General features: G+C 38.1%; 7 protein-coding genes across 7 annotated transcripts; 5 read left to right on the forward strand and 2 right to left on the reverse strand.

Moving 5' to 3' along the window:
• Positions 1-11,758: 11,758 nt before the first annotated feature.
• On the forward strand, positions 11,759-68,811 carry LOC133521980 (uncharacterized). Its single transcript, XM_061857142.1, has 5 exons — positions 11,759-12,112; positions 52,280-52,350; positions 64,024-64,311; positions 64,681-64,869; positions 65,147-68,811. Exons 3-5 carry the CDS (start codon positions 64,033-64,035, stop codon positions 66,305-66,307), a joined length of 1,629 nt encoding a protein of 542 aa, XP_061713126.1. The 5' UTR covers positions 11,759-12,112; positions 52,280-52,350; positions 64,024-64,032; the 3' UTR covers positions 66,308-68,811.
• Positions 68,812-68,872: 61 nt separating this feature from the next.
• LOC133521981 (glucose-induced degradation protein 4 homolog) lies at positions 68,873-72,192 on the reverse strand. Its single transcript, XM_061857143.1, has 4 exons — positions 71,564-72,192; positions 71,247-71,414; positions 70,403-70,635; positions 68,873-69,716 (listed from the first exon to the last, which is right to left on the reverse strand). Exons 1-4 carry the CDS (start codon positions 71,708-71,710, stop codon positions 69,653-69,655), a joined length of 612 nt encoding a protein of 203 aa, XP_061713127.1. The 5' UTR covers positions 71,711-72,192; the 3' UTR covers positions 68,873-69,652.
• A 149-nt stretch (positions 72,193-72,341) lies between these two features.
• On the forward strand, positions 72,342-76,708 carry LOC133521977 (serine/threonine-protein kinase N). The gene is made up of 2 exons (XM_061857137.1): positions 72,342-73,894; positions 74,469-76,708. Exons 1-2 carry the CDS (start codon positions 72,588-72,590, stop codon positions 76,285-76,287), a joined length of 3,126 nt encoding a protein of 1,041 aa, XP_061713121.1. The 5' UTR covers positions 72,342-72,587; the 3' UTR covers positions 76,288-76,708.
• A 3,012-nt stretch (positions 76,709-79,720) lies between these two features.
• LOC133521984 (BTB/POZ domain-containing protein KCTD5) lies at positions 79,721-81,091 on the reverse strand. The gene is made up of 2 exons (XM_061857147.1): positions 80,855-81,091; positions 79,721-80,779 (listed from the first exon to the last, which is right to left on the reverse strand). The coding sequence occupies exons 1-2, from the start codon at positions 81,053-81,055 to the stop codon at positions 80,327-80,329; spliced, it is 654 nt and encodes a 217-aa protein (XP_061713131.1). The 5' UTR covers positions 81,056-81,091; the 3' UTR covers positions 79,721-80,326.
• Positions 81,092-81,207: 116 nt separating this feature from the next.
• LOC133521978 (BRD4-interacting chromatin-remodeling complex-associated protein) lies at positions 81,208-100,023 on the forward strand. Its single transcript, XM_061857138.1, has 13 exons — positions 81,208-81,990; positions 82,169-82,399; positions 83,366-83,498; positions 84,333-84,485; positions 88,085-88,225; positions 91,181-91,272; positions 91,989-92,154; positions 92,249-92,381; positions 96,631-96,810; positions 97,008-97,096; positions 97,436-97,623; positions 97,877-97,999; positions 99,243-100,023. Exons 1-13 carry the CDS (start codon positions 81,754-81,756, stop codon positions 99,393-99,395), a joined length of 2,019 nt encoding a protein of 672 aa, XP_061713122.1. The 5' UTR covers positions 81,208-81,753; the 3' UTR covers positions 99,396-100,023.
• A 1,551-nt stretch (positions 100,024-101,574) lies between these two features.
• On the forward strand, positions 101,575-107,191 carry LOC133521986 (small ribosomal subunit protein mS23). Its single transcript, XM_061857150.1, has 3 exons — positions 101,575-101,741; positions 106,219-106,383; positions 106,848-107,191. The coding sequence occupies exons 1-3, from the start codon at positions 101,698-101,700 to the stop codon at positions 107,122-107,124; spliced, it is 486 nt and encodes a 161-aa protein (XP_061713134.1). The 5' UTR covers positions 101,575-101,697; the 3' UTR covers positions 107,125-107,191.
• On the forward strand, positions 101,754-103,195 carry LOC133521985 (uncharacterized). The gene is made up of 3 exons (XM_061857149.1): positions 101,754-102,286; positions 102,375-102,575; positions 102,784-103,195. The coding sequence occupies exons 1-3, from the start codon at positions 102,015-102,017 to the stop codon at positions 102,947-102,949; spliced, it is 639 nt and encodes a 212-aa protein (XP_061713133.1). The 5' UTR covers positions 101,754-102,014; the 3' UTR covers positions 102,950-103,195.
• Positions 107,192-108,867: the final 1,676 nt, after the last annotated feature.

Here is a 108,867-nt window from a genome sequence, read left to right on the forward strand (position 1 = left end):
TCCGCGCTGAACACCCGACGGGGCCCCGCCACGTGACTACTTTTTACGTTTTGGCTTCTGCCACTTGAAGGGATATACTATAGGCCTTGACTAGTGATTCATTTCAAAATAAACTATTTTAATATATACATATTACACATAAGCACCCTAATGCAAAAATGAAGAAAATATATTTTGCGAAACTTTCGATCGATTTTTCCACTTATATTTTGTATTGGCAGGAAAAACAGTAAAAGCATATCACAAAGACATAACAAGGTCCATTAAGGTTTTAAAGAAGAAGGTAACATTGGCCGAGACCTGAAATTGACGGCAGAGTGTCATCGAAATTTATACTTGAAAAAAGAAATAAAATGTCACCAGTTTTCATTTCATACAAAACAGAAATAGCATGGTATAAAAGTATTATACCAAACTTTTACAAAGGACTTTATGTTTAACATTATCAAAAATGGAATTTAGTGACATTCTTGAATTTACAGAATAATTAACCAGTGAAATAAAAATATTGGCGAGAGGTACAAATATATACGAACTTCCGAACCGAGTACTTGCAAAATTTTGAATGGAATTTGAAGGGTAAATATCACTCCTGCTCACCTTACAAAATAAAATAGTTGATAAATTTTGTAAATAAAGTCTTAAGTGTATACCATATGAAAGTTAATAAACCAGAAATACCAAACAAATTCAACACTTATAACATAAACTATTACAGCCATTTGAGCACTTCCACAAAAACGTGAAATGGTACCTTTCACTAAGCACTATTTAAATCCCACATATTTAAATCCAGTTTATCTCCTGCATCCTGTATGTGTTAAGAATGAAGCTGTTCCAATATAATGACTTATATAAATTAAACAAGCGGATTAATTTTATTTGTTTACGTTTAAAAATAGGTATTCAATTTGATTATTACTGTAATAGCCATTTAAAATATTATTTTACCTAAATTGATAATTAAAAGTAAGTACCCCTCACGAAATAAATACTACTGAATTTTATACTTAGCAATGTTTTTTAAAATGTACATGTATTTTACCTTCCTCGTATTAAAAATGAAAAGTAGAGTGTTTAACTCGGGTGCAAGGCACCATTTCATCATTTGGTTAATCGTGGCTGTATGCCGGACAGGTGCGTGTGTAAAACTTGTCAAAAAAGATAATATGACGGATGGATGTCTGAAATGTCACCGTATTTAAGAATCAATTAGCTTAAAAATTAGTTTTTTCTTCGTAAGAGTGATGAAAACATTGTGTGTAACATATTTGTGTATTTATAGTGTGATTATCCATTTTATGTAACGTCCGCTAAACTAGCACAGGTCCGACGCTGACAGTGGTCACGGGCGTACTGGCGTACTGACGGTATTGCCGCGCAGGGTAAAGTTTAGTAGACAAAATGTTGAATTCATAATTATGAATGAAAAATTTAACGCATCGATAAACTGACAAGCAAAATGTTAGAGTTACTTAAAAGCTATTGAATGAAGTAAATTTCATATTGATATTCATCATAGTACTTCTAAAATATCGAAATAAATACAGTTTTAAGCATATTTTCAAAGCAAAAATCTATCGAGAAAAAGATGAGCCATCGTGTTTCTGACAAGCATACGGCTAGTTCAAAGACTGAAGTTATACATACTAGAAAATAATCGATGAAATCCTTGTACAAGCCTATAAATATCGATTTAAAAATAGCGCATTTTACTATACACCGCGCCTTAATTGGGTCCATCAGTTTTCAGGTAGGCCTGTTACCTGCGTTGTTACTGGTGTAACGAGATAAATCCTAGGTTTATTGACTTTGTTTTATAACATGTCAGTAACACTTATACATTTTTTTTTTCTACTCGCCGACTATAATGGTTGAATTAAGATTTCGTATACCAAACTATAATTGCGTACTTTTCATGTATAAGCCACTCAACTATAAGATTCATTTCGATACGCTGTAGTAAACTATAAAATAATTGGCCAATCACGTGCCGCCGTGGTACCAAAGAAAAGACTAACGGGCGCGGGCGGGAGTCGCGCGTTGTCGTTTGTACTACATTTGTGTCTACTGAGATACCAATTTGCATTAATTATTTAAGTTTTATAGTTAAAAAAGTATTATTTTAGATGACTCGTAGAAAAAGTATTGTATACAAATACAATAGGGATATAATCAAGCCTTTCAATCTCGTAAGCTTCTAAGCAAGGTTCGTTGCCTACACGGTACTCGACTGAAAAGCTCTAACACGATTGTATAAAATACTATTGCACTACACCAGCTCGTAAAGGCTGTCTTTATAATTCAAAATCTGATAAGCAGAGCCCGTAACTTTCATGCCGTTGACAGAAAAATGACGTCACGCTACATAGAGTTTGATTCCAATTAGGATTTTCGTAATAATTAATCATTTGTCAACCTCTTTAGGTAACTGATACATATACTTGACAATCAGTATAGAAACGTCTAACTGACTTTCATTTTATTGTCACACAAATAAATAATAGATTATTAATTTATGAAATAATACATATTTTTGGTTTTTAACAGCGTAACAAGCTTTTATTCACGTAACAAGTATTTATTATGATACCCATCAATAAGTAAGTTATCTAAATTTGTAGTAACTCCCTGTATGTTAAATTACGTCATTTTTGCGTCAACGGCATGAAAATTACGGGCCCTGCTGATAAGGAATTTGCATGTTATCCAAAACGGGGCGTCCATTAGTTACGTGAGGGGTTTTTTGAGGATTTTGGACCTCCCCTTAATTTACCAAAACCCCCTTTTCCCCCACGTGAGATTTAGTGAGATTCGGCGGATAATAAATCAACGGACAACCACGACAATGTACGCTTCAGGTACTGATTTTCCACTCAAAAACAATAGCGGAACTAAATATTCCCGGTTCTCGTCATACAAAATCAATACCGAGAGCAAACCTTCGATCGAGTTTCGCTTCGTCATCAAGCCGATTTTTCACGAGTAGTTGATGACTTAATAGATAAAAGTAACTACTGTCAGTACTGTCACCGACGACCTGTCTGGTTTAGTATGTAGTGCTGACCCTGCCTATGAAGCCGATGGTCCTGGGTTCAAATCCTGGTAAGGGCATTTATTCGTGTGATGAGCACGGATATTTGTTCCTGAGTCATGGATGCTTTCTATGTATTTAAGTACATATTTATAAATATTCATATGTTGTATATGTATGTATATGGTTGTCTAAGTAGCTACCCACAATACAAGCATTACGGAGCATACTGTAGGAGTTTATGTCAATTTGTCCTACAATATTTATTAGTTTAGGTATTTTTTTATACATTATTCCAAAACAACGCACAATACAATAATTAAGACACAGAAAAAGTATACAGCACTTGTTTTTTGGGGGAGTTGGTGCATAACTAGGTTGACAACAGAGTTTTCAGGAGTCCCCGCACTTAGGCTACGCCTGTATCGCGGGAGATCAGATATACATTTAAATGTCATGCATTTCAACGAAAAACTAAAATACATTTTATAAAGTAGGAGATTCAGGTTAGTACCTATGTTGATTCATGCAATTTTCAGCGTTAAAACTATTTATCTATTGTTCCATTACTACTAATACTTTATAATTTCAGTTATACATATACTAATATTTTAGTCTAGTTAATTTTATACGATTAATATAATTTCATAAGTTATTTAAGTATTGCATACCCGAAATGGGTAACTGTTGGAACCAATAAATTGTATCAGGATTACCATCTACAAATGTACACAGTACTGCAATAAATCATTCTTATTCTTATAAAGATAATCTTAAACAATTCTTAGGAGTAATGTCTCAGTTTCGCTATAATCAAATAACAACAACCAGGTAAAAAGCAACCCTTTGGCTACATGCACAGTGCAATTAATTATTTCTCTCTGGAACTTTACGACCTTGTTGTAAATAGAAAAGTAGAGGACGTCGCCAAAACGTCCCCGTCGTCCTCAAAAGCAGTGTTAACCCTCGGAACAGGCAACTTGAACACGCATATAGATAGTAATTTCGAATAATTAAATTTATGAATCGAGAGACAAACTTTATGTATGTAAAGTTGGCGGACTGTCAATAGCTTCTTGGTAGAGGCTGTTTGTCGGATATCTGAAGGGCTTTTTGAGCATTACCTTTAAGACCGAACGTTGAGCTCTTTCAGCCATTAAGGTTGACGTCTTTGCAGCACTGCCCCATACAGTAATGGCGTATATGATTAGAGACTGACATAGTGAGATATATGTATTTTTTTAAATGCTCAAGTTTCTTAAATATATACTTACATCGTTTTCCTAATCCTATTGGAGAGACAGTTGATATGGGATTTGAAATTTAAGTTTTCGTCTATAAGTAAGCAGAGATATTTGAAAGAGTTGGAACTTCATATTACTTCACAAAAACACGATAAGTTACTGACATTGTTGTAATTATGAATTTTGATTAGATGTGTAGAATTAGTGGGACTAGAAGCGGCAGATTTATGAAAACACAAGAATTTAGTATTTTTACTATTTAAGGTCAGTAGGTTATCTCGAAACCAACAAGTGGCGTTACTCATACCCTTTTGTGCTGTAGCAAAAGCACTCTCCCAAGTCGCCTTTAAAAAGGATCACTGTTTCGTCCGCATAGCAGATTATTTCAGCTTGGGGAAGGGAAATTTTATGAATACCGTTAATGTATATTAAGAATAGTGTAGGCCCAAACACGCTCCCCTGCGGAACCCCGAAATCCACTTTGTCCAGACCGCTGCTGTGGCAATCCACTCTAACCAGTTGCCTTCTTTCAGATAGATAACTATCGAACCGGGCCAGTGACACGCCCCGAATCCCCATTTTCTCAAGCTTTTGAAGAAGTCTAGACACAGTGACATGATGTTAAGAAATAATCTCTTGGAGAAATCTACATAAACAATTCACTGTTTACAGCTTGTTGAAACGGTTACGCCATAATTTTATTAGGTGTAATAATTCGACCAATAAGAGAACCGTTAAAATGTAACGAGCAAATGTCTCGGACTTTCTTCTCGTGTAATGGGCATCGCAAATGTTGTTGCCGCAATTGAAATACACTTGCAACACAGTGTTGCAAACGATTTTTATGTACCTAAATATGGTTAAAATGTTGGTCTCTAACAGTTACACATTTCTACTAGGCCCAAGACAAAACCTAAAAAGTAAAGATACTTTATCTCAACCACGCTATAGATTTCAGTAAATATAAAAAATAAGTATTAAGCTAATTAGCGGACTAACTCGTATTTAGAATTATCCTAAACGTTTCCTAAATTCACTATTATTAGTTATGATCCACTCTACGACCACGACGAATATCTAGTGCCGGTATTGACGACGGGTCTGGCTTAGTGGGTAGTGACCCTGCCTATGAAGCTGATGGTCCGGGGTCGAATCCCGGTAATGGCGTATATTTGTGTGATGAGCACAAATATTTGTTCCTGTGTCATGGCTGTCTTCTATGTATTTAATTAATTATATGCATGCATATCGTTGTCTGAGTACCCACAACACAAGCCTTACATCTTAGATACTTACAATTTTACCCCGCATGCGTTCATTGACTCCTAGCGAATGTCATAATACCTACTATTAATTCATTATCACATTGTACGGCAGTGTTATGCGGTCTCCTTGTGTCACTCTCACTTTCAATGTGTCTATAGTTGTGTTGCAATGTTATGAAAGTTACTCCAGGATTACACATTCATGAATATTTAATACCGATAAATAATCGTGGATAATAAATTGATCGAGCATTAATTGCGAGTACACGGGTTGCTACAGCATATTAAGACAACAACAAAGTTACATAGTAAAGCAACAAAGTAGTATGTATGTATATGTATAGTATTACTATTGTAGACTTAAATTTTAAAGGTATTTTCTCTAATGCTATTTAGTTTTTTTTCACCTCCTAATTAGTTCAATTAAGTTTCGTTTCTCCACTTGTTGTTTACCTCTATCTTCATGTATTATATGTGTTTCCATGTAATTTTTTTCTGAGGTTGTGCAATAAAGAGGATTTTTATTGTATTGTATTGCAGTTATTAATCGATACAAACTTATGTGTATTTAGCTCTACACATGTACTCAAAGAAAAACGAATTATGTTACTTAATACATGAACCGAATTGTTTAGTACTTGTGTATACCTTATAACGAATGTGAAACTTTAAATATTTGGTAAAAATAAATATATTTATTAGTCGTTAAAACATTTAACTTATATACCTAGTAGGTATATTTCATAATCTATAAGAAAAAAAAATATTACCTATTTTCGTAAAACAGTTTCATTTCACCATCGGTTCTGTTTTACCCAATAATGGTTATAAGTTTTTCAAGACCAAATGCACGTTTTACTAAAAGTACCCAATTCACTATACACGGTATTTTTTTAACTACGTTAATTTCGAGGTATGGCTAAGTACATTTAAGGAAACTAAATGGCATATTTTTTTTCCTCTATAGTAATTAATAATGGTATTGTAACACGGGCATTATGTTTAAATTCACCAACCAATTGAAAACTATTACATATTAATGACATTTCGAATATCGATCGTCCGAGATAGTACTTGCATTTAGTAGCAAATGTATAAGCTCATACCAAACACTAATCAATATGTAAACAGGCTCAAAGGCAAGCGTACACGCTCGTAGGGTTCTTATATAAAAAATAAAACGTTAATTATACCCAAAGTGGAGTTAATTATAATACCGGTTTCTTTGAGAAAGTTACTTAATTTAAACTCAGGGATGCACTTCTTCTTCCTCGCGTTGTCCCGGCATTTTTCCACAGCTCATGGGATCCTGGGGTCCGGTTGGCAACTTATCCCGAGGATTGGCGTGGGCACTAGTTTTTACGAAGGCGACTGCCATCCGACCTTCCAACCCAGAGGGTATAGTTTGCCTTATTGGGATTAGTCGGGTTTCCTCACGATGTTTTCCTTCACCGAAAAGCGACTGGTAAATATGAAATGATATTTCGTACATAAGTTTCGAAAAACTCATTGGTATGAGCCGGAGTTTGAACCCGCGACTTCCGGATTGCAAGTCGAACATTAATGATTGGATAATTTGTACCTACTTTCTTATTATTTTGATCATAAGTTAAGCATTAACTCATCATGAAGAAATGAGCAGTAAAAACGATTTAAAAAAACGTAAATTATTATTAGAAAACAAATTAGATTCCGTTAAGAAAACTGTATGACATGTATTACTATCCTTTAAACTAAACAAGAATGGTGAACTGTACCGATCCCTGTACAAAAACGAAAACAAAAGAAGTTCTGGTATAAAATATCCAGTCAAAAAAGATTAAGCGTTTTATTTCTAAAGGGTCTCTTAAATTAAGAACTTTCCTATATAATGTCACGGCCGCCATAAAACAGTCTTTCATGTTCACAGATGACACAATAAAAAATAAAACGATACGTATATTCATCAAAATTTTATTACTTATTAAAATTACAATGTAATCTCATCAATATCGATCACAGCCAGAGACAATTCAATAAAAAAGACATCCCATCTCAATACAAAGTCCCATAACTCATCATAGTCATCATTGTTGTAAATAATGTCAGAGGTCTCAAGGCTCACAGCGTTATAGATAGTGTCATTCACCACGCTTACCTTGTTGATGCGTATTGTCATGTTATTAAAGGTTAGAAATGACAAATCTGCTGCGCGTCATCGTGGATGACACGAATTATATGTTAACGGCACCAATCATGGAACATTTAAGAGAAAAATTTGAGTAGTTTTGGTATTTCACTGACATCTGTAAAATTCCTACCGCTTTATGCTTTAAAAGTTGAATGTCCAATTCGTCCTCTATGTTTTCTATGTATTTAATGAGAGCTGATGCAATTGGTTTCAATATTATTAACCAATTAAAACTATGGTTTTTTGCTCCAGTGAGATGTATGGCGTCATTAGTTTTCAAACTAACAAATATCCATGAAAAATTAATCTTAAGCAGCTAGCTCTTTGACTCTTGTTTATGGTAAAATATTGTAAGGGTTTATAAAGTGATGGTAAATACTTGTTGAACAGTATTTGTCTATACCATCCCATTACTGGTGCCTGTTCCATTATAAGGGTGTTATATCAACTAATTTACTATTAAGTTAAGACTATTTTTCAAACATTTTTTGAGTTCTTTTGTCTCTGGAGTAGAAACTCCGCAGCTAGGAGTTTACGTTTAAGTTATTACGAAACACACTGTTTGAACACACTTATTGTTCGGATATTGGCACTATTGGCAGTCTTTATTAACTACTTGTCATGATCACTTTACGATATTCCTCATAAACATTACACATTACAACCGACACCCTGCAATTGGCCTTCACCCGGAGGTGACATAATTTTTTATCGCCTTACTTATGTATAAGTTCTCAGAGGGCCGTTTATTCCATAAAAAGTTAAATTTCTTAGCATAGAAGAGAAAATTGCACTTAAGGGAACTTTTCTTTATGAATTATATTGTCCTTCTTAAGCTTAAGAGCCACCCTCGAGCTTAAAGTATCATGTCCCCGATGCCATAAAACATAATATACCTAAGAACAGCCATGTGATTCAAGGACAATTAGGTTTTTAGAGGTATTTTTTAGGAATAATTTACTATGCATTAGGGCTTAGTTCTTTTACAATACACCCCGATTCGAAGAATGATTAAGAGATGTTTAAGTTTTTGGAAAGATCTTTAGAATATTGATAACTAAACGACATGTCAAAATTGACGTTTATTACGATTCCGCTGTGATCCCAATAAGATCTATCTAACGATATTTCTAACGTCAAAGTGATATTGGTTGCCCGAATCGAGCTGCTTCTGTCAATTATACGACATACAAATGATATCTAAATGAGAACTTATCTAAACCAGAAATTATCGTTATCGTATCTCATTCTTCGAATCGGGCCGATAGTCGGTTCTGTTCAGTGTCCCTGAATAACTTAAGTTTTCGGGGCTAGTCAGGAGTACTTTCAATAGTTTACTGTTATTGTGCAGGAATAATTATCGTTTGCTAATGGAGTAATTAAAATTTAAAGAAACCGGCTTGATGACTAAAAAGCTACGAAAACTCTTATTATGTTTGATCAATAACATAAAACACGTATAGGTAAAAAACTTAAGTAAGTCACCTATTGTATGTAGTTGTGACGTGTTCGAATAGACAATGCATGTTTAAAAGACACACACAAACAAAACAAATGTCCATTCGAACACGTCACAACTACATACAACAGGTGACTTACTTAAGTTTTTTACCTATATTGCATCGTAAGGAGAGCCTACACAAAAAATACAGGGTGATTCATGAGACGTGAGCAGGACTAAGCCTACACAATCAGTAAATGTTAATGAACCGTTCATCAATTAAAGCCATCATTAAGTAAAACAATCTCGCTTTATTTCTGTTATTTAACTTTTTGGGAAGGACAAATTTGATAATCTACAATCATGGACACCCTACAACACTTAATTAAGAAAGATAAAACCTCTTTAACCGTTATGACAGCAGTTTGATTATGAAGAAAACAAAATGTCACACTTGAGTGAGATACGATTTTTCAAAAGTAACCAGACTCCGATGACATTCAATTTGTCACTTGTTATGGATAAAACAAAGAGGGTGACCATACATGGCGTAAATAAATTAAACATTTTTTTTTGAACAATAAAAAATAAAAGAACGTTAATCTCACAAATACTGGTACGAAACAGTTGCTTATAACTTACTGAATGCTCAAGCTTGATCCTGCTTACGTCTCCTGAATCACCCTGTATATACTCTTTCAGGCCATGAAACTTTCAGCACCATTATAAATTTATGTATTTAACTGTGTGTATGTGACTGTCGGCCCGATTCGAACTTTAAGATACGTCAAATATTAGGTCTAAATACGATATGGATCGGATATGTCAGTGTCAAAAGTGACGTTATTGTTTGAAGAAGCGTCACTTTTGACACTGACATATCCGATCCATATCTTATCTAGACTTAATAATTGACATATTTTAAAGTTCGAATCGGTCCGTTAGATTCTGTTGTGTGATTTTTATTAATTTAACAAAAAATATTACATACAAATTATTGTTCGCAACATGCAGTATAAAATAAATTCAGAAAATCCATCAAAAATTAGGTAGAAATTCATAAGATAAAAATAATATAATTTACAACGCAGAGAAGCTTGTAGCGAGCTAATGGGTAGTAGCGACCCCACGAACCCGAGTGGTCCTGGAGAGTTCTGTCACCCGAAGGAGTGGGCGGGACAGGATTCTCTGCCTCTGTTCTGCCTTAGCCCGCTGGCCATAATGGAGTCGCAAGAGCTGCGTTCTCGAGGTTAGATGCGAAAACATAAGTGGTTGGCTATATGCTTAATGTCCAGTGACAATTCTCTACTCTACCCTCAGCCCTCACACCGATGTTGCCCTTGGGCCATCTTAGATGTCGCTTTTTGTGGGGGCCCATCCTATGGGGGCCCATCTTGTGGGGGCCCATCTTGTGGAGGCCCATCTTGCGGAGGCGAGTCACCGTCTTCTGCCCGAAATAAAATTGCATACCGGTTTATTAAGCAGGCGTCCGGTTTCTTATCCCATAGCCTAGTACTTACTCCATCGCTTTCACTCGATAGCCTAGTTTTTTTTAGATTTCATCAACGTCCAATAGTCCTTATACCCTGACAGCCTGTCTCTGCGTGTGTCCCATGACACGGACAAGAACAGCATCCACTCGGTGTACCCCTCATAGGCCTCATATTTCATTTAAGTATCAAAAGAGCCTCTACGTGTTGGTCCGCGCACGCCTCCCAAAGGTCCGGAACACCACGTGATGGGAAAGACAAATATAATTACAATTAAATATTATTTTCACCACACCAGCTAGCACTCTTGTTAAAATTTATGAGAAAGTAGCATTTTATCCACAAGAGTGGCAAACTAATTAGATGCAAATTTTGAGTTGTTTCATCATTTTGGCTGATGGAATTGACTTTTAAGTGATGATTTTGAATGATAAATATTTTATTGCGTTCATTTGGATTTGATTTCTAATGTTTCACAGTTATTATTTTCCTCCCGTTGGTGTGGGAAAAATATTGTGTTTCACTCGGTGGAAAAGTTTGTTTAACCCTCGTGCCTTGAAACCCTCGCAACGCTCAATATTCCATTTTAGTATCACTCGCTACGCTCGTGATTCAATTTTGCAATCTTTCTCTTGCTCGGATATCAATATTAGCACGAGGGTTAAACAAACCCGGTGCAAAACCCCACCTTATAAAACAAATATGTACGTACTTAACTACTTTTAGCTGCATTGACCCCAGTCATCAGCAAAATACATCGGCATCTTGGACTGAAAGTAAGATATTCCATTGGTACCTATATATACATAGTTAGATTTTTAATTTACTATGGTACATTTTAGCTACTAATTAAATTAAATGATAAGTACAAATAAAATAAAAGCATTATTAAATAGGTAATAATAAAGATTGATCAACGAAGTGCGAAGCAAAACAGTTAGTGTTATTGTTTTTATCAAACCATTTACGGTTGGTACTATCCATAATAAAATTGATATCCCTATGTCGTAATGAAAACAACAGAAATTTAAAACAAAAGAAGCGTGTAAAGGCATGTAGCGGTTTCAATCATTATTGCTAATCTCAGGCCCCGGGCGCATTAATCAAAAACTCACTTTCAAGTCCGGATGTGTTAGGAGTGTCAGATTATGCACATTGGTGCATAATGCAGTCAATTTTCTTATTTGATTCGTCCGGAAACAGCAAGCAGAGGCAAAACGACGAGTGGGTCCGCGGGCCGAGCGCCGCTGCCGCTGCTCACTCGACATTCGGCTCGAGTCTGCCGAGCGCGCTGCGTGTGTCCCGCGCTCTCCGCCGACCAAACTTTACTCGCTTCCACGATCGTGAATCAAGTGCACTATATGAACAAACAGTTTTAACTTGACTTACCCTAGTGACAGTTTTTGTGTTGTTTGATTTTGTTTTGTGAACACATTGGAGGTGCCCAATATTCCGATACCGGCTATTGGTGAGTATTACTGAATTTTAATTTTACCGGGAGATTTACGAGGCGCCCGTGTTTAATTCGCGATTTTCTTATTTTAACCTGCTGGAGGTCGGCCAGTACAGTGCATCGCCTCGGTTTCCATGTCACTGCGCTCTCAGAGAATTGTTATCGTCCCATTGTTATTGGCCCAGTTCCTGCTAATTAACTCGCTAATTAATACGTTTCCATTACTTAAATTACTAATAGTGTAATATTATCATTTGGCGAAATTCATATAATAATACATTAAAATGCAATAAGTTTAAAATTGATAGAGTAGCCGGTCGGCTCCGGGGATAACCGCAACCGCGGCTCGGTGCAATAAAATGTGAAATAGGTAGCCGGCGAAGCTATACCCATAACAATCAATCATTTATCTGTCGAAAGCCTTGTTTGGCGTACAGCAAAACCAGTTACCAGTTACAAGTACATCCGTTAATGACCTTACCAAGTTTTTGTTATCAACATTTAGAAATCATGGACTTTTTTGTTTTATCTCGCACTTAACATCGTGGCGCGTTGAAGTCTTTCATACTTAACGAAATAAAAACTCCAAAATATTTATTACTATAAATATTTTACTGTACGAATAATGGGGATCATTCTAAGGATTATATAAAGGTGTTTATTCTAATGAAGAGTTAATTGTTATCGCAGTGTAAATATTTGGACTGGTGTTACTGTTTACACAATGCAATTGTTGTTGACATAATTCTCACAATCGATGGACTTTGGTCATACTCGTTCTGATTTTAGGACGACGAGATAATCCTTCTAACTTTGAATTGTAAAAGTCGGAATCGAGAATCAAAACTTGGATTCAACAACTACTTCATTCCTACAGAAAAAAAGACAATTCAAAAGATGATTCGATACCATAGGCTGCACCATTTTCGCAAATATTTATTTATTTGCTACTGATGCCCATACAGAGCCTAAACAATATTAAAACAGCATTGAGACCAATATGATTTCAGTATCAGTGCTCCGGACTTATAATAATTTTACGAAATCAAATTGGAATGAATAATGAATAATTTATCCATAATCAAGTAATATATTTATATTTGTAATATATTTTACATATCTGATCAAATACTACGCTTACGCTGCACATAAAGTAAGCACCTAATACGCTTCAATTTGCCGCCTAACATCGAAATGTCTGAAATTTTTATCAAAACAGAACAGCGCTTTTTTCCTTGCAAATTTTCCGTCAACTGCTAAGGGCATGGAAAATTAAGCGTTATTAAAAGGCATGTCATCATTGTTATGATGTTGTCTCCGATAATCAGTTTGTTGATAACTAAACAACTAAAACAGACGGGCAGATGCGATGTGTCCGCCACATGTCGCGCCCGCGATTAAGGACACTACAAAAACGGCCGATATGTAGGCCACTATTGGTTATCTCTTATTCTACGCAGTAGGGAATACTCACTTTTTTGTAAAATAGGTTCAACATGATATCCCGATTACCAACTTCGAACTTGTTTAAGAAATTCCTACGCATTTAGGTACCTATGTTGGGATATTGTGGTCATATCCATTTATCTGGCTCGGTCGAAAGTTAAATAATTTTTAATACATACCTAACAAGAAATCCTTTAAAAAGGATTCATATCCGGACACGGTATCCGGATAAGTCTATACAAGTTCGGATTGAAAAACCAGTTGGGATAATAATGTGTTTAACATAAACACACCAATAGGTATATCTTAGAATACACCACGTGATTTATTTGATTATTATTATTTCCAATTGTTTACGTCTTAACTCATCATGGCTTTGTTTATAAACTTTCTTATCGTTTTTATCATACAACGGAATTACCGAGACCTTTACTGCACAAAACGAAAAGTGATTACGATATTAAAGAAGAGTACTCCATAAAGCTGTTTTTGATGCTCTAGCTGAATTTGTCTGTAGAAAAAGGCGCGAAATCCAAAATTACTCGTATCTACAGCTCCCTGGGTGATAAGCTATCAATCGTAGTAGCCTAAATACACTTCTAATTCAACAAGTTAAAAAACTAAAAGTCCTGACAATAAGATTATTTTTGAGCTGAAGCCCTTGCGACAAATAATTAGGTACCTATTCCCAGATTCCGATTAAAACAAAAATTCAAATTCGTCATAATAAAACTTTGCCGTCTCAATCTACACGGGTCTCAAACAGCGCGAACTTACATACGTTAGTCATCCTAATGCTTCTTATTCAATACGAGCGCATTGTGGCGACAATATCGATATAAGATATTTTGTGAATTACGTGGACGGCCGTGTACATATATTCCCAATGCTTGCGAAGCGCTGGGAACGAAACCAATGTGATAAACCAATACAACTGTGACCCCAATTTGCGTGACATAGTGACGCATTATCACAGAGCTCACAAACTGCTCCGCTTAAATACTCGTATTTATTCGAAATGCCAACGCTCGTTAAGCAGTTGAAATATTCCCTCGAACCGCGTACGAGGACCTAATCTAATTGCACATGTGCGACACGATCGCGTTTACCTCGGTCACCGTTACCAACACCAATGGCACAGCCATAAGATATTCATTCGTAGGTACTTATTCCTGATGGTAGGTATAGCATATAGCTACAAAAGTAAGGTTTACATTATTGAATGATATGATCCAAAAATTAACATCGTGGAACTGGTCAAATGATTTTTAATTTATTGTCCGCATATGTGTATCTTTTATAATATGATAATTTGTTGAAAATGTCTTAAATATTATTTAGAAAGCATTCTTTCTAAACATTACTAATGACGTCATAAAAGTAGGTATCAATACGTCAAAATTAAATATACTCACTCAGATAGATTCAGATTACCGACCAATAATTACTGGTTAACATCCAACTTGAATTTGTAATAAAAATCCTAAAATAACCACAATATAAACCGGAGATTAAACCCACGTCACTATTGTCCGTGTTATTAAACTCCCCGGGAATGTTAATCCTTTGTACCGTGATTTTAAACGTGGCCTTTATCGACATAATTATATACAGAAATAACTGGCTCAATCAAATTTAAGGAAGCAGAACATGATTAAGTAGCAGTGTTATTACAATATCTGGGAAAACCGACGCAAAATGTCTCACGACGGCGATGACGTTCTTAGTACACTTGCGTTTAAAATTGAGTTCAAACCAATCGGTCCTACGATGTTCTTAATTGTCTTTTGGTCATACAGGATGTGTTCTCTCTTAGAACCTTATCACAGGCAAAAACAATTCAGGTACCTATGCAAAATAAACCCGTTGTTAGCAAAAAATCAGTGTTGTCTTCATTACCACAGTTCATCACACAATATGTACCTATGTGTGTACTTACAGAAGCGCCAAAAAATCTATCCTATGCAGTACTTAGTACTGCAATTTATTACTGCATGCATGCATTCCAAAATTCGTGAAATTGAACTTTATATCATGCGAGAAATTACTATTGTATCATCATCACCGTCATATATACATATGAATACTTACGTCCCATTGCTTGTAGCACGTGGAAAGCCACGTTAGCCCAATGCGGATTGGGGACTTCCCACACACAATTAATGTATCTTATATATATTGAATTTCTTATGTGAAAACACCCAAAATTAATCTTACCAACAATAAAATGTAGATGCCCCCGACCCCGTATTCTTTGTTTTGAAAATTACATCGCATCATTACTTTACAACTTAATACCCACCGGGCTACTGCTAAAATTCGGGCTAATTAATCATTTTAAAAATGAACCCTAGTTTGATCAAATTGTGGAGCCGTTTTTGATAAATTATTATATAACTGTAACATATGTAACAGAAAAATATGATAGATTATTTGCCGCTACTGGAGTTGATATTAAATTATTTCTTAATTTTTAGGTAGGTATTAATAATAGTTGTTTTTTTGTCCTTTTTATTTCTGTATTTTTAACTTGTTAAGTAATTATTTGCAATATTATTTTTTAATAGAACAAAACAATTACATAAGTCCTACATGACAGACAATATGTATACATATGTATATGAAATGAAAGTACGTATATCAAACATTGCCCGAAATTAGACCCTATTTACAATGTTACCTCATAGGTACTTATGATAATTATTTATAGACACACGATAGAGTTCAACGTTGCAATTGCTGTAAGCATAATGCATATAAGGACGACGCAACCGATGACATTACTAACTTGCATTGCAGTTAAGGGTTTTGTATGCATTTACGAGACAATGGTGTGTCCACGATCCACAATGCTTAGAGTACGCGTGAGCGTGCCGCCGCCGCATAACACGGGCTTACATTACAGAATCGGAACACAATCGGATCGGATTCAAAAACCACTCAACAAGCAACTAGCTCCAGAGTTACGTGCGTTCTTTCTAAATTCAATCCATAATTTTTAAGAGATAAGTGGGTTTGACATTGGAATTTGAGGAATGAATTGTTCAGTTTTGATCGTGATTTACTGTATCATTTTTATAAGAGAACTTCCAAAAAATGGAGTAATGGAATACGATTAATAAATATTTGGGGACAACCTTACCCCGATCGACCTAACCCCAAAGTAAGCAAAGCTTGTAATATGGGTATTAGGCGACTAAATACATACTTATATACGTAGAAAACACCCATGACTCACGAGCAAATATCTGTGTTGATCACACAAATAAATGCCCTTACCGGGATTCAAACCCAGGACCATCGGCTTCGGCTTAGGCAGGGTCACTAGTTCACTACCCACTAGGCAAGCCCGGTCGTCAATTTAATTTAATTCAACAGCCTCAAGCATTTACAAAATATGTAATAGGAAATAAAACAGCTAGAGTTAGACCAAGCTAAGTTGGCAGCGATTTTGATGACCCAGACTGTGCAAGTGTTATTTAAACGTCATAATTTCATAGAAGTTTGATGTTTAAAATAACACCTGCACAGTCTGGGTTATCAAGATCACTGCCAACTTAGTTTGGACTTACTCTAATATTTTTAAAAATTATAACCGTCTATAACCGTCGATAACCGAACCTAACCAAAAATGTTACTAGTTAGTTATAAAAACAAGAAACAATTAAACAGAGGATGTAGATTTCATAAAAACTATTGACCTCTATTGAAATTGAACTTGCAGCACAAGACGAGCTGTTATGATTCAGAACGCTTACGTATTCATATATCGGCTCAGATGGACCAGTATAAGTTTGAGCCCCAAATAAGGATGGTAGTTTCAGATTTATCGGTTAAGTTTCATTCGAGAAAAAAAAACGTGACTTAAATAGCAGGTGTTGCAGGCTTGACGCGTCGAGCAACCTGTCGCGAAATCGACGCCTGCGGCCGACCCGAGCCAGCCTGATCGATGGACTCCATATTCGATTATGTTTTATTAAGCCCATCAACTTTTACGACTGTTTTAGATGTCTACATGCGCTAAGCGTGCCACTAAATTAAGTTAGCAGCAGCCACAAGTGGCCTGTTAGATACTATCTAAATATGTAGGTATATTTCATTTTTTGTTCGCTCAAATTTTAGTTACCTAATAATAATATTAACTTTTAATTGCAATCGCCAATAATATCAATAAATAAATAAATGTTTCATATGTTATTCGGACTCCGTTGCGTTTAATCGTATGGAATATTAACAAAGACAATAATATTCATGGTTTAGAATAACATTAATTTACATGGCTGATGGATGAATGATGACAGATGGGCCAAAATAGCCACTAGCTGGCTGGTATTCCCAGAGTAGTCGTGGCAGAGGCAGACCGAGAAAGAGATGGCGGGACGACTTGGATGCATTTCAGCGGGATTGGCGTTATCTTGCTCAGCACAGGGAGGATTGGACAGCGAGAGGGAAGCGTACCCAACAGCGGGACACACAAATAGATTTAAATATAGTGTTCAAAAAATTCAGGTCAAAAGAATTTCAAGATAAGAAAAAATAAGTACAAATTCGTCATCAGCTATGCTATGTGGAATCTGCTGCTGGACCCGTCGTGCGCTATCCTAAGTGTAAGTTAATTACACAAAGTTCGTATATATTTTTGAAGAAATTCGAGATGTACACAAATGTATGCGTGTTTAACTAATTTTCGGTTTTAAGATTAATTAAATTTTGAAAGACCTCGTAAACGGATACAACATCAAAGGCTTGAACGTCGGACGTATGCACTGCGCCTGCGTTCATCGAATTATCCTCTGGTTTCATTGCGCCACTAATAGTACCTATACAACTGTGTATAGTATACACTAACAGTGTATACTATTCTATTAGTAACCCATACCACCATAAAACGAGCGGATTTTTATTTTATTCAGTTCCGCGTTTCAGCCACGATTGTTTCCTTGCGACTGGCTTTATTCGGAATGCGCGGGAAAAGTTGATGCGATTTTTATGCAAGTTAACATTGGATGATGTGAACTCACGATACGCAGCGCGATTTCCCGCGATGGGGCAGGTCGGCCCCGCGCTCGCTCCCACGTCTTCCGACTTCTCCTCATGGATACACTTACACAATGGCTTCACGTTACTGCATTGCTTATTTTTTTCTGCATCTTTGTGTTTATATTAATCGTTAGCGTTGATCGAGAATTCCTGGAAGAGAAACTAGCCTTTTTCTGAGGCTGCATAGAATGAAGATGTCTTCCGCGTACCGATTTTTTTATTGGTAACGATATCAGTCCTTCGGGGCAGACGATGGCCTGATTCAGTTCCGAAGTAGAACGCTTCGTTTATTCATTAACAAACGCGTTTGAACAAACAACGTGGACATGATAAATTGTTGGAAGATACTTTCTTTTCGTGATGCTTCCTCGTTATGCGTTTATTTTGAATAGTCGGTTCACGCGAAGATGTCACGTTGGTTTAGCGCCGTCGGTAGTCGCTTACGATTGATTAGTGGTTCGTGGGCCAGCCACGCCTCGCCTCGCATCTGATCACATGTTTAGAAGCCAAAACTGTTTTCACTGGGAACTGTGCCATCTGGGTGCACTAAAGGTGACAATCGACCGACTTCGCTTTATTTATTGCAGCTTTATAATCACGCTCCACGTGACATATCACGAGATGTCTATACTGTCATGCCATGAACTTGATATATTAACGCAATTCCATGAACACGCAGTTAGTTGAAGCCCATTAAGACAACGCATTTTTTAAAAAGTAGCGTTAGCTAGCCGTTTACAAATGGATAATGGCGTTAAGAACAGCGTTCCGGCATGGCGTAGCTTTTAATTACGGACCAATTGTAACTGATAAAATCTGACGACTGCAATTGTAGCGGTGGCGTACTGTGAAGGCGCTTCGACCTTATGTAGCGAACAAAGATTACCGTTGCTCGTTGTCATTTTTTCTTTATTTAATTCCGCGAAGCGCTGTAACGGTGTCGCGTTCATTTGTTTTGGGTGCCGCCGCATTACATAGTATTTATATTGTTATGTAATTACGGGCTGTGTTTAACATACTGCCTAATTAATTATGTCGTGGGACATTGTCGCTGAAATGCTGATGATATAAGTGTAAACAATCTTCCGTGGGACACAGTCTGACCGGTGCGTAAGGAATTTGCCGGCGCAGTTGAAATTTGATTACAGTGGAGCCTTTACGCAATGCAAAATATGCACATTTGTTTATGTGTCCGTATACTAACATACGGCTGTGATTATCTCCTGATCATGATTATAATTCTTTAGTTTTCTGCCGTGGATTTCATCATTTATCATTAGCGTATATAATTACTTACGATTCCGTCGCAACCGAGCGTTAGAAAAATACCTACACTAGATTGATTGACAGCATGAAAATGATTAAGTCACAGCATCAACTTTATTATTTCACACATGAAGGCCGCGTGTTCAATAGTGATTAATTTCATTAAGTCAATGCAAACACAAGAGTAATCAGCGAATGAAATGCCACAATTGTGCTGAAAACAAATTTAATTTACCTCCTGTCATTAGTTAATGAATATCAACCGAGCGCAAATTGATTACCCACACGAGTTTAATGCGCAGTTCGATATCTAGTCTTGGTGCTAATAGTAATGGCTAAAACCTGAAATTCATTATTTAGTTTACCAAAGGTTTTTCTTATCTATTTCTTACATAACAAATTAACGTCAAAAATATTTTTTGATACAGGTTTTTATTGCCGACTGTACTTTTCCTCCTTTGCATTGCATGTCTATCAAGTTCTTCACAAGATCTTTATAATGAGCCTTAATACAATGGGTTTATGTTTTTACATCGAAGAGTTCCTTTGGCTATCTTCTGACTGCATCATCAGATCAGCCCGCGTAGCCAACAAGCCAATCCTAATCGCTCCGTAGCGTAGCGTAGTCATCTCTGTCTATTACTCTTCCATATTAGTGCAACAGTGACAGTTGCGTTTCGTTCGCTATTTGCATGTGTAACGATTGGCATATTGGCTACGTGGGCAGCTCCATGTCAGCATATTATTGCTTTGTCATCTGAAATACGGAAGTATGCCAAATTTAAGTTACAAGATTTGAAAGCCATATGTATACAAAAATTCGCGCTAAATAAAAGTTATTAATAAAAAGTGGGAAATTATTTCATGGGCAGATCAAATGACAGATGCTGACGCAATCAAATGCCAAATAAAGAAAACTATAAGGGATCCTTGTTCTACGGAACCCTAAAAAGGCATATTGGCGTCACTTGGCGCTTTGGGATAATGGCAACAAAGTAAACTCTCCGCTCAAAGAAACTTTTTACTTTTTAGCGCCCTCTTTAGTGAGTGAGAATATGATAAAAGTTAAACTCTAAAGTTCAATTTATTACTTATATTCAAACACATTAGGTCTCTCCGCTTCCTTCCGAAATTTATTAAGTGACACATTGAAAAACAAACGATTATTATATTTGTTTCAAATTAATAATTGATACAAGCATGATTAATCAAATATGACAGTAATTTCTCTGTAGCTACTAAATCAATGGTGGCCCGGCATTCACATCTAATGAGGTCAAGGAAGATAAAGTTTCATTAAACACTATCATTCATATTTAATTTCAAATAATTACTTAAACACGAATTATTTAGCACAATATATTAATTTAAATCATTCGCATTCTCGAATAACATCCGTATTCAATAGGCTTACTTTATTCAGGTATCAATGAAACATGGAATAAAATACTTCCCATTTAAACCGCCCCCAGCAGCTACATTATACATCTACATCATAATTATTATAAACGACTGCATTGCATCTCTTGATCATCTTTAATTTACGTAAAAACGCTCCTTATAAATAAAAATGCGGACAATATGGTCGCCCTCAAAGATCCTAATTTATTTTTCAATTAGCAATTAATATTTTGTTGGTATTATGTGTGAATAAATGTAGTACAAATGTGTTAAAAAATAAAGTAATATAAAGATAAAAAAAACAATGAGCAATATAACCATCCTATCTGCTGTAAAATTTTATATGTTACTGCAAGAAAGCACTCAAGTATCCAGCGCATTCTGAGACCGAGTGTACCATGAGATAAAATTAGAAAACAGACTATTTAGTTTTATATTATTTGGAATGAGGACCTGTCACCGCGTCCCATGTTTTGTTGCATAGCCCCATTGCTCATCCCCGCTCAGTGACAGTTCAACAATTGTCTTGTCCCTCAGAATGCATCTTGAATTTCTTCTTTGTAAGTTTCTGGGTGTGCTGCCACACGGAATCCTAATTCAAATTCAAAGCGATGTAACTTAATTTTTCTTTGTTATTTTTTTATAATTTCATTAGATATTCGGCTTTGATAAATCGATAAATTGTTTTGTTTGTTGTACTTTTAAACCGATGCAGGAGCATACCAAGGAGCAAGGTTTTTTTTTTTTAGATAAGATAAGTTTATTAAGCTCAAAAGTTTACACCTAATACATAATTTCTTATAATATATTACATAGGATTCATTGTCCAAGAGTTTTCGCTGATACTTAAAATAGGTATGAACCTGTGCTATAAGTACCAGTTACCTTTCATTTGTCTCTATATACTTTATACATGTATTATATCTAGACGGGATTAATGCAAGTGAGCTGCACTGAGTGTAATGTCAAATCAGAATCCAATCAAGATAAAAAGTTTAATGCTCGAAATGGCTCGAATGCCGCTCCAGCTAAGTTTCCGAGTGAAATTGTCATGGTCAGGTGCGCCTTAAATGCGACGACACCCGCGCGCACTCACCCGTGTAACGCATCAAATCTTTGCCAATCGTACTTTGACTTTAAACTCAAACAAGTAAAGTAAAACTTTTGAAAAGATGTTAGCCGATACCAAATACTGATTGTTTTAACCTCTTTTTAAGTCGGTTAAAACGTAGCCGGGCTAACCGTACATATTTATCCAATTCGTATCAATAGGTTCATAGTAGTCGACGCCAGGGTTACCGACGAAGTTACAACGCAAAAAAAGATATATATAAAATCTTAAACCGTTCAGTAGACAAGTATGTATATGAATCCGTTTAAAAAGCATTTTGTCGATTATCTAATAGATTTAAGGTAACGTGCAAGACGTGTTGGAATGTTCAGTGCCTTTTAATCGCAAAATAAATCCAATGCATACTTTTTAATGTGCGGTTTTCTAATGATAAGAACCATCCGGTTAAGAACCGGATAAGCTTGATCATAGAGATATTGCAACTTATAATAGTTATAATTGACATGTTTGCTCACCACTTATCAAAATCATATGTAACTGTTATTACCTCTTTGCATTAGAACATTAACAGAGTAAATACGCTTAAAGTTAATCACCTTCTTTTTTTTCTATCTTACAACTTACAACAGAAAGCATTTTTCTAATTGATTTAAACTTTCACGATTCCCGAAATTGTTTGACGTAGGTAACGATGACATAAATTAATTTACATCAACGTGACATTTAGGGTGTAAAGTTAAGCTCGTGATCATATGGAGACCGGAAATCACCTTCCTCTATGTAGTTAATAGTATTGCGAGTCTTCGAACTTCATACATGTATGACGAAATTAAGTTCAAATAATGGCGACGGCTTTAGACTTTAATTAGCTTCACGTAGGGACAGTACTTTTGTTCTACTTAGGTATATGTATGTATTACCTTTCGTTCCGACGCCTTGTTCCATATAGTTATTTTAAAAAATGGAACTAATGTTACTACTTATAAATTATCGCGAATTAACGAACTGTGGTTAGGGTTATGCATATGTACTTATAAGCGTTCCGGAAGGCGAGGTATGAACGGCAAGACAGAGCGAGGCGGCGCGCATCGAAAGTGACAAGCGTAGTCGAAAGTGCCCGCTAGATTTATTTACACTTGATTGAAATAGACGCAGCACTCCTAAACTGGTGTCCACTTTACACGAGCGGCCGGCTGGCTGGCTCGCTATTAATAACACTGCGTCTGCCTTCTACGGCAAACTAGAATGTCCGAGTCGCGACACATGCAATTAACTGTGTTTTGTGCATTAAGACATTCTTATCTCCTTTAAATGAATTACTTATAATCTTGTTTCACGTTTTTATCAGACGTACAAGTGTTTGTACACAGTTTTTTCGCGGGGGCTGATGAACTCCCCCAGTTAAAAGCCCTTTGTTTGTTAGTAAACAATATTTGAGAGCGTTTTATGTTAGTTCGATATGTTTTGTAGGCTTACATGGGTTTTCCAAACAGCTTCCGCGTCGCCGGCGCCGTAGTAACAGGAAATCGAATTTCGCCAGTGTGACCCGCACGGTCCAATTCAATAAACCGGGATGTTTGCTGCACCAAGTTAGCCTCAAAACGATAAGCTCGTAAATGGAGCAGCGAGTAATATTCCGATGATTGGCCGTGGGTGACTACCACCAATTGGATAATACCAGTCGGATATCACACTCACTGCTCACTTAGGGCGACGGATCTATCGAAAAAACGAAAGTTCCGAGCAGGGAAGATATAAAAATGTGGGAGCGATTCCAGATATGTGAAGAATGTGGATTTTTAAATCACTCGTTAAAAGTAAAACCATGCGAGGGTCAAACATTCGAGAGAGAAATGGAATGCTTCATGCAGAGAGATAATTTCGATTTCCTTTTATAGAAAGTAAGTTTATTCCGATAGTTAGATATCGTAGGCATGTTAACGAGCCACCGCGGTAGCCGGGAACCTGCTGGCCAATAATAGACACAAGACCGGGTTACTAATACCTGACACGCCACAGGAACTTTGATACGACCATTACTACTTTGTTTATGGCGCATACCGATTTGTTACACACGATGTAGGTATACTCCGTATCGAAACCTTGATTTTACCATAACCAATGTTTAGACTAGGTAGGCATCTTAAAAGATTTACATATTCTGAATTACGTTGGTGTGCGATGATTTAAATATCTATTATGCAAACTTTAGTGTTTAATTACAAGTAGGATATTGTAAGTTGTATTTAGAGAGTGATAAGATTAGATTACTTTATTTTATAATAATAAATTAAAATATAAATTATGCTACGTTCAATCCATATGAATCAATTAATAAAATATTTCTATAAATACTTTACTTACTAATTAAATTGTCTCTTCCAACCGGAGGCCGATTTCGTTTCATTTGACATTATTCATCGGTACATCTCGCTCGTAAAACTTAAAATATATTGTTGCGAGTGACATTGTATCAATAATCAATTAATAAAACACTTAAAATTCGAAGCCGCGCAAACATAAATAGAGGGGACAATTATTTCCTCATAATATGCAAACCATATTTTATATGAGTAGCTATATCTAAACTTTATCGCATCTAGCACGAGAGCATAAAAGCTAAGTTTATGGGAAGCCAAATAAAACTTTACTGTCTGAACTAAACCTCTATTTCCGCATTAAAATTTCACTCGTAATGCACACACTGCTGAATTTTTAATGGGCTCTTTTTACCGGTTACTTTCTAAGGGGCGAGAGGGTGTTAATTCTGACACGGCACATTTTTCTAGACTGTTTGTTAGAAGATGGTTTGTGGCGAGGGAATGAGACAAAAACATCTTAAGCAGTCGAATAACACAGAATACGGATGCGGGTCGACATGGAAGGTTGGACACCTAAGGCAACATTACGACAAGACCACCCTCCTCGACAGACATTGTATGTATAAGTATACACGCACATATATGTCATTCATAGTACCTATATAGCCAGAGATACATTAACTTGTGTAGGTATGTTATACTAACGACACTGCCACGTAGGTGTTTTCTTTAGGACTACATTATATATTTATAAGTAATTGTATATGATCTTATTAAGCAGAGTTTAAATAAAAACTTTCAGTATACTTGTGACTCTTGTGAGTGAAGTTATTTAATCCTCCGGTGACACGTCGTATAAATTCCATTCCTACCTAAAGAGTATTAGCGGTTCCCTGGAGATATGCTCCGTTTGCTCGTGACTGTCACGGTTGTTCTAAATTATCTAGCAGATGGGCAGTAGGGAAATAAAATAAAACTGTTTTGTCACTAAAATAATACAATTTTAGTAAGTCCTATTTTTAGGGTTCCGTAGCCAAATGGCAAAAAACGGAACCCTTATAGATTCGTCATGTCCGTCTGTCTGTCCGATTATGTCACAGCCACTTTTTTCCGAAACTATAAGAGCTATACTGTTCAAACTTAGTAAGTGGATGTATTCTATGAACCGCATTAAGATGTTCACACAAAAATAGAAAAAAAACAATAAATTTTGGGGGTTCCCCATACTTAAAACTGAAACTCAAAAAATATTTTTTCATCAAACCCATACGTGTGGGGTATCTATGGATAGGTCTTCAAAAATGATATTGAGGTTTCTAATATCATTTTTTTGTAAAATGAATAGTTTGCGCGAGAGACACTTCCAAAGTGGTAAAATGTGTGTCCAAAGTGGTAAAATGTTGAACAAGATCTAGTAAGTAGATTTTTTTTAATACGTCATAAATGGTACGGAACCCTTCATGCGCGAGTCCGACTCGCACTTGGCCGCTTTTTTGAAAAGAACTCGCAATTTTTTCTAAAACTAAACATTGTCGTGTTAAAATCATCATGCATTATAAAGGCCCTAGAACAACTCTTAGCCAGTCCTGTTAAAATGGCAACGGTGCCAAAACACATTAAAAGAAAAACATTGGCACAAAGCCATTTCCACAGTTGGCCGGGCATTTCCCTCGAATCCCTAAAAACACAGACTCATTCCGCAGCCCCATAAAGCGCACCTATCGTTACAAATTGCAGCATCCCTGTCCCCTGGGAGCCGCGTCCCCTGTTCCGTGTCACGGTGAGACGAAAAACACGGTAATTGAGATTTGCAGCTATAGAACTAGACGGATAATTGCATTGCGTAATATACATTAGAATCGGTTGATGTCTTAGTTTTGGCAAACACGAAAACAGATAAATCCAAATCCGTTCGAAAATTAATTGCGCAACTAGTTCTTAAATGATTTGGTACGAGATTTTTTTATTATATAATATTGAATTTAGAGTCAGACCAATATAAGTTGGCAACGATTTTGATAGCCTGCACATTGCAAGTGTTATTTTGAAGTCGAACATCTATGAAATTCTGACGTTTACTTCGCTGCTAACTTAGCTTGGTATGACGCTGAAATGTTATTTGTTCATTTCTCGTAAATAAATAAAACAATTAGACATATAGAAGAGTCAGAAGTTGATTTATAGTCACATATCTTAAGTAAATAAATCATTAGTTATCAGTAACTACCTCACTGTTTAGGTTTAATATCTAATCTAATTGCCAATAAATTATGATGTCAAGGTAATATTAAGATCTCCTAAAACATGTATCAAGAAGTTAGACGTATCTAAGTTAGCTCTAAATTGCCAAAGCCTTTAACTCTCTGTAGTTATCAGTAGACACTTTATCAATATATGACGCTACTGTGTAGCAGCACAATTCGATTTCGCAATCTATCTACTACGCTTCACTACAAGTAGATGTAATGCTATGTACTTGTATAGAACATTATTGAATTCCCTCGCAACAGGTTGGTGCTTTAAATCATGATTGACAAGGGACCCCCGTCACGTCAAACAATCAATATTCCACAGTGCAAGGCGACTTCCGCGAGGATTTGTCAATTGTCACGTCACAAGGAAGCTATTCGCTCACGTCCACTCACATTTGCCTCTCTAAACTTTTGATTATACACCTAACAATTCCCTTGACACAAAACATATTGTTTCCGTAGTGGTATAACTTTGGTTAATCGATTACAGGTTTTCAAATCCTACCCCAAAAGAAAAGGGTCAGCGCGCATTATAAATAATCTACGCGTCATCTGATGAAATTTACGTTAAGTTTAATTTGGATATTCAATAAAATTAGGTCACTAATATAAAATACTAAACTGCCACTCGTATTCCCTAAACCTTGACACGCTGAAATTTATAAGTAATGGGAGCTACGATCCTACTTGTCCTTGTCCTAAAATAAGTGTGTATATGTAGTTATATATTTAGTACCTACTCCCATAGCTGGAAAATATCGAGATGGGAAAAGACAAATTACCTCCCTGGCATAGACGACGATGACCCTAAACATCCCTTTTGATATATTATTGTGCTATAACAATGGCTGTTTATGAACCAATTCCGAAAATTCCAATAAGGGCCGCTTATTTAGTCAATACGTAATTTAGCGGATCGAGTATTTCGCAATGGCGATATAATCGTGATCTGCTTCTGACTAATTGTTCGAAAGGTATGGAAGTAAACAATCGCATCCATTGTCCAGGTATACAAGAGATCAGCAGAGCCAGACGACAATAATGGCGTGGCAGACGTGTTTCACGCAGTAAAAGTTGAAACGAACAATAGGGAATGGTCATTCGATTCCGTGCTTTCCTATTTTACCAGCTTGACCATCCGTCAAAAGGGTGCCTAATATTTTTGATGAAACCTAGACCAAGTTATCGTATTTTCATGAGACTCTTGGTAAATACGCGTTATTGTCACATGGTCAAACACAACGTACGGCTACCAAAATAGAGGACAAAATCTAATATCCGTCAGGGTAAATATTCGTTCAAAAAGCCGACACCAAATCAGTATTATTAGAAGTAAAGCGTCATATAATAAAGCTAATGCACAATTCTAGTTTTCATTGCGTTCCGTAGACCAAATACAAATGTTTAGACTAGCTAGGTAATTCATATCATGAAACCAAGCCATATCACGTTTACAATCGTGCAGCGTGAGAGAAACAGAATACGTTTCTATTTAGATTTGTTAGCATATCAATCAACATCTATAATGATCATTATTAAGTAGTATTAATGTCAGATAAGGAATATAGATACATGCACGATTTCTTCCTTATGTTACCTTTACCTCCGTGTAGTGTTGTATTTGCCTTCGTATTTAATTCATCGTCAGCATTCTTAGATTTTATAATGATCATCATCACATCAACCGGAAGACAAATTGCTGGACAAAAACGTAATGTGATTCGTAAATGGACCGTCAATCTTAACCATTGTACTTCTTTCCTTTTTATCAAATTTTATTGTGTTTTTATGTTAACCCTAAACAAACAAATCCCTAATCGACTTAACACTTTTTTAACGGCAGCTGCAAGTTGTTAACCGGTGCATGACACGTTGCACTATTATCTAAATCGGTTTGCCCATTCCTAAACTAAACACTTTTAAGTGCTCGGTATGTAGTAGACAAGTGAAAACAATCGGTAAGATGTTTAAAGTTCGAACGAACGGGAAGTTCCGCATGCATATGTTTATTAAAACTGAAAATCGAGTTAACTCATCATGTTTGATGTCATATCATTTATTGTAAATCTCGTATCCTGAGTAGCTTTATTCTTAATACAACCGTAATAAAAAATCAAATTAGGTACTTATGGCAATTAGGAAAATAGCTCTACTAATTTTCATTCTTTACTAACCGATCAAATATTATGCCAACATCATTATCTCGTCTAATAATAGTTTAGTAAAAGGTATCCATTATAGCCACCAATCGTTTGACCACCAGACCAGACAGCTTAACTATTCACCCGCGGTTTTGACTAAGGTGCCTGACAATAAAATATCGATTACATAGCAGTATTAAGTGCACTATTAATGAGACTATCCCCGGCTTTTGGGCTACAATAATGACTTCGTGTTATCATTAGTCTTTCTTCTACTAAATATGCAATTATTATTAAAATATCCGTTATTGATTTAACTTGGTTAACTCTATAATCATTCCATTACTTAATTAACTTACAGGATCTTTTGAAATAATGTTAGAGCTACGCTCAACGTCAACTGCTTCGACGTTGATGTCGCAACTGTCTATGCGGGGAAGGCGCCTAGCCGTGTGAACGATTTTGAAAGTTGACATACAAATTTTGCTGTCACTACGGTATTCGATAAAAATTTGTATACGGTATACGGGAAAAATTAACGCCGTGTGAACCTAGCCTTTCTGTCAATTTCCTTGATAAATTGAGTGACGGTCGCCACCGCATTACTGCCGCGACTATGAAGTTAAATACGTCACTCATTTTATCAAGGGAATTGACAGATACAGCGGCAGCACCAACGCCTCAAAGTAATGTCGCAGTAATGCAGCTGCAGCTGACATCCGAAAGGACCACGTTGATGGACGTAGTTTTAGTTTAGATTTTTTTTTTCAGGTTTGAGAAAAGCACTTTACAAATCTCGGCATGAAACGGGGTTGCCGGAAGAGTATCCCTAATTCAATATCCGTATTTATATCTACTTGGCCTGCAACCTTTAGTTTTTATTTAACTTGCCCTGTTATTATGTATGTTAGAATTACGAGTAGATAGTGTGGGTCTTGGAAGCTAAATTTTACCCACTTACCGATTTCCGATTGAGCTGAAATTTTGCATACATATGTAAATCGGATGACATGGAGACAGGAGCTGGCCAGGAGAACTCTGTGATAAAACAACGCATGCTAATTATGTTTGGAGTTGTTAGAATTATCTCGATGAGTATCAGTTGCCTGTGGAAATAAAAGTACACTCAGCAATAAAAGCCATTATTAATTAAATTAATTTTTCGCCAATAACTTATTTCTAGTTCATTTGCATTGTATTTTTGAAAACAAGTGTGTGTGTTTAATTGATTAGTTATTGATTTTCCTTAAATTCATCATCAGTGTAATCTTTCCCTTTCCTGTACTTATGTAATATTTTGTTAAAATATACAATACCTAATCAAATACCAATTTTATAATAGTTTCTAATAGATAGTTACGGTTTAATTCTTAGACGCAGAGTTTATGAAAACTAGGAATATGTTTTACTTTGATATAGGTACATTTCTTTTTTAAATGTTCCGGGCAACAGTCCCTCGTACTTGACTTATCTTCGGTTAGTAACTTCGTTAGGAAGAAATGTATATGTGGGTAAGGTATTTCGTGCGTAGTTGACACCGTTCATCGTTCCGAGAAACGGCCATTTCCTCCTAATGCCGACCTGTCTACAAACATTGGCCCTTCATTAGTAATAACGTCCGATGACCTAAATCGCCGGCTTCTTTACAAAACTCTTACAAGTCGCGTTTTGCGGCCGATAGTAGGCAACGTTAATTAAAAACTAGTCATACATTCCTCGTTGGTTTTCTAATAGTTACTTGATTGATTTTATATATCAGACATACCTATAAAACACCTAAGGTGAGGCATTTGCTTCCAGGGGTAAATGCAACTATACAAGAAATATAAGTATTGAGTTTAGGCTAGAGCCACTTATACCCATAGCAGAACCCTCTTTTTTGACAAGGTAGTTCTTTGAAGTATAATCATTTTTGCCTCAGTTGTAATTTCATGAACTGACCTAACACTCTCTTGAATACGTTATACGTTGCGTGCTGTTACAGTAGATAATACTCATAATAATAGACTTCGAAAATGTTATTGCAATTTAATCTTGAATAAGCGCATATTATCTCATAGTCATAGTATATTTTTAGGGTTCCGTAGTCAACTAGGCACCCTTATAGTTTCGCCATGTCCGTCTGTCTGAATGAAGCCGACAACGTCGTACAATAAAATCTAAACATTTAATTTTTTTAGGGTACCTCCCCTACACGTAAAGTGGGGGTATTTTTTTTTTTTGCTTCAACCCTACCGTGTGGGATATCGTTGGAAAGGTCTTTCAAAACTAATAGAGGTCTTTAACAAAATTTTTTTGATAAAGTGAATATATCCGGAGATATATAGATATAATCGCTCCAAAAGAAAAAAAATGTGTCCCCCCCTGTAACTTTTGAACCATAGGTCAAAAAAATATGAAAAAAATCGTGGAAGTAGAGCTTAAGAAAGACTTTAAATGAAAACTATAGCGGACATGATCAGTTTAGCTGGTTTTGAGTTATCGCAAAATGTTTCCCCTTCATAGTAAAAAGACGTACATCCACAGTTCATCCCTTGGTTAACAATCTACTATACTTTAAGCTCCAGTTTAGCATATTGCGACGGAAGAGTAACTACGAAACCCTACTCTGAGCATGGCCCGACATGCTCTTGGCCGGTTTTTTAAATATACAAATCAATAAGGCCACTGGCTATTAGGTAAAGGCTACTGCGTCCAAACTATGACCCATTGCGTAAATCATGAAATATCGATAAATAACTATCTAAATCATAGATCCTACTACTTTATTTATTTAAATTACATACTTGCTGCATTAGAATTAAAGTTGAAATTTGTATTACTCGTGTTGCTGTGATACGATATCGCGAAAGTTACGCAGCACCGTTTCTACGCTTCATTGTCAAGTGTCAAGGCGACAGCTGTGAACAATTTTCCGCGCATCATTGTTGATAATATATAATATATCGTAAATCATACTGGTTTAAAAATATTATTAATGTATTAACTCGACGTTTCATTAATCACAATGTATTTTATTTGATAAATACGTACACTTCTTAAATTTTAATCACGTAGGTAAGTTTACAATTTTATATTAATTAAAATTAATTAATATAAAATTGTACTTATCAGCACCTATTTTAGGCGTAGACATAAACAATAAAACAAGAAAATCCCACTAGATTCTATTAATACCTAGGTACCTCTAAAATGTTAGCAAGTTTTAATTCCCATATCTAACAATCTTTACTCAAACAGCAACAAATGTGTTTTAACCGGGAATAAGGAATACCTAAATATACAAAACTAAATTGTAAAACATCTGGGAAATATCGCTAATAGAAGATTGTAAACACTGAAACGATCAGCCAATTGATAAACGTCGTCGACTAATCTCTAATGCACATTTGAATCAGATTAAAATAGTACCTATTAGTTCGCGGGCAGGTGCATAATACGTATGTACCTGGAACCAAATGTGAAGGTTTAGTACGAGATCATGAAATTTCATTGAATTGAATTGATTGAATTGGCATTGTGGTTTGGCAGAAGATTCTATGGTAATAAGTCATTTGATTATTTTTGGGTTTCCGTACATCAAATGGAAAAAACGGAACCCTTATAGGATCACTTTGTGTTATCCGTCCGTCAGTCTGTCTGTCAAGACTCTTTATCTCGGGAACGCGTCGAGGTATCGAGTTGAATTTAAAATCATATACTGAAGCCTGCAGCCCCTTGAAGCTGTGAAATAAATCAAATTTCTAAGTAAATAATAAAACCGGCCAAGAGCATGTCGGGCCACGCTCAGTATAGGGTTCCGTAGTTACTCTTCCGTCACAATAAGCTAAACTGGAGCTTAAAGTATAATAAATTGTTAACCAAGGGATGAAACGGTACCTTTCACCCGAGTTAAACAAATAAGCAAATTTGCATAATCAGTACCTAATTAAAGTAAGTCTTTTTACTATGAAGGGAAAACTTTTTGCGATAACTCAAAAACAGCTAAACTGATCATGTCCGCTATAGTTTTCATTTAATGTCTTTCTTAAGCTCTACTTCTAAGATTTTTTTCATATTTTTTGGACCTATGGTTCAAAAGTTAGAGGGGGGGGGACACATTTTTTTTTTCTTTCTGAGCGATTATCTCCGAATATATTCACTTTATCAAAAAATGTTTCTTGAAGACCCCTATTAGTTTTGAAAGACCTTTCCAACGATACCCCACACTTTAGGGTTGAAGCGAAAAAAAAATTTCACCCCCACTTTACGTGTAGGGGAAGTACCTTAAAAAAATTAAATTTTTAGATTTTATTGTACGACTTTGTCGGCTTTATTGATTTAAATATACATGCCAAATTTCAGCTTTCTAGCACTAACGACCACGGAGCAAAGCCTCGGACAGACAGACAGACAGACAGACGGACATGGCGAAACTATAAGGGTTCCTAGTTGACTACGGAACCCTAAAAAAGGATATGGCCGTTTATGCCGCAAAAAAACACAATATTTTGACACTCTCAAGGGTATCAAAATCCATATAGTACTTCCCGTTGACCAAGAACTATGAAATTAGGTAAGTTATATCTTCTCACTAATAAAGGGAAACATGTCTAAACTATAATTTTGAATAAAAATAAGTTAAATTTGTACAAAACTCTCGGGGGGCAGTCCGACTCGCCTTTGTCCGATTTTTTTTAATTTGAATTATTAGAGTTTATTTTATTTGGAGTAAGTTTAAATTATATTAACACAAACATAATACAAGCAGCGCTGTTATTCCCATTCCATTAAGAGGGGGCGTAAAACCAAGAAATTAGAAGAGGGAACAAAAGATATGGCGCGCCCACGAAATTTGCGAAGGTATAATAAATATTATAGGACATTATTACACAAATCGACTATAAGTCCCACAGTAAGCTTAATAAGGCTTGTGATGAGTGTACTTAGACAACGATATATATAATATTTTATAAATTCTTAAATACATAGAAAACACCCATCTCACGAATAAATGCCCTTACCAGGATTCCCAGGATCATCGGCTTCATAGGCATGATCACTACCCACTAGGCCAGACCTGTCGTCAAATATAAGGGAGTATAAGGAAGATATGGACATCGCTAGTGTTTTTTTTATCTCAATAAATCTGAAAATTATACTTTCTATTAAAATTTTGCTCGTCACGTCTTTAAAATTATACCTACTGCTGTGGTATGCAAGGTAACGATTACAAATCCCGCGAACATATTGTTCATTTCTCATGCACTGAAATTGGGTGATTGTTGTTCTGGTGTGCAGAAAGTGATACGTTTCTGCACTACAGCATTTTACATTCTAGGATTTCCAAGTACAATTTTTTTTATTTTTTTTTACTTTAAGCAATCAAAGTTTGGTTTTAAATGGGTTTGTTGAACAGTTTCCATTCTGATATTTAACTACCCATTCCATAAATAACGACACTTTAAACCTAAATTGTTAATTGTAAGTATCCTTAAGAAGTACTATGTAATTTAGGTATACGAGTACTTAGGGCCTCTTTCACAATGTTCAACTAAAGTATTGGATAGCTAATTAACAAATAAAATAATCCAAATAAAACTTCTTGCAAAACTTAGCACTTTATCTACCAGTTAAGCTTATTTAAAGATTGTGAAACGCCAACGATGACTTTATTCGTCAGATAAGTGGCAAGTAGCTTATTCAGGACTACTTGTACATTGTGAAACAGGCCCTCAGTCATGTTTTTTTAATACTCATGTATTTTACTTTTCTCGTATTCGAAATGAAACGTACAGTGTTAAACTGGGGTGAAAGGCAACATTTCAGTCTCGGAACTACCTCCACAGACCCTTTCGTCCATTGGTTAAGTTGGTTAACAATCTACTATTGTCACTTTGGCTGCGACTATCTATTAGACGCTGACTTTACTCAAGGTACAACGGTCGTAATAAGCTTATTAAACATTAATATCACAAAGGATAGAAAGTAAAGGTACACATCGGTCGTCAAGGGACGACATTATGCGGAAGCTGCGCTGTGTCACGGCCGCGGGCGGAATGGCTAATGCTCTCATTTGTCATCGCCGAAAGTGAAAACTGCTGCTAAGGAAGTAATTCATTGTTGTGCTGCTTTATCGTTTAACAATACATAGCTTCTTTAGCTACGAATTTTATTTGAACGACGTTCTGTAGTTTACTTAACGGTATTTACCTTGATTTTTTTCCCCTTTTCGAAGAACTTTTTACATAATCAGTACTTTGATACATTACAGGCATCGCGTTTATATGGCAGGAGTGTTCGTAACTTCGTACTGTATCATGATAATTAAACTATTAGCCAAATTAATGTTATTCTTATAAATAATAATAATGTACACCATTATAAAAAAAATACGCGGAGTTTATTGTTAATTGTAATATTTACGAATTTTAATTGCGTCATAAACCTTTACACACAATTTGCACAAGATGTCACACTCTGTATTGTTTTTCTTCTGTACAGCGCATACAAATTAAGTTCAGAATTTAACAGCCCAACAAATGCTAATGTGTTTCACATAGTGTGATATAACGGTATTGTTATGGTGTCGCAATATGACCGATAGAAAAAGCGAAAGATGTGCTGTAATCGACCTCAAATGCAACAGAAGGATACAAATAATATTGAGTCAGGCCATGCTAAGTTGGCAGCGATTATGATACCCTAGACGGTGCAAGTGTTATTTTGAATGTCAAACTATCGATGTCTGGAATATTAATGAAATGTAGCATGAATATTATGCAGTTTTTACTTCAAAATTGCTTGCTTCATGCTTACTTCAGAGGAGTTCTTCCTAATCCTAAAAAATTAAGTAAATGTATATGTACATAGGTACTTAGGAATCTGCGTGGATGGGGACGGGGATTATAGCTGTCGTATAGCGCATAAATAATCATTTATATCACAAAATTTGGTATATTTTACAGGATGTTCATTTCGGGACATATTTCATACTAAAATCGGCAGATTTCATGCTAAATGACGACCGGTTTGGCCTAGTGGGTAGTGACCCTGCCTACGAAGCTGATGGTCCCGGGTTCAAATCCTAGTAAGGGCATTTATTCGTGTGATGAGCATGGATATTTGTTCCTGAGTCATGGGTGTTTTCTATGTATTTAAGTATTAATATATATCATTGTATAAGTACCCTCAACACAAGCCTTATTGAGCTTACTGTGGGACTTAGTCAATTTGTGTAATAATTCCTAAAATATTTATTTATTTATTTAAAAGGGGGGGTTGCGTCAAGGGGAGGGGAGGGAACAGTAGTGTGCGTAGAGCCTAGCCCAAAGGTCATACCCAAAGGTATCATACTACATTCGTTTTAAGCTGGATATAATTTGTTTGTCTTCCCCATACATTAGAACATAACTTGACCGAATCACTTATTAGTACCTGCCCGTAGCGTACGTATGAAAATTTCAGATATCTAGTTAGTTGACATTTTGTAAAACTGTTTTCCTACATTTAAAAATTAAAAACGACTCAAATATCTTAAAAATCTAGTAAGGCAAATTTCATCAATATTTTATTAATAGGCACTTTTAACACAATAATTGTACCACGATAATTTATCGTTAGTGTAAAAAATGTAAATTTATAGAATTTTTTTGCTTACTAATGAAGTCTTTCAAGGAAATATGTTTCCTTACTTACACCGAGTGACCGCTAAACCACAAAACATTGACCTAATTGCATTAAACATTGTTATATGTATCATCATACCATATTATTCGCTCTTTGGCGCCAACCTGTCGGGTAAGGGACATATTATTTATCTGACAGATAACAATCATCCTATGACATATTATACCGGGTGTTTCCTGTAACAGGAGCAATAAATTAAACTGTAGGTTAGTTTGAGGAGTACACTCCTCAAACTAACCAACATTTGTTCAGCAACTTTTAAAAATAACTTAAGTTTTAATTTTTATTACACATTTAAGTTAATTCTAAGACGCAATGTATTGCGAATTTTGTTACGTTTAAAGCGTGACAAGCAACGTTAAACACACTGATGTCAGCATACATTGAAAATAATATAAAATTTGTATGAAAAAAATAAAATCTAAAGATTTCATTTTTAAAAGTCGTTAATCAAAAGTTATATCATTTTAGGAGTAAAATATATGGTTTAATTATTTGCTCGTGTTACAGGAAACACCCGGTATATTGACATTTTTCCCACGCCGTCGTCGTGCATGCTCGTCACTTACACTTCCCCTACCACACACTTCGCACATAATCTAAATATCCAATTATCTTATTAGGCACAGCAACAAACAACCCGTTTTTTTTTCAGATTAGAAATTTTATAACCTCAAAAGTAGTGGTAACTTTTTTCCTCCAGAATTAAATCCGACTAACTATGCACTGAAATAATTCAGTGCATAGTTAGACAGATTTTAGTTTCATTTATATATTATTGTACCGCAATATTAGGTATCATAGGAACCCTAGCATTTCGGACGAAAAAGTTAATCACCACTACTTTTGAGGTTAGAAAAAATTTAATCTTTTAAAAAAACGGGGCATAATAAGGAACGTCGTAACATAAGGACGCTGGCATGTCAAGATGTATTAATGAAATTCTCGTTAAAGATGCTTTAAATAGTATAAGTACAAGATTTAACTTCGTCAACAGTTTAAGCCAATGCAGGATAAGTAAGTAGTAGTTATAATTATTGTGGTCACAACAACTGGTATTGTTAGTCAAGTCAAACGCCACAAATGCACGTGAGGCGCCAGGAAAACTTTAGAATGTATTAGACTTTGTCGGGATCTAGGTTATTAGAAGCAATCAATTTGCATTCGTTTAAATATACTTACCGAGTACCTAATCTGAGAGTTGTTAGCGCTTACTAACTATGAAAAACACCCCTATAAATGCACTGATATTGAAAAGGATTTCACAAATCCTGTCAATGAACTAATATATTTAACATATTTTTTAACACTGGCTAAATTTTACCATAAACACAATACATAGGGGTCTCTATTGTTGTAAAGTTTTAAGTTATAATGTATTGTTTGTCCGCATTTTCGTTAGCCATAATTTGGTTTTTCTCAGAAACGCGTAACTTTTCAGTATTGCCATAAAACAAACCTAACTTAACCTATCTATAGGATAACCTAACTCCTGAGAAGTTAACGGTTTCAGAGTTGACTAATGATAATATTACTATCATTACATTATGACTTTAAATAATTATGCCAACAAAGGGATCCGCAAGAAATAGAGCTGCTTAAGTTTGACGATGCATTAATTTCGATCGGTTTTAAAAGGAACGAGAGGGTGGGAACATTCACACGCCATAAAAATTGCACTATTTGCTATGTGCGACCATAATGCACTGACAACGCACTGTGTGCCTAAAGCTACATCCAATTTGACATATTAGCTGTCAAATAACTAGGTAGTATGTATTAACTGAAATGACCCATAGGAACCACATTATCAGGGATCCTTCGACTAGATTTATGTAAATAGTTACCTATAGTAAATCTACAAGCGATGGGTGACACCGAGGATTGACCTGCCGTTCTATTTTTCAGTTATTACCTTACGTAGTATGTAGATTGTACGAGTAGTACGCTTAGATAACTACTACGTCGCCTTAGGCTTATGATTTGCTATTTAGTCACGTGTTGCCTACACTCTGTTTATTTTCATATAAGAGCAACATTTACTTTGAAATTACGTAACTTAACCGCAAGCCCTCTATCTTGTTCAGGCAATTATAAAGACTTGTGGCTAGAAACGTTTACTTTATTGTGTTATCACTGTCCCTTGAACTTGTTTGTTAATAAAGAATACGCATTTTAATTACTTACGTAAATGTTATCTTTTTATGTTTTTTTTTAACGACCGGTCTGGCCTAGTGGGTATAGTGACCCGGCCTGTGAAACCGATGGTCCTGGGTTCGAATCCCGGTAAGGGCATTTATTTGTGTGATGAGCACAGATATTCGTTTCTTTGTATTTAAGTATTTGTATATTATATATATCGTTGTCTGAGTACCCACAACACAAGCCTTCTTGGCTTACCGTGGGACCTAGTCAATTTGTGTAAGAATGTCCCTATAATATTTATTTATTTATATTGTTATTTATATACCTAAACATTTTGTTACATGGCTTCAATTAGAGAGTTAAAGATCCCAGTAAATTTAGCAACGCCAATATACACAGTAGACGGCCCTATGAAACTTGACGTACCTAAATATACCTATAGTGTTTAAATTGGAACTAATTCAGTGTTTAATGCCACTCATCTACTTATAGTTTGAAGTTTGTAAATTACTTAATAATCGACGCAGACGCAAGATAGGTATTATATAGATAAAACATTTCGAAATACGGTAATTTATATAACAAGTCTAATTAATAATCTAATTGTCTCTTTCATATTTAGATCAGTAAATGATCGTCGAACAAACATCTGTAACAATATGGATATGCTTGCACTTGCTTACCTATAAATATTGAAGTCTCAGAAATAATTGCCAAGACAACAAAAACTATCCGGCGACATAGGTATTCCAAGAATAGGCTACGGTTAGATCGTCGGATAGCTCAAAAACAACGTATAACAACGTACACAGACGACGCGAGTAGGCAGTAAATCGCATGGACACGGTGCACCTAGGGTTACCAGATTTCTCAATTTTCCTGACCTGAAAGGAAATTATGATTGATTGATTACGGAATTTTCGGATGGCTGAATTAAAAAGCCGATTACATTGTACATTTTATACAAACACTGTCAGAAGTTGTGATGAAAGTTACTGTTATGGAAAAGTCTGTGTTGCCACGTTAAGTTTTCATGTCAAAGTCTATCAAACAAAACAATCAGCTCTATTACTAACCCCTTCTTCTTACCAATTTTTTATCTCTTCACAAACGAAAGTTTATTTTTTTAATCCGTAGACTAAAATGACAACCACAAATGTCAAACGTAGAAATAATGTGACCAGCTTAAAACAAATAGTGCTGATCTTTGATTTCGGTTTGTGAATAACTGATAAATATTAAATTAATTTTAGATTCAAAATAAACAATGAATGAAATCTACTCACAACATGATAGGAAGTAAACAATAAATAAAATCTACTCACTACTAATCCACTCAAACATTTAATAATTGCATTATGAGCTCCGAGGTGACTGTTAATCTTACAATAAAATCGCTTTTAAATATTAGAAATATTGTGTATAGATCTGGATACAAACTTTTTAAATGCCTCAAAATGGTGTTAATGGTGTGTGTGTGTTATATAAGTAACTCCCAATAGTTTATTATCATATCACTATTTATAAGCCGTAAGCATATCACTATTTATAAGACGTAAAAAGTTAGCAACACATGAAATATATTGTAAGGCAAAAATGACCACCCTAGTTATTATATTATCTTTCTATGGGTATGTACATTTATAAACTAGATTTTTTAGGACTTTGAATTGGAATAATATAGTAAATAGTAGATTTTTTATCCGTTTAATTTGGTCCATTGAAGGGGTAAGGCAATAGAATCGAGAATTGTATCCGGTGTCCATAAAACAGTATCTGGTAACCCTAGGCGCGGCGCCAGTTGGCATTCCTGTCGCAGGAGCAACTTTCATGAATAGTTAACTGACTAGTTTTAGTTTAAGCTAGGACCACGCTCGTCACGCTGTGTAAGGTAAACACAAGGTTCGATCAACTTCACAATTTGCGAGCGGCCCGCGACAATGTTGAGTTGCATGCGCCCAGGCTGTCTTGATTACCAAAGAGCATATAATCACTACGTGTTGATTACTAAGTGCGCCTGCTTCTTGTTTGTCATGTATTGACTCCTGTCAGGGCTTGTATTGCCATGGAAACTAGACTAGATTACCAAATATTTTTTCACTCAGAAATTTGTGTCATTTTGACGACTAGGTGCTAAATTAATTCGAATCTAACTTTCGACCAAATTTTACTATCCAGCATATTCGCGTCCACTGTTGGATGTATGCATCTCTCAAAGATTTCCATGTCCAGCCGCAGAATTAAATCTATCACAACAATCTAACTAAGTTAACACCTTGGCTGCCATGAGCCTCACCGGTGGGATCACGTAATCTTCTCTGTGTGGCCATGAGCATCACCGGTGGGATCAAAATCTCATTGCCTCTTTATTAAACCTCAGTAATGGTCCGATGCTGTGAGCATCACCTGTAGAATATCTAAATGTGTATGGGGCGTGGGAGTAACACTTAGTATGGTGGGCAGCCAGCGTGTTACACAAATAAGTAGGTACCTGATCATTTTTCGCAACTAGCACAGCAGCATTTACAGGTTAACGCCATACATTTTTGATCTTGCTGAAATGTTCACGTTTACATAAAGACACATAATTATAAGAATATAACTCTTATTTCAACTATTATTCTTTCAATAAGTTCCACTCCATTTGCACTCGCATTGCCACAAATATAACACAAGCACGGCAAGAAGGGGCAAAATTACCGTAGAATTGAACGCACAATAAAATCAAGTTCACATCAAGTTCAACCTTCCTGACAATATCATTGTTGACATGACGTGTGACGTTGTAAGGAGGTTGTAGTATGTACCGGTTGTATTTTAAATAGGCTAACAAGGTTTTGAAAAGGTTAGTTGATTCTTTTAAGTGAAATTTGAACCACTTCCTGGTATATATTATGTCAACGGCACCAATCATGAGACATTTAAGAGAAAATTTGCAGTATTTTTGATATTTCACATTCTTCTTCCTCGCGTTGTCCCGGCATTTTACCACTGCTCATGGGAGCCTGGGGTCCGCTTGACAACTAATCCCTAGATTTGGCGAAGGCACTAGTTTTTACGAAAGCGACTGCCATCTGACCTTCAAACCCAGAGGGTAAACTAGGCCTTGTTGGGATTAATCCGGTTTCCTCACGATTTTTCCTTCACCCAAAAGCGACTGGTAAATATTAAATTATATTTCGTACATAAGTTCCGAAAGTCTCATTGGTACGAGCCGGGGTTTGAACCCGCGACCTTCGGATTGCAAGTCACACGCTCTTACCGCTAGGCCACCAGCGCTTCCTTTACTTTGATATTTCACCAACATGTGCTTTGTGCTTCAAAAGTTGAATGTCCAATTAATCCCTTATGCTTTCTATGTATTTAATGAAAGCTACTGCAATTGGTTTCAATATTGTTAACCAATTATAACTATGGAGTTTTGCTCCAGTCATGGGATGTATGACGCCATTAATTTTCAAACTAACAAAATTTGTTATTTATATTTAATATAAATGAAAAATTAAACTCTTTGGCTCTTGTTTACGGTAAAATGTTGCCAGTGATTAAAAACTGATGGTAAATACTTGTTTTACAGGATTTGTCTATACCATCCCATTACTGGTGCCTGTTCCATTATAGGGGTGTTTACTAATATGATTGAGCTGACATTTGGTATAGGTAACGTATAGGTATTTACTTCCGTAACTTTGGTAAAAATGCACTAATTTTCTTACATGGAGCTAATAATCTGATAATGTATAGTGTATACTCATTAAGAAAAACGCGAATAAATGCAATTTTAGCTCTTTATTAGTTTTGAGAAGTTAATAGAAGTGCAATGGACGGGAGGTTGCGAAAGATGTCAGCAATAAAGGCGTGTACTTATCAAAAAATACATAGTATGTTATCCGATACAAAACCACTACGGACCCGATTTCTGAGTTGGACTGGTGGAGTGGATAAAGTTCACCTGATTTTAACTCGACTACTTCTAGCCTGGCCCCATACGATATCGTAGCTGACATCTTTAAATCTATGTCACGTATGTCAGCGATCACCTCAATGAGTTAGCAGATACTACGAGTAGATGATATATAGGTAATGTTCACCCGAGCTCACAACACCCGACAATTCTAATAATAACACATGAAAGATGCACTCAGTTGATCTTAGTAGATCTTCGTTAGCTTAGGTGCCATCTTTTTTTTTAACTATGAACACCTGAATTGCCTATTCTTTATCGGATCGTATGGTGACGACCGGTTTGGCCTAGTGGGCAGCTGGGCAGTGACCCTGCCTACGAAGCTGATGGTCCCGGGTTCAAATCCTGGTAAGGGCATGTATTCGTGTGATGAGCATGGATATTTGTTCCTGAGTCATGGGTGTTTTCTATTTATTTAAGTATTTATAAATATTTATATATTATATATGTCGTTGTCTAAGTACTCTCAACACAAGCCTTATTGAGCTTACTGTGGGACTTAGTCAATTTGTGTAATAATGTCCTATAATATTTATTTATTCATACATATATCAGCTTCTGATTAAATATTGTGTCGGATGAGGTGAAAATGCATGAGGTTTTATGCGCATTTTTTATTAATTAATCATAGAAATTTGATGCCTACACATATTCATCATCATCGATCATTCGCAGAACATAATATTATACTATGTAAATTGATTAGTAACACTGCTGAAGTCACCTGTTGCGTTATCGTACCCAAATACTTAGTAGGTAAGATATATATGACATTTTGTGTAACGAACACGTCATTCTTTTGAAGATTTCATACTAGTTAAACGTGTAGTATAAACCAATTTCAATTATTCGACACATAGATTTAAGAATTATGATTTATGAAAGTGCTCTTATCGGAGGTAAGTCACTATGTCGGTCATGTGCAAACTCAAATCGAATCCATTGGTCAAGCCTCCAAAGTAATACCAATGAAAAAAAACTCACTTAACCGCCCTTTCTTTAGACTTCGTAGCTCTAATTACTGAGGCATAATTTCCATTTTCACGTATAAAATATTAACCCCAGTATGTCACGTAACGTAATATATACGACGAGTTATCTTGTGGGACTCTAAATATGTTTTATATATAGCAAAAGCAGAATAAATACGGTAGTTGCCTATTTACAAGATATTCTGTACTATGTGTTATGCTTAATTGCCTACATTTCGACTCAAGACTCATTATCTTGATTCAATTTAATTTCATTTATTTCGTCATCACAAGGTGATTCCACCTATTCCCAGGGTTCCTATATAGCTCGTGTCATTCACGAAGACGCCTGCCTTAACTCATATTATCGTGTTATTAAAGTTTAGATTTGACAAATCTTCATCTCATCGTGGATGACACGAGCTTTATAGCTTATGCTCTAGGGGACTACATCCCGATACGCTGATGTTACAGTAAGTACGATATTGATATGTGTCTAGATATCATTTTACGTATTAACCTTTCAGATGTGTGTGGTGGTCAGAAGTCGTGGGTTCAAAGGTGGTGGTTCGGTCAGGATCCTTACTATACACTTACAAGAGGTTTTCAATTGTACTGAGATGACTGTTCTGCTCCTAACGTAAAATGCAATAACTCATTTTAAAATATCATTCAATTGTTTAGGTACCTTATTCTCTTACGATAGGTCACACAATTGAACGTGATTTAAAATAAAATAAACCGACCAAGAGCATGTCGGGCCATGCTCAGAGTAGGGTTCCGTAGTTACTCTTCCGTCTCAACAAGCTAAACTGAAGCTTAAAGTATAGTAGATTGTTAACCAAGGCATGAACTGTGGATGTACGTATTTTTACTATGAAGGGGAAACTTTTTGCGATAACTCAAAAACAGCTTAACTGATCATGTCCGCTATAGTTTTCATTTGACTTTCTTACGCTCTGCTTCCACGATTTTATTCATATTTTTGGACCTATGGTTCAAAAGTAAGAGGGGGGGGACATGTTTTTTCTTTCGGAGCGATTATCTCTGAATATATTCACTTTATCAAAAAATGTTTGTTGAAGATCCCTATTACTTTTGAAAGACCTTTCCAACGATATCCCACACTGTAGGGTTGAAGCAAAAAAAAAATCACCCCCACTTTACGTGTAGGGGAGGTACCCTAAAAAATATATTTTTTTAGATTTTATTGTACGACTTTGTCGGCTTTATTGATTTTATATATCCATGCCAAATTTCAACTTTCTAGCACTAACGACCACTTAGCAAAGCCTCGGACAGACAGACAGACAGACGGACATGGCGAAACTATAAGGGTTACTAGTTGACTACGGAACCCTAAAAATAGCTATTGCACTTTACGTCAGGAGAATAGTGTTATAATAACGCACCAAAAAATACAACGTCAATACCTTTTCTAGGGTATAATGGTATAGGTAGATGACCGCATTAAAAACGTAGGTAATTAATTACGCGATTGCGTGAAAGAATAGGGAAAAAACCATACATATCTTTTATGGGCCATAGCATACAGAGTTACAAACGTACATTTGAACTTAAATAATTCTGTATAATAATCACAAATTTTTTAGTAGTTAGTTTGTAGTTTTCTGTGAACCTGTGATTTTGATACAGGAACAAACCGATTTTGCGTATGTATGATACGCAAAATCGTATGACATACAAAATCGGAAGTAAGCACGTAAATACTTTTTCACGTCAGCAGCTGGAACAAGGGTAATTTGCTGCTTAAAAACAGTGAGCAAAATCGCTTTTTGCTCACCGAGTGAGACAAAATAACATTCAAGTGATCTTTATATTCGAATGTCATTTCAACGTCCGGGGCCTAATACAAGTTCGAAGTATTTGGATTCTATTGTCTTTGTCCCTTTCACGTCATTAGCAAAAAGAAAGAGACAAAAAAAGTGCATAGGTAATTCAACGGTATATTGACGGTTTATAATAGACCCCCGATATAAGTCAGACCGCATCGTTCCAAAACACCCTACGAGTCTTCATTCGTAATAATTAATTAAAGAAATAAAAGTTTTATATTTAATAAAAACACCATATTTTACGTATTTTATTATACAATCAAAACAATAAACTTATAAAATTTTACGCAATTGTTACGCAGTAAATAATTCTACTTAACTAATACTTTTAACGATGTCTGCTATACTTGACAAATAGTGGGATGCGCAATTCGGACCGTATCTTACAAAGTTTTTTTTTTTACCAAAAAAAGTTGTCGATTGAACTGTCAATTGATGTTCGTTAATTCAATATTATTTTATTGCAATTTCTTTCGTTTTGTTTTATTGCGGTAATTAAAGTTAATTGTTAGAATACCTTCAGAAAACATGAGTGAAATAGTGATGAAGACGGATTACATTTTTTCAGGTTGTATTTTTTGATGGCTGACTGACGTGAAAATTTTTGTGTACTACAAGAGATCAAAGTTATTTACATCTCGTGCGCTTTTGAGTCCCTTACTACTCTCAAGATTCTAAATTAGATTCACTCGCTACGCTCGTGAATCTATTATAGAATCTTTCGCTTGCACGGGACTCAAAACAAGCACTCGAAGAAATATGAAACTTTGCTCTCTTGTTGTACAAATAACTATATTCTACGAGAAAAATAAATACTGATTACATCAGATAGAAAATTAATGTGTAGTACCAAGGCGAACTTATCCCTAATTGGTTTCATCTTATTATTTTGGCATCAATACGTTTGAAATATGGATCAAAGAACAAAAACAATGTCTATTAATTAGGAAAATAACCAAGTTTACGTCAGATGCCGACCGACTGCGCTAACCGATAATTACGTACTGTACAACTATTAAGTATCTTCTTTACCAGAACTATTACGACGAAAGTAGGTAGTTGTAATTAGGTAGCATTATAAACAAGGCTAGAGATACTGTTTTGAGGCCAGCATAGGGTCCAATTACACTAGAAATCAAATTAATCTTTGAAGAACTTAATTGTGGCACTTATTACAAGTTGATTGCAATTTTATTGTAACCTTTCGTTTATCTATATTGTTATCTACAGTAATAAATAACTCGTCTGTTTGTATTTGTAACGCTTTAGAGTACGTAATGCAGTGAGTAATATCTTATTTGGTGCAGTCCTGGGAATCCTGTTCCATTTTGTATTGGGAATATTCACACACACACGGGAACAACTTACACGAGAACAACACGTAATTAAAGTACATAATATGAAATTATAAGATTGTAGAGGTATTAAAGACTAGTCTGTTAGTCCTAGGTTATTAATACTAAGCACTCCATATTCGGAAAAAATAGAGTAAAAATAAAAAGTGCCTTAGTACTGGTATACCCCATTTCATATACCATGGCGGGATTCTACGACGGTCATTAGGCGTAAACAATACGAGGCGGAAACAGTAGTGACAACAAAAGATACCCGGCAAACTTTTTTTGCGGCGTCGTGTCTTACATGTGACTGTCCAGTCTTGATCCTTTTGTGTTATATATTATTTGACAGTCATGTCAGTCTGATTAATGTATATATTAAAACTAGTTTTTGTTGTAGGGACTGCATCCTATTCCTACATTCGATCAAGGTTAGATGTTAAAGTTATTAAATAAATAATTACGTTTTCAAGCTTTTACCGTTATACGCAAAAAATGAATAAACCATTTTTTTGTTATTGAAAGTTTTTAAGCTTTAATATAAATATTTAAGTTTCCCAATATTATTTATGGTGCGCCTGCTGTTAAAAGATACTTTTAAATCTCGGGGGTGTCGCATGCACCCTGCAGGCATTCGGCCCTTCAAACATTGTAACTTCACTTTTGAAAAATCCCTCCTTCGAATTGTAGTCTCTCGAGCAACCCTCCACAGAAGACTTATTTCGCAGCCGGAGCATTCGGAATGTTAGGTATGTACTATTGATTATAGTCACGCGTCACGCACCGATGTATTAAATTTGTTAACCTTTTGCACTTGTAACCATAGATAACATTGAACTACTTAATTGTTTTTTTTTGTGATAGCGCTAATCAACTCTAGATATTTGCCACCCAAATTGTATACATAATCTATGAAACCAAATAATTATAAGTCATATTTAGGAAACTATAGTACCTAAAGGTTTTATATTAGGATAGAAATTGAGCCTTTTCAAACATCCATTTAATTTAACTTTAACACAAAAGAAGGTCGCGTTTTAAAAATCGCAACCCTGTTCTACGTGTGCTGTTCGACTTCAGGTTTGCGAGTTCGTAGATTTACCTAAGTACCTAGTCTTTTTTATGTTAAATAAAAAATCAATAGTCACAGAAACGGCCTTATTTTGCTTGCAACCGGGCTCGTATCATAACAAACAGATCTCTCCAAATTCCCATTCCTCATTTTCTTTGCCATCTGAAAGTGACACACGTGCTAGTTTCCATATAATAAAATGTTTCAATGATAATTCTTCACGTAATTATTAACGTACGTGACTAAATCGTAAACGTTCACTTGCGCCGCTTGGATCATAAAATTCATAAACTTTAACTACGACTATTTCTTCTCATTCATGTTATTGAGTGTGAAAACTTATACTAAAATTCACCTACTTCCATAGAATATCTAATTTCATTGATATAATAATAAATTCTTTGTTGTGCACTACTAGTAGAGAACAGCTCATATTACAAACAAAGACAGGACTTAAATTAGTAGGTAACAACAGGCGGACTTATCGCTATAAAGCGATCTCTTCCAGACAACCTTCAGATAGCGAATCGGTGGCAAGAAATAAGCTATTGGGCAGTGAAAAACAACAATAAAACAAGTATACTTATAATATGTTAATTTTAAATAGTATTTATAGATATAGTGAAATAACACAATCAAATTAGAAGAATATTTTGTTAATTCCTAGGAAACGCCTAGGAGAAAATGTTTTTTATTTCAATCGTCTTGGCAGTTTGGCCATCCGACGAAAATGTCGCTTACGAAATGCTTTTGCCTTGTATGACAGCTTCCTCAATCAAATGCGTAAAGCTCGAGAATATACCGGGAATGTGTTAGCCAAGTCATAAAATATTACCAGACTAAAATAAAAATCGCTTTCACAGCACTAGAAGTAAGAAGAATCGAATTTCGTAAAAGGCATTCTCGAGAATGTCGCATTTTAGGGCTTGTTGTATTTTCATGATCTGTGCTATGGGGTAGTAACAAGTAGTTACCTACCCAACAATTCTAACATGCGATTTAAAGCTATAATGTACAGGTAGGTGGTATACTATTATACAAGGAAAGGAGAATATAGGTAAACACATTATATTATAATGATGAGGTATGCTAATGTGATAATAATCACTAATCATGGCTATCAATAACTACTAAATCGCAGCGACTACTACTTAGGTATGTAAATACCTATGCCACTCTATAAACTGTCCTTTCCGTGGAATGGGTCATTGTCTTCTGCAAGATTGTTGTACGTAATGCCTACACTGCAGTCAATATGACACATTTAAGACCTTATTGAAGACTTCAAAAATGCGTAAACGGTTTACAAAACGCATAGCAAACAAGGCATCCGCGGTTGTGTACGCGTATTTGCTTTTATCGACAGAAATTTGCACACAATGTTTAGTAACAATGAGGCACAATGTTTTGCTTTCACGGCTCATTGCTAGCTGGGAATCATTGTACTGTTATTGCAAACGCGAACAATTTGAGTTTTTATTTATAGGAATTATGACAAACCGCTACTTGCCTTGTGGAACTGAAAGGTTATACGAAAAACTAAAATTTTTAAATTACCGTAAAATATGCCTGCCTACTTTACTCCCCACTGGCTTCAACAGTTTTTATATATGAAAACTGTACCACAACCTTATTTTAGTGTAACATGATAGCAGTGATGTTCAACTTTAAATACATATGTATCAATATACAACCACAATATAATCATTGAAAATTTTTAGAGCAAAGTAGGCACATTTTTTACGGTATATTTTAACCTTGGGGACCTTTTACATCTCCAGATTTAATGTGTTTTTAACCATAGAGACTATACATCTCTATTGTATTATAGTAATTATTTATTTTAAGATTATTATAATGTAATGTTTACCCAGGTATTGGCTGTTGTATTTATAAATGTTGTTATGTATTTTTCATGTCACTATATGATGTTACTATAAATGTTGTATTGACTTGTAAAAGAGCCCTTGAGGCCTACTTGCAGAAAAATTTTTTGAATTTTGAATTTTAAGGCGGCACCCGCTCAGACTTTAAATACAGTACGTATATGTTTTTGACCAAAATTTCATTTTGGTATAGATCGTGCGTGCCTTGACTCGTATTCTCATGTTATTAATGGTTAGATTTGACAAATCTGCGCGTCATCGTGGATGACACGAACGAAATATACAACCTTTTATCGCTGACTGTTATTTTCTTTCCACAGGCAACTACTTAATACTCATCGTGACAATTCTAACAACCCCAAACACCATTCGTCTGCGTTTTTTTTATCACATAGTGTGACATAGTTCCCTTGGCCACCTCCTATCTCCATCATCTAGCTCCATGTCATCATTATATTGTATTGTCACTCAATTTACATATGTATACAAAATTTCAGCTCAATCAGAAATCGGGAAGTACCCACACCCAACATACAATACTAACAGAGCAAGTTAAATCAAAGCTTGTAAATAATATGGAAGTGATGGGGGTTTACCCGCGCCTGTATGTATGTATTTTACTCGATTATTTTATACGTGTTGAAAAAATCTGAAATTATGGGCCTACGCATTACATTGTAAAAAAGGATGTAGTTATAATATGGTTTGATCTAACATCTATAATACAATGGAATCTGACATCTGGCTTCTATTGTACTGCATATACCGAAATAAATACAGTCCACAAGAAATTTAATCGAAATACGTAGTAGGTATTCTTCCCTATTGTGCATTCCCTTTGACTCTGCATAATATGACCAATACTATCCGGCTCTAGCCAGATTTAATGAGAATGTCCAGCAAACGGTAATTAAAAAGCCGAGGACCTGATCATATTATCCCGGTAGCATTGCTTCATAGAGGTACTCTTTTAGCTAGTCACTCGATTTTTTGTCACAACGTAAGTGTTCATTGCCAAGGATGTTGTTAAACAATAGACACTGAGTTCATTTCCTCCTTCCATGTAACGCATGCGTACCAATTTAAACCGAATCGATCGATTCAATTTCAAATTTACCAAACTCTTTAATGGCTAGAAAATGTTAATTGTGGGGAAACAGGTACTTGATATTAGTACGTCGGTATATATCACAACACAACCATTCGTATAGGTATCGTAACTAATAGAAAAATACAACAACAAAACACACAACAGAAACAGCCTGGCTAGGTGCCAGGCTGTTTCTCAAATATAATTTTAATTTAAAGTGCTAGGGATCCCTAACCGCATAGGCTTTGTTCCTATAACAATCAAGTCTATAGCAGCTTGAGTATCGAATTGATACAGTCGGATTCTCGGGAGTCGGTCGCCCGAGACGCGCCGTGTTTACCGCCCATACAAACCAATATTGACATTGGCTTTGTCTACTAAATGACAGTTAATCTCTTTGTACGGGATATTCTTTGTGCCTTTCATCATTGACGCGTTTGTTCGAAATGTATGCTGTAAACGCTGCCTTCGGTTAAATCGACTGGACTGAACACTAAAAGCTTGCCGTAAAGATTGGTAGATATATTATGGTAGTAGCGAAATATTTATAGACGTCTTAGTTACTCCAATAAAGCCCATAATTTTACGTATTAACACCCTTTCTACGACATAATTTTGACTTCAAACCCACAACGCCGGTAATATATCAATTTCTTAATAGAATATGCATCATAAACAAATGTCAATAAAGTAAAAGCTCGTAAAGGGCTCGCTGGTGCGGAGCTGGGCTCGGTCGGTCCACTTTCGTCCAGTTTGTGTGCCAGCGCGTCCACTGCACCGGCCGGCCGCGACTCGTTACATCACATCATGCACGCTAGAAAGCGTCCCAGACAAATCATGTCTCTAGGATGTTCAAAGGGAACAGCAGTCGCCGGAATTAACAAAGCGCACGAGTTCAAAGAACGCTTAGACGGTGATTGATGAAATATAAATTGATTTGATTAGCTTGTAGGATACAAATGTGCTGCCCTAAATGGGTCACGTTACCATGATGTATGGACTATGGGTACCGAAAGTGGTGCGCCAGGGTTCTAATCGTTATCTTTTGACGGGAGAAAGTTACTCAAAACATTTAAAATTATGTTTATATCTTTTCGAAGTAAACTTAAGACTTAATTAACACCGATACACTTGGATTACAGGTAGTCGGCTAATTGCGCCGGTTCGCTAACTTTGAGTCTGAAACTTGAGAAGTTCCCGAAACGCGTTGCAGACGTGTGATATATCATTTTAATGAAGATTTATTTGTCGCAGGGCTGCGCCGGCGCCACACCACAGACGCCAGTTATGATGTGAGCGGCGCACAGCACCGCGCGTCTCCCAAGGTAAGCCTCCTTCACTCACCCGTTTTCCTCGCCGGTTCTTTTTAGGGCCTTTGCATATGCTGTGGCAATAGGCGAAGTGGTTAATTGCATTCGTGTACCATAAATATGAAGTAACGAAACGCCTAGACGGTAGTTAACTCAAGGTACCTATTAGGACCTAGGTAGAGGCAGTCGGATTACATTGCAGTAGGTACTATATAGTACCTAATAGATTGTTATTACTATATCGGACAATTTCATACCCAGTCTACTGCTGAACTTTTGATCCGTTGGCAACTTAATACAAATCTCAGGACTTAAATGTCGAAGAGGACATAAACGAGTTCTATGGTAACGCATTCAGGTAACCTTTAAAGGTCTCGCGATGCGTGGGTACGCACTGTAGGTATACTTAACAGGTGAGTGCATCCGTGGCCGTGAGACTCGGCGTAAATCTTGATACAAGTTATTTGTTATTCACCGAGGAAAGCAGCCGCCGCGCTTCCGTCAAAGCAGACTTCCCTTCCAAAAATACGAAGACGATATTCTGAACGCATCCGTCGCGCTACGATGCATACGACTTCGTATTCGCACACTCATTACCAACGAACATCCTTCCGTTTAGAAACGCTTTTAAATATTTAGACCGTAAAATAAACCCTTAAAGTGATGGTCTCTTGACAATTTCCTGCACGATTATTTGTTGCAGGAGAAAATTAATTTAACCATCTTAAATATTCACGCGTTATTAGCTTATCTGAGTTGTTTGTTTTTTTAAGAAAAACCTAAAATTTCTCAGTAATGTGAATGTTACGCTATGATTAACGACGGCTTTAAAATTAAAAGGGAGTTGAATGGGATGTTTTATAAATAAACGACAGTCGACTCCACTCCGCACGTGTCGGAGGTCGGGCACACTCACGCTCGCTTCGATTAGCTCCATTTGCTTAAATTGTTTTTGGACATTGATGGGACGGGCATCGGCTCTAACACAAACGAGACTCATTACTGCGTATTACGCCGCACTCCGACTTACTAAGGCGTATACACGTCGATTACTATCTTTGAACGGACAGTTGAAATTTATAACCATGAGACTGCATATTATGATAAACACCTTGAACTCTACAACGATCGAGATTGTGTTCGAAATAGAATAATTTATAATTTATGCACCTTACAAGTCCACGCGATTATCAGCCGATCTAAAGTGCCGAAAATGAAGATGTAAAATGTCACGCCACATGTATCGAGTCAGTCAGTAGGTCGTCGTTCTCGGTAGTCGTCGGTCGTCGGTAGACACACTTGAGAGTACGAGAGTCACAAGACGTCGCGCACTCTCGTCGTACAGCTGCAAAAACCCAATTGCAATCACTATTAATGATTAAGAGGCCGAAGCGTAACTTTCAAGCACGCCCGCGTTCTTTATTCTGCCGTGAGAACGTATTGTAACCTGTTTGCGATGTAGTACCTATAGCAAAGCATTCAATTTAATTACATTCTGAGTCGGAACGGTTTTAATATGAATAGTAGTTTAATATCAAAAATATGGTCAAGCACGAGTCGAACCTTTTGTTAGTAAAATTCGTCTATACGAGAAAAAACTGCCCTTTGGGAATAAAATTAATCACAGTAGGTGCCTATTCTAACTTTTCAATTTACATGGTTCTTGAATATGTGTAAAGTACTTATTAGGTACCATAATTTATTATTAATATTCATTTAACATACCTTTTAATTAATAAACTTGATTTAAGTTTAGATATATTACCTAGACCTTCATTATTTTACTTTATATATAGGTAACTGCTTACTAAAATTCTATTCAGAAAAAATATTTTACATATTTTCTACAAAATCTACTACTTACACGTAACTAAATGCTCTAAGGGTTATTATATGTAAGTAATAAATAAATAAACACACTAACCTCAATAAGAAATTTAAGAAAACTATTAATATAAGGCTATAAATAACTACCTATACTTTTCATTTTATCTGCAGAACCCAAACAGACAGCAGACACTAAAATCACGTGAAGCTTTCAAGATACGAATACATCAAGGATTTATCTTCAATATTGTATGGACTGATTCGTCCTTTCACTAGACCGGCATATAGAATATTTACGATTTCCTTCGACTTGACTAGGTTTTACGATTCCTTATGCGACACAAATTCTATTTCAAAGCTCAAACGTACTACAATCTGCGTAAATTTCAAATCAAAGCCTAAATAAGTAGTAAGTTGTAAGTAAGAATTCATGAGTTCCTAAGAAAAAAATAAGACTTTTATCTTCATGGGTTAATCGTAATATGTAGATGTACTCCTGTAGTTTTTGACTGAAATTAGCATAAAAGTTGCCAAAACTTGACATTTAAGCTCGTGAAATTTATACTGAGGGAGGTAAGTATACGAAAATGACAAACATGTTACAGCTAGTGGAAATGGAGACAGTATTCTCATTAGTACTGCTGCGCGAGGGCCGTGACAATGAGCAGCTAGCAAATTATCGCCGACGGTGCTGCGCTGTCCTTCCCGCAGCTTTCTTAAGCACTCGCCTCTTACTACACCAATAACTGAGGTCTCTGATTACGGATAGTTGTTACTAATTTCGAGATCAAATCAAGACTTCTTCGCCAGTCATGTATTCGGTAAAGCAATAGTAATAATTGCTCGGTTTAACGATAGAACACAAAATGTTCCTTCCTAACTAATTGCAGTGAAGGAAGATGATTTAAACGAAAGGCGAACTTAGGCTAAAGTCCGGTTCTGCGAGTTTCAAGTTTACTCGAGCAAAAATGGCTGAACGACCTCCGGCAGTCGAGACAACTTTTTTGAGTTTTACATCAATTATATTTCTAAAATCACGATTGTCTAGTTTCGATTTTATCAATCGTATTGGTATAAAAGTTAAGTGCCAATGGTCTGAACATTATGATAGTCACACATAAATAAATAAATAATAAATAAATATTATAGGACATTATTACACTAATGTATATTTTACACAAATTGACTAACTCCCACAGTAAGCTCAATAAGGCTTGTGTTGTAGGTACCTAGACAACAATATATATATATAATATATAATTATAAATACTTAAATACATAGAAAACACCCATGACTCAGAAACAAATATCCGTGTTCATCACACAAATATATGCTCTTACCAGGATTTGAACCCGGGACCATCAGCTTCATAGGCAGGGTCACTACCCACTAGGCCAGACCGGTCGTCCATACGGAAACATTCACCAACTACCTACCTACCTATTGTATACTGTCTTAAGTACCATATAATAGGCACTACGCAAACCAAAAGTATGACTATTTTTGAGACATAGATAAAATTGACAACTCTGTACCTAACTACCGGCTTTTCTTCAGGTGCAGAAAGTAGGTATAGAGGTAATCGTATTTCACAGTTTTCACACACAGCGCCGAATGATTGACAGGATGATCAATCTTTTTTAACCGACGTAAAGATTTCAAAAGGAGGAGGTTATCAATTCGGTTGTATGTTTTTTTTTTAATGTTTGTTACTTCATAACTCCGTCATTTCTGAACCAATTTTGAAAATTATTTTTTTGATTGAATTTATGTACATACAGATTGGTCCCGTTTTTGTCAAAACTCAGCTCTGATGAAGAACTGAGGAATAAAGGGAACTCTTCAAATGTGAAAGGCATACATATAGTGATTATTGTATTTTCATCAACAAATCAAGCATTTACATTTAAAAAAGTGACATTTGTTGAAGTGGAACTGCTGATGCTGATCAGAATGAAACTCTTCAACTACGCAAAGTTTCCGCTTGGCGATTTGTCATCTCCGTTATGTTTTTAGGCAAATTAGGTTTTCAAGACACATTTTTGTCAAGCTGGGGATCTACGAGGAATCGACGGAACTTTTCAAATGTGAAAGGCATACATATAGTGATTTTTGTAGTTTCATCAACAAATAAGCATTTACATTTAAAAAAGTGACATTTGTCGAAGTGGAACTGCTGATGCTGATTTAATATTTAATTTAAAAAAAAAAGACAATTTTATTAATATCATTGTATGAAACCCAAAATCAACAATAATCTTTCTTTTACCGGTCTCCTTCATTGAGGTCGGTTTTTTTTCTTAAAAATTATTAAGATTATCATTACCACACACAAAACTTAAGGTTGTGTTTCAACGGAAATAAATCACATCAGGCTGACCTCCGTGACAGTAAGCGTGGTGGCGTGAATACTAAGCCATTTCTGGGAAAATCACTACTTCTGAAAAATCCGGAATCAATTATCCACGTGTCAATATTGTCAATCGATATCCTGAGCAGGTGACAAGTCAGTTACCTAATATGCAAATTTGGCCGACATCGTGTCCAACCAGTTAGCGGGCACTTTCTCGACGCTGACCATTACCATACAATGGACGTTTATAGTTGGCAACCTGAGTTCGATGTGACCTAGCCTGGAATATAAACTTATTGGCACAGTCAAACAAATTATCAAAACGAAATTGCGAAACTTTGCCTAAACATGCTAGCCATGTTATCTTAGTAAAATATTTGCCCGGTCCGGCCCCCGAAAACTCAACGTGTCGTTTCGTTTGTTATGTAGAATATGATCTGGATCTCTTGAAGCTCTCTCGCAAAATTAAATATTAGGCTATTGCTGATCTAGTGAGCCATCCATATCTTTGACCCTAAAGTCAATTCCTATCAGGTCAGTAAGAAACTAGGGTCAATCGTGGTTAATATAACCGGAGTAAAAAAAGATACGAGTTTTGATGTCGATACTGTATGGACAGTTTGAAAATTTTGAAATAATCTACCCTTACTTTGTTGAATTAACGTCGGATCGGAGCCTATGATTTCAATATAACGGTATAGAATACGTGTGTAACATGTAGCCGCCACCGTTATTTATTATCAGGTGCACCATAACAAGGATATCCCTAATTCTGACGAAAACGCTAATTAAAAAGGGTCCCGTCTCGTGCGCGGTCATAAATCGTCGCGTCGTGGATATCCTAGCAATATCGTTATTTTCGTGTGCACCTGCGAGTCCCTGGCGGAGGGTAGCGATGTAGTCCAAGCGTGACTGTAGAAAGTTAGGAACGCCCAATCCCCTCGCTGACCCGTTTAAACGATGTTGATTCACGCATTCGTTATAATTAAACGAACATGTCCAAACAATAGCTGCCCGAGTACCTAAAATTTTTAATGGCCGGCGGGATGTCAGTCAGGCGTGTGTTATTAACGATGGTCTTATCTCCAGCGGTTTAAAGCTAAAGTAGTTCATACCCGCATCGCAGTATTCTGAGAAGCACTCGACTCGAGTTCTTGTGACTGGAAAGCTATTTGTGTGCAACCCTGTGCCGACGCACCTCGGTTGTGCGCGGCGCCGCGCTCGCATGCATGTCAAGGTAGGGTTCAACATTCGAGGATTCGGCGCGGCAAATATCCGTGTGGAACACCCGACGTCTGCTTGCTCGGTGTAAACACAATAAACAATATATTAGGTCAGACTAAACGCTCACTGTTCGCACACCTATTCAGACAACTTCTGACACCTGAAGACTATGCGAAAGAAAGCTCGGAAGAATGTAGGTAAATTTGTGACTATTTTTTATCAGACATTCTCATTGGTAATAACGGCAATGGGATCGTATAATTCGTATAAATTACGAATGGTCAAGAACTAGCGTTAAATGCAAAAACCGTTGTATTCACGACGCGTAACCGCATTGAAAACAGAGATACGCAAAGATACAAACGCGGGATTATGGCATCGTATTTCATGGCGGGGTGTTATAACGTGAACCGAGCTTGGATCAAGGACTCCTTGAAACGCGGTCAGCTCTCGCTTCCGCGTACGTCTGTACGATCATTGCCAGATGCCCATAGACGGGGTCAACAGCCACTGCCCCTGTTTTGCGCACCAAATTCATTAGCCGATTGTATGAACGCCATAAGGTGTTCAATGTTCATAACGGAGGTCAAGGGGACCCGATGATGCCATTATCAGAGTGACGAGTGACACGTGTAGTACACATTAACATGTTACACTTAGCGTAATGAGTTACACAATATAATAGTTACGTAACGGTAACAGTATTTTTTTCAACGTGTTTATTTGTTTACCTATCGGTTTTCAAAGGAGTTTAGTTGGTAAAACTGACTCATATTTTTTCTAAGATATTAACCTACTTAGTTAAGATTCCTAAATTATTTTATTTTGGATATTTAGCATTAATGTCGTGTTAAATTGTGCCTTAAATGATCAATTAGAATAGGATACTTATGGTTTACTAATGGAGAAAATGTATAATCGTTGATACAGTACAGAGACAATGAATCACATTGCAACGACGACGAAATATTGACCTGACCTCGAGGTCATTAAGAGGAATTCCTAGTTGCGATTTTTCCATACAAACGCTCTCGACTGATTCCTCCCTGGATTTTTAACCTAGAGCAGTGATTTTTTCAAATAAGATCAATATCATCAATATCTGTGCCGCTATGTTTTGCTTTTTTGGATTATTTTCTTTTGAAGAAAGATACAGCGCCTCGAAAATCGCAAAAACGGCTAAATGGAATTGGCTGTAAAAAAAGGCACATTATACAAATATGACAAAAAATATCCAAAAAATCAAAACATAGCGGCATAGATTATTTCTTCCTCTTGCAATTTCCAAAATTTCATAATGATTAGTTGCGTTTTGGAGGAGGAAACAGTCGAGAGCGAAACCTCGATTTTTGAGTTTTTTGCGAGTGAATTTCGGTCCGAGCTGCAGTTGTCCTTATCGCACGAATTAGAGGCGGAGACAGTTTCTAAATATACGTACACAGAAGGAATAGTGATGGGCATCACATCCTTATTAGGGATTGCAGAACCGGTACTGTTTTAAAGAACCGGGATTTCCCGGTACTTTCGGAACTGGTCTAATTATTTCATTATTTTAAATAAAACGACAGCATTTTACGATTTGACCACCTTTCGTATTATAATTTAATAAACACATTTTCTTTTATTACGTAGTAGGCAATTTTTTTTTTGAAATATAGTATTTTACATTGCTCACACTTGTGCGTCACAAGTAAAAGATAACTACTTTGATGTTTGCCACTAGATAGCAAATTTAATGAAATTACATTGACGAGGGGATTTATATATAAGTATCGCAGTCGTATTGTATAATCCGCCGTATTACATTACGGCTAGCCGATATCAAAATAAGGGCCATTTTGAAATGCGGCGGTTCAACGATTAAGGTATGTTGGGTAAATACCGGATGCGGGTGAAGAACGTAGCACATTCATTTCCCCCTAATTTGGCTTTATTTTTTAATGTTGGCAACATTGTGTAAGACGCCATTTCATTGCGTCTCGACTGTCAGTGTCCCCGCGTCGCTCAGGGAGTCGGGCTTGTGCTATGTGCAATCACAGAGAGCAAGGTTTTCGCGAATTCTTCCTTCTATCCGATCTTCGCTCTGTACCTAATTTATTTTGCGTATTGTGATGAAACTGTGTTTGTTTTTGTAATTGTGTTAACAGACCTAGCACTGCTGTAGACCGAGATACCAGAAACAATCCGATCTTTACCTATTTAAAAAACAGCAGTGATTATCAAACTTTAAATTTTCTTCAATTTACCTACTGACCTTAATTATCACATTTATTGTTTTCTTGATCACACTTTCGTACCATTATTTTTATCCAGTACCACTACCAGCGCGACGGTTACTGACAATGTAATTTTTTTAATTTCCGCAACCCAAAGGTTGCCTTTTAGCGATAAGACCGCATGTGGTTAACCTGTGCTTATGTGTATGTTTTCTTTTGTATTGTTTTCTTTTATTTAGGTGTGCAATAAAGAGTATTTATATTGTATAGGGATGTTGAAATTTATAACAAAATCGAGTAAAATAGATAGCAGGGATCGGAACCGGTTTTTTGCAAAAACATCGAAATAACCATATATTTCGGTTTATTTTATACTCTAAATGTAGGACTCAGTTGTGTTTTCAGATAACGAGTTCGTATTATTAGATTGCCTAATTAGAAATGAAGTAATTAACAAAGAACGAAAAAATACCGGTTTCCGATCCCTGATAGATAGCAAATGAGCAATTTTTCGCAATAAAGTACCTACACATACGGATGCATATGTAGATGTGCACGCATACATACATTGCTAGTTTCGGATACAAAATAGAGATAGGGCTTCGAAATTAGTTTCCTTAAAATGCTTCAAGAGGGCTCTCTGTTCTTATATATTTACTGTACTCTTTACATACGATCCTTACATTTTATAAAAAAAAAATTGGTTATAATATATATATATATATATATATATATATACATAATTACAAAATTAAACCAACAAAATCGCAATTTTAATTATTTTCCATACTTCAAGATGGGCTCTCAGTGACCTTGACGTTTTTAAAGAACTACTTAGTCTTTTTGATTTCTAAGTTTGATTCTTATTTTTTTGGCGACCTTCTTTAAAAATGACTGGGCACGATTATTTTTTAATTTGATTTTTGTCCCTCCTACTTGTCCCTACTATGTACTTAATATCATCCAGTACATTCCATTCAATAAACAATACATTTACACTTTCCCTAAACCTGTACAGTTCACGAAATCTTAAATTGTCAAAACTTCGCAACGTATCTATTATTTTAGTGGTTTTTTTTTATTACTTCGGGTAAACCTTACAATAAGAGGTTTCTTAGCACATTGTTTACTTATCAAATTGCCTTATGACATAGGTATCAAAGTTTGAGAGCCATAATTTTACCAATTTTTGTATCAGGGTTAAGATCGGATACAAAAGGGTAGACACCGGACCTATTTCTTTGTGATACCTTATTCTCTTTCCATTAGAAGCAACTTTTTTTCACCATCCAATGTTCTCCCTTGATGGCAAAACACTCGTTACGCTAAAAAAAGTATGTCTCATCTTTACACAGGTACAAAACTAAAACCGTTCTATATTGAAGATTACCAAAATTCAGGCCGAATCTACGATTATTATTTAACGATTCGCTACGTACTTCAAGAATCTGTCACGTGTTGAGATCTCGAAAAAACATTTTTTCACGAGTTCTCTCAATTGGTCCCAAAATTGTCCGGCATTACCCCAACATACTTTACCCAGATTGTCATTGCGATACGTTCTTCAATAAGGCGGCCCAAGTTTAGCCCCATCGTACTACAAGTTAAATAGATTGTAGTTTAACCATAGGTATATTTATACCTACTTACAAAATTTCACAACACACCATGATCACTCCCAACTTACTGATACGGATAGGTACAGCCAAGTGTAAAAATATGGGTGTACACATCTTACTCAAAAATATGTCCCATAGCATCTTATTCCAGTGTAATAAGAGCGTAGTACCATATTTATGAGACGATTCTTTTGATACATATTTTTGCACTTGACTGTACGACGACAACCGAAGCTGAGACATCATTCTTTTTTGCAGTTTTTACCTATATGGTAATTAATATCAATCAATCAATCAATCAATCATTTATTATTTCGTCATCATAGGTGTAAAATACATTTAGTACAGGTGATAGGGTGTTTGGTATTAGGGTGTAATAGATACAGTATAATATAAAAATGAAAAACAATATTACGTGGTAACAACAAAAACAACTTGCGTCGGGCAGCGCAGAATAAATTCCGTCTGGCTCGCGGGCGATGTCGACGGAACGGCGCGCAATGAGCGAGCGCACGAGTCTCGCGTCTGTGTGCGCGCACTCACACTTAGATAGCTCCGGCTCCCGCCCACCGCAGCGCGACAGAAACATAGCTTCAAAAATTCGAGATTTGAAAAGTTGCTCAGCTAGGAATTGCTCTTAAAATCCGAGCAAAAACCAAATACCTTCATTTTAACTACTTATTTTTTTTTCTCAACACGCTTTTATTGATCTGAATGATCTATTTTTGAACCCGCGCGGTTCTTACTCCGACAAAGGTCGCTTTGGGTGCCTCGAATTAGGCTTCGGCCACATTAGGATTTTTTTCTTAGGTACAGTACCTGCAATTGCTATTAATTATTCAGGTACATTTTCTACAAATACGATGGTAAGCGGAAACAACTTCTAACTAACTCCAATACACTAAACTTTGTAAAACTCTTCAAATCGAAAACCTAGAAAATTATTAAACTATTTCACGCCATCGCCAGGGACTAAAGTTATTAATGTGTGAACTTACTATACGTAAATAAACGCTGTAGAATCGTAAAAGTTTTTGCAAATAGAAACAAACTCCGTCAACCATGCCGGCTAGGATGTCATTACGTTGGTCTTCCAAATGTAACTTGTAATTTCACTTTCTCTTGCTCATTACCCATACCAACTTAAGTTATATTTTATTTAAAGGTAGCAAGCACCTGTAAGAGCAACCGGATTTACATTCCACCATAATGTGAAATTATAGTATTTTGTTTTCCTTTTATATCCCACAACGCAGAGACAGGTGCTGTACTTGCAGTCGTGATCCGATCGGCCATGATGAATGAAATACCGGGCATAATTTAACTTCCATTACCCTTTAACATCTTAATAATGGTATCGAACTATAAGTGCATTATTCAAAGTGCTTTAAAAGTGAAGGCGAAACTTAGGGTATTAACTTTCACTTGGTTTAATGACAAAAGGGCTCCAAGGTCGATGATGTGTGGTATCTGGAACACGTTCACTGTATTTTTATTGCGCAAAATGCTCCAACTTCGCTAAAAAGGGTACTCAAATTTGCGTCGATGTTTTCATTTCACTTGCATAACAGACACTTCAGTCTTTCATTATTTTGTTTGGTTCCAAAAAACATTTTTGCCCCTTGTCTAATGAACACACGATTTAGATGCCTTTCCAACTTTAATCTTAGTCACCAAGTATAGACGCATAAATAGAATGAATCCATCGGGGCCGCTCCTATATATTTTACACGCTTTAAATTACGCATAAAGACCTAACGCACAGAAATCGAAAGTGACTTAATGACAGAATCGGCGGTAGGTAATGGAAGTGGGTCCAGTGAATACGCAATTCACTCGTGCTCGAGCTATTGAACTAATGGCTGAGGCCGGGCCTTGGTCCAGTTGACATCACACGCCTGGACACAATCGATCATCTCCTTGAATAATACAATGCAAGTTTATTTATCACAATCCCGATATTGATTTGTTGAATAACAAGTTCATGTTTTGTATAACGTCGATAATAATTAAGATAACGACCGGTAGGAGCCTAATGAGTTCATATTAATACTTATACCTACTAAAAGACGGTGGCTACGGTCCCTGCCTATTATGTAACTTTAAGAACTACTCGGTGTTCGTAAGTGCTCCTCACTTTAATGGGCAATCCGGTTACGATAGCAACGTGACATTTTGAAGTTGTTATTAGCCACTGATAGAATTCATCAAACAGCGTACCATTTAGTCTGTTAGAGAACAAACTGTAACATGGCTAAATTAATTGAGATCATGAATGTAATTTGTTTTATGGGCGGTATCTTGTAATTGTAAAAAACAATGTGGAATTTGCCGCCGAATATCAAAAATGCCTTTTACTACGTACTAGTTGCCTGATCCGATGACGTATGCTTACACCTATATCAATAGTCGTTACAGAAACATTGAAAGTCTCCATTCAATTTTCAGGTGTCTGCGATGTGGTACGTGTGGTGCGCGTTATTGTTGTCGTCCTGTGCGCTGGGGACGGCAGTGGAGCCCGAGGCCACTACGGAGGCCGTGCCGGTGGCGACGACGTCGGAGGCACCGCGCACGCTGGACCGGCAGGCCTCCGAGCTCGCGTGGCGCTCCTGGCTCAAGAGTCCCGAGAGCGGCAACCCCAGCGCCCCGCCGAGAAGGATCATAACAAAGTCGCTCTTCATCACGCCTTATGTGTGCCCTAAAGGACAACGGCTAGACAGAAACGGATGCGTTCAGGTAGATCTCATTTTATTATATGTAGGCACATTTATAACAAAGACTTCATTATAACGTACCGTTACCTAATAAAAATCATAAGACGCTTCTGCTCATGATTCAAAATATTTTCCGATAACCGAAGTGCAGTGTGCGTGAGCAAGTAGAGATCGAATTTTCCAACGCTAGTACAACTAAACCCATTCCCTCTCCCTCCCGTCAAGTTAATGATTTGAAGTCCATGGCGGTATTAAATTCTACCAAAAAAAAGGCCCCCTCAACGTTCAATGTTTAAAGGTCTTATTTAATAGTAAAACGACCATAGTAGAAGACTATTTACTAAAACAACGTACAAACGACATACAATAACATTGTAACGTATCATTTCAGATGGTAACGGTGAACAAAGATGAGCACGAGCGCATCCTCCTGGAACAACTAAACGCGCTGTTCACGTCGCCGCCGAGCGACGTCATGTACGACTACGGCGACGAAGAGGCTGGCCCCCTGCAGCTCTCCATACCCATCGGCCTAGATCCCCAAGCCGCGCCACTGCAATCGCATGAGCCAGCCGCTGAGGTACACGATTTGCTACAAAAAGTTGCGCAGTTGCATTCTTGAATAAAACAATTACTATTCATGCTTTTTTTATTTCAACACATTCATACGCCCTCAGGCCTATCAGAAAAGTGTACTATTATCATTGGCGTTACGAGAAAACAGACAATCATTGCCAAATGAATAATGTGATGATAATCATATGCATCCCAAGAACCCAACTGCAAACTTTAACTTAATTAGCTTAATAATGATGTGTATTATATTTTAATCTCATTTGAATTATTTCTCGTTTCAGGCTCACGAACAGCAACTGAACGTTGTCAAAAAAGACGAAAACAAACCTAACAACGACGCGAGCATAGAAGCCGAATTAGAACTTCTGAAACTGCAACATTCGAAACCAGATAACGATACTGCCTCGCTCGGAGTTCTGAATCACAACGTGTTAAACAACTTCTTACCGTACGCGGATAAACCGAAACGAGACAGTCCCGCAGTCAATGAAACAGAGTCATCTCAAACTAACACTACTGATCTAGGGCAGAAGGAGCAAGTTTATGGACACGTTAACGTCGACCCCGTTGTTTACGGTACGGAATACCAAAACCAACAATATGACGATTTACCTAAAGTGACAGAGGTTACAACTGAACAAACAACCGAGTCAGCGCCGATACTAATTAATGAGACAATTGTTAACAATACCCATGTAGACAAGAATAATAGTGTTATTTTAACGCTTGTTCAGAATCAAACAAAAGATGACGTCTCTACTGAAAAATCTGACATAAGCACTAATTTAGATGAACATTTGACAAAGGATAAGATTAAATTGAGCCCCGAAAGTGAGTATTCCGACATCGGAGAAGCAATAAAACTAATAAGTCGCTACGCCGAAGTAACAACTGACGACAATTTTGCCAAAGATCAGAAGAAATACGCTTCGAAAGATGATAACGTACTCGGCACACGCACAAAACCACTTCAGCACCGTCGAAATAAGCCCCTGGAACTGGCTGAGCCGCCATTGCCAATACCACATGTTTTCCCACAAGACACCAAGGAAAAGCCGATATCGACAGGTTACGTGCCTAACGAGAGTTACTACCGCTATCCCTGGACAAGTCAACATACCGTTACTCCGCCACCGAACTACCCGTTTCGTCATTTACAAGATTACTGGCCTGACAGGCGCCAAGTGGGCGGGGTCTACGCTGGCGTAGGTCACGAGAATCCCAGAAGACATCATCATTCGTACCCGCACAGCTACTACCGACCGCACGGGCTACCAGACGCGAGCCAGGCAGGCGTGTACCTGAGGTCGGAGGACGCCGCGCAGCCGCAGCAGTACCCGTACAAGGCCCACGCGGGCCCGATGCGCTCCCACAACCAGGACCTCTACACCCTGCTCGGTCTAAGGCACTGGTTCAGCAGCGAAAGTACTTCAAAAAGATAGCTCATTTCCCCCAACGCTAGACAATTCGATGTTACCCGACGACTTATAATGGAAGCTATGGAAGAAATGTCATAAGAAAGTAATACAATTAAAATGATTACTTATTGCTCCAAACATAGGCGGAAAGTAGCAACTTTAATAGTAAATGTACTTATAACGATCCTTAGCCGTACCTGTTTGTGTTTAACATTTCTGTCAATAGCTTTCAATATATTAGCCTATTTATTTTAAAGCCAAATATTACAGTCATACATAGTTAAGTTTTTATTAGCTGTTTAAGTTTTTGTAAATACGCCTACTTATACAATTTAAGTGTTTCATCTTGCTGAGTATTATCGTTGTTTAATTTAAATGTAAATTGTTTATGATTTATCAATCACTAATTTAAATTATATTTATTCGATGTAATTATTTTGATGTTATTTTCGTTGTGAACTGTGGTAGTGTGTGTAGTAGATGTTTGGTGTATAGTGTCGTTGTCTTAGTTTACTATGATCGTAGGTACTGGCGCTGGCTTGCCTAAAACCCTTTCAAGGATAATATAAAATATCAGAAACGGCGAAAATAATATAAAAAGTTGTGTTATTTACTAAGTAGATGATAAGTATAGCATACATGTTCTTCAGACAATAACTATGAAACCCACCTTTATCAATGGAAACAATGGCAATTATCCTTGAAAGGAACCTAAGTTTAACTTTAAATTTATTGGTTCATCGGAGCCTCAGCAGACTTGCCTCATATTTTATAGAATTTGATGAGATTGAAGGACGTCTGTTCCTGGATAATTTTAAGTTCTTGAATGTATATTATGTATAATTTTTGTACAATCTCAGTCAATGCCTTTAATTTTCAAAATGTATTAGTTTCGTGTATTTTTAACGTTTATTGTTTAACTACTCATAACATGTCTACCGAACTATTACAAATACATATAACGATCCCACCAAAGCTTAGATTAAGTATTAGAATATCTAATAGTGACGCATTGGTGCATTTTATTTGACTTATACAAATTAACTATATCTATTAACGAATTATATTGACATAGAAAAGTGGATGTATTTTTCAGAAATATTGAATGACTATTTAAAATATATTATCAACTAAGCAATATATTTTTGTAATAGTCTAATAAGACTAGGGATTTGGGCTACTTCCTGAGAGTTTAAATCGTGAAAATAAAGTATACCGGTCACATTGTCATACACTCACCTTCTTTTATATCGGAGAGCTGTGCACTAAAAAGTGTATCTTGTTAGGATTTTATATAGGTATATATATAGCATAGTAACACACTATTGCTTTTAATACAGAAATAATACCTACCTATGTCAATATTTTCCATTTGACAGACTTTCTTTACACCACACAGCACCACACAGTGTACTATCTGATAGTTATTATTGCCTAACCACTCAATATAAAACTGAAGAGGTACCTATGTGAAATAGGAATATTTCTGTATAAAATCTCCTCTACTCCCCTAAATAGAGATAAATCTAAATTGTTTCATGCAACTGTTCCATTCCGCCAGTCACCATTTTATATAAGTAAGTAAATAACGTCATAAGTTACGTCGTAATAAGTTACGTCCAAATGGACGTAACTATAGCCGTAATAGAGAATTTTCATTATGAAAAGAAACTTCCTTTATTAAAGTACCTACCTGCCTACTGTTAGATGTTATTTCTTCATTCTTTTAAACTGTTAAAAAGAATAAAAAGCAATGTTGACGTACTTAGGTATACTTCGCCAGTCACAATTTGTAACCAGTGGATGCACTTTATAAATATTGAAAGTACAAAAACGACTTCATATTCATACTTTTTAAAAGAGACACTTACCTCTAAAGTATTGCGTAGGTTCTCATCTCATTCCAAACTTCTAAACAAGTCGCGTCTTTATATAAAGTTCACGTCACGAGCTGCAAGACCGGAGCCGAGTCTTGGCAACTCTTCAATTCCTGATTGCGACTGTTTTTGCGCTAAAAACGGCTTGCGTAGGCCCGGCCGAGTATGTGCATCGGTCAAGTCTTGCACAAATATCAACTGTACTGTACAAATAGATTAAGGTATTATAAGTAGTGAACTATTAATATAATAACAACTTGAAACAGAACTAACGAGAAACTGGATAATCGTAATGCAATTTCTGGGATAAAATTTGGGTTTGCTTACCTATACTCTATCAGAGATCTCGATTACATTCAGCTTAATTGTTTTCATATTGTGTCTGTCTTAATTAAGTACTTATTTAGAAAAACGCTACAAGCCTATTTGGATAATAGAAAGTATGTTTTTTAAACCCGGCCTATTACATAATAAAAAAATTAAAGTATATCTGGTCACTGTTTGTTCTGTTTTGAATGTTGTCGTAAAATATATCTCTAAAATTTGAATTACTATACTGCATTTCGATGAATTACACGAATATGATTATCTGCCAGTATTTTATTATTGTAAATATTAAATGTGTTATATTAAAACTGAATCAAATGGGAAGTTACGTATTTTATTTCAATATAAACATTAAGTACTCAAAATAATAATAAAAATCTTAAAATTGCTGTAAAGACATTTTATTGAAAATATTCAAATATTTATGATCAAGTCAAAATATTAACTTGTTTAAAACAAGGTTCCCTGCACTTGCACATACTTCGTCAGACTGATTTTAAATTGCTTACATCTACAACAATGACATCAACATTCACGACGATCAATGATTATAGTGACATGATGACTTACACACAAGTAATTTGTACAAAATATCACAATAATAAAAACTTACTATTATTGAGAAACAATTCGATACCTTTGGGTTCAATTGTCGTATAGGACATTAACAGTTAATTAATTCATCAATTAAGGTATCGAATTACACATTAACTACCATAATTTTTGGCCGATCATGTTCCAATGTCAAATATAAATTAGAGTATAATTTCATGCAACTTACATAAAACGTAGTATATAATCACTACACATTTACTAATTTCACTTTGCATGAGTACAAGATGTTCAGATAAAGCAGCATAATATTAGATATTACACATATTAGTCACTGACAGACACTAAGCTGAAGTATGTGCAAGACCAGACAGCTGCTGTTCGTGATTCACACATAGATTCAAATCAAATTGCTACAACATTACAGATTAGGTATTGAATATTATGTTCTGATGAAATTTTTGTCATTGGCCCTGCATCTTTCACTTACATTTATTTTACTGAAGAAACTTAAAAACTGGTATATTGATCTTTTCCAAAAGAGATAGACTTAAGGAACATGTAAGTACTAGCGGACACAAATAACCATCCAAAGTTGAATGTCGGACACATCTCATCTGAACTCATAAATTTGGATGCTGTGTTCCGGAACATGACTTAGCGTCAAAGATTGAAACCTGGAATTAATAGAAAAATAGGATATTGGTGATATTCCAACTTCACTTATTGCATAATAACATGCAAACAAAAGTTGCATGTAAGTTGCATTGGTATATCACAGTTGATCACAGCATTGGCCTCATTGTGTGTATAAATATTCATAAAACTATAAGTAAGCTTTAATCTATATTATAAACAGCACAATGACACTTTACAGATAATTATTATACATATACACAGGGAGGCCCTTACCATCTTCTTTCAAGTATAGTAGAAACCACTTAATATGTTCCATAAATATATCCCACTACCTCGAGATGTTTAATTCATTTAGTTTATTTTACTATTCTTTTCTATAGAACATGGAGTTTTATTGTCTACATGCAATGATAGAACCCTCAATGCAGCAATCTATAAGCTGATGCACTCCACTTGAAATTGCATAGTTAGTATAGTTTTGCATAAGCTTCAACAAATCAATATGTTTTATTTTGTAGGAGCTGCAGTTGTCTGCAGCTCCTAAAGACATGTCTTCTGGCTGCAATTTTTTAGTTCTATTAACACTTTCGGTGTGTGGACACGTTATTCTAGGTCGAAATGAACACACATATGTGTTCTTGGCAGTGAATGTGTTAAGCTTCCAAATTACAATAAGTGGCTTCTACCATACAAATAAAAACGTAGTACATATGTCAATGCTCACCACTCGGAACTTCGATGATAGTAATAACCTTCTATTGTTGCTGCCGACTTATGGAAGCATATGTAATAAAAGCCAGCGAATGAAGCACCATTTATATCCTTAATTGTATGGTCCGGAACTAGGAAGTGTTCTTTCCACCTCATAAATACATAATCAGCCTTTGCAAGTGAGTCATAGTCAAATGAATCGGAGTTGAAGGTCTTCAGGTATGGAACAAATAAGTCAAATTTACTCTGAAAATAAAAAAATATATATGAAAAATTGGACCAAACCAATAACTTAATAGTAGTCAGTCATATGATAAACCTACCACTTTTTTTAAACCACAAAAAGTCACCAAGTCCAGTTCTACATTTAAAAAAAATTGTGTTATTTTTTAAAACTACTTATAAATTCACAAGTACACTGAGGTCATTAACATTATAATTAGTTCAGAGATCATTGACCCAGTAGATAACTTGATAGATATGAGGAAAAAGTCAATACATAATCACTCCATAATTTATATAAATAAAATAATTAATAGTAATAAATCATATGATTATCTATGTATAGAAGCAACCAACACATCAAATTTTTTACAAATTTGACACACAATTGTAAATATTTTTTATTTAAATGATTTACAGATACAAACTTTAGGTGAAACTGAAAACGGATTATAGATATTTATACAACTTATGAAAGATTTCTTAATGTAAGTAAATATTTTAGTACTTTATTATAGGTTGATATCACTAATAGTGCAGAAATAAGTCAGAGATATATCCTATAAATCACATAGATCCTATAGTTGTATTCTATTAAAAATAAGATCTAATTTGAATCAAATAGAGATACTTACCCAATGTTTCCTATCAACATCCTCGTCAGCATCCCATTTTCGAGTCAGGAATGGATATTTAGCTGATATTATTTCACCATCAAAAAAGGTGGTAAGTGTTGGAAATTCTTCTGTCAGACCTTTTATTTTTAAATAACCACAAAGGTATGAATTCTCCTCATCAACATGCTAGAAAAACAAAATAAAACATTTAAGACAAGTCGAAAGTATGCCAATTCTTAATACTAATATTTGTAGTAAGTATACAAACATTTCTATACGATTACATTAGGGTTATGTGACAGAACTAGTTGATAGTATATTTTTTATACACTAACCTGCAAAACCACCTCGACTTCGTATGAGTTGCCCTTAGATTTCTGATGCCCTTGGAATTTTGATCCATTATACAGCAGGGATTTAGTCACGCCAGGCTGTTTGGAGTTTGCTGGCGGCGGTGGAGTAATGTCAACCTTCACTGGCATCGTCGTTCCATTAAATACAGGAAAGTAGAGTATGAACTAACGTCACTACCAGCAGGAACCCCAGAACCAAATTTGCGGCACTGAGTTACAGCTCCAAGTACATTTTACGCAGCAGCAGAAGGCATCCAAGGTACAGCACCTGACACCTGACAGCTTGCTCGTTTTTCCAGTAGATTCTATAGAAACTAACACAATTTTCTAGTTGAGCTTAATTTGGCGCGTCTAATTTTCGTTGCTTGCTTAATTTTGTGGAAAACAAGTTTGTTAATACATCAGCTTTTTACTTTGCTAAAAAAGTACTGAGAAGAAAGGAGGAAGTGAAAGTTAAAGTTGGTACACACTGCCGCGCAGCGCGTCGTGATGACGAAATACAATTTTACGAAAAGAATTTTCAGATCCGAACTAACGAAAAATACCATGTTACATTTAAGAAGGCAAATAAATTATATGCTTTCAAAATAGCATACAAATACAAATAAAGCAGAGATATAGCAAAATAAGCTTATATAATCGTTTTATTTTAATCGATTTTCAATCGATTCAACTATTTATAGAAATGGCAACACAGTCAAATCCATCCATAAATCATTCACTCATTCACGCTAGTATTGTCTATGATTTAATTATCATTCATTCAATCAGAGGATTTCGTTTCGTAGTTCGTCGTAGATGTGTTTCGTTTTGTGATTTTGCATTTTTAACTAATATTTATGTTTAAATTTAACGCTTTGACACAATGATTTCTTTTTTCGTTAGAAAAAGCATCCGTATGAGCAAACGTAATAAGTTCTTGAACACTTTGTGATCTACAAGCAATAGTAGTGATATTTTCCCACATAATTATGGTTAACTGACGTTAGTCTGTGCATCCTCAATTATGGCAGACCCAGGTTATTACCACAGTGATTATATTCGGCACCCCGTTCTCTACGAACTGGGCGTCAAGTATGGAATTAAGACGGAATGTATTCCAGAAATAGCTTTGCCCTCTAAACTGGAAGAACTCAAGGATGTGATACGTAGAGAGATACGTAAAGAACTCAAAATAAAGGAAGGTGCTGAGAAACTACGCGAAGTCGCCACGGACCGCAGATCCCTCTCGGACGTCGCTAACATCGTAAAAAAAGCGAATCTGAAGCTCAATGAACTTAAGTCAGACCTACAAGAGCTCGAATCGCAGCTCCTCCTCTCGCGCGGTCAGTCAACGCCGACGTCACCCGAAGACCTATCGTACGATGAAGAGATCATTCTGGCGTCGGAGGCGGCTCAACAGCAACGACAACTTGGCGAGGCCACCACCGATCGCAAACTCGCCTCTCTGGAAAAGCAGCTCAATATCGAACTCAAAGTTAAGCAAGGCGCGGAAAATATGATTCAAAGTATCACCAGTAGCAACCAGTCGCGCGACAAGAAACTCCTCGCTGAAGCTCATCAGATGCTAGCAGATTCTAAGGACAAAATTGAGTACCTCAAATTACGCATTTCTAAATTAAGCAAACAACAAAAAGGGGACCATGCTGGTGCCAATGGTGATGGAAGAAACTTAGATATGAGTGGGGTAGACCAATTGTTGGATGAAAGAATTGCAGAGTTAAGAAACAGGCTCCGAATTGAGGCAGCTGTAGTAGAGGGCTCCAAGAATGCCATTAGACTCTTACAGAGTGACAAAAAAGTTACAGATAAGAAAGCTTTACATGAGGCACAGACTAGCTTGCTCGAATCCTCTCAGAAACTGGACTTGCTTCGAAGATCTTTAGATATGCGCCGCCAAGAACTTCCAGCAGAAAGTGCTGCATTTATAGAATTAGGTCATGAGTTGCGCAGTACAGGATCTAGCCCTGGTTATGTAAGTTTATCATCTGGTAGTGGATCACGGGCCCAGTTTCTGTCACCTGCTCCTATGATCAGCCCCTGTGTTCAAGTGACCGGTACACTAGAAGTCCGGTTGATGGGTTGCCAGGATTTATTAGATGATGTGCCAGGGCGCAGCCGTCGTGACCCACTAGCAAGCCCGTCAGACCTAAAGTCGTTTGTGAAAGGAGTTACGATACGTAACTCAATGAAGTACACATACAGTATCAAGGAGGACACCAGCAATGAGATTATGGCTGTGATGAAGCTGGACAACCATACAGTGGCGCAGACTAGCTGGAGGCCCTGCTCCCAGCAAGCTTGGGATCAAAGGTAGTTATTTCATTATTTCAAGTTTATATTTCGGGCTCATAATCCTTATAGAATGCACCTAGCTTAATTAGAAATAATGCTTAAGAGAAGTTTATGTAATATCTTATGTGTTAGACTTAGAACTAGGGATTTTATGAAATTTATGTATTTTGCAATCATCTAGTAAATCCGAAATTACTGTTTTTAAATCCATAATAGTCATTTCAAGAAGACATATGATGTACCACATTGTTTAATACTTAAAAAATATGAACAAAAACTTAACTAGCTACAGGATGCACAAATACATATGCAAATACTGCTATCTTATAATTAGATAAATATTGCTCCTTATTGTTTTAGTTAAACAAAACTAAGAACATACATTTAACTGTTATAAAATCTGAAATTGCAATCTACCATCTAACCTCATTATGTACCTGTACTTCCTTGAATTATTATCTTTATGATTCTTTTCATATTAGTCATATCTTATCAGGTACACATAATGCATAGTATGACTAATTTTACTCAACATAAGCTTAGAGTGACACTTGTTATGTTAAGATGATGATTTTGATGTTTTATTTTACAGATTTACTATAAAGCTGGATAAGTCAAGAGAACTCGAAATTGGTATTCATTGGAAGGATTGGCGTGGGCTGTGCGCTGTGAAGTTTTTACGACTAGAGGAATTCATTGATGACATCAGGCATGGCATGGCCTTGGAGCTGGAACCCCAAGGTCTATTATTTGCTGAAATTAAATTCTTGAACCCCATTATATCCAGAAAACCAAAACTCCAGCGTCAAAGAAAAATATTTAAACAACAGGGTAAAAACATCCCAAGACCTTCATATGGGGAAATGCATATACCTGCGGTTGTACTTGGCAGGCTCTTAAAGAGATCTTCACCCTCAATACAAAACAATATCCAAACAGCCCACATTACTCCTCCGCAGCAGCTCAACTTCCAATTTGGATCAGCAGACAACAAAGATGTGGAGAACCCAAATACTACTCTTGGTGGTATGGCTGGTGTCCGACCATTGGGTCTCCCTACTGCAGCCACTGCCCCACAAACACCAGTAACTCCTCCACCCAAGCCAGCATTCCCACCTCCGCATGTCTCCACCTTACGAATGGAAAAGGAACTCCAGGAAGCATTTGCATTTTTAGAAGATTCTTATGCGCGGGATAATTTTGCACCAAAGGAACCGCAAACACCCTCGTGTGATACCCCGCTTGTTGAGTATCCACCTTCACCATCACCTAAACTTGTTCTGGAGTTCCCAAGCAATGAGGATCAAATTGTGGAAGTGACAAGTAACATGAGAATATCATCTTCTCGCTCCTCTTCAGTTATAGAAACCATTAAGGAGCTGGATTCTCGCCGCCAATCCTCAGGAGAGATGTCAATGGAATGCTTTAGATTGTTGAGTGTTTTAGGAAGAGGTCATTTCGGCAAGGTTATATTAGCGCAATATCGACCTACTAATGAATATTTCGCAATTAAAGCTTTAAAGAAAGGTGATATTATAGCAAGAGACGAAGTGGATTCATTGTTGTCCGAGAAAAGAATTTTCGAGGTAGCTAACGCCATCAGGCACCCATTTTTGGTGAACCTGTTCGCATGTTTCCAGACTGAACAACATGTGTGTTTCGTGATGGAGTATGCAGCTGGTGGTGATCTTATGATGCACATTCACGCAGATGTGTTTACTGAACCCAGGGCAGTATTTTATGCAGCTTGTGTTGTATTGGGCCTACAGTATTTACATGAGAATAACATTATTTATAGAGATTTAAAGTTAGACAACCTTCTTCTAGATACCGATGGGTTCGTCAAGATTGCAGACTTTGGTCTGTGCAAAGAGGGTATGGGATGGGGTGACCGCACGGGCACTTTTTGCGGGACACCCGAGTTCCTCGCTCCTGAAGTGCTAACCGAGACCTCGTACACGCGGGCCGTTGACTGGTGGGGTCTCGGAGTATTGATCTTTGAAATGTTAGTGGGCGAGTCGCCTTTCCCGGGCGAGGATGAAGGCGAAGTATTTGACTCAATAGTTAACGACGAAGTGCGCTACCCGAGGACTTTATCATTGGAAGCGATAGCATTAATGCGTCGCCTGTTGAGGAAAAACCCCGAGAGACGCTTGGGATCGTCGGAGAGAGACGCAGAGGACGTGAAGAGGCAGGCCTTCTTCCGCAACGTGAACTGGGAACAACTACTTCTTCGTAAAGTGAAGCCACCATTTGTGCCAACTATTAATAATTTGGAGGACGTGAGCAACTTCGACAGCGAGTTCACGTCGGAGGCGGCGGTGCTGACGCCGCCGAAGGAGCCGCGCGCGCTGAGCGCCACGGACCACAAGCTGTTCCATGACTTCACGTACATGGCGGACTGGTGCTAGCCGGCGCGGCGCCGCAGCTACATACAGCTACAAATATTAAGATATTAGTTGTAATTTCAAAACTACAAACAATAAACCCCCATTGCCTTACAAGTGTGTAACATTTCTGTATTTTGATAATAACTCTGTTATCTCTGCAGTTGAGTGTGTAGATTGTCTTGTTAACTTGTATTTAGTGCGGTTAAAATGCAATATTTTATAATGAAATATGTAATTTAAATCATAAGTTTAAAAATGCGATAATGTTTATTTTTTTTAAAACATCGTCTAATAGATTTATTATATATAAAATGTAGTTATGAATTTAAATAACTTAGAAATAACAATAATATAAGGGAAGGAGTGTCAAATCATCACTATTAAGTTCTCAGTCAGTTGTTTACTTACATCATCAGTGAAATAAAGGCATCATCAGTAAAAAGCAGAGGTTTTATTGTCTCATTAGATAAGTTACAGCACAGCACATTCAACAGAGCTGTAGGCACAGTTCGCGCACTAAGTACGGGAAAATTTGAGCGGAAGAAGAACGATTGTCAGCGCCATGGGGGCAAGCGGCGCTCCCTTCCGAATCCTCGGGAGTTTGTGCGCGATCCATACCTGCCAGTTTCGAAAATATCGATCATATCAGGTAGATAATAAGTACGTAGGTACCTAACAAAGAATGCACCCAATAGCTTACGGTACAGTACATGTTTTACGTTTATACATATTTCTTACTAATTAAATTTGGCATATTGATCGCGCCACTAGTTACGACTACAATACAGAAGCCCAATAGTGGCTATTTATCTATCATCGTAAATACTTTGTTAATTAAATATAGAGTACCTACTATACCGTAAACTAAGAGATTTTAAATACGGACCTGCATATTCTCGAGACAACTTCTTAATCATGGGTGTTGCAACACATAAGAAACGGCGGATTGGGGACTTTTTTGGAATCTTATGCATTCTGACAATGATTCACGGAGTAACTGCCCTCCATACACATACACCCTTACTCTCGCATTGTCCTACCATACATTGTAATCTATAATTGGTAGTCCAAACAGTAGTATATTATATAGGACTGGCACAACATTGTTTCTATTCCTTGGAGTAGAATTAGCAACATTGTATTTAAGTTTATATACTCTACAATGTAATCTCATCATACTCATAAAAAAACATAATAGAAAAAAATAAAACAGCAGTTATGGAAACGTAAAATTTATATTTTGCAAATGAGCATATCTGGGAAACTGGTTACTGATTATGAATAATAATGTATTATTTACAAAATGTCTTGTATAGTTTCTATTTTCCTCCGTGAGCTTCTACGGGTTATCGTCTTATCTATTGTTTAAAAACCGCAAAGGCGCGTGCCACTATGAAAAAATGGGCAGGCCGCATAGGTAGCGTTTATTGAATTACTACTCTATTGAGCACGGAATAAGATTCATTATGAACTAATACAGAATTCTAACAGAATAGCTGTCTGATCTCTATTGGTGCGTCTAAGGTAGGCGACTAAACGCTCTCAAACCAGCTTAACTTGTGACACTGCGATCCGAAACAAAGATACGTATTCGAAGACCTCGCTTGCACTGGTAATGCGAGCGCACGGCTAGCTAGCGCAAAGGAAGCAATGTTATGTTTCTCGAGGAGCAGGTAAAAAACAGGGCCGGATTTTCACACAAATATATTTGGGTGGTTTTACGTTGTTTTATTTAAAGAGATAAAACATAACACTATTTAAATAGTAGGTACACATCTAACAGAATGGGTTTGTGTAATTACAATAATAACGAGATATACTCATTTTTATAATCAACTGTTTAAACAGTTGTTTGCTAATTTTAAACTTTAAACAGGCTAATTTTAAATAAACAATAAAACAATGGTAAAATAGTAATAAATATGTATATCCATTTAACAATCCCGTACTACTAATGTTAAAATAGACCTATATGTTATAATTATGTACACTAAAATAAAGATATTATTTACAATAGAGTACACATTTAGTAAAACATTTATACAAATTTATATTATGAGTCAACAAAAAAATAAGTAACATATACATAATAGTGTATGCATAAAATAAATAAATATAAAACAAAATATGCATATCGTTTAGAGTCAAATCACGCTAACTCTTTCAAGCAAACCATACAATCAGTGTCAGTCTGTTAGAAGTCTGAAGAGTTAGCGTTGTTCGACTCTAGGTAAAATCACAGAAAACAATGTTAAAATAGTATTAAATATAGACCTATATAGGTCTTCGAATACGTATCTTATATATGGCTTTACATTTTTTAACATTTAAGAAACAATCATAAATACTGACAATGACTAATAATAATGTTAATTTATTCATTCAAGATAACAATGATCTTATTTTGTTAGTACAGTGTTAAAAATAATAATAATATAAATTTGTATAACTAAATGTTTTACTAAATGTTGTAGTCTATTATAAAATTATATCTTTATTTTAATCTATTATAATATATAGGTATATATTCAAAACTATTTTAACATTATTTTCTGTGATTTTACCTACAGTCGAATAACGCTAACTCTTCAGACTTCTAACAAACTGACACTGTTTGTATGGTTTGCTTGAAAGAGTTAGCGTGATTTGACTCTGAACGATATGCATATTTTGTTTTATATTTATTTATTTTATGCATACACTATTATGTATATGTTACTTATTTTTTTGTTGACTCATAATATAAATTTGTATAAATGTTTTACTAAATGTGTACTCTATTGTAAATAATATCTTTATTTTAGTGTACATAATTATAACATATAGGTCTATTTTAACATTAGTAGTACGGGATTGTTAAATGGATATACATATTTATTACTATTTTACCATTGTTTTATTGTTTATTTAAAATTAGCCTGTTTAAAGTTTAAAATTAGCAAACAACTGTTTAAACAGTTGATTATAAAAATGAGTATATCTCGTTATTATTGTAATTACACAAACCCATTCTGTTAGATGTGTACCTACTATTTAAATAGTGTTATGTTTTATCTCTTTAAATTAAACAACGTAAAACCACCCAAATATATTTGTGTGAAAATCCGGCCCTGTTTTTTACCTGCTCCTCGAGAAACATAACATTGCTTCCTTTGCGCTAGCTAGCCGTGCGCTCGCATTACCAGTGCAAGCGAGGTCTTCGAATACGTATCTTTGTTTCGGATCGCAGTGTCACAAGTTAAGCTGGTTTGAGAGCGTTTAGTCGCCTACCTTAGACGCACCAATAGAGATCAGACAGCTATTCTGTTAGAATTCTGTATTAGTTCATAATGAATCTTATTCCGTGCTCAATAGAGTAGTAATTCAATAAACGCTACCTATGCGGCCTGCCCATTTTTTCATAGTGGCACGCGCCTTTGCGGTTTTTAAACAATAGATAAGACGATAACCCGTAGAAGCTCACGGAGGAAAATAGAAACTATATGAACAATAAAGGCCTCACGCTGTTGATATATTACAAAAAACAACTATTATACTCATTACACTACCGACAACCAAAATCCATTAACTTGTAATTCAAATACACCCAAGTGCAATTTCTAGCTGAATCTAGGACTTCATATTTTTTAATTTTGTGAATAAAACAAAATTAGATAACTATTTTTAAAGCATTGAGTAACCTTATAATCTGCTTATGGAATGTCGGCAGTTACACTCATACAGTGTACAAATATAAATGGTTTTACATTACACAACAGTACTTTGCCTCACACAACTTTAACTTAATGACTATCATTAACTAGACTTGAAAATATTGTAAAACAGTCACAATAACATTATTAGTAATACAATTTTCTGATTTTTTGCTTTATATCAAACTGAGTATTCAGTTGCCATCTAATTGACACTATGCAATTAACATTCCATAAACTGAGATTTAATGATTTTGGTTAATTAATTATACAAATTATGTTGAGTCAAGGAAATAACTGACTGTCACACTACAAATACTTATATACACATTTCACACAGAGCTAACAGTCTCAGAAACTAGTAAAGCTCACATCCGCGAACCCTTTTGCTGAAGCACCTTGGCACGGTCAGTGGGCTCCACATCATTACTGTTGAGAGAACTGCCACACTCCCGACTGACTACACACAGGAACTCCGCGTGCTCATCGTTGCCGTAATTGTACTGAGAACCAATATTAATCAGCTGTTCAAACTTCCAGCCGTCAGACATCGTCGACACCATCTGAGTTAGCTCCTCTTCATGGAACTGTAGAACCCTATACACATGCTTCTTTGAGTCTTTTAGTGGCCTTCGTTCTCTTAAACATATTCTTTCTTTGACTAATCTTATCAGCTCTGTAATATTGTAAAACTCCGCTTCCTCGAGGACTCCCTCTTCGGCGATGTCATTGTTGATAACCAGTTTACCGTGTCGAAGATAATTCAATACGGGCGAAAAATACGTCGGATCTCTGTCTATCAGATAGGCACCTGTCGCATCCTGAAACAATCGTCATACTTAAACACTGTCAAGGTGTAAAAGGCTGTAAATTGAAGACAATAAAATAGTACATACCCTGTCTGAAATCAAGTCACTGTCCTCTTGAACTAATCGATACAAAAATGAGTTAGGATCACGGGATAAAGTCGTTTTCGTAGTTAAAAAATAAGTTCCTCCGACGTTCAGCTTAACCCACTGCTTACTACTCCGCCTTTCATTGTTAAATTTCTCTATATTTTCTTTAAAAAAATCACCGTCACCAACTTCGTCCGCCATGGCGTTCCATATACCATAGACAGAAGTTTAATATTTTTCCGAATGGACTTGACATGAGTTCAAATTTATTGTACTTGACACATTTGAGGAATAAAAGTTTTACGCAAAGGTTTTACGTTTTATTGAAATGTGAAATATTAATCGTTAGTTAAATAATTTTAAGTTTGTGTTTATATAGTGGTGTTTGTTTTTTTTTTTTGTAATAGTAGTGTTTTATTTAAGTTTTTTGTATAATGATTTCTATTGATTATGTGTGATTTAATTTGTTCTAATTCTCATACTCTTAATAGCTTAAATAAAAAAATCTAAACTATCAATGATTAAAATAATAAATAATGATTTTCCATAATTCAAATGGTTCTCATTAAGTATACTAATACTAATTAGATAACATTTACAAATGTCGGCTGTTTTATAAAACGGCCCCAGAGACATGTCAGTCGCTTCGCTTGAAACGGCCCCCTATTTATAAATATACCCTATGGATCGTGCGAACTTCTCTTAAATATTTTGTCTATGGCGAAAGAAAAGTCATTTGTTTGACTTGACTGACGTTTACATTAGCGTTCTTTTCGTCTCCGTTTACATTTTTGAGAAAAGTTGTAGTATTTATGAATTAAATATCTCTGAAAAGTTTGGCTTTCCTTAGTGTTCGCTGATACCATGGTAAATTGATAGAAGAAACAAAGTGATCTACCATGAGTAACAATTTAGAGAATGAAAGAACAATTACTGCTGGCAAAATGTATCCAATTGATTTGGCACCACAGAAAATCACTATTGTGAAAAGTGTATCCAATTCCGAAGTGAAAATGACTCACTTGATCACAAGTCAACCCAAGACAACAGGTGCAGGTCAAATAATCTCTCACGCCGGGTCTATGGGCTTGATTCGTCCTGCCACTCAAATTCTAGCTCCTGGCGTCGGTTCGCAAGTACGTGCATATTATACACTTTCACGAGCATCCAAACAATAATTCCCACTATGTTTTTCTATCTTTAGCTTTTAAAAGCAATAAGAAACCTTTTTACTGTCAGTATCTTAGTCTTTTGCAGGAGACTTTGTTGCTCCTTTTTTTGCAATATTTACTTTATTATTATTTAATATTACAGCAACAGATGATTGTCAGTGGATCCCCTATCCTTCAAGGGACATCAATAGTGAGCCAGGGCTCTCAGCTCTTGGGGCAGAGTTCCCAGATCATCACTCCACAGTTGCTCAGTGGCCAGATATTGCAGCCTGCAACACAGATCATTAGCCAGGGGACTCAGCTGTCTGTGCAAGTGTCTAGTTCCAGCCCTAGTGTGCAAGTCAGTGTGGCCTCACCAGTTAGCGGAACACAGGTAAGAATACTATTTATTTTTTTGTTTACTGGTTGCTTCACTCTTGAGTTTCTAAAATTGTATCCTATAAAATAGCTTCTTTTTTTTTAACATGTTTACTGCCAGACAATAAAAACTGCGCACTACCCCAGAAACCGGTGGTCTATAGCTGCGTACATAACAACCCGCCCAGCGGGTTATCCGGTATCTGAACAAAGTTCATAAGCGCCCACCAGGTGGATTCCTGGCAGTGAATGTGTTAAATATAATTTAAGTAGGTAAAAGCCAAAACTATGTTGAGGGTTGTTATCCCCCTGAGTTCCAGAAGTAATTACCCTGTTTGTTTAACATTTTAAGGGCCAGAAGAATAAAAAATAAAAATACATGATATAAGCCTCATTGCCTCCTTAGTCTTAAAAACTCTGCATAAGTTAAAAATATGATGTATTCCCATTTGTCTCCACTGGGCACAGATGGGAATGGGTGTTTTCATATAAATCATTCCCAAGTGTCCCTGCCTCATGTATTGGGGAGGTCATATGGGGCAGGGCCAAATGTGTGCCCACACCAAAAAGATGATGTTATATGTAGAGTGGTCATTTTTGCCATATAATATCTAAGCATAGCATATAAAGGATTAATTTAGAACCTCCTATTATACAATAAGAGTCCAAAACAAGGCTAATGTAATCCACAGCCAGTAATAATTCTCCAGAAACCTTTTCCTCAGAAAATATAACATTTATTTTTCTAGCCCTGTAGTTATATTCAAATGTACACACAGGTTTGGTATATGCACATGACTGAAAGAATGGTAAAAAAAATCTTTAATTCTAATAATTATTTTTTTGTATTTATTTTGTAACATAAAAACCAGTCATGACGGGTTGACATGTCATCTGTAGCCGCTCACATCGCCGGGTTCCAATTTGTAACTAAAATGTCTATTCTGTGGTAACACAATATAAATTGTTTGATTTTCTAAAGGTGTTGAATGTGGGCAGCCTGGGCGGACAACTAGTCACGGGGACTGGTAACCTGGTGGTGAGCTCCTCAGTGCGCACACTGCCGCAGAGCGTGCGCGTTTTGCCGCCTCTGCCCCACCACAATACCAGACCAGGTCAGTTAAACTTGAATGTTTCATTTAATGAAGTTAAAACTCAACACAGACGCGTCATATGGTGACAGGTGAGCTTTCTTGAGTTTACATGTAAGGTTTAGAAATTTAAATGAGTTTTTGTCAAATTTTCATTTTTGGTACAAGGTTTTATTGCTGATTGTACTTTTCTTTCCACAGGCAACTAATACTCATCCAGACAATTCTTAAATAAAAACTCTATACAGAATTAGGTTGCGTTGTTTTGTCACAGAGTTCCCATGGCCACCTGTCATCCGACTTACATATGTACGCAAAATTTCAGCTCAATCGGAAACCGGGAAGTGGGTCAAATTTAACTTCCAATCAAAGATTTGACCCACACAAACATACATTTTTTTTATTACATACACAACCAGTATGGAATTTGACACAAATATAAAAATGTATAGTAAGAAAAAAACGTGATCCTTATTTTGTCATCCAAAATAGATGGCGCTGTACTGCGCCATACGTTTTGCGGTCACTGAATTGCCAAATGTCAACTTTTGACAATCACAGTTACCGCAAAATGGAGCTGTGCACTATCTCGTTTACCTGTCAAATTCGAAGACCAAAATTGTCTTAGATTTTACGCATCTTACTCAATCAATGTATCTTTGCCCGCACCCTACGCTACAGGGATGTGCACCGCTTTCGCATTGTGGTGTAGAAATACCCTAGCTTCAACAAACATCCCCGATGCGCTGCAGTAGCGAGGCAGCCCCATCATCATCCTGAAGGCATCGTTGTACTGTACACGGAGGGTGTTGTACTGTGTCTTGGTACAAGAGATCTACAGGCTGCTTATATTTGCAGTTTTGACAAGCGGCGCCCCTCATAGCGGTGGAGTGTTGGTGAGCAAGACGGTGTCTGCCCACGCGCCGGTCAGCAAGGCGCCCGCCAGCCACGTGCCGCGCGGGCTCGCCGCGGGCGCCTCGCTGGCGCTGCGCCCCGCCCAGCCGGCCCAAGGTGACTATCCGCATTACATTACAGCAGGAAATAACACTCGCGCCGGTCAGCAAGACGTCCGCGAGCCACGTCGCCGCCCAGCCAGCTCAAGATAACTTTCAATTGTATACCATATCGATATTACAAGTGAACAGTGTAAACAATTAAATTAGTGGCTCTGAGCAGTAGACCTCGCGATAAGCTTAAAAATTTAATAATAAAAAATATTGACTTCAATAAGTCATTATCACAACCAACTCACAACAGTCTTAAGCGCCATAGACCTACTGGCGCTTAAGTCTTATATGCCAACTTCCGTAATATTGAACTTTTTTCAAAAATCGACGCGACGATAAATTTCTATCTAACTATCAAACCTGCTCACAAAATTTCTCTACAATCGGGTGAGAAATTTGACATCCAGATAAAGCATTTTTACTCAAGCTGGACTACTTATAACCGCGAAAATCGAAGTTCGTCAATAGCGGGCATTTTTCTCTGTCACTAATTACGTGTTACTGAGAGTAAAAGAGAAAGATCCCCACAATTTCCAATTTTTTGTGTTCGCGGGCCTAACCGAGACGAGCTCTGTCAATATATAATTAATAATTCTAATTTAGATATTGCACGTATGCTTAGGGAGGTAGTATATTCCCCGTTACTATCACTTATTCCACAATGTATTATTGTTATAGAAATAAATGGTATGAATATTATATATTTACTTTGATCCATCCTCAAAAAAATAGCATTTAAATGAACTTAATAACTTTTTGAAAAAAAAGTCACAATGATATTCATACATTTTTGTGGATTGGCCTATTTATTAAATTACGTCCAAAATATATAATGTACAAAACGGGCGTGAAACAGGATTCTACGCTCTCGATAACTTGCCCTCGGTGGAACATGCATGCCGTGATCGCACGTTAACAGTATTCAGCTTCACCCAGGGACCGGACCCGCTTACCCTAACCCGTTCAAAAACCCGGGTTATTGTAAAGCTGTGTTCCAAAAACCGTTTCATTTCGGTAAGCTTTTGATTGGCTTACCGGTTAAGAAACTAATCCTTTTATTTGAATTAATTCAGGTTAGCGCTTACCGATATTAAAAACCCGGGAAAGGGTTACCGCTTCAAGCGCTGATTAAATACGAACAAGCTGTTTTAACTTTTACGTGAACTGCATATGGTCTATTAACGTAGCGCCCGACGCGAAACACGGCGGTTCCATTCCCTACGTGCACGTGCGAGTGCGCGGCGCGGCGCGGCGGCAGTCGGTATTTGTCAAAGGCTTTGTAATTTGCCGACCTAATATTGCTAATTCAAACAAAAGTGTACGTTAAGTCAAGTAGCGCACAACGTAGATTTCAAAACACATGCTAAAGTTTAAGGAAAATTACCTAATATGGTAAGGCGTTGCATTGATTTTGGTATATTTTTGTTTAGTACCTATTACTCCTATTATAGTCACTTTCTTTATCGTTAGCTGTCTGTGCACATCTCCTGTATCAATGGAACTCGTCAATGGCTTCTAATAATTTTATCGAGTTCGGGCTCATTTTAAAGGTCTTGACGAGTTCTTTACGATACACATGGTGGAGAGGGTCTGATGGTGGAATCGGAAGGTGTCGATGGAACTCATCGATAACTACTAATAATGCTATCGAGTTAGGGCTCATTTTAAAGGTCTTGACGAGTTCTTTACGATACACATGGGGGAGAGGGTCTGATGGTGGAATCGGAAGGTGTAGATGGAACTCATCGATAACTACTAGTAATGCTATCGAGTTTGGGCTCATTTTAAATATCTTGACGAGTTCTTTACGATACACATGGTGGCGAGGGTCTGATGGTGGAATCGGAAGGTGTTGATGGAACTCATCGATAACTACAAGTAATGCTATCGAGTTTGGGCTCTTCTCTCTTGGGGTCTTCACGAGTTCTTTACGATACACATGGTGGCGAGGGTCTGATGGTGGAATCGGAAGGTGTTAATGGAACTCATCGATAACTACTAGTAATGCTCTTTACGATACACATGGTGACGAAGGTCTGATAGTGAAATCGGAAGTTGTCAATGGAACTCATCGATGACTTCCCATAATGCTATCGAGTTTAAGCTCATTTTAAATGTCATGACGAGTTCTTTACGATACACATGGTTGAGGTTCATCATTTTGAAAACCACATTCCCTAAAACCTATAAAACGACATCCATGACAACTTTTATGACAAGTTGCATGGCCGCCATCTTGGATTCCAAAATAGTCATGACTTTCGAAATCCGCACTCCCTAAAACCTATAAAACGACATCCATGACGACTTTTATGACAAATTGCATGGCCGCCATCTTGGACTCCAAAATGGTCATCATTTTCGAAATCCGCACTCCCTAAAACGTATAAAACGACATCCATGACGACTTTTATGAAAAATTGCATGGCTGCCATCTTGGATTCCAAAATGGTCATGATTTTCGAAATCCGCACTCCCTAAAACCTATAAAACGACATCCATGACGATTTTTATGACATAATACATGGTCACCATCTTGGACTCCATCCATGACGACTTTTATGACAAATTGCATGGCCGCCATCTTGGATTCCAAAATAGTCATGATTTTCGAAATCTGCACTCCCTAAAACCTATATAACGACATCCATGACGATTTTATGACATAGTACATGGTCACCATCTTGGACTCCAAAATGGTCATCTATTTCTAAATCTGCACTCCCATAAACCTAAAAACCGATTTACATGACGACTTTTATGACTTACTGCATGGCCGCCATCTTGGATTCCAAAATCGTCATCATTTTCGAAATCGGAACTCCCTAAAACCTAAAAATGATGATTTTTATGACAAAGTGTGTGGCCGCCATCTTACTAAAACCGTATACAAATAAGCATCTATATAGTAAGTCAACATTAACGAAATAGTACATTACGATTGGCGATAAATTAAAACACGACCGAAGGGAGTGTTTTAAATCGACACGTGTTGCGAATTACCTATACGCACATGTATCGTACAAAGTTTTACAGTACATATGGCCCTTTAAATGTTCGACACAGTAATGTAATATGCTTGTTTTCGCACTAGTGCTATAAAGTAGCACCATATGTACTGTAAAGTATAACTTAAAATATAACTATCGAATCAATTACGTAATGCCCATCTCTGCCGCGGTGCCGCAGCGGTGGGGGAAAGGCGCGGGAGAGGGGTAAGGCTTACCCTAAACCGAAAGGTTACCGGTTAGTACACGCAAAACACAAACCGAATCAGCTCCTGTAAGCGGTAACCACTTGTTACGATTAGGTTAATCTGAATAATACGGGTTAATCATTATTGTTGGGTAACCGGTTGAACGGGTTACCCAAACGATTAGCTTATCATATGAAGGGGTTACCCATTCGAACGGGTAAGCCAAATGAACGGGTTTTCCGGTCCCTGGCTTCACCCGGTTTTTTAATAGGTACTTCTTGTGTTCATATGAATATTTGAAGTTATTTCTGATAACAAGCCACATATAGGTATTCGATTTGTGTGTACTGTGGAGTTATTGTAAATGGTAAATAAAAACGCCATTTCAATGTAAATGTATGCGGCAGGTTGGTCGGGCGGGCGCGCTCGCGGCGCGCTGGTGTACAACGCGCGCGGCGCCGCGCCGCGGGCCCCGGCCGCGCCGCCGCAGGTCACGTCGCCGCAGCACTCCGCCATCGTCACGCTGCCCAACACCACCGTGCTCGCATGTAAGTAACATGAATCTAACTGTGTGCGTCAAGTTGGTCAGTCCCGCGCCGCCGCCGCAGGTCACATCGCCGCAGCACTCCGCCATCGTCACGCTGCCCAACACCACCGTGCTCGCATGTAAGTAACATGAATCTAACTGTGTGCGTCAAGTTGGTCAGTCCCGCGCCGCCGCCGCAGGTCACGTCGCCGCAGCACTCCGCCATCGTCACGCTGCCCAACACCACCGTGCTCGCATGTAAGTAACATGAATCTAACTGTGTGCGTCAAGTTGGTCAGTCCCGCGCCGCCGTCGCAGGTCACGTCGCCGCAGCACTCCGCCATCGTCACGCTGCCCAACACCACCGTGCTCGCATGTAAGTAACATGAATCTAAGTGTGTGCGTCAAGTTGGTCAGTCCCGCGCCGCCGCCGCAGGTCACGTCGCCGCAGCACTCCGCCATCGTCACGCTGCCCAACACCACCGTGCTCGCATGTAAGTAACATGAATCTAACTGTGTGCGTCAAGTTGGTCAGTCCTGCGCCGCCGTCGCAGGTCACGTCGCCGCAGCACTCCGCCATCGTCACGCTGCCCAACACCACCGTGCTCGCATGTAAGTAACATGAATCTAAGTGTGTGCGTCAAGTTGGTCAGTCCCGCGCCGCCGCCGCAGGTCACGTCGCCGCAGCACTCCGCCATCGTCACGCTGCCCAACACCACCGTGCTCGCATGTAAGTAACATGAATCTAACTGTGTGCGTCAAGTTGGTCAGTCCCGCGCCGCCGCCGCAGGTCACGTCGCCGCAGCACTCCGCCATCGTCACGCTGCCCAACACCACCGTGCTCGCAAGTAAGTAACATGAATCTAACTGTGTGCGTCAAGTTGGGCAGTACCGCGCCGCCGCCGCAGGTCACGTCGCCGCAGCACTCCGCCATCGTCACGCTGCCCAACACCACCGTGCTCGCATGTAAGTAACATGAATCTAACTGTGTGCGTCAAGTTGGTCAGTCCCGCGCCGCCGCCGCAGGTCACGTCGCCGCAGCACTCCGCCATCGTCACGCTGCCCAACACCACCGTGCTCGCATGTAAGTAACATGAATCTAACTGTGTGCGTCAAGTTGGTCAGTCCCGCGCCGCCGCCGCAGGTCACGTCGCCGCAGCACTCCGCCATCGTCACGCTGCCCAACACCACCGTGCTCGCATGTAAGTAACATGAATCTAACTGTGTGCGTCAAGTTGGTCAGTCCCGCGCCGCCGCCGCAGGTCACGTCGCCGCAGCACTCCGCCATCGTCACGCTGCCCAACACCACCGTGCTCGCATGTAAGTAACATGAATCTAACTGTGTAGGTCAAGTTGGTCAGTCCCGCGCCGCCGCCGCAGGTCACGTCGCCGCAGCACTCCGCCATCGTCACGCTGCCCAACACCACCGTGCTCGCATGTAAGTAACATGAATCTAAGTGTGTGCGTCAAGTTGGTCAGTCCCGCGCCGCCGCCGCAGGTCACGTCGCCGCAGCACTCCGCCATCGTCACGCTGCCCAACACCACCGTGCTCGCATGTAAGTAACATGAATCTAACTGTGTGCGTCAAGTTGGTCAGTCCCGCGCCGCCGCCGCAGGTCACGTCGCCGCAGCACTCCGCCATCGTCACGCTGCCCAACACCACCGTGCTCGCATGTAAGTAACATGAATCTAAGTGTGTGCGTCAAGTTAGTCAGTCCCGCGCCGCCGCCTCAGGGCACGTCGCCGCAGCACTCCGCCATCGTCACGCTGCCCAACACCACCGTGCTCGCAGGTCACGTCGCCGCAGCAGGTCACGTTGCGCCAGCATTTTGCCATCGTTATGCTGCCCAACATCACCGTGTTCGCCTGTACGTAGCTAAGCCTTTGGCGGCCGGCTGAACGGTACTGATGAAGCTAGCGATCGGCTGCCTTCTCGCGCAAAAAACATCGGTGTTGAATATTGATATAAATCGTCGTAAATAAAATAAATGCATATTGGGAGCGTGCACGACTGTCACGCAACCTAGTGTCCGCAAGTCTAGGGGAAAACGTCAATTCACTACATCTTATAAAACTAGTCCAAAACTAAAAACTACTGAACGGATTTTCATACGACTTTCATTTATCAATAGAGTGATTCTTGAGGAAGGCTTTAGTATATAACTTGTTAAGGTTTTGTGTAAATTGTTTGAAATATAACGATGTTTTTGGAAAAAATCACGCTGGCTAGGACCTTTAATCGAAAACGCTGCCTAATCCGTTTGAGCTATAACAACACAATGTATGGTGGGATTGTTTCTCATTCATAGGTCTACAAAAAAGTCCGCGATGTTAAATGTCTATCTTTTAAGGATAACTTACTATATCCATTCTTAACTTCTAGAAAAAGATCACGTAATATGTGGCATTTGCAAAGTTATTTGCATGGATACATTATTAACAATTATCAAAATAAATACGTTAGTTATATTAAGCATTTCATACAGATTACAATGGTCCCTTACACCATACAATTTAAATGAATATTTCAGGAGTAATCGTAAATCAAAGTTTCATTTCGAGCCATATAATTGTACGAAATGTTTAATACGCTATCCGCAGTTAGTTCAAATTTTTACCACCTTATGTGCTGGGATCGCTTTGCTTACCCCCACCATGCACTTCGCACGGTCCCAATATGTCTACTAGTGATCACTGGTTATACACACACACACACACTAAAACCCCGTTTAAAATCACTCGCTTCTCGCTGATCGGCGCCGATCGGACAGATTCTATACTACTTACAAAAACCTTAGGTACTATAGGCTATGCTATGATAAGTGAGTGTCTAGATCGAGACTAATCAAGCCTTAACAGTATTTTTATCCAGTAATATGAAGCTTTATTGTATAGTAATAGGGTTCATTTTTGAGTAATTTCTGACACCATTAAACCTTTCTTACATTTCACATTGTCAGTCATTGTTTCCTTGTAGCGAGCCTCTCAACCGGCGTGATCGCGGGTGCAGTGCGCGCGCCGGCCGCTCGCCCTCTTCCGCTGCTTACAAGAAACTACCAGCCTGCTAAGGTAACAACACATATTTCTTTGTATTAGATACACGCTTTTTCAAATCACATAAAATGCTATGAACCCTCTGACCGCGAAAGACGTCAACTGATGCGCGCGGCATTCTTATAAAGTTCACGCGCCCACGACAGGCGTTCAGAGTTAAGAATATATTCATCGTAATATAATTGGTTTTGTATTAGTTCTACGTGTTCAATTGCTTAATATGTCTCTGTCCATCCCTCTTCACCGGACCGGGTTCATGTCAAATTCGTTCACCGTGCAGGTGGCGCGTCTTTGGAATGGACTTCCTTTTAAAATCAAAAATGCGCCAAATAAGTGCTATTGTAATTGTAGCACCGCTCACAATCTCTCTGCTTATCCTTAAGGTTGACTGTCCGCCTTTTGTACTATAAGATTGTTTCTTTTGTGCAATAAAGATTAAATAAATAAATAGTATATAATGGATAAGGTTCAATTGGTTTTACTCGTAGCGCCATTAACATTGTACTTTTGTTTTCGCGACAAAGCTATAGAATTAGATTGCTGTGTGTCAACCACCAAAAAGGTTGGAATAGTACTTCCTACAAAAACGGACGCCGGTTTCCGAATATAACTAATTCGTGTTGTAAAAATACTAACTTCCCTCTTTATTCATAAAACTAAGCAAACCTCTGTTAAATTTTGTCCCTTTCTATCAAACATAAAAGATTTGTTTGACATTTGTCTTTACGCAGGTGGTTGGTGTTGGTGTGGGTAACAGCGCGCCTCCACAGTTATACTACGAGGTGCCCCGCGCGCCGCAAGCCCAGCCGCGCCTGCAGCCGCTCGCGCCGCCGCAGCCGCCGGCGCAGCCCCCGCCGCACTCGCAACCCCAGCCCCAACCGCAGCCGCAGCCGCTAGGTAACTACCCTGCACTAAACGTGACGCGCCTCCACAGTTATACTAAAAAGGTTACACTAAATTTCATGTTATAAAATTATTTTTTTGGTTGCAGTGACGTCTGTGAGCGTAGTGAACGCGGTGCAGGCGCTGACGGAGATCCGCGGCGCGGCGATGGCTGCGGTGGCGCCGGCGCAGCCGCCCGGCGCGCCCCGCCCGTCCATACTGAGGAAACGGGACGCTGAGGGGTATGTGCCGGGACGTCCATTACCTACATACAGTGGCGCCGGCGCAGCCGCCCGGCGCGCCCCGCCCGTCCATACTGAGGAAACGGGACGCTGAGGGGTATGTGCCGGGACGTCCATTACCTACATACAGTGGCGCCGGCGCAGCCGCCCGGCGCGCCCCGCCCGTCCATACTGAGGAAACGGGACGCTGAGGGGTATGTGCCGGGACGTCCATTACCTACATACAGTGGCGCCGGCGCAGCCGCCCGGCGCGCCCCGCCCGTCCATACTGAGGAAACGGGACGCTGAGGGGTATGTGCCGGGACGTCCATTACCTACATACAGTGGCGCCGGCGCAGCCGCCCGGCGCGCCCCGCCCGTCCATACTGAGGAAACGGGACGCTGAGGGGTATGTGCCGGGACGTCCATTACCTACATACAGTGGCGCCGGCGCAGCCGCCCGGCGCGCCCCGCCCGTCCATACTGAGGAAACGGGACGCTGAGGGGTATGTGCCGGGACGTCCATTACCTACATACAGTGGCGCCGGCGCAGCCGCCCGGCGCGCCCCGCCCGTCCATACTGAGGAAACGGGACGCTGAGGGGTATGTGCCGGGACGTCCATTACCTACATACAGTGGCGCCGGCGCAGCCGCCCGGCGCGCCCCGCCCGTCCATACTGAGGAAACGGGACGCTGAGGGGTATGTGCCGGGACGTCCATTACCTACATACAGTGGCGCCGGCGCAGCCGCCCGGCGCGCCCCGCCCGTCCATACTGAGGAAACGGGACGCTGAGGGGTATGTGCCGGGACGTCCATTACCTACATACAGTGGCGCCGGCGCAGCCGCCCGGCGCGCCCCGCCCGTCCATACTGAGGAAACGGGACGCTGAGGGGTATGTGCCGGGACGTCCATTACCTACATACAGTGGCGCCGGCGCAACCGCCCGGCGCGCCCCGCCCGTCCATACTGAGGAAACGGGACGCTGAGGGGTATGTGCCGGGACGTCCATTACCTACATACAGTGGCGCCGGCGCAACCGCCCGGCGCGCCCCGCCCGTCCATACTGAGGAAACGGGACGCTGAGGGGTATGTGCCGGGACGTCCATTACCTACATACAGTGGCGCCGGCGCAGCCGCCCGGCGCGCCCCGCCCGTCCATACTGAGGAAACGGGACGCTGAGGGGTATGTGCCGGGACGTCCATTACCTACATACAGTGGCGCCGGCGCAACCGCCCGGCGCGCCCCGCCCGTCCATACTGAGGAAACGGGACGCTGAGGGGTATGTGCCGGGACGTCCATTACCTACATACAGTGGCGCCGGCGCAGCCGCCCGGCGCGCCCCGCCCGTCCATACTGAGGAAACGGGACGCTGAGGGGTATGTGCCGGGACGTCCATTACCTACATACAGTGGCGCCGGCGCAGCCGCCCGGCGCGCCCCGCCCGTCCATACTGAGGAAACGGGACGCTGAGGGGTATGTGCCGGGACGTCCATTACCTACATACAGTGGCGCCGGCGCAGCCGCCCGGCGCGCCCCGCCCGTCCATACTGAGGAAACGGGACGCTGAGGGGTATGTGCCGGGACGTCCATTACCTACATACAGTGGCGCCGGCGCAGCCGCCCGGCGCGCCCCGCCCGTCCATACTGAGGAAACGGGACGCTGAGGGGTATGTGCCGGGACGTCCATTACCTACATACAGTGGCGCCGGCGCAGCCGCCCGGCGCGCCCCGCCCGTCCATACTGAGGAAACGGGACGCTGAGGGGTATGTGCCGGGACGTCCATTACCTACATACAGTGGCGCCGGCGCAGCCGCCCGGCGCGCCCCGCCCGTCCATACTGAGGAAACGGGACGCTGAGGGGTATGTGCCGGGACGTCCATTACCTACATACAGTGGCGCCGGCGCAGCCGCCCGGCGCGCCCCGCCCGTCCATACTGAGGAAACGGGACGCTGAGGGGTATGTGCCGGGACGTCCATTACCTACATACAGTGGCGCCGGCGCAGCCGCCCGGCGCGCCCCGCCCGTCCATACTGAGGAAACGGGACGCTGAGGGGTATGTGCCGGGACGTCCATTACCTACATACAGTGGCGCCGGCGCAGCCGCCCGGCGCGCCCCGCCCGTCCATACTGAGGAAACGGGACGCTGAGGGGTATGTGCCGGGACGTCCATTACCTACATACAGTGGCGCCGGCGCAACCGCCCGGCGCGCCCCGCCCGTCCATACTGAGGAAACGGGACGCTGAGGGGTATGTGCCGGGACGTCCATTACCTACATACAGTGGCGCCGGCGCAGCCGCCCGGCGCGCCCCGCCCGTCCATACTGAGGAAACGGGACGCTGAGGGGTATGTGCCGGGACGTCCATTACCTACATACAGTGGCGCCGGCGCAACCGCCCGGCGCGCCCCGCCCGTCCATACTGAGGAAACGGGACGCTGAGGGGTATGTGCCGGGACGTCCATTACCTACATACAGTGGCGCCGGCGCAGCCGCCCGGCGCGCCCCGCCCGTCCATACTGAGGAAACGGGACGCTGAGGGGTATGTGCCGGGACGTCCATTACCTACATACAGTGGCGCCGGCGCAGCCGCCCGGCGCGCCCCGCCCGTCCATACTGAGGAAACGGGACGCTGAGGGGTATGTGCCGGGACGTCCATTACCTACATACAGTGGCGCCGGCGCAGCCGCCCGGCGCGCCCCGCCCGTCCATACTGAGGAAACGGGACGCTGAGGGGTATGTGCCGGGACGTCCATTACCTACATACAGTGGCGCCGGCGCAGCCGCCCGGCGCGCCCCGCCCGTCCATACTGAGGAAACGGGACGCTGAGGGGTATGTGCCGGGACGTCCATTACCTACATACAGTGGCGCCGGCGCAGCCGCCCGGCGCGCCCCGCCCGTCCATACTGAGGAAACGGGACGCTGAGGGGTATGTGCCGGGACGTCCATTACCTACATACAGTGGCGCCGGCGCAGCCGCCCGGCGCGCCCCGCCCGTCCATACTGAGGAAACGGGACGCTGAGGGGTATGTGCCGGGACGTCCATTACCTACATACAGTGGCGCCGGCGCAGCCGCCCGGCGCGCCCCGCCCGTCCATACTGAGGAAACGGGACGCTGAGGGGTATGTGCCGGGACGTCCATTACCTACGAGTACATACATAATATGCTCGTATCCGACAACGGCGACCTTTACAATTTCCTCTGATGACCACGTATATGGCTCGCGAAACCGAACTTATTTTTAAATGCTCGGTCGCACTGTGCACAATAAAGCTGCCCTTGGTCGTTATATGTGTATGCGTAGGACGGCTTAGGTCGAGACTTCCGTTGAAGGCGCTTTTGGTCCAGGTGTTTAAGTCGAGCTTCTTCGAAAGTAGCTACACCTTCCCTTACCTTATTGCGCCATTCTGATCTCTGAACCGCAAGCTCCTCCCAACGCTCTAATGGAATGTCGCAAGCTTTGAGATGACGCTTCAGAACGTCTTTATATCGCAGAAACTGTCCCCCGTGGCTACGCTTCCCATCCATCAGTTCTGAATAGAAAACGGACTTAGGGAGTCTACAGTCATCCATGCGACAGATGTGGCCCGACGTAATACCTCCGTATTAGTCACACGATCTTGCCACTTAATTCTAAGTACGCGGCGTAAACAACGCATGTGGAAAGTGTCAAGGTTTCTGATATCACCCTTGTACAGGCACCAAGACTCTGAAGCGTACGTAAGTATTGGAAGCACCATGGCCTTATACACAGAAAGCTTGGTTTGGAGTTTTAGATCGTGTGACTTCCAAACACGTTGGTTTAATTTTCCAAATGTGGTTGCAGCTTTGGCTATGCGTGATGGAATCTCTGAAGCAAGGCGATTATCGCTTCGGATTTGGCTACCCAGGTATTTGAAGATGGTAACGTCTTTCAATGTTGAATTACCCAAAACAATTGGACCTACATACAACGACGCGGTGTAGACGCTGACGGAGATGCGCGACTTAACTTATTTGCTAATTACAGTATGGAATAGATAAGTTAGATATTAGACAAGGAGTTCTGAAAGTAATAACCATTCAAAAACGTATTCCAGGTTCGACTCTCGGCCGTGTACTAGGTTTTTTTAAACGTTTTTATTATTTTTAAATCTATCTTTGTGATCTAAGAGAACACAATCTTTTGACAAGGTGCCTTTTGAAGGGATCACCCCTTTACTTAAAGTTTAACCCTATTTTCCATATGTTAACTACGAGTATAAGTAACAAATAAATATATGGCAGGTCGCCCACAAAGCAAGCCGCGCTGTACGGGCGGCCGGGCTGGGAAGACGTGCCGGCGGGCGGCGGCGGCTCGGGCTCGGGCGGCTCCACCACCATGTCGGCCAGCTCCTCGCCCGCGCCCGACACGCCGCCCGACCCGCACCCCGACCTGTCGCCCAGGAAGAAGCCGCGCAAGCAGATGTGAGTTCACTACATCTTGTCTGTAAGATCTGCACCAGTTCTCATATTGAACTTGAGCCATACCATCCCGACGATTCGTCAGGAAGAAGATGTAAATGTGGCTTTCCATTACAGAAGGAGCTATGCTTCAAGTGCAATAAAGTTGGAGGCTTATGTTCGCAAGAATGGTTTAATTTTATGATATGTATGTGTTGCAGGCTAACCAATGACGTCCGACAATGCGAGTTCCCCGCCGAGGATGCGCCCCCCACACCACCCGCCGTCGAGGTGAAGCCGCCACCGAAAAGTCAGTATAGTCTCATTGCAACTTAATAACTATGCTTTAAATATAAAGAAAAATTTAAAAAAGTCCCTCGGACAGGATTCGAATTCTACTTCAGGATACCAGGTCGCCGGCGTTCCAACCGAGTAACTCCCTGTACTGTTTATTCTACATAGGTCAAATGACCGAAGGAGCACGAGCCGTCTTTGTTTTATCTTAAACACTTACCCCCTTATTCATAAACGTGTATTCCGACGTATTGGTATGATGGAAAGGAACAAACGATGATTAGCGGCATCGTATCTTTAGTACACGTTTATGAATAAGGGGGTAATGTCTCCTCTACCGCCGCTCTGTGTGCAGGGCCCCTGCTGAGCTCGAGCTACGTGTGCGGCTGGCGCGCCACGGCGCTGCACTTCGCGCGGCCGGGCGACGTGCGGCGCCGCGAGCCCCGCGCGCGCGACATCCTGGCCATCGCCTCGCAGCGCCACGTGCTCGGCACCGCCGACGGCTGGAAGGTGCACCATCTCACCGCGCAGATGGACGACTTGGTCAGTACCCGGTACCGTTTGATGGACGACTTGGTCAGTTCCCGATACCGTTGCCAGTGCTCTCCGTAACACATACCAAACAAAATAAAATGGTGACCGACTTCATAGACGCCATGAACGAGCCGGTCACGGTGGTAGCCTTCCCGATTGTAATTTTAGACTTAACGCCTTGACCGTCTTCTATCTGCTAGATGACGGCCGTCGTGTATTGCTATAAGTAGTTATCAGCTAACCGGTTGGCGTGTGGGCGCAGGTGTCGCTGGAGGCGGACGTGGGCTCGCAGCTGGCGGGCGTGCTGCGCGCGCTGGAGGCGCTGCCGAGCCGCGCCACCGCCGCGCTGCAGCCGCACTCGCACACGCTCCTCGAGCTGCTCAAGGTAACCAAAACGTACTCGCTTCAGTACCCTCGGGAATATTTACCATATGCGGTTATCGCACTGAAGCAGATCCGCGCGCCGCTCCAGTTAATGAGAAGCGGGCGGTCTCCACCCGTACACCTAATGATCATCGTTATAGTCTAAAATCTGTAAGAATAAACTTTTGACACATCGCAACGCCCGTAGAACGTAAACGCGCAAGACACTTTGAAATTATAAACAAAATCCCCTAACGATATTACAGCTTGTCATGTACGTAAACACAATATTTCACTTTTCATAAACTTAACTTAATGAATGTTACATTTCTTCATATCTTACTTATTGAATATTTTACGATAACAATTTAGAATGCAAACAGTTACGATCTACGTCTATTTTTTTTAAATTTAGTGTGGGACCATGTCTGCTGTTCCGATTCATATAATATTTCCGTAAGTCGATAAAAATCGATTATGTAATCAATAGTCAATATAATAAAAACCAAAATAAAATGAAGTACGATGTGAAAAAAGTTATTTAAAAGACCGTAATTTATAACTGAGCATCATTATGGAGCATCATAAGACTTTTTTATCATACTGTATTAATTATGGAAATATTATAATGTCAGACATAAGTAGTAGATAACAATTATTAATTTGAGATGATTTGTGATACTAAATATATAGACATATAACAAGAAAAAATCCGTTGTAGTAAAATCGATTCGAACAATTCATAAATAATCGATGACAAACTCTTAGCCCCATCACTAATTAAGTCAATACTCAAGTGTCAAAAGTTAATTCTTAGAGATTTTAGACTATAGTAATTGCGTGCCTGTTTATACCAAATGACACTTATTAAACATATCTTGATATTTCGATTAGATATTATCTGTTCAATAATATCATTAAGGAAACTGTAAGCCTAGTTTTAAGAAAAATTTCCAATGTTGTATAACTTATATATAACTATAAAAGCTGTTTGTTTTTTTAAATAAATAAAATATGTAATACCTTCCATCGGGTATTTCATATACATAATATAACTAAATATTTCCAATGCAGTTAGATTTGATAAATAATTATAATACATTTGTTTTCCTATCTTAATAAAAAAAAAATAGTCAATATTTAAAACGCGCCGTCTAATCGCATGATATTTGTAATATTCACTTACTCTAATTATTACAGCAAGGTAAAAAAATCAATCGTATAAACATTCAAAATATACAATTGTACTTATGCTTTTTTTATAGGGCAACATTCAAAGAAGCAAGATAGTCTGCGAAGGGATTCAGGAAGCCCGCGAAGACATCCTCCGAGTATTCACACACCGGAACTTCGTGTCCGACATTCTGACGCGGCAGGCTGACAAACGGAGTTTCCGGAAACACAGATCGCAGTCATAATTAATTGGCAACACCACGAAAATACACCGCGTATTGAGCTCTAATGACATTGGCTGAAAGTCAATTATCATATACACGGTTATTTTCGTGGTACTATAATAAACTTGAGTCCTAATGCTATTACTTCTGTAATTTGCATAGCATAATAAATATACCGCACATTAGGCATCCTTGTCTTACTTGTGCAATACGAATTTGATGAAAAAGCGATGCTATTTATGTGATTCACAGGGTTGAGAAATCACCCCTGTGTTTCGACCGAAAAATAAGGGCGGCCGCAAATGTCCAATTGTTGGCAAAACTGCCCCTATGATAATTCCTAAAGGCGACCACGTTGGACTGTGAGATCTGACAATGTCTGAAGAAGCAGCTAATAAAGTTGACGATAGTTATTTGATTGCAAAATAAATATTGTGGACACTCCATTGAATGTGAGTTTCCTAAATCTATTTACATATTGCAGAATGTACTAGCATAAGTTCCTGTTGTAAATAGTGTAAAGAATGTGTATGTACATTAAGTAATTCTATATGAGTATTAATTTTATGAGAAGAGAATGCCTTGGAAAATGAGTTTTACTTGTGATTTTGATTAAATAGATAAACATAATAAAGATTATTTGATATAATGCGTGTTTTCTTCGATATAGAGTCAGACCAAGCTAAGTTGGGAGAGATTTTGACAGCCCAGACAGTGCAAGTGTTATTTTAAATGTCAAACTTTATAAAATGATGTCATGTACTTAACACTTGCACAGGCTGGGCTATCAAAATCGCTGTTAACGTAGCTTGGTCTGACTATGCTTGTATAAACATTCAAACAATTTTAAAGTTGTACCTATTTTTTTGCGGCGCAACGCTATTTTTTAGCGTTTGGTCAAAACCAAACGCTAAAACGGCGTATGCAACACCACACGCGGTGCTCGTCACAGTTGTTAACTACAATGCAAGTGCGTATAAACCCTTAGGTTTCGGCCTCCACGTCTGCGGGCAGCGAGCAGGTGCGAGAACGCCACCGTTGTCGTCAAAAACAGATTCATACAAGTTTATACACTAGTAGCTTGTAAATTGCGGCCATCTTTCTCTGTCACTCTAATTATGCCTTAATTGGAATACAGATGTTCGCGGTAAGCTCTTAGGATATGTAGGTACCTAGCTAGTGTGTGTAATATTTGGTTCAACTCTATCAAAGAGCATATAATCACTTGAACTCTATAACAAAACAAACGAAGAAAATAATCAAGCATAAGAAAATTATCACTCATCAAAAACATTTTCATGTAAAATGTGGCCGAGACCACAAGGCTCACACTGTCAAAAAGTTATCAGATCTCTTGTAGAGCCAAGCTTCTAACTCTACAAGCCCCAACTTTTTGACAGTGTGGATGAGCCTTATGGTGTCGTCTTGGCTACATTTTACATGAAAATGTTTTATGATGCGATTTAACTTCTTTTTGTAAGTCACTTATCTTCCATCCCCTAATTTAAAGGGTTGCGGGTGATTTACTTTTACTATTAAACATCCTGAAATATTCCCCATATATAATTCAACCCTCTTTTCCCCCCTAACGAGGTGATTTTGGGATTGTAAATATTCTATATATAAACCGTATTCAAAAACTATTTAAATGCCAAATTTCAACTATATTGGTTCAGCGGTTATTGATTCCCCATATAAAATTCCACCCCTTTTTCACCCCCTTAGAAACAAAAAAATCTATCTTTTTTTGAATTTTTTTGTTGTTTGTGTACTAATAACTATCCTACATACCAAATTCCATCTTCCTAGGACATAAGGAAATACCCTAAAGGTTTTGATGATCAGCAGTGAGTGAGTGAGTCAGTGACGAAATCGGGTTTTTTTAGATATGAATAAAATCTAAAGTATGAGAGCTATGTAATTGAAATTGTTTATGCTTAATAAGTCCACTATTGAAATTATATCCCGAGAATTCGTTTATCTGGTATAATCTAACCTTAAATTATTAGGGTTAAAAAAAAACGACGAAGCGCTTTGAAAAAAGGTAGGTGCTGCCTTTGCGCTTCGCTTTGCTCGTCTTGGCGGAGGCACTACCGTGCCCCCAGACATTCGTTTTGCAGTGGGTAATCACCTTTAGATTAGTTGTGAGTCGATTCAATCTTGATCGTAATATTTCAATTAAGATTTGTGGTTTGGCAACACTAGTGACTAGTCTGTCAGCTGTCAGTCAGTTCAGTTCACATACCTATTTATTTACTTTGATAAATTTTAACCTAAATTTTCTTCAAATTATCAATTTAAATAAAGATATTAAAGTATAATAATGGCGAGTAGCAGACTGGAAAGAATAGGCACAATTTTCACAAGGTATTTATATTTCAATTCTATTATTGAGTTCATGTAATTCTGATACCATTGTGAAATACTTTTTTTTTTATTCTAATTTAAAATTCGAATGCCGATTGTTTTAAAAAAGTGAAAAAAGCGGTAAAATAAAACGTATTTTTAGCGGGAAAGAAAAAAAATACCAGTACTGTCAGATTCGTAACCGTATTCCGTAAATTTGTACGATAAAAGCAGTGTCGCAGTATTAAAGCTATATATTTGCTAAACTAATTTTAGTGAACTTGATTTAATAAAATGTCGAACGCAAAGAAATCTAGTAAGTCAAAGTTCTTGGCGGAAGATTTAAGCGATTTCATAAATAAAAGCCAGTTTGTAAAAGAATCTCCGAAGCCCGGTAAACTTCAAAAACGTAATAAATCAGCGGCTCCGGTTATAGAAGAAGATGACATGTCCAGATTAGTAGTTGACCAACAAGTAAGCATGAAAAAAAGAAAGATCTCAGCAAGTCAAGCATCTGAGACACCTCATAAAGTCCGGGACACAATTATGCAGCAAATAGAATCAAGGTAATTAGACATTTCTTAACAGCTTTGGCTTCTTTGGTAATTTACTTTTTCATTTTCTTCTTGATTATAATTTATTATATTGTTTCAGACAACAATGTAATGATCTTATGCTAAACAACTTGTCAAATATTATAAAGCAACTAGAAGGTGATCACACACAAATGAAAGAAAATCAAGATAAATTAGAGCAACTCACTGGAGCTCTATTGAAGTGCATTCAACAGTCTAGTGCTGCTCATAAACAAAGTTTCAAGATGTTGTGGGAATTCCATGCCACTTTTAAAAAGAGGTTAATTTGTACTGAATTCTAATATTATGTAAATTTTCATTTTATCATTTTTAATTCTTCGTTTTTTTTTATACTTCGCATTAGAAAAAGGGTAAACAATCTTGCATCAAAAATTTCAATAAAAAGACACATCAAGATTGCCTACCTTCTTTCGAATGTTAAAAAAGGGAATTTAAAATATTTATCTTATTATTGGTCATTATTTCAGATATGAGGAAATGAATGTTCTGCATAAAGCACAGAATGAAAAACTGACTGAAGAAATTGAGGATGACCTGAAGAATTTGGAGCAGAAGCTAATAATAGAAACTAAGCGAAGTGGCTGGGACAATTTACGCAAAACGATTTTTCATGCTATGCAAAATGATTTGTAAACTGACTATATTCACAATGATTGCATTTTATATTTTAGAGACATTCCTAGTAGATTTTTTGTTAGAAGAATATGAATAAAAAAAATCTGTTTTTAGATAATAAGTAGCTGTTTGTTACACTTAACTATTTTCACAGTGATTTGATTTTAGAAATATTGTAAGAAGATTTTATGTTAGAAGAATATGAAAAAGTGATTTTTGTTTGCATAATAAATATTTAGGATGTGTTTGTTTCTTTCAAAGATATCTTTCCTTCTAATTAAGTGTTACTTTTAAGTATATATCATTTAATTAGATCTTTCGTAGTTAAGCAAACCAGTGATTTTGAATCCCGTCGACTTGTGGAACTCGATGTCAGACGGGATGAGCTGAAAGCCCGCCCACCAGCGGCTATTACCTACAATTACGTGAATGGTGTGCTTTCTTGCCCGTCGTGTGCACGGGTCTTCGCAAATAAAATCGGCTACGCGAGCCACTTGCGAGCACACCAACGTATTCGACGGAACTGAAACAGTCGCCGTGGTCGAAACCGGCCGGGAGAGTATATATATATATATATATAATTAGATATGCCCTTGTATCTATGCACATTGCACAAAGTTTCTCAAGTGTATTTTTTATTTCATAAGAGGCTTTTATTTAACTTGCAGTGTTTGTATGAACCTATGTAGGTTACCTTCAAAATTTACAAAACCATTTTTTTTTCACTGGATTTACATTAATATTTCAAATAAAGTAAATTCTTATCCCCTTCATAAAACTACAAGTCTCATTTAGTTAATTTGTTACTATCCCTTTACAAATGATGAATAGCTAATAAGCTTGTGCATTTATGAATAACCACGATTACAATTTAAGGCACCCAAAGCAAGGGCGGATCCACCGTTGTGGGCACGATGGGCATGCCCACAACCCTAATAGGGTGCCCTATTGATTCGCCTGGTAAAATTACGCTGATTTTCGTTTCGCAGACGCTTTGGCAGAGGACTGTTTGGCAGAATTTCATTACGCACAGTAGACAGTTGGCAACTCGGCATAACATTGATAAGCAGATTTACTTTTTGTAGAATAATCGTTTAGTAACCATCACAATTACCCGAGAAACCCTTGGTCGAAACACGATAGTAAGAGTGATTTTTAGTATTAATTAGAAATTCGAGCATGTTAATATTAGCTGATTCTTATTTACAAGAATAATAATTATTTACTAACATTACAGGGGCCATTGTTTTTAGCTTAAGGAGTCTTAGAAACCTGAAATATTTACAAATATTAGTACAAATTTCTAAAAATAATACCAGCTTTTAATTTTCAGGCGTAGGAGTTTTTTAGCGTAGTTATCTATCTATACGGTTCCATGGACTGCAATAAATTGCTTGCGATTTCGGATACATTACTTTATACGCCGATAATATGTATGTAGTACCGCAATTGCTAAACTAACTAAACTGTTATTATTTAACTGCTCGAGTAAAATTTGTTTAATCGGACAGATTACTCTGCCAAATGGAATTCTTAGGTTACTAATGGATTACCAAGTTTTTTGCTAAATAAGAAAGTAAGGAATAACGAAAAAAAACACCAATTCCAAGACCCAAAATATTACCAAAAGTTTTTGCTTGATTCTCATTTTCCAAAGAATCTATCGCAAAAACATAAACGCCAAATAATCATTTACATGTGATTTTTTTTTTGAAAAACAATGTTTAGACATTTACGTATTTCAAAAATTGTTTGTCACCATTCCTCGAACTATTTAGTTGCCAAAGAGTGTAGCCGTGTTTTGATAGAAAAGCGGCCTTTCCACGAAATGTTTACAGTATTTTTTTATTAAGAGCCCTCATGTTTCAGCTTCCTATCTCTGTTTTTTTTCTGAGATATAAATTTATAAAACTTTTTATAAATAAAAAAAATTTACTTACACTTTTGGTACGGTAATTTCTAAGTAGATACTCTAATATTCTTTAAATTATATTTTATTTTTATTAAAAAAAAATAGACTGAACATGTTTGGGAAACTAAAAATTGTTAAACATTTTAAAACCAAGTGAGACATTTTGGTCAATGGTTGGTAAATTGAAATCTGTCAAACAAGTATATAGGGAAAAATTTATTGAAAAATGTACAGTTGGAAAAAAAATGTTGGGAAATGAAATTTGGTTTTTTTTTTTTGTAAAATAGCAATATCCCGCAATCCTTCCAATAATTGTAATTTAACGGTTTGTGAACCTAGACTCTAGCAAACGTTAGTCGACTAAAAGTTACATCTTCACACCGGGGCAGCTTCTTCAGCTTTACATAGCTCATGTCCGGTCGTGTATGGAGTATTGCAGTCACCTTTGGGATGGATCCGCCAAGTATCAGCTAGCCACCCTAGATTCTATAGACAAACGCGCTAGGAAGCTTATTGGGGATGCGAGATTGGTAGAGGCTAGACTGCAGAGCCTAGAACACTGTAGAAAGGTAGCCTGTTTATCGGTATTCTACAGGATACATTTCGGGGAGTGTGCGATGGGATTACATAATCTTATCCCCCCATCTCCGTTCTGCCACCGTGGGACTAGACGCGGACTTGCGTTTCACTCTTACGTCGTTACTTTACCACTGATTCGCACTAAACGCTACGCATCCAGCTTTATCATGCGAACGGCTAAGGAGTGGAATTCACTTTCTGCAAATCTATTCCCAGTCCACTATAACTTGGACCTTTTTAAATCGAGAGTGAATAGACATCTTTTAGGTAAGCATGTTCCATCCTAGACTACATCGGCACTTTCCATCAGGTGAGATTGTGGTAAAATGCGTACCTTTTCGGAATAAAAAAAAAAATCTAGGTACGAATAAATCCCTATGCAAAACGATGTTCGGCGAAACGTTGTTTGCGAATCGATAATCTACAAAAAAATTGGTTGGGGAATCATTAGGTACCCCCTGATAGTCTTGTGACGTAACACTTTCACGGTCTATTGAGATGGATAGGCTGATGATCGTTCATGAACTCATGACTCATCATGATTGTTCATGAGTGAGTTCGTACTCCGACTCGCACTTGGCCGATTTTCGGGTGGCTATGACCACAACCTTTTTTGAGGGCTGGATCCGCGCCTGCCCAAAGAACAGCGCAACCTAAGTTTGTGTTCTAACGAATCAGTTGGTGAAAAACAAAAAACAGATTATTCAAGGCATGTACAGCAGGCGAAAAAAGCTTGTAAATAGTCAAATACTTGTATTCATATTTTACACGCACTTATTACAATGTGTGTTTACAGAGTGGAGGGCCTGATTACTCGCGGAGCAATGAAGCCGGACGACAGACCGTTGTGGTTCGACATCTACAAGAGGTTCCCGCCGCTTACGGAACCCAAATTTGCAAAGCCGTTGCCGGAAATCAAACCCATAAGACCTATTCTTTATGAAGAAGATGTTGTTAGAGCGTAAGTACCTAATATATTTTATTTACTATACTTAGGCATAACGACCTTGTCAGTAGAAAAAGGTGGCAAATAAAAAAAAAGTAAGCATGGTGAGTTGACTTCCCACAAAAAAATTGAATTTCGCGCCTTTTTCTACTGACAAGTTGGGTGTTTTTCACTATATTAAGATGGTACTTAACACAATAAAGTTCCTTACGGGTTGTAAATTAATAACGTCATACACTTTTGGCTACTTTTGACACTTTTAGCAGGCATTTCCCAATTTAAGAAAAAAATACACGAGTCCTTAGAACTAACAGCCCTAATATAATATAATACTAATCTACACTAGGAAAATCTTACCAACCTATCCTTATTTCTCCTACTACCTACTATTAGGTCCGAAGTAGGACAGATGAAGACCATCCAATGTCTTCAATGTCAGTCCCATTTGCACGTAATGTAATTTATAATCCATGTTACAGGAAATTCCATTCTGCCGGACAAGGCTACGGCGTCATCAACATGCTAAGTCCAACCGGAGAAACGCCTATAAAGAAGCTAGTGAAACAATACGAAAAGTTGAAGTCTGAAGGCGTCCCAGAGACCGAGCTTGTTGAGAAGGCGTCCGCGGCCGTGGACACGCAATATACCCAGCGACAAGAGGGCGCGCCGCAAAAAACGATCGTTAAAAACCCGGATTCAGTAACAGCGCAAGTTCTGGCAGAAGCAGATTTGAAAAATATTTTCAATGATAAATAAATTATTTTACTGTAGGAAATAGACTAGATAATTGTAATGATTGTTAGAAATAAATAATTAACGATAATGTTTCGGTTTGTCTTTCATATTGTATTGAATTCATACCCACCAAAATTTGGGGTCGGCAGAGCAAACTTAATACCTTGAGAAATAAGGTAAAATGCCTTTATGTTAGTAAATTGACCGACTTGACTCAATCCCCCATTAGAATACAAAATGCGAGTTTCTAGGCGGCAGGGTCCTGCAATGACTCAACATAATGGCATTCGATCCGAGCATCCATCCCCAAGAAGCAAAAAAGTCTCAGATTGCGCACTTTATAAGAGTGGTGAGCTTATAGCGCTCTTATTATTGTTTTGGAATAACAATCGCTCTTATATGAGTCTTAGACAAGCTAGAACAGACTTTAGTAAGGTCAGTCTTATTACCTCGTCTTATATATGTTTATATTAAGAGCATTTCATAATACTATTATAAGCCTCTTACTCCTATAACAACATTTACAAAGTCTCATTGATCTTGAGAGTACCTGGTCTTATATCCCCTTTCTCTAAGTACATTTGATTTTATATTAGACTTTCTAAATGCCATTGTAAGAATGCAAGACTAATATCAGCATAGCATAATACTATTATAAGCCTCTTGCTCCTACAATAACATTTACGAAGTCTCATTGATCTTGAGAGTACCTGGTCTTATATCCCCATTCTCTAAGTTCATTTGATTTTATATTAGACTTTCTAAATGCTATTGTAAGAATGTAAGGCTAATATCAGCATAGCATAAGGACACTGTAAGTACGTACTTTTTTGATCTTATTTAAAGCTATAATAAGATCAACAGCGGCACTTTAGTAAGATATAAGAGTCGACATAAAATTTAAAATTGGAATTAGTATAGAATAGTATAGTATAAAATCAACTAACCATTGTTATAAAACCTCGATTAAGTACATAACATAGATTTAAGACTATTGCTGTACCCTATCAGGGTCCATGTGAAACTCACAACTACTACGAGTATGTAACACCTGTACAAACCATGGATGCAATAAAGAAAGAATAAAGAATAAAGATATTGGAGTGATATAGGATCAGGATACTAAATCACACAAGACAAGTTCAATATAAGATGATTTGATCTTAAATCGATTTTGGGAATCCATAAATTTAACCATTTCGCATCACCAATCTTGTCACTTAAATAAAAAGACATTTAGTTTATTAGTATGTGTCTAGTAATCAAGTAAGGATAAACAAATATACCTATTAAGGGTTTTACTAAGTAAAGCAAGAAACCCTAATTAATTCAACATGGCCATATCATTTGTATTCAGAATGCCAAAGTTAGTGTAAATAATCTTAAAATACTCTAATAGTGCGCTTGAAAAATACACCTACAGCAATGGCTCCCTATCAATACAAATAAATAAATAAAATAATTATAAGAGGATACAAATACCCATATTTGATCAGGCGCATGAAGTTTGAAGCGTAAAACAGGGTTTACTTTACAGTAAATAATATTTTCCCATGTGAATACTTACCGTAAAACATGAACACACACAATGATAACGAGCACGTTATTATATTTAAACATAATTCATAAACAGTTTGATAAATATTTACACTTTTTTTTTGTCACGCTGCAGTTAATTTTATTCGTACACTTATACTTTATAAATAGAATGTTTCAACTCTGTGTGATCTTCCAAAAAATCAAAATAAGTTTATTTAGGCTTAC

This window comes from Cydia pomonella, chromosome 10, assembly GCF_033807575.1.
Source record: "Cydia pomonella isolate Wapato2018A chromosome 10, ilCydPomo1, whole genome shotgun sequence".
Taxonomy (NCBI): Eukaryota; Metazoa; Arthropoda; class Insecta; order Lepidoptera; family Tortricidae; genus Cydia; species Cydia pomonella.

Bases quoted from the DNA above. Each gene is read 5' to 3' on its own strand.
- LOC133521984 (XM_061857147.1), bottom strand. From the start codon at position 81,055: ATGGCGGACGAAGTTGGTGACGGTGATTTTTTTAAAGAAAATATAGAG. The intron at 80,780-80,854 runs GTATGTACTATT...CGATTGTTTCAG, and splicing joins GTGACTTGATTTCAGACAGG to GATGCGACAGGTGCCTATCT.
- LOC133521981 (XM_061857143.1), bottom strand. From the start codon at position 71,710: ATGCCAGTGAAGGTTGACATTACTCCACCGCCGCCAGCAAACTCCAAA. The intron at 71,415-71,563 runs GTTAGTGTATAA...TTGTTTTTCTAG, and splicing joins AAGTCGAGGTGGTTTTGCAG to CATGTTGATGAGGAGAATTC. The intron at 70,636-71,246 runs GTAAGTATCTCT...TTTTATTTTCAG, and splicing joins ATGTTGATAGGAAACATTGG to AGTAAATTTGACTTATTTGT.
- LOC133521985 (XM_061857149.1), top strand. From the start codon at position 102,015: ATGTCGAACGCAAAGAAATCTAGTAAGTCAAAGTTCTTGGCGGAAGAT. The intron at 102,287-102,374 runs GTAATTAGACAT...ATATTGTTTCAG, and splicing joins ATGCAGCAAATAGAATCAAG to ACAACAATGTAATGATCTTA. The intron at 102,576-102,783 runs GTTAATTTGTAC...TCATTATTTCAG, and splicing joins CATGCCACTTTTAAAAAGAG to ATATGAGGAAATGAATGTTC.
- LOC133521978 (XM_061857138.1), top strand. From the start codon at position 81,754: ATGAGTAACAATTTAGAGAATGAAAGAACAATTACTGCTGGCAAAATG. The intron at 81,991-82,168 runs GTACGTGCATAT...TTAATATTACAG, and splicing joins CTCCTGGCGTCGGTTCGCAA to CAACAGATGATTGTCAGTGG. The intron at 97,624-97,876 runs GTCAGTACCCGG...GTGTGGGCGCAG, and splicing joins CCGCGCAGATGGACGACTTG to GTGTCGCTGGAGGCGGACGT.
- LOC133521986 (XM_061857150.1), top strand. From the start codon at position 101,698: ATGGCGAGTAGCAGACTGGAAAGAATAGGCACAATTTTCACAAG. The intron at 101,742-106,218 runs GTATTTATATTT...GTGTGTTTACAG, and splicing joins ATAGGCACAATTTTCACAAG to AGTGGAGGGCCTGATTACTC. The intron at 106,384-106,847 runs GTAAGTACCTAA...TCCATGTTACAG, and splicing joins GAAGAAGATGTTGTTAGAGC to GAAATTCCATTCTGCCGGAC.
- LOC133521977 (XM_061857137.1), top strand. From the start codon at position 72,588: ATGGCAGACCCAGGTTATTACCACAGTGATTATATTCGGCACCCCGTT. The intron at 73,895-74,468 runs GTAGTTATTTCA...TTTATTTTACAG, and splicing joins CAGCAAGCTTGGGATCAAAG to ATTTACTATAAAGCTGGATA.
- LOC133521980 (XM_061857142.1), top strand. From the start codon at position 64,033: ATGTGGTACGTGTGGTGCGCGTTATTGTTGTCGTCCTGTGCGCTGGGG. The intron at 64,312-64,680 runs GTAGATCTCATT...GTATCATTTCAG, and splicing joins ACAGAAACGGATGCGTTCAG to ATGGTAACGGTGAACAAAGA. The intron at 64,870-65,146 runs GTACACGATTTG...TTCTCGTTTCAG, and splicing joins CGCATGAGCCAGCCGCTGAG to GCTCACGAACAGCAACTGAA.